The sequence below is a fragment of the Cottoperca gobio genome, chromosome 14 (assembly GCF_900634415.1).
Source record: "Cottoperca gobio chromosome 14, fCotGob3.1, whole genome shotgun sequence".
Taxonomy (NCBI): domain Eukaryota; kingdom Metazoa; phylum Chordata; class Actinopteri; order Perciformes; family Bovichtidae; genus Cottoperca; species Cottoperca gobio.
This window is the reverse complement of record NC_041368.1, coordinates 17,507,191-17,651,369: the sequence shown is the minus strand read 5'-3', so window position 1 is coordinate 17,651,369 and position 144,179 is coordinate 17,507,191. Positions and strand designations below refer to the sequence as shown.

General features: G+C 40.1%; 9 protein-coding genes across 17 annotated transcripts in view; 5 read left to right on the top strand and 4 right to left on the bottom strand.

Moving 5' to 3' along the window:
* Window positions 1-17,290, bottom strand: part of septin8a (septin 8a) — a 34,908-nt gene extending 17,618 nt beyond the window's left edge. The window contains exons 1-4 of one of the 2 annotated variants that reach the window (XM_029449000.1): window positions 16,517-17,290; window positions 7,901-8,015; window positions 7,489-7,684; window positions 4,215-4,401 (exon numbers count right to left, since the gene is read on the bottom strand). In XM_029449000.1, coding sequence (XP_029304860.1) covers window positions 4,215-4,401; window positions 7,489-7,684; window positions 7,901-8,015; window positions 16,517-16,546 — 528 coding nt within the window. In that variant the 5' untranslated portion in view covers window positions 16,547-17,290. The remainder of the gene's footprint in view (window positions 1-4,214; window positions 4,402-7,488; window positions 7,685-7,900; window positions 8,016-16,516) is intronic. The other variant, XM_029449001.1, reaches the window with a different exon arrangement.
* A 2,011-nt stretch (window positions 17,291-19,301) lies between these two features.
* LOC115019247 (ankyrin repeat domain-containing protein SOWAHA) lies at window positions 19,302-20,878 on the top strand. The gene is given in 3 exon segments (XM_075074144.1): window positions 19,302-19,544; window positions 19,546-20,142; window positions 20,144-20,878. Coding segments are annotated over 3 exon segments (1,446 nt in total). The 3' UTR covers window positions 20,750-20,878.
* A 4,396-nt stretch (window positions 20,879-25,274) lies between these two features.
* shroom1 (shroom family member 1) lies at window positions 25,275-39,814 on the bottom strand. The gene is given in 11 exon segments (XM_029448672.1): window positions 25,275-28,012; window positions 29,564-29,836; window positions 30,658-30,766; window positions 31,288-31,598; window positions 31,600-31,879; window positions 32,290-32,943; window positions 33,690-33,742; window positions 34,015-34,201; window positions 34,298-36,948; window positions 36,950-37,238; window positions 39,483-39,814. Coding segments are annotated over 10 exon segments (4,842 nt in total). The 5' UTR covers window positions 37,019-37,238; window positions 39,483-39,814; the 3' UTR covers window positions 25,275-27,757.
* Window positions 39,815-63,152: 23,338 nt separating this feature from the next.
* On the bottom strand, window positions 63,153-89,715 carry aff4 (AF4/FMR2 family, member 4). 4 transcript variants are annotated; one of them, XM_029447847.1, is made up of 21 exons: window positions 89,446-89,715; window positions 76,759-76,888; window positions 72,382-73,185; window positions 71,959-71,997; window positions 71,702-71,788; window positions 71,264-71,291; window positions 71,099-71,162; window positions 70,787-70,876; window positions 69,841-69,985; window positions 68,869-69,613; window positions 68,609-68,760; window positions 67,998-68,083; window positions 67,439-67,673; window positions 66,976-67,073; window positions 66,499-66,562; window positions 65,699-65,835; window positions 65,107-65,178; window positions 64,887-64,980; window positions 64,683-64,726; window positions 64,118-64,335; window positions 63,153-63,856 (listed from the first exon to the last, which is right to left on the bottom strand). In XM_029447847.1, exons 2-21 carry the CDS (start codon window positions 76,882-76,884, stop codon window positions 63,729-63,731), a joined length of 3,456 nt encoding a protein of 1,151 aa, XP_029303707.1. In that variant the 5' UTR covers window positions 76,885-76,888; window positions 89,446-89,715; the 3' UTR covers window positions 63,153-63,728. The 4 variants fall into 4 exon arrangements, with proteins under 4 accessions (XP_029303707.1, XP_029303705.1, XP_029303706.1 ...); XM_029447845.1 differs by lacking the exon at window positions 89,446-89,715 and adding an exon at window positions 81,113-81,717; XM_029447846.1 differs by lacking the exon at window positions 89,446-89,715 and adding an exon at window positions 81,113-81,717 and having other exon boundaries at window positions 72,382-73,176.
* A 1,378-nt stretch (window positions 89,716-91,093) lies between these two features.
* zcchc10 (zinc finger, CCHC domain containing 10) lies at window positions 91,094-97,303 on the bottom strand. The gene is made up of 4 exons (XM_029447359.1): window positions 97,174-97,303; window positions 95,469-95,630; window positions 93,829-93,870; window positions 91,094-91,995 (listed from the first exon to the last, which is right to left on the bottom strand). Exons 1-4 carry the CDS (start codon window positions 97,212-97,214, stop codon window positions 91,755-91,757), a joined length of 486 nt encoding a protein of 161 aa, XP_029303219.1. The 5' UTR covers window positions 97,215-97,303; the 3' UTR covers window positions 91,094-91,754.
* Window positions 97,304-98,871: 1,568 nt separating this feature from the next.
* On the top strand, window positions 98,872-112,269 carry hspa4a (heat shock protein 4a). The gene is made up of 19 exons (XM_029448293.1): window positions 98,872-99,181; window positions 101,080-101,137; window positions 101,264-101,404; window positions 102,520-102,642; window positions 103,582-103,681; window positions 103,875-104,008; window positions 104,534-104,778; window positions 105,069-105,145; window positions 105,524-105,675; window positions 105,941-106,047; window positions 106,353-106,486; window positions 107,020-107,201; window positions 107,519-107,602; window positions 108,351-108,503; window positions 109,011-109,136; window positions 109,261-109,368; window positions 110,504-110,623; window positions 110,727-110,888; window positions 111,274-112,269. The coding sequence occupies exons 1-19, from the start codon at window positions 99,075-99,077 to the stop codon at window positions 111,475-111,477; spliced, it is 2,517 nt and encodes an 838-aa protein (XP_029304153.1). The 5' UTR covers window positions 98,872-99,074; the 3' UTR covers window positions 111,478-112,269.
* A 707-nt stretch (window positions 112,270-112,976) lies between these two features.
* On the top strand, window positions 112,977-119,467 carry rnf14 (ring finger protein 14). Of its 3 annotated transcripts, none has more exons than XM_029448935.1 (9): window positions 112,977-113,093; window positions 113,790-113,948; window positions 114,134-114,264; window positions 114,450-114,639; window positions 115,122-115,507; window positions 115,642-115,870; window positions 116,596-116,768; window positions 117,416-117,546; window positions 117,659-117,719. In XM_029448935.1, exons 2-9 carry the CDS (start codon window positions 113,798-113,800, stop codon window positions 117,717-117,719), a joined length of 1,452 nt encoding a protein of 483 aa, XP_029304795.1. In that variant the 5' UTR covers window positions 112,977-113,093; window positions 113,790-113,797. The 3 variants fall into 3 exon arrangements, with proteins under 3 accessions (XP_029304795.1, XP_029304796.1, XP_029304794.1); XM_029448936.1 differs by lacking the exon at window positions 112,977-113,093 and adding an exon at window positions 113,222-113,383; XM_029448934.1 differs by lacking the exon at window positions 112,977-113,093 and having other exon boundaries at window positions 113,798-113,948; window positions 117,659-119,467.
* A 3,400-nt stretch (window positions 119,468-122,867) lies between these two features.
* endou2 (endonuclease, polyU-specific 2) lies at window positions 122,868-126,588 on the top strand. The gene is made up of 5 exons (XM_029448610.1): window positions 122,868-122,968; window positions 123,718-123,839; window positions 124,407-124,519; window positions 124,983-125,136; window positions 126,254-126,588. The coding sequence occupies exons 1-5, from the start codon at window positions 122,881-122,883 to the stop codon at window positions 126,506-126,508; spliced, it is 732 nt and encodes a 243-aa protein (XP_029304470.1). The 5' UTR covers window positions 122,868-122,880; the 3' UTR covers window positions 126,509-126,588.
* A 1,227-nt stretch (window positions 126,589-127,815) lies between these two features.
* Window positions 127,816-137,031, top strand: ndfip1l (Nedd4 family interacting protein 1, like). Of its 3 annotated transcripts, none has more exons than XM_029448437.1 (8): window positions 127,816-128,014; window positions 129,382-129,469; window positions 130,327-130,457; window positions 131,582-131,641; window positions 132,111-132,198; window positions 132,371-132,495; window positions 132,797-132,863; window positions 135,681-137,031. In XM_029448437.1, the coding sequence occupies exons 1-8, from the start codon at window positions 127,985-127,987 to the stop codon at window positions 135,782-135,784; spliced, it is 693 nt and encodes a 230-aa protein (XP_029304297.1). In that variant the 5' UTR covers window positions 127,816-127,984; the 3' UTR covers window positions 135,785-137,031. The 3 variants fall into 3 exon arrangements, with proteins under 3 accessions (XP_029304297.1, XP_029304296.1, XP_029304298.1); XM_029448436.1 differs by having other exon boundaries at window positions 131,579-131,641; XM_029448438.1 differs by lacking the exon at window positions 131,582-131,641 and having other exon boundaries at window positions 127,817-128,014.
* Window positions 137,032-144,179: the final 7,148 nt, after the last annotated feature.

Genomic DNA, 144,179 nt, shown 5'->3' with positions numbered 1-144,179 from the left:
ATATATATATTTATTTAAATATAAATGTATTTAAATATATATATTTATTTAAATATAAATGTATTTAAATATATATTATTAAATCAATCAATCAATCAATCAATACAAAAACACTGTGAATAAAAGCTAAATGAAACAAAATGAAAACCTAATTAAAAACAGAAACCAAATCTAAGTACATTGCTAAATATAATATGCAGCAGAACCCCAACAGATATAGAAAACAAACAGTGATTATAAAAACAAACTAGGCTCCATCTCCAATCAGCAGCAGATGTGCAGAAATAAACAGTTCGTCTGTATTACTCCAATCATTAACCGGGAGGACGAGGAGGATCCCCGCAGATTCACTCATCAATTCAGTAGTGTGCCTCAGAGCAAGAGCCAGCGCTTGTTAGGAGTCAAATTACAGGCTCATCATACTTTATTGGCTCATTAATTTACAGCAGGGCGGCCAGTATTGTGTTTTAAACCTTATTCAACAAACCAAGTTGACGAATTGCGATCCAGTGCTGAATGCAGCCCCAGTGAGGAGGGAGGGGGATATCTGTTCACTTCCCACAGGCGGGTTTTCCCAGCTGGCCAAAGGGTATTCCCAAATAGTTCTCAGGGTTTGTTCTGAACAACTAGGAGCACCAGAGGGGTAGCTGTAACCACAGCAGAGCAGTTTCACATGTAAAATGAATCATTGAAATAAACATAACAGTGTGATATTTTTTTTTCGGTTTTAATATCACACGGGTCAAATCTCTATATAGGAATAGATGGAGGAGAGTGTTAGTGTTCGAGGGATATAAGAACCACAGATACATTCAGAGCCTAAATAATGTAAAAACATATATTTATAGTGCTACATGAAACAAGTTAATATTAATGAATCCTCTTATTCTTCTTACTTCACTTTAAGAGAATCAGCTGCTCAGCTCAAACCTTTTGCAACTGAAACTTCCCATAATTTGGGAAATAGGAAGTACAATGAGTCGGTTAGTTAGCCTACGCCTACGCCTACGCAGGCCAAATCAGCGGGTCAAACTACAAAAACAAACTTCTTGATGGTTTTCTAACACAGACATGTACCCGTCTCTTTCACCTTAATCTCTGCCTCACATTTCTTCCTGTGACCCGCCCCATCAACCCACAGTTGAAATCCTCTAATCTGGTGCAAACGGGCATAACAAATAAAAATCTAAATCAAAAAGAATTATCTGAAAATACTCTACCACCCAAGTCTGATTGAATTTAAAAAGGTTAGAGGGAAATATCAATCATTGTTTGTCAAATGACCGCAACAAACTGAATCCTCTCTAGACGCTAATATTAGATAATTAACTCGGAATGATTTCCTCCTATGCAAGAAAAAAATGTTTTAAAACAAAAGGGACACCTCCTTCAGACCCTTATCTTTCTTCCTGCCACAAACCACCCTGCCTTCAACCACCCTCTGTAGGGAGGGGTGAGCCGTACCCCATTTAACAAGAAAAACACCATTGTCTAGCCTTGACAGCAAACTCTGCAGACTGAGGGAAGACTTGCTTCTGGTCTGCGTCCCTGGTTTTTCCAGTGACAGGGCTATCTGGCAGACAGGACAGCTCAGTTCATTTATCTTTCATTTCCAGATAAAAGTTCATATTCCCACAGAGTAATGCTTCGTGGCATTGACGTGAACATATCTCAGCACAGAAATAAAACATGTGTCTGTGGCCCTCGAGTCTAGAGAAGGAGTCGCTCTTGAAAATGCCTCTCATGGCAAAGAGATGTTTTCAGAACAGATAATATTGGCTGCAACACATTATTATTTTATCTAGAAAGAGACCACTGCATTCAAAAAAAACAGCGTCACATCCACACTGTGGTCACTCAACAAAGTGGAGATTGCTGGGACAGAGCCACTGGGGTCAGAGCCACTGGGGTCAGAGCCACTGGGGTCAGAGCAGGCGCTCACAGTGGCCACCCACTCAGGCTAAAACTGAACCCACTGTTGCACTCACAATGCTGTAAATCACTTTTGCATAAAAGTGTCTGCCGCCAACATTGCTGTCACTTTACAACACGTTCAGGCACTGTGCAAATGAAAAAGGCCTTGAGTGTAACAAAATGTCCCTTACAGACATGCAGGAGGTTTACAATAAAGAGGGTTGGGAATATGTATTTGCTTTCACTCGTATTAGAGTGGAGTATATCAGGTAAGCAGCTATACGACAGCAAACACATTTAGCTCATGTTATCTGCCCTTGCTGTGGTTCATTTACCAGGATAAAGATAATATATTATCTACTTCGCTACTATGCCTTGCTTCAAAGCAAAGGGTACAGAGAGTTGGCTGTGGTGGTTTGGATGGCATCATGAGACAGTTGGCAGCGTATGGTGCCAGGCTTTGACCACTCTGTTGGCTGGTAAAGACGGTACAGAGGCTCAGTGGTCAGCGCTGTCGCCTGATACAAAGAGAAGGGGCTGAATTTAAATCTTGGCCCTTTCTATGAAAATCCTCTCTGTTGAACAGCATTCTGGTTCATGACTTTGTCTTTAGAAATGCAGTTGGTCCTCAGGTGACGCTTGGCTGTCATACGTAGTAAGGTTGGCTTAGATAAAAAAAATAGATAAAGTGGCATTTTAAATCAACATTTATGTTTAGTGAATGTAAACATCGAAACATAGTACAAGTTAATGAATTCAATGGAGAAAAAAATAAGTTTCTCAAGTCCTCCTAAAACTATTAGCTGTCCCCTGAGAGTGGCAGTTGGCTGAAGTATCCGGTCATTGTTTAGAATAGTACCCGGACACATTTGGCAGAGACGAGCAGCAGTGCGTTGATAGTTGGCAGAGGTAAGACAGCAGGTTTTGATCACAGGCTGACCATCTGCTTTGTTCTGGATTCATTATCATTGCATCAGCAGGCACAAGCAGGGCGAAAGCTGCCACTTCATCAGTCATACAGAAGTGCCATCAGGGACAGTAAGGTGTTGTGACACGGTGTAAGCAAGCATATACACATCTCTTAATTCCAAAAAAACGCAAAATACATCGACACTCATCTCAGTTTAAGTGCTTGTAAAGATCTCAGAAGTCAGTACAACCCTTCTCCAGCACATAGAGACACGTATAGAGTTGAAGACACACAAATCTTCACTTGTGCATTTTAACTGCCTCTTTTCTCTCTGTCGTTTCTTCTCCTCCCGGCTTTGTGAACATGCACTTTGAAAGGTTTTGAGGCTCTTTTCCCCTTCCCGAAACTCCACACGCTGAAACCAAGATTTCCGGAAAAAGAAACCACTGAACGATTTTAGCTGTGTTTTATCGCCGAGACGTTTACCGAAACATCTCATCAAAATGTCAACAGGTTGAATTTATTACACGTGTTATCAAGCAGAAAGAAATCATCTCTACAGTTGAAAACTTCACAAAGAAACTGATTTCCCCAAATATTATAATATAATCTTAACAAATACAACATGGCTCCAATATAGACCTTTCAAATGTGTCGGCTTGCCCATTTGTGTCACCGTCCTCCCCTGTCCTCTTCTTTCACGCTCCAACTGCTGTTCTGATGAGATTTTTTTCCACCAGTTGTCTAATTGAGGCCGAGCCAGTGATTCCGTCTCCACTGAGCTGCACTCATCGGACGTATGGGCAAAACACGGATCCACTGACCAATAGTCTGTGTAGTAAACTCGCACAAGAGCAATAAATCAATGCGGCTCTGAATGTGAATATTGACTGCTGTACGCTTGACCTGTAAACTGCAAATATGTCAAACCGGAACTCAGAATAAGTCATTAGAAAAATGTACATCAATGTTCATTACTGCTGTATATCAAAGACCACTTGATTATAATCTTATATACGTTTTTAGAACATGGTCACTCGCACAAAAGCATGCAACATGTTGGCTTTTAAATGTGCAATGTGTGTCAGAACTCGTGAATCTGCAATGGCGATTTGCACATTCACTGCAGCATTTTTCTTTCAGCTTTCTTATTCCTTTGGGACACACAGAGTCCACACCCCAACAAAAAGATCAGCGGTATCCATGTCTCAGTGAAATGCAAACCGGTCACAGTGAAAGGGAGGTCGGATTTCAGCAACACTGGTAGTTACTCACAGACAATGGGGAAAGGACCGGGACTGTGCGAGGGAGCTTTTTGCCAAAAAGGGGGAAAACCACAGCATATCTATATGGCTGTGTGTTTGTGTGTTTGTGTGTCGGTGGTGTGTACCTTGCTGTCCAGTTTTTTCATAGTGACAAGGTCCAGGGACTTGAGGGAGTGTCCTGTCGGGGCGATGAAATAAAGGCAGATGTGGATCCTGGTGTCGTGGTAGTTAAACAGCGAGCGTTTGATCTTCAGCTCCTCCTGGAGATAGTTTTCAAACTGAGTGTCGATGTAGTCAACGATAGGCTTGTAACTGTGGAGACAGCCAAAGAAAAATAACTGTGAGGACTTTTGTCTGTGGTTAAAAGCAGAAATATTTATTTATGCGTTTGAAAATGTAAAGAAAATGAAATATGGACTTGTCGCGAAGGAAATTAAGTGAGACAGTTATGTTTTCATTTACTGCGTGAGCTGATTCTATGCCAAGATCTCAGCTTAGAGCTGTACAGCTTAGTGCTGCATGAAATTCATGCTCGGCTTATGGGAGTCTGGTTGAAACAAGTCACAGAGGATGCAAAACATCCTGTCCTCTCTCACAGTGCTCAGATGGCCTGTGTAGCCTACAGTGTCACCAACAAAATCAAAGAAATTAGGAATGTACTGCATGAAAACATCAAATGTTGAGAGTTTTGCATGTGTTGCTGAGACTAAAAGGGTATGTCAAATTCAACACAATTCTGAGAGTCCATGGTTTCGGCAACCATACCACAGCACCGTGTACGGCCTGCATTGCTAGAGGAGACTAACTCTGACATGAACCAATACCAAGATTCTTTTTAGACTCTACAGACGATTCAAAGATCCATTAAGATTCACCTTGCAGACTCATACTTGGATGGCATCATTGGAAAACACTATACCAGAATAAATTAGAGGTTTCCAAACATGACTTAACATTGCCGTTTTAGTATCTCATGTTTAATGCAGAACCTTTTTAGTTGCATTGTAATATACATCCATTAGCACTGAGGAGCCAAAGCAAGACTATACATTTCAATTAGTGCAGAATGATTCTGCAGTGTTCTGCAGTGATTATAAAGTTATATTAAATGCCCTTTATTAGAATGATATCTTATCGTCGTTAATGCAGCAGTACAGTTTGTCTCGGCAAGCTATTTTTAATGTCTTTCAATCCCCAAACGATCTCCAGCCTGATAATGTTAGGTCATGAGCCCGTTTGAGGAACATTTGTGCCGCATTCACAGCAAGTTTGTTTGGAGCGGTTTGAGTCCGCAGCTTTAACTCATTTAGTTCAGAGGAATGAGAACGAAAGCATTAGACCACATATTTAATAAACTGCATGACAGCTGCCTGAAACGAAAGTCTCTTTCAAGTGAGGTTGTGATTTATGGGGCATCACAGACACAAGTCTCACAGTCATAGTTCTCACGACTTGTGCATTGGCACGACATATCTGCTGTTGTAACAATCTGCGTTTGAGATGCTCAATACATTTTTCCCCATTTACACAATTCCACCAGCCTAGTCTCCAATTAATGTCTCAAAAGAATGTTTGAAACAGACATTGCTGTGGCTCTCAAACAGATGTGCATTGCTTATGTTGAGATGCTATATTTGGGCACGACACGAGCACCTCAGCCTCATTGGTTACAGCTGGTGTCACCTCTGCTTTCACATTACCTCGGGCTCTCGCTGGCGGGATTGACAAGCAAATGTGTTTGAAAACAACTGCCATACATCTGAAACACCTCCTGAATCCACATCACATCACATAAATCACAGGGACCAGAAATGCTTCAAAGCAGGGATCCTTCACGCAGCTTAAGGCAAGTCAGATTTAAAAAAAAAAAAATGTTTAAATGCCACTCAGAATTAAGTTTACGGCCAATTTAACAATAACCAAAATTGAAGAAAAAAGTATAATCGTGCTGAGTTTAAAACACTTTCTGTATCAATTCATTGAGTGTTCTTGGTTCCGCTATCCTGATCTGTGTCACTTTAATGTGATAGGGAATCATCAGTACATAACAAAATATTATTTGGAGATTTTAAATTGCTAATGTCATAAATAGAATTATTCATAAAATCTTACTGCATGTTTTAGCATTTTTAAAGACTTTTGAAAGATTAATTTAAGACATTTTAATACCATTTAAAGCCTTATTTTTAGATGAATAAATGCTCTTGAAGACTTTTTAAGGCTCTGCGGGAATCCTGTCAAAGTGAGTGAAGCGTGTCCCACTTCATCAAGTCTATAGGAAGTGGCAGCTACAGTAAAAGTGCCACTCAGAGCCACCTAAAAGAAACAAGGCCAAAAATGCACAGCTTCTGGGGTATGAAGAAGACAGATCTTTAAATTAGACAGCCAGCTTTCTTTGTGTGCTCTTACCTGCCAACGCTTATTTAACAGCAGAATAAATACTGGTGAATTCTTAACAGCAAGTCTTCCCACAGAGTGAGACATAAGTCCAAACAATATATTCTACATCCTCAGCCAGACCTTTGTTTACAGTCATCTGCCCTCTCCCTTCACATCTATCTTCCATGTTCTCTGAGGAATGCACCAACTCTGACCTTTTGAGTCTCTCTCAGTGTGCATTTACAGTCCGCTGCAGGGTCTGTCCTTCAGTATGTTGGTTTATACGGCCTAGAGAGAAAGCTGCTATCAAAGGGCGTGAGACTGCTGCTTGCTGGCTAGGTCGCAACAAGAACACTCCATTCCACAGCTGCATGTTAAAAAAAAAAAAATCAGCTATTTCCTCTTTATTGCTGTCCCACCTCTTTTTATTTCCATCCTACAGAGAAAAAGCCAAACCTGGACTGATATAAGTTAGTGTCTGTTTCTCTCATTTGTAACCCAAGGCAACATGGACCCAATTTGAGCAAAAAACTTGGGCCTGCGTTGTCGTCTTGAAAATAAAAATGAGGGTTTGGATAAGGATTGATATGGAAAATATGTTGTTATAACGGTCGGAGTCACATGGAAAACACTCGCAAAACATGTGTTTCACGCATGTGCCCCGAGTGCCAGATGAATGGGATTTAACTCATAGGACTAAACTGTTAATCAGAATACATCAACACAGTGTCGTCTAAATTCTGCAGTGGCTCGATTTAAACCATGGACTTTATGGTTTTGCTGATAAGCTGGTCAATAAACCTCTAAGAGTATTGCTTAATTTAGTTGAAAGGTGTTACATATATCCTTAACTAAAGCACAGTTACTTAAGTACTTGAGTATATCCATTTTATGTTCATTTATACTTGTACACTTAATGTTTAAGTGAAATATTTAACTTTTTTCCTCCACTGCACATCAGTGAACCATTAAATCATATCACTATCTTAACATCACCGATTATCATTTCCCCATCCTCACCTATCCTCTTTGTTGATCTGATCTCCGAAGCCAACAGTGTCAACAATCGTCAGTTTGAGGTGGACGTTGCTTTCTTGCAGGTCGTATGTCCGTGGCCGCAGATACACGCCATTCTGATAATGGCTCGCCTCTTCGTTCTCAAACATGGTGTTGAAGAGCGTGTTCATTAACGTGGACTTGCCGATACCAGTCTCCCCTGTGGGTGGTGGGAAGTAGATGAGATGATGAGACACAGGCAGACAGACAGAGAGTTAAACTCATGTGTCAGCTTTCAGACATGAGTTTTTATTTCAGCAACACAATTGTGCATTTCTTTCATGTCCGGAAAAACTAAAAGGATGTCCCCGCTGTTGTAGTTCAAAACAAAGTTGCTAATTGTATAAAAGTATTTAACACATTGCTTGGTACTCACCTACACAGAGAATGTTAAAACAAAATCCCTGTGTGACCGATTTACTGACCAACTGGTCAGGGAGGCTGTCAAATCCAACATGTCCGCCCAAATTTAGGTTTCGCTTCTCTTCATTCTGAGGGACACAAACAAAACAAAGCATTACAAGTCTGGCCTGGTTGCATTTGAGGAAAACACACATAGGGAAGGCATTAGTTGGAGGTAGGAAGAGCTGAAGCTTTCACATTCCTATGCAAATGAAAGACCCTGCGTGCGTTAATTCTGCAGATGTAAAACTCATCGCATAACATTATGAGAAAGAGGTTGTACTGAGGATGAGCTTCAAGAATAATCCTTCACAAGCAAGAGCAGCTAAAGACATTTCCACACAGAGAGAAGCAGCAGAGTTTATAAGAAGCATCCAGAGAAATGAACTCATTCATAGATTTATTACAGTGCGGAAAATGAGACCATCCTCAGCTGGGAATAAAAGTCACTTATAAAGTTGCAAGATGTAAGTTCAGCAGTTGTTTGCAATAACCACCACATAAACATTTCAAAGCTACTCCTTTTTATTAATTCAGCACTGATGGGTCACCACAGCCACATAGTACAAGCAATGTGAATGCATGATGTAAACCCATCCATCTATTTAAGCCCCTCTATCATCATGTTTCCAATACATTCAAATTGAGTGCAACAAGCTGCACCACTCAGACATGTAAACAAAACTAAAAATGATCTCCAATCACCACTGCTACAGGAATGTAGAGGCCGTGCACAACCGCAACTGCCTTTAGGAGAGAGCGTGCTAGAACCAAAAGCACAAAGATTACCGATACACAACCAACCTAAGACAGCGTTATCACCTTTGAGCTCCCTTATCTAACCAATCTGAAGGAGAAACAGTTAGTGACAAAAGAGAGTGTGTTAGAGGTGCAGAGGAGCAGACAGACAGCACCTTGAGATGAATGGGGCCACCCGAGCTCGTCTGGCTCAGCCACGAAGGACTGCATACTTGAAGACTGATGTCACCGAATACAGCCAGAGCACAGAGCTCAGCTGAACGCAACCCAACAGTACTGTACTGAGAGGGGGAGGCAGGCTCCACATACACAGTAGATGAGTTACAAACCTGACTCAACTGCACAATAAGGCATGAGAATTGTGCGTGCGTATGTCTATATATACACACAGTGTCACATATATAAAACAAATAGGGCTTAATGTGTCAGGCAACACCACTGGAGTAATCCGACATAAGCTGAGCTAGGCAATACTCAGCTAACGCACACTGCGAGTTTGTTACATTACAGTAACACCCGTGTTCAATAAAGAAAAATATTTGCAAGCTGTAAATGTGCTTTAACATGTGATGTCGTTTGGGCTACAGTCAAAAACTAGAAATTCCTATTATGACATCAAACTGGTTTCGAGGCTGAATGCACTTATTGTGAGTCGCTTTGAACAAAAGCATCTGCTAAATTAATGTCATATTTGTGGGACTCAGGTTTACAGGGATGAGGAAGAGGCGGTGGCCATTTTTTTGTTTGTTAATCAGTGTAAACTCAGAGCTTGTCAAACAACATTAATGCTTCCTATTGTTGCATTCAGTTTGATGAATAAAGCTGGTGGAGATTTTCAGAGAGAGTGCTCGAGGGAGAGGGTGTGACCTCTGGTATCGGGCCTTTTAGGAAACCAGTGCAATGACTCTCAGCATTCCTTAGTTGGGTTTAAAGTTTGATGATTTATATTAACCTTTATTTAGCCAGAAGGTTTCGGTTCCAGTTTCACATCAGCTCCCTAACTGCACATAGTTGGTGATTAGGCATCTTGCTCAAGGGCACCTTGACAACATATTTTTGTGCGTGTGGGAAATGTACACAGGCTTGAATCTGAAAACTCACTGTGACTATTCAATACATGTCTGGGGCCTTCAGAGAAGCATATATAAAGTCACGGTGCAAGCTTATGTCACACGCTCAGCCTTAAGGAGACCATATCAACCTTGTTTCTGAGGAAATTGCGCCAAACTTACAAACCACATTAGTGAAACTCTTAAATTCAGAAAAATAACAGAGATTCTGACTCATGAGATAATTCTAGGTTGACCTCCTACACTGAACCAGGCTGAGCTGTCAGTAGCACATAGTCTCTGTGTGCGAGTGTGTAAATCACAAGAGGCAGATGGATTTGTGAGGGCTGCAACAAGAGCACGCAGACCTGACCAGAAGTGTTATCTTTAAGGATCAGACAGGAAAGAACTGCAGACGTGGACAAAAACTCCCCACGCTGTGACTTAACTGATTGAATATGTGACCGTGCGTTGGACTCCGCGATTAAAGAAGTAACAAGATCCTTTACTGAAGTAAAAGTGAATTAATGATGTATAATGCCAATTGCTGCATTACAATTAGGAAAAGAAATTACTTTTTTAGAAAATACTTAAAAGAAGTCGAAAAACAGGTTGCAATGTTCTCTCTGCACTAGAAGGTTTCTTCACTTTGAAATAGAAAAATAAAACAGACTTGCAAAAGCGGAAGGAAAAGTAGATCTTATGAAATATCTTAATCTGCAAAATATAGTAAAAGTACAATATTTGCTTTTGAAATGTAGAGCAGAAGTGCAGCGTAGCAGGAACATGAGAAACTGACCAGACTTGGCTTGTATGCATGTCTATGTATTTGTGTAGGTGTTTAAAATACAGTACGTGAGAGCTACAAAATATCACTATAGTCATGTGAAAACATCTCCACTTTTGGTCATTTATTTTTCGTATTTGTGCTTTGGCTGAATGATTACATAGTTTACTATAAATAAATAAAAAGCTGGATTACATGAACCACGCATGACAAAGCTAAAAAATAAACCCGATTGCCTTAGTTCCTAAACATTTACATTTAATGACAACGCCCGTCAGCTATGGATGTATAACCACCTCTGGAGGCATCTGTCCAGACGAGAAGAGCAGCAGCGTAAAGAATGACAGGAATGAAAAGCTTCTGGTTAACTGTGTCAGAGTGAGCAAACAACACAGTCGGTTCTCAGGCCATCGTATCACCAGGCCGACAGGAAATGGTCGCACAGAGGGGCCCCAGGTGGCTCAAAGTGAAATGAGGCACAAACCATGTAAGCTACTTCACAATGCTGTGTGTTTGTAGCTGGCTGATGGGACCCGCTTTTTTTTTTCTCTGAGAGCGTTAGTCCTTTTTCACAGTCTTCTCACTTTCAGGGTTCTGGTATTGTGCATGTCGTCACACCGTCACGGCTTACTGGGATGCTTGAACAGAACGGAGCGATCGTTAACGTAATTAGTAACACCTGGGCTAGGCTGAAAGTAGCTGATGTAGCAGCTGAAAATATGTTTTCAAAGTGCTACTACATGCCTTAAGTGTTCGAGCCAAACACATAGGACCTAATATGAAGAAATCTGACCAGATATGTTTGAGACGCAGTGCGGTCACAGAATGTCTTTCTACTAATATACAGTTTGTAGATACTCCCACGCTCTTAATGACTATTAGGCTCAGCAGTCACTGGAGAGCGTTCAGTCAAGGGCTATGTTTAATGATTTACATTGTAGATTCATCTTTCCCTTATATTGCTGGTAAATTGATTGTTTAGTCTATACAATGACAGAACATATTCTTAATCAATGACTAACGATTAATCTAACTAATTGGAGTTCTAAGGAGCTTCTTTGCTCTAGGATTCCTAAGCAGATTTATGGAAGTCTCTTTGCGTTGAACATCGTAGATAATGATATCCTCAGGAAGTGTAAATCTAGAAATATATGCAAGTATGCTTGTGTTTTCAGATTAGACTCAAGAACAAGCGCTGCAGCTCCAACTGCTGACCATGTTGAGCCAAATCCATGGTCCAAACTGCAAAAAACAAACGTCCACCATGCTAACCCTAACCCTCTCCCTGCACATCCCCATCTTCCACCACATCTCACAGTTTGAAACTAATCGTTTCAGCAATAGCCCAGACCATCACTACACAGAAACATTTTTGGCGGAAAGTCCAAATATGACCTGAAATTCTCTTATCTGTCATTCTCTCCTGCAGCAGACCCCCCCCTCCTCTGCTGTCTTTCTATCTCCTCTTCAGCTTCCCTCTCGCCTTCTGGCCTCCATTCCCACCTGACTTGTGTCTAACTTGTGTTTGCAGCTCATCTCTGCCTCAGTGAGCTTCAACCTGACAGACGGAGACACACTGCTGCAGCTGATGCTGCTTGTATGGGCGGGCGGGGGGGGGGAGGACGACACACACAGAGGGAAGCCTGCTTTGAAAAGGCTTCAAATATTTACTACAACTTAAGGTGCACTTTGTGTAGAACTAGTTTCACTTAAATGTCCAGCTTTCACATGAAATTTTAAGGAGGCCAGATATCCATATTTTTCTCAATGGTATTGTTTTTTCTTTCGATAACTTCGATTTTCCACATTATTTTAAGACATATATACTCTATACATACATAATATAAATTGTAGCATGACATGTTATTTGTGTAAATCTTACTGCTAGAGAAGAAGGGGCCGACATGACGGATGAGTAGGGCTGAAGTGATGACTGAATGATTCATCCATTAGTAGTTCCTGAAAATGACGTGTTTTTAATGCTAGTAAATATTATATTTTGACAATGTTGTAGTTTTTTTTTTTTTTTTTTTTTTTTCTCAATTGACTTTAACATTTTGATCTTGACACAACAAACAAGAATGGACATTAATGGCACTGACTTTCGTATCATAGACTTAACCTGACAGTAGAATCTGCACTTAAGCTGACCTGGTGTGAGACGTATGCATACTAAAGAGAGTCTAAGGACTTAGTGTAACATGCTCTGGGCTGACGTCCAAAATGTGAAATCCTACCTTGTGAAAACATGAAACTACCGATTTATATTTATGAAAAAATGTGAGTACTATGTCAAATACTGAGTTGTTTTTTGAAGGATCAATCGTCTCATTACCAACCACAGCAGGCGGTTGGTTGACAAATTGGGGAAACTAAGCCTAGGCTAAGTATAATTGTTTCAGTGTACTCACTGCAAGCAACAAAGCTTTTTTTTTGTGTGTGTGTGTGTTGAGAGCGGATATTGGTTTGGGGGCTTCTGGAGACACTTTGGGCCTAATTTAACTTAGCATCTGTGAGGGGCGGCGACCACATGACAACCTCAATGACAAACCCACACGCACATTCACTACTGGTGTTTTGATGAAGCTTTCCGTCCAATGACGGTCTCATAAATGTATGAAGTGCCTGATGTCCTTTGAATTGTAATAATGTTTAAAGACTGATAAATTATTATTTTTGACATCTGAAAAAAAAAGGGTCACCAAACACAACTTGGAAAAGATGTGTTTGCAATATTGACAGCTCTCTTACCACACCTAGAGATTTTGTCAAGTCGTTCACCTGCTGCTACTTGTGCTAGCGGTGACGTTGTAATGGCAAAAATGTTGACGGCTGAGATCTGGAGGACGTGCGTGTGTGACATTAGGCAGTCACGACCACAGAGATAAAAAAAAAAAAAAACTAGTTTATTATCTTATCAAATGCCATCTCTCTTCCCCCCCCCCCCCCCTCTCTCCAGTCTATCAGTCATGAACGAGGTGTAAGGCCACATACCAGCTCGGCCTTATCACTCATCTCTGTCCAACAGGAAAGCAAAGAAATGAGACAGAAAGACGGAAGAGGAGACACGGACCATTTCTTTACGAGATGAACGTACTGCTCGCTCATATAGGCCTTTTCAAAAATAAACAGTTTCCTTATTATCACTGAACTGAAGAAGAAAATTAATGTATCCTAACAAAACAGTTTTTATTGTTCTGTCAGTTATTTGTGTACTTTCTTTACGGATTAGAGGTCAAAACTCATTGCAAGTAAAAGCTTAGTATTCAAGATCTAGACTAGCTATAAATGGTATTGAATGCTGTAGTAACTGAAATCGGACGTGCACAGCTCGGGGAATTAAAAGATCTTATTCTGTGCTCTTTTTGGATGCAGCAAATCCTGCTTTCATTATGTTATGATATGATTAATCAAAAGAAGAGAAACAAACAACAGAGATTTCTTGCATCATGCACACATACATGTAGTTTTGACTACAGTTTAGTTTGTTGTGTTGTCGTCCGCCCTGCTAAAGCCATCTCAGCCAAGTCAGTATTCACATGTGTCGGGCAAGTTGCAATGTTTTCAAATCCAAAAATGTGACTTCATGCAGCCTTTGCACTGTTTATACTGATTAAAAACACATCCGTATCCAATGTGAAGCAAATGTACATTACACTGAAGGCACTTTAAGCTGTAGAGCCTTTTAACGACACACATGACTGCTGATGGATTCACTGGGTGCTGCAAGTATTAAACTTAGGAGGCTATCTTACAGTCTAACTTCCAGGCCATACTGTCAACAGCTGTTCAATGTGGACTAAATGTTATGGTGAACTCCCCCCCCCCCCCCCTTTGTTCAAACAGAATGATGGTATTTGAACATCAAAACAAACATTACTGCCTCATTTATACTTTTTCCAACGTTATTCTGAAAGTTATTTTTATCTTAGGGCATCACAATTTAGGCTCCTAACCGTTCTTTGAGACATTCTGACCTATTCTATAGATGAATATTGACTCATCACCACAGAAGCTGCAGCTCGGCTGTCATCATTCATCTACAACATCCAATTTGACAAGCTCGCCTGTAGGCAGTTTTGGCCTTTATGTTCTATATACAGCCAACATCACTGCTGACACACAACAATCAGTGTGCTCGACCGGCAATCTGTCGCGAGTAACATACGGCAGAACAACATGAACGCATTGCAAATAAACGAATGTAGACTGAATATAACACACATGGAGACAATGTATTCGCACGTTACCATCACACTGCACAAACAAGCAAAGCAGCAGTTTTACCGTGCAAGCGACTTGCCTCACAATTCCTCATGCCTTGTCTCTTGCCTTTAAGCACTTTATAAAAGATAATTTCATTTTATACATGCAGGCCTCACGGTAGAGACGATACTGTTCGGGGTCAGCAAGCATTGTACATGCTAAATATGTTGTAGGGCATTTCATTGCATAACCATTTACATGAACAGCATCCTTTTCTATATGCTACACACTAATACAATCAATGAGTGAAAACAATAGATGAGTAGTTGGCTCCATTGATCGCCGCACATGGCTCTGGCCTAGAAAGTAATCTCAAATCTACAATGTCCATGGGATGGGATTAATGTGGGCCAACCATGCAACCAATCACACATATCCTCATCAATAGCTGCACATAATTAACCGCGTGCCCTTTACACAAACTGCCAGGCGAGTTCAGTCAGTTTGTTCAATATAGTCTCACTTAGTTCAGAAAAGTTAGACAGGAAGTCGGACAGACAGTCAGGCAACTATGCTAACAATGTTGCTCCACTGGCCTGTTTCACTGCAATCTCGGCAGTTTTCTCGTGAATCAATTATCTTATTTTGTATTCCAAAAGAGTCCTTTTATAAATCACAAGTTGGCAATACCCCCTGTAAACTGCACTCCCTTTTGGACACCTTCCTAATTTAGGAAAAGCCAAGTGTGCAGTATCCTATGCATTTATGGATCCTTTCCTTTCTTCGCAGACGTGTTGCGCCAAGAAGTGGTAGGAGTGGCCCGGAGTGTGTTCTTAATCTCTTTATCCCTGAAACTCAGTGCTTACTGTCCAATTCACCACCGCAAGGATCCCTTTAAGCATCTGACAAAAAGTTAATCACCCTCTTTAAATCCCCTCCTGTGTATTTCGCCTCGTCACTATAATATTGGCTTTCGAAATACTTTGTTGTGTGAATGCTTGAGAGCTGACGATATTACTCCATATTATTGCTAATTATTTTTGCCTGAATTACATCACCACATTGTACCTATGGGCCCACACCTGACCTGACTGACAACAGGGCTTGTCACTATGAAAACAATGCAGGATACATTCCACTCTCATCTGATAGTATGCCCAACCTACCACTGTAAACCAGTGAAACACAGGTAGTAGCCAAAGCTGGTTTGGCATCTTTGGCCTTTGGTGTAAACATCACATTATGAATCAAGAAAGTGAACGACAAGTTTAATGGCGCACCTAAACAGGAAGTTACAATGAAACCACATGACAACACATTGTAGGACTGAGGCCAGCACACTGTGGTTAGTTACTACTGTCTATAATTGTAGTTATTAAATTGTATTTGTTATATTCAAAAACAGCAATATGATAGAGTAGCCTTCCTAAATATGTTGTGTTTACAGCCACTCCTAATAACGTCAATACACCCATATGTGCAACAACGCATGCATGTATAAAGGATTTCTGATGGATATAAACGCCAAAAACACGACATTAAAAAGGGTCAATAAATAGCAACGTCACCTTAATCTGTCTCAACAAAAAGAAACCTCACAGAAATCACTTCCACCATCTCGGCTGTGCCCACATTACAGGCTTCAAAAGCGGGGGAGGCTTAGCTTCCCAGCAGCTAACACACACACACACTTTTACTAATTACAACCAAGTATTACCGTGGCTGCATTTGCATTGTTTTCGGTTGCAACGGGCAGAAAAAAACAAGAAACCAAAGGGCTTTTACTTACCGAAAACACGTCAACGTCTGTGGCAGCCATGGTGCGGAATGTATGGTATTAGTGTGCTGGGCAGACTGAGCAGAGGCGAAAGGGAGCAGCCCTCGTCTCTCCGTACTAGCCTGCTAAACTACTGAGCCGAGCTGACAGAGATAGGAAGAGAGGGACACAAGACGGAGAATAGCTGGTAACTGGGCAGGGAGGCTACTAGCTAGGCGACAAGATGATTCCCTGCTACTTCACTTATGTTTCGTTCAGTCGATTTAAATCGTTTATTTTCGTTAATTCGACTTTGGCTTGGGAGTCGACGAGAGTACAAAAGGGATTGCTTGATTTATAGTAACTTTATAGCACGGGATAGTATAAAAATAAGTCGGTAAACAGAACTCACGGGGGTTTGAGTAGGTACTACTGTTGTGCGCACGCGTACTAATGCGGATGTCATACATTTAATGAATACTCACGGTTTTTAAATTAGATTCTGTTTTTATTCATTATAAAGATTGCTTCCCAAATAAATAAATACATATTTATATACTTTGAATTTGGAGCAGTTTAAAGTAGCCTCGCAGCGTTTCCACGGTCAACGTTTATACGTACGTTAAAGTAGGAAATGAACTATCTTGACGTTCAGGTTACATCTTTGCGCGGGTCAGATGCGTTCCAATATGGCCACTTATCGGGAACTCCCATTCACAATCCAGGAATGTCATTCTACACACATTGCAAGCCAGGACACGAGCGAGCAGCACCGCAGAGCGACAGAAGGAGAGCACAAATATGTGTCAGCGGTGGAGATAATAAAACACCTAATCATCGCTTCAGTGTAGACAACTATGTGTGTCTGTGTCGTTTTCTAAATAGTGCATAAATATTCAAATGATTAAATGAGGTCACAGGTTGATTATTACTGGAGTGTGACTCAGCCAATCAGGGCAAGCCATCTAACAGCGTTTCAATATTGTGTCTAATTAAATCCAATTATAAAATCAGTGTGTTTGTGTTGTGTGTTTTGTACTGTGCATGTAGCCAGTGCCCTGGGGATTTGTAGGCTACTTTTCACAGCTCTATGTTGGCATCCAGTTTACATTAAACATTTATAAACTTTGTGTATGTATGTTGTTAGGGCCCGACCAATACTGGATTGTGAGGGTGATATTAATACTTTAGAGTTTCGAAAACCTGGTAATGATTGGCCAAAGAAACGTTTTTGATAATCCTTAGATATATACATGGGTCATTCCAGAATTGGAGGACATTTCATGTCCGACATATAAAACATCTAATAATCCATGCCCAAAAAGCTAAACCATGGACTTGTTGTGTTAAATATACTTGTATTGAGACAAAGTGTATATAAAGTTGCAGAAAAAGTTGTTTTAAAATATCAAATAGCTCTCAAACACCCCTAAAATAGCATTTTGCTCTTGTCCCAGCTTCTTGATGATCAACCTGCATGTCAAATATAACATTTAATATAGGTTTTTTTTTGGTTTTATTATATTGATATATGTCTCTTGTATTGATAAAATCAATTTTTTAAATCATAAACATATTTGAAATAACAGTAATTTTACACTGAAAGTGTGTCCCACAACATGCGCGCTACCCTGTTACCGAAACCTTTTTAGCTTGGTAGAGGAAGTGAAAAAACTGCTAGTCACATGACACAGAGGAAATTACATCAGCAAGTCATGTTCTACTACCATGGTTAGACCAAAGGTAAGTCCTCCCTTTTATTTTTAATATATTTCCAATCTTTTCACTCTTGATGGAGTGTGGACTCACACAAACGCAACCCTGTTACTCACATTATGAGACTAAAACAAATTAATTTCAAACATATCTTTCTTTAGTTAGATATCTAAGTGTGTTCATTCCTTGACAGTAGCATTACATTGTGCAGCTAGCATTAATTCCTGAGGTAAAAGCTAAAATTAGCATTGATCTGCAACCCTGTTACTATAATTAGAGTAACAGGGTTGACATTCAGTAACAGGGTTGCATTTCCTTCAGTTTACTCTATTATTTATAGTAAAATGTCAAGTGTTTGTATAATTTAGCATAATATAATGTTTTAAATGTATTACTGTATTTGCCATCTATCCATCGTCTACTGCTTATCCGGGGTCGGGTCGCGGGGACAGCAGCTACAGTAGGGAACCCCAAACCCCTTTTCCGGGCCACATCCGCCAGCTCCGACTGGGGGGATCCCGAGGCGTTCCCATTATTGTTGTATTATTAGCAGTAGTAGTATTATTATAGTAAAAGTTGGACTCTTCATGCGTGCCCTAATAACTCAAAGTTCAAGTATTATGTAAATGAATGCATTATAAGTTTTTGAATTCAACATTAATTCTCATTTACATACTTGGTTAGTAGACACTTAATGGTTAGGGTTAGTATGTGGTCTTTTCTAACAAATAAAAACATGCTTCTTGTTAAATTATTTGTTCTTTTAAAAAGAAAGACAGAAAAACCCCACTCAGACTTACTGATATATGCTACCAAAATCTTTACTTTTCTTGTGACAGTGAGATAAACTTGATGCATTATTATTCTTCAGTTGAATTATACAGCCACTTTGCCTGTAGGGAAAAAAATTGCATATATTAGTCAAATTTGTCCACGTCTGCGCTCTATCCCGGAAAATGACTCCTCCAGGTGGGGAGGAGAGAAGTGAGCGGCCAGGTGAGGGCTACTGTGCTGTCACTGGGACAAAGGTAACAGGGATACAGGGCGGCTCTGGGAGTAAGACGTGTTTACTTTAATCCCTGTAAATCCTACAGTTTAAATAATGGTTTTGACGCAAGAATCGGTCCTGTTTCTGATGATAGAGGAGGGAGGGAAAGTGAAGAAATCCGACTTGGTGGGTAAGTTCAAAGACTTCATAAACAGCGAGGATCCCGTAGAGAAAGAACGGAACAAGGAGCTTTTCAAGACTTTTGTCAACAATGTCGCTTTCGTCAAAGAAATCGACGGTGTCCGGTACGTTGTCGTTAGGAAAATGTATCAGCATTTGCTGGACCGTGCCCAGACATGCAGAGAGCGGTGTGGAAAACACTGAAAATAAAGAGATCCCGCTGACAGGTGAGCAGCAGCGCCCACCTGCGCAGAGTGAGGAGACCGGAGGCTCCGATGATGCTGCAGGAGGGGAGAGATCAGCTGTTTCTGAGCCTGATCAAGAACAGGCGAGTGAAGGAAATGAAAGTCCTACAGAATTATTTTGTCCTATAGAGCTGGCGTTGCAAAGGAGCAAATATAAGAATGTTAGAATTAAAAGAATACTGAATTTTGAGATCCAGAGGCAGGACACAAATGGAGATAACTGTCCAAGAGGGGGTGCCGTAAATAAGCCCACCAGGATTCAGAGCAAGCCCTTTGCTTTGCCTCTGAGGATGCCACCCAGCACCACCAGGGTGGAGATCCGCAAACTGAAGGTTGACCCTCCTGAAAGCCCAAAGCTGGACTCCTTCAGGAACAAGAGAAGTTCAGTGGAGACGGACAACAGCATCAGCTCACCCCAGCTGAGGAGGTCAGTGAAGAGCACCAAGGCGTCAGAGGAGCAAGAGACAAGGGGCTCCTCCCTGGTTCCCCTGGAGCAGTCAGAGCATGAATGGCTGGTCAAGTGTGCCGCCTGGCCACTGGAGCCAAGTTTACGGCTTGCTGCTGAGAGACAACCAGCTGGCCGAGAAGAGGGACTTCATGTCAGGGTTCACCGCTCTGCACTGGGCAGCCAAATGTGGGAACAGTGAAATGCTTGTGAAGATTATCGACCTATCGAGGCAAGGAGGAGTCGACATTGACATTAATGCAAAAACACACGGCGGATATACTCCTTTGCACATTGCAGCCTTGCACGACCAGAAGTACATCATGACCATGCTGGTGGGGGAGCATGGGGCCGATCCAAGAGTCAGGGACAACTGCGGGAAGAAGGCCTACCATTATCTGCACAAAGACGTTTCTGACACAATGAGAGAGATAATGGGTGAACCCAAAGCTCAGCAAGCTCAGGACAGGACGCCGCTTGAGAAAGAAGAGCTGGACCTGTTCCCGGATCTCTCCAAGAGCCTAAATTCAATAAGTCGTCTCTTCCAGCCCAACGTGACGGGCACCAAGAAGAAGCACAAGCAGAGGCCAGTGTTTTACTCCCTGAGCGATGACCACAGTGAGGAACGAGAAGACAGCAGCAGCCGCAGCAGCAGCTTCAGCCACAGAGTCAGATCCGATGCTTCTATGTAAACTCTCAACGCTTTCTTGTCTTCTATTCACGAGGAATAATGCCAAACATCGCAGGATTCGACGGACATTACTTCTTCAACAATGACAAAACCTCTAACATAAATCAAGGACTACTTTTCTTGTTTTATGACATTGTCATTGTCAGATGGCATACCTGATGATATTCTAATCAACACGGGGAAATGATTCTGAGCGAGAGGCAGAGTTTTGGTTTGAGATGTTGCCGGTATGAGATGTATCTTAAGGTAGAGTTTACAGGTGTAAATTAAACGTGATTCAGAGAATATTCCTGGGAGTTGTCTTACTCACCGTCTGTGGTCTCTCAAAGGCGTCATCTCATCTCCATCTTCAGTCTGTCTTTCTGCACTTCACGTCCAGGAGAGGCTCAGACTCAGACATTAAAACTGAGCTTCACAATATAATATATATATATATATATATATAAAGTATATTCACACATTTATGTTTAATTCCTGATTGTTGTATAAGGCTGCCCCTTCTTACTTTAAATCGACAAAGATTTCTTTAGTCCATTTTTTACGCTTTTTTCATTCTGAATTTCTTAATTTTAAGAAACTTACGAGCACATCTTCGGTAAACACAAGATTCAAAGGGTTGCTCAGTTTTACCGATTTTGTCGATTAAATCAACTCTTCAATTAGTCAACAAAATCGCCTCTCTTAATCTCGTTTTGATCAAAATGAATCAATTCTGACAGGAAATACATCTATGACGTTCTGTTACTGAAGTAGCAGAGAGATCAAGACAGGACTTGTGTGTTTTCACCTCTGAGTAACTGATATGAACTTGAGTAATGAAGTAGTCATCCTCTTGATTTCCAGAGGCAAACGTGCCCAAACTAAAAAACGATTGGGCATGTGCTGACATATGAGTGAATAAAACCTCTAAAAGCAACACAATATAAAGATCTGTGCCTCTGAGGATGATTCAGAGGACTTGCCTCTTCATCGCTTCGCTTTATCACAGATTAATTATTAAACACTGCGAAGCATTTAGGAGAAGCAAACATCCCACTGAAATTCCCTTGGAGAAAACAAACGCTGGATTTCACTAGGTGTGCCATATATTTGACAAGAAAAAGCAAAGGGTGTGTTATTTATAAAGAGGTTTGCAGGTGTTCCATAAATCATTACAGTCCCTGTACTTGCCAAGACTTCTCTGAAATGTGGCTTGGATCCATCTTCTGGGCTTGTTGAGACAGCTGTGATTCAGCGACATGAGCAGCTGACTGGGAATGAGTGTGTTTGCATGTGGGTGGCTGAAAGTGTGTGTTAATGCTTGCTTGTTTCCTGTCTGCCCTGGTTGACCAGAGAAGAATAAAAGTAAGGTTTTGAATGTGTCAAGACGACATGTTTAGTTTCAGATGATTAGGAAATAAAAGAATCATGGGTCAAGAAGAGCAAGCGGTGTTCGGAAATGTCCTGTGGTCAGCCTCATTCTCAGACTGTTTGTCTCGTCCCCGCCTCGAGTCGTCTCCCTCTGTTTCTGTCTCGTCACATGATGTGACTTCCCCAGCAGCTTACATTGTCCTACGTCAAGACGATGTTTCATCTCTGAGCCTCGGGGTTTTGTTAAGGCAAATGTTCTCTTCTGCTGCTGCTGCTGCTGCTGCTGCTGCTGCTGCTGCTGCTGCTGTGAGGAGAAAGGCCAACGAGGTCAGGAACAAGACCCAGAGTGATGCAAGAAGTACTCAAATACTTTAGATAAAAGCCGCAGAAATGCCATAATGTTAAATTGTGTTTCTAAATTATATTGCGTTTGTTAAAATACGGAATATATGGAAATGTGAGTGGTGAAACTTAAGTGTTTGTTTTGAGATTGGTTAGGAGTGTTGATGCAGTAATATGTCAGATGCAGTTTAAATAACTCCATATACTGTTGGAGAGTTTATATTTTAAAATGCATTACAGTGGAGTAAAAGAGAAATACTTATGTTATGGTCCAGTGTGACACATTTGTATTAAACTACTTTAGAATTAGTTACTTAGAGCCTTTTTTTATCCAGCACTGGCAATGAAGGTAAAACAAATACATTTCTCAGTACCTCAATATATGCAGATCGTTTGGAATCATTTTTGGAAATGAGCTTTCTAGGCGAGAGTTATGAGAAGATTGATACCTCTCTCTGTAACAATCTTCTCATCTCACTCTCGGCAATTTCCAAAAATGTCAAACTATTCCTTTTAAAGGGTATGAAGTGATCTATGGTTTAGACTTTAATTAACATGTGCTGACGTTGAGCAGGATTTGATTTAACTTGTCTCCTCTTACTCAAGTATTGGACACAATCCAGTGTGAATCTGTCATCTCTGTATTTGCAAAGCAAAATTATGAAAACACAATATCAAGTAGAACTACCAGCCACATTCTGGTGAAGAAAGCTTCACATGCACCTGGGCTTACACCAATTTTCAGTTGTCATGAAATTGGAGTCGGTATAGAAATATAACGAGGAATGCTTTTTTTTTATTGTATACCATCATCCCATGTGTGTGTCAGGTGGTTATAGACAGGGTCATACGCTAGCTTAATGAGAGCAGCGCTCCAACAGAAACATCTACTGTAGCGAAGAGTCGATAAATCTTGGTGATATAAAACCAGCACAGGTTCGAGAACATGGCTGTGTTAGTCTTCACAACTGAGCTGTGTAATGACCGCCAGAGGAGGAGACTCAAGGTGTGCTGACATTCCTGCGGGCGGAGAGTTCAGAGGTCAGGTTGAAAAGTGAGCTTTGGAGCTACTAATCTGAGCACCTGGCTCAGTCATTTGTGAGTCATCGACGTGATCTACAAACCCTGTATAAATAAATAAATCATGGTCAGTTTAACATTATTTGATGGCATGATGCAACCAAAAAATATTTACGAAATCACACTTTGTTCACCTTCGTGGTGCAGATGTTGCTTCCCAACTGGTGCTTTATGTTTCACCCACCATTTTCGGTTTCCCCCGCCTCACTGTTGAGACACAGTCAGTTATTATCAGCATCAAAGCTCCTCATTACCCAGCACTGTGAAATAACTGCTGTCTTCACGCCGCCCTGTTCCCTCCTGTTTCTTGTCTGCAGCCTACACCTTAAAATGCTCCATCACTAACACTGCCCTTGTAATGACGCTAAACCTAATTACCATGCAATTAGAGTCTGACAAAGATCTTACTTGTTGAAAATTCCCTGAGTTGTGTTTTATGTCCCTGCTGCCTTCAGTTGGAATCTGATTGAAGGTGGGTTTTTTTACTTTGTAAAGTACACTAAGTGTGTCTGTTGTCTCTCACTGTCCTCCTGGGGTTTCATCTGCCACTTGCCAACTTGAGATCCTTTTATTTTCCTCTGTCAATTCTTTTAATAAGCATTTCTTATCGCTCACAAAACAAACTGGACGGCATTCCACTGTGAGGCTGAACAAACGAGGGCAGAGAGGCATGAAAGAGACAAGAGGGGAGGAAGACAGCGTGCTGAAAATATTTCCCCCTCAACGCATCATTTAGTCTCCAAAATGTGATGTTTAAAAAAAAGAAAATGGTTGGACATTTTGGGAAAAAGGCTTAATTGCTTTCTTGCAGAGAAGAAGATTGATACCACTCTCTTGTCTTTATGGTAAATATGTAAAGACTTGAGGCAGGGGGAAAGAGGTAGCCTGGCTCTGTCCAAAGGTAATATAATCTGCCCACCAGCAGTTCTAAAGATCACTAATTAAACACTTTATATCTAGTTTGTTTAATCTGTACAAAACAAAGAGTAAAAAGGAGAAGTTGCGGTGTTACGGGGCGTATGTGCCAAACTATTTCTTGGCTGGGAGCAGTGACTTCCTGGAGTCCAGTCGTCACCATGACGTTGCCTGGCCAGTGTCCAAAAATAGTCTTGTACATAACGCCTCGTAAAAAAACAAAACTTGTTTTCTTACAAATTAAACAAACAAGATCTTACATGTTAGTTAGATAGCTTTAGAGGTGCTAGAAGGTGGATTTCTTCATCTTTGGACAGAGCTAACCTAGCTGTTTTCCCCTGTTTCCAGTCTTTATTCTAAGCTAAGCTAACTCCCTCCTGACTCCAGCTTCATATTTAATCCACAGACATGAGTGAAATTGGTCTTCTCATCACAAGTGAGTGAGGAAGCTGATTGCACCAGTATTCTTGCTCCCAGTCCAGTGACAGTAAACTATTAGACTCTCAGTAGCAGTACATTGATGTGGCTGCAGAGGGCAGACACGAGCTCTGAGGAAACACCAATCCAGGAAAGCCCCCAAATACTGACTGACCGCTAACGGTATTTAACACTTTTATTAGAAACAATGTGACAAAATAATATGTTACCTGTTCTCTCAGCTTGAATACTGAAGTAGTAGGACAAAACTTGCTTTGTTAACTGTTCAGGTGGGATATGAGTGTCTGCGCCAGGTAACTGGTCCTGGTTAATGAAGTGTATCCCGTATTGGCAAAAAATGCTTTTTGATTTAAAACTAGTTCAAAGTGGGGGGAAAAAAAGAGAACTGTGGTACACTAGAGGGAGAGGGAGAGCTTAATTTATTCACAATATTACAAACATCATGGAATTTACAACTCCAAACAGGCACAAAAAAAACAACTCAAACTATCAACAGAAAACAGATGTGAAATAGAGCAGAAAAAAGTGGATTTAGAAATGTCTGCTGTCATCCCACCAGCAGGGACTTGGCTTTAAAACAGATTCTGTTTGTATCAATGTCACACACTTCCAGTATTTCAAAACAAACTAAACAAATATAATCCTAGTTCAGAAAACAGGCCCATTTTCCTTCGACCTCAACAAAACACCGCTTTGATTGAATGACAGAAACAAGAAATGACTCAGGAAGTTGTCAAATGTCTGTAAGTACACACACACACACACACACACACACACACACACACACACACACACACACACACACACACACACACACACACACACACACACACACACACACACACTAGCAAAGAATGAGTATTTATCCATGTGCTGCTCCTCCTCTGTGGGAGCGTTTTCCTCACTTTCTCCCCCACAGGCTTTCTTTCTCCAAAATGTTGCATACTCCAGGAATTCCAGCAGGCTGTGGGGAACAACATGAGTCTTTCTAACCCTTCGGCCCCGCGTCAGCACAAAGGCCAAAACCAACATACATTTGTTTAGCAAACTGAATCGGACAGGGTCGTAAATCTCCGGAGAAATGTTTTAGGGGTGGCGGGGGTGGAGAAACTGTTTAGCAAAAGAAACTGAAAATATCGTTTCCAGTTAATTTTCTTGACATTTTGAGTTAGTGAGTAAATATTTTTTTTGTTTTTTTATGGGTAGAGGCCGTCTGCCTCTTTCCGGTCATTATTACATAAATACCATATACACAACAGTCAACCCTGGATCTTGTTTTTTTTTCAGTACAGCCATCAGGTATAATTTCCTGAGGGACGATAACATCACTTCCACAAACGGAGTTTTGTTGAAAACTTTAACGGGAAACACCGAGAGGAGTTCTGTCTTTCTATTCAACAACTACAATTATGACATTCATGATTTTTACACACACACACGTTGCACATATTCTGATGTAGAGCAACAGCTCACATCACTCTCCAATGTGTGTGATTCAGTAAAAAACTAAATGAATACAGCTATAAAGACTAATGACAAACATTAATATAGAAACACAGATTCTTTCAAAATTAGGGGGAGAGTCATTGGATGTGTGTTTTCACTCTGCATAACAAGAAGTCTTTTTTTTTTAAAACTACATTTAAATAAACGTAAAGGTTATGTCAAAACAGGGGCTATGCAGTGGAGGTAGAGAATAGAAAATGAGTTTAAGACACCTGAAGTGAAGATTATGGACCTTCCTCTTTTATAAAAAAAAAAAAGTATTTCAAGTATCACGTGTCACTTCTTTGACAAAGGGACATTTGGAGAAAATACTCAGTGATATAATTCTTGCTTACTTATAATCTGCTTTAAAAGAGGTTTAGCACCTCCTTATGAGGAACAGTTCCAGCATGAAATCATTGAGACTTAATAACATTAAGTATGAAATTAGCCGGAAAGGTTTTTGCACACAAACCTTAGTGTTGCCGGTTGTGCTCGTGCACCTTTTGAAAACGATTATTTCCACATTCCTACTCAAAATGAACGACAAACAAAAGAATAGAGATATTGTTTAGATGGATGGAGTAAGGCTTTCTCTTGAAATGATTTGAATCTGATTTGAAGAAATGTGCATTTATGTATCATTACAAAGTGCTTTTTTTTTTTTTCATTCACCCTTTTTGGTTTTTAGTGCCTTGAATTTGAAACACAAAATAAGAACATTTACAAAAACAAAAAAAAGATTTAAATCTACTACATCTATTGTACATTTTGCTGACATGATACAGTAAACCACCCCCTCTCAGGCTACGCTCTGTCACTGAAGCCTTCTCACACATCAAAATACAATCTTAAAGCTTATAATAGGTTTCCACAGGTGCAGATACAGGGCTGGAGCACTACCATCTCATCGTGAAGGACAGTTGCTGAATTGCTAACAGGGGACGCAAAGTTTCCACCACACAGCAGCTCTAACGGAAAACGTTCCACAGCAACATCAAGGCACGCAGAAAAAAAAACAGCTCAGTGTTTAAAGTCAATGGAAACATGTGCGACGCATTGGGGAAAGTCTTCAGGTGCACATTGCGGATTGTGCAGACTCACAATGGGCGGAGGTTGAGCGTTCCGGGTGGATGACAGAAAGGCAAGGAGTCTTTATTGCTCATCTCCTGCGCAGCCTATATAACATGAGAGCAGAGCAGCAGGAGGCACGATGGGTTCCCCAGTAGCCCTGTCAAACTCTTTTAAAAAAGGACAAAATAAAAGTCATGACAGGGTGCAGTGTTGGGGGAAAAGTACAGCCACAACTCTCTACATGTCTTTTTTTAAACAAGCCATCCTCCTTCAAGGCAAGTGAAGGGGAGAAAAGGAGGAATCTGTGCTTTCCTTGCTCCTCCCTTCACAGATGCAGGCTGTTGGACAGAGCCTCCAGCTGCTCCTCTCCCAGCCTCTGCTTCTCCTCCAGGTCCTTCTGCCGGATGAGCAGCGAGGCCTTGGTCTGGACGAAGCGGCGGTAGTCCTGCAGCTGCTCGGCAGACAGCTGACGCGAGAGGAAGGTGGAGACCAGGTTCTCTCTCCGGTCCAGGTTATCCTTCAGATCTTTGGCGTCCTCCCTCTGTTTGCACAGCAGACGGTGGCGACTGTCCAGAGATTGCTGAGTGCAGAGACAGAGAACAAAAGGACATGAAATATACCGGATATATTTAAAAGGTTACGCCTCCTCTCCATCATACATGCTCATAGTTTCAAATACATACGATGATCAATCAAAAAGCTAAGAAAATGTACCACGTGTTATATTCTTTGTTTTATTTGAAAGGTATTACTGTTGTTCTATGTAGTAGATAGCAGTGAAAGTGTTATGATTATGCCACAGGGCAGGAGGTGCAGTGTTTCCCTATGTCAACAGAGGGCAGGGTAGATACAAATGTCATCGAAACCGGACTGGAGTTTCGGTGAGTCAGTGTAAATACCAGTGTTGCTGATAACAGCAAGAAAACAAATGAGCCTCTAACAAGCCCTCAGTATGCAGCACGTTCAGCCAGGCTATTACAGATGGACAAACTGACAAAGAGCTCTTTCAGGGATAAATCTACAAATCTAATGCATCCATGCAAACATAAACTGATGCTGTAAATGTTAGGACGCATAATGAAACAGTATATTCAGAGGGGAAACAAAGCAAGGCACAGAGCTCAAGTCCGATCCTGTGACACAACTCATGATATTTGGATTAAAGACCTAAATATTTGAGAGTTAACATATTTTTTATTTTTTTTAAAGAATGGTAGCTAGCTCAGATACAGCATGATGGAATGTAAGTGCAAAAAGTGCAGTATATCAACAATAATCTTCAAATGTCTGATACGGTGTTTGGCTCAAAGAAAAAAAGGCAATTAAAGACCGATAACATTTTTTGAATTCCACACTGTGAGAAACCTTGACTCCATTAAAGTCGCCCTTAAGGTTTTCCCAAGGGCATGTGTTTGCTGTTCTAAAGTCAACAGCACGAGAGTGTGTCTGAGGGCATGGGAGCAGTCACACACTTCTAACACTCACAATCCTCTTTTTCGCCAGAAGCTCTAAATGAGCAGCAGTGAATCACAAAATCCGTAAGGTTACATCACATAAACACTGGCTGACCGTATGCTTTTACTCGTATTGGTGTGTATGTGTGAATAGCTTCAGGGGGGGGGGAACACAGGAGCATAAATGGACGCTGCATTACAGTACTGATTACTGATTCAGTTTACCTTTAATCCCAGAAATATGCTTTGGAGAGATTCTCAATATAACCGCTCTCCTACTGATAAGAAGACACAGAAATAAGCAGCATGGATACATTTAGATTAGATTTATACAATTTTGGCCAGAGATTCATATTGTGATGCTTTGGCTCCATGCTTTTTAATTACATGTGTGATGTGAGTAATTACAATGTGTTTGAGAATTGGCTGCTACAGACATTAAAAAAGGTTTCTCTCTTTAGCTGCAGAAATCTTGGATTTCAGAGGGTCATTGAATGCACCAACAAGAAAGGTTTTCAAAACAGTCAAAGTGTAGTGTAGGGCAAGTATATTACCATCACAATTATGCAACTCTGACAAATAAAGAAAGCAATAAATAGAAAGGGAAATTCTCGTGTGATACACCCTGAAAACCCTCATTTATAAACCTGCTGATCTCCTAAGTTTTGGTTCCTCACCATCTCCTCAGCATCTGTGTGTTGGTCCACGGTGCTCAGGGCGTTCTGCACTCTGGCCAGCCGAGCAGAGAGGCACAGCAGCAGGCTGACCACTCTCTCCAGGTCTCCTATGAACAGGTTGTACCTCTCCAGCTCCACGGGCAGACAGTGTTCACGGACCAGCACCTCCAGGACCTCCCCGTGGGCCACGTTCTCCTGAATGTCTGCCTGCAGAGCACCACGCGTCTCTTCCAGCGAATGCAGACGCGCCTCGATAGAGGACGCTAACAGACGCTGTACATTCAAGCAGAGGAGGTGATGTGTGAGAGATTTTAGGCAATGATTCTACTGAAGAGATACACATGGTGAAACAGGGCCAAATGGAAAATATATGGAGAAATAATACTTTAATGTACTTTTAAAAAATGGATTTCATATTTACTGTGATAGGACAAAGGCATACTTTATCAAGAGTGAATGTGGGAGGCAGTCAGGAAAAGAGGGGAGGCTATTTGCTAAGCCAAACATTAGGAAAGTGGGGGATACTGATAAGAGGCAGACAGTACATCATGTGATAAGAGACACACAACTATCGCAGTCTGAAATGAGTCCACTTAAGGCCAAATAGCAACCAGATGGCATCAATATGAAACCAGAGGTTGAGTTTTGTTTGTTTTGCTGTCATGTCTGCTTTTTCTCATTTTGAATACACAGAACATGCAACAAAACTGGGATGTCGCAGAGATATTGTCTTACTATTAGTTCAGTTATACATTATTTCAGTTTTGAGATTGTATTTATTTGACAGAGATAGTGCACAGCTTCTTAGCTATAAGCTGATTTACATCTGTAGTCCCTGCGCAGAAAACACAATTAAAAAACACTACATATTCAGTCTACAACATTAAGGCTCTCTAATATAACTTAGTACTGAGCTGCAAAAGTGTGTTGCTCTAATAGAGAAGTCTGATCTGCAAAACTCTCTTCTGCCTCACTGTCAGGAAGAATTAGTAAAACATTTCATTGTTTGAAATGATTAAGATGTACACGTTACTTGTGCTGTGAGGTACTTTGGACAAAAAGCATACACTATTTTTGCTTAAATGAATAATTACCATTTTCTCAGTGACGTCAGCTTTGCTCTGCACGTCTGTACACTGAGGTTTCAGGCTGTCAGGAGCAGAAGGGCAAGGAGATGGTTCAGCCTCTTCCACTGTTTCAGCACTAAAAACAAACAAAGGTCAAGTTAGTCTTCACATGAGTATATTCTTATTTACATATTGCAAAACTCTGAAATGCAACTGCACATTCTTCATGTATCTGAAGTGTGCTTACATAAGCAGAAATGTGAGGGCATGAACCGCAGTAAGCAGATAGCCAGGTGTGTCTGTTGCATTTGATGCAACAAAAGGTAACACAGAAACCAGCATCACGCTTCATAGAGAAACATTAAACCAGAAATCCTAATGATCTCGGCACTCTAAACACCATTTCAACTCTAAACTAGGTTTTAAATATGTGATGTGATTATCATTTTCATTTCCCAACAGCTGGGTTTAAACAAGATAAAGTCAAAGGGTTTTACTCATTGCACTTATTTTCTGTCGTATTCATCATGCTGGTGGTGTGCTGTCTTTTCTCAGGCAGTCAAAGTTTCTCAATAGTGTAAACTAGTGGGAGTTTATTTCTGTATGTCAGAGCTGGTTTATCCTTTAAGTAATGTGTTCTGGGATATTAACGTTTACCTTTCTGCAGCTCCTTTCTGCTCCTGTTTCTTCTTGTAGTGCTCCTCCATCAGCAGCGTGTCCTCTGACAGCAGCTGCTCCATCAGCATCAGTGCCGTCTTACGATTGGTCAGTGGGTAGAGAACTCTGGCCAGTGATTGGTCGGCCTTGACCACCGCTTCTACCAGATCCTCCCACTGAGGCCTCTCAGCGGGCCTCTCCAGGATCTCCGTCTCTCCCGCCGGTGTTGCCCTCTCATCTATCTCCTGGTTTTCTCCCGACTCCTCATCTTCCGGTTCCTCCTCCTCCACCTGCTGACTGATGTCCGTGTCAGGAGACGGAGGCGCAGGCAGACACAGAGGTTTCACTTGTCTGCGTCGGAGGGGCCAAGCCGGTGGACTCGTCGTCAAAAACGTTGTCTGTCAGCGGTGTTGTTTCGACTTCCTCTGTGATCTTTTCCTCTGGAGGGAGGATCCACAGCGATGGATCTGTGGTGACGCCGCAGCTCAGAGACACTTCATGGTTTGAATCAGGGTGTAGGGCGTCAGTGCTTTGTTCATCCACCGACTGCTCTCTCTCTGATACAGTCACAGACGAAGAGGTCCTGACTCTACTGGAAGTTAAACAAATTATGGTTAAGATTAATTGTATGAACATAACGGAGGTCAGAAAAACATAAAAAATAAGGGAACAGTTGACACTTGCACACTAAAGTTTATTATTGACTACATTTCAATCCTACTTAGATCTGACCTGACGAAGATCCAAGTAGGATCGAAGTGTAGTTGTACTGTTGTGTCATGGTGTGCAGGCTGTACCTTTTTCCTTAAGAATTACACCTGGCCAAACTCATAGTTACAGAACCAAAAAACAACCTGTTAAGAGTTTGTTTGTTTGAGTTCGCTGTAGGACGATATATTCAAATGATGACAATGCAATGAATGTTGTGGAAGAAAGTGGCTCGGCCTCGTCAAATCATTTCACAAAGGAAACACGCTGCATTGACACAGAGACTAATCTTACCTGGAGTTAGACCTGTTTTCACAAGGAAGCTTTGTCTGGGTGGGGGTGGACGAGGTGGATTTGATCTCCCTCTCACTGGTCTCTGGACATCTGGGGGAAGGTGGGTCAGATGAAGTCTCACTGGGTGGTCTGCTGGACCTGACCTCATCTGTGACCGGGCCATGAGAACCAGGAGATCCAGAGTGAACCCTGGCCCGAGAAGTGGAGCAGGAGGCCGGGGAGGTGGATCTACTAGAGTTCCTTGTTCCTGCTGTGGCATCCTCCCCTGGTTCTGAGCTCTGCTTCAACACAGACTTCTTCTGGGTTTGGTTATGTGTCTGTCCCTGAGTGTTCCTCTGACCAACAATCTCTGGTTCCTGTCCCGCTTGCTCTGTTACATTTTGTTTCTTCCTCCCTCGGTCCTGCCCCTGGGCTTCTTTGACTTCGGCAAAGACTGAAACGCTCCTCTTGTCTCTGTGCTGTCCTCCAGGTCCAGTCGAATCCCTCCACAGTTGATCGAGCTCCTCAGAACTTTTACTCAGGGCTGATGGTCTTTTTAACTTTGTTGCCCCAAGCTCTTCCATGGACTTCCCCCTCTGTGCGACCACACGGCCGCGCTGCTGGCCCTCAGGTACTGGCTTTATTAAGACGTCCTCAGAGGCATTTCTCTGGGGACTGACATGGACAATCAGTGTTAAAATGTGTAAACATAAGCCATCGATTCATACAAACTATGATTACTTTAGAGCTTTAAATGAAAACAAAAACTACTAAACCAACACTTCAGCTCACATTTGCATATGCATTTTCTTTAAAGAAATATTTCACCCCCAAAATGATAATTTATTTGCTTGCAGAAAACTCACGCTACTCGTCCGTGCGGGTAACGTTTATGCCAATATTTATGTAAGAGTTTGAAAATGGATGTTTTTGAAATGGGTGCCCATTTACTTTAAATTCATCAAAGATTCTCTGTTTTTGGAGATTTCATTCACCGTGGAGGCATGCGAGAAAAGTTAAAGTTTTCTTAACAAATTCAAGGTAACACAGGGTGAGTAACCGATATACAAATGATCATTTTGGGGATGAAGTACTCCTTTAAAAGGCAAATACAAATGCATCATACTTATTTGAAAGACTAGTAAAAATAATTTGATATTCCTACAAATCATCATATATTGTATTGAGAAATAGGTCAACTCCTTGAAAATGGTTGAGTCAATGATTCTTCTTTTACAGCCCAAGCATAAATCTTTTAAAAGGAATGCTGGTTTGCTGGAGAAGGTAGGTGTTGACTTTCCAGTGTCACAATGACTTAAGCGGAGATTTATAGTCTGTGCCACAGTGCACACTCACCCTAATACTCTCCTGACCTAAAACCAATAAAAATGTCCCAAATTGTCTGCAGTGCTGGTACATACCTCTGGGTTTCCATAGCATTAACTGGTAATGGATCCTCCTCATAGTCAAGAGCCTATAGACACAGAAGAAGAGCCAAAAGGCAACACATGAATTGCACTTGAATCTGTAAACGCTTTCAATTGTTTATTTTTTTCAATAGCAAAGTAGAAGTACAGTGTGAAATACTACAGTAAAAACCAGACGTGGTTTAATAAATGTCTTTGACTGATTTGTTTTCTGATAGTTGCAATGGAAATTTGATTTCATATACTATTATAACTCATCAGAAACTAACTTTATTGTAATAATGTATATTTTTAAGTGTCTCATTTTCAGCAGACTTACCTGAAGCGCATGTGGTGTGGATGTGGATCTGTTCCGCAAGAAACTTGGTGGTTCTTGCTGGTCCAAGAGACTCTCCACTGAGGCAGACTTCCCCTGAGATGGACCTTGGCTCTCCCTCCATCTGGGTTGATTTGACTGACCAACATATTGGCCCGAACAAGACTGAGCTGAGAAGAACTGTGCATACCTGTTTTGGGAGAATATAAATACAAATATTTAAACGATTTGATCAAAAAAAGCATAAAACTAGTTTTCTTTCTCCAGCTCTGCTTCTGTTTCGTACCTGATGGAGCTGGAGGAGGAGTCTAGGATGCGGCCTGCAGAGTGGGGTCTGTGGGGCTTATTCTTGGTGTTTTTGCCTTCATTATTTCCTGATAGAGGCCTGGCCCAGTCAAAGGGTTTCTCCCCCAGAGAATGCCTCTGTCTGGATGGGGATGGTAACTGAGCAGCTGGTTGCTGTGGCTCAGCCACTTTCTGGCCCGTCTTTCGCTCCATGTACTCCACCAGGGCCTTGTGTTGTAGATGTTTTAAGTTTGTCTTTGAAGCGCTAGAGGCTGAAAGGGCTCTACCTCTGGTCTCAAACATCTTTCTCCGTGCTGCAACCAGTCCCTGCCCTCCTTGCTGCACACGTTCCTCTCCCTCGCATTCGATTGCAAACAAGCTGTCGCTTTCGTTGCCAAAGGAGCGGCATGCAGAGTGGACGGGGGCACTACCAAGCTGGTTGAGTTTCTCTGGTTCAGAATAGCACATCTTCTTTTGCTCTTGAGTCAATCGCTTTCTGCCTCTGACGCGTGCTACCTGGGGCCGAGCCACATTCACTGGTCTCCCGTTTTCCTTTTCAGTCTCTTTGTCCCTCTCCTCCAGACTCTCCCTGACTTCTTCCTTGATGCTGCTCCTCTCTGTCTCCTCAGAGGTCACAGAGGGAGTGAGGGTATCTGTGGAAGTCTCAGAGTCCTGTGATGATGAGAAAGTGTGAATAACTGTAGGCCTCAGCTCAGGTTTTGGCCTGATACGGTGCGGCCATGACAGCTGCAAGTCCCTCCTTTTAAATGACGTCTCCCTCAGGACTTTCGATTGGGCATCCTTCAGCTTCTCTTTATAGTACTTTTTAAATGAGTCATCCAGGGTGTTACAGGCAACAGAGATAACTTCCCCTCTATCGTTCTTGCTCGTGTCACTTTTTGATGGTCTCTCCTTATCGGTAACAACCACGTCTCCATGACCTGTTTTGTTTAGAATTTCTTCCTTTCCTTTTATACTTAAATCAGCATCCTTTTTAGGCTGTAAAGATGTCCTGCTTGCTCCGGTGAGGTGGTACAGAAGTGGTGTTGTTTCTTTGTTTATCCTCTCGCTGGCTACATCCCCCAAGGGCTGCCGTTTTCCTCTCTTAGCCTGCTCCTCTCTCTTGTGGTGGTTGGGCTGTTCATTGTTCATCAGTGAGGGGAATTCCTTCGTTTGTTTGGATGAATGTGGTGGGCAGTTTCTGTCAGGTCCACAGTAGAATATAGGGTTGTTGGCAGTGTGGCGGCCGATGTCTCGAGTCTGAATCATGTCGATTTCTTCTAAGGCTTCGAAGCTTTGAGAGGAATGCGTCGAGATGAGGGATAGTCTGTGATTCTCCTGATCCTGGATTCTGGAGGACAGGTCCATGCTCTGGGAAGTGAAAGCCTCTCTCTTATCTGGAATCACACCACTTGAAGAGCGAGAGCTCTCTTGGAGAGGTCTAAACAAATTATCCATTGTGCTGTGGCATCTTTCTTTTTCTCTTAGCCGGTGTGTCTCCACCACAGTGGAGCTCTCACTCCCAGCCTCAGACCCACACAGAGATGCAGAGTGTGTCCTCATTCCAGATTCAGACAGCTTACACATTCCCGTGACAAAGTAGAACTGACCCTTATGCTGGATGCTGCTGTTGGTAAAACTCTGACCAGCGTTCCAGGGGCTGGCAGTTCGGGTCTGCTCTGAACCAAGCCAATCATGTGCCAAGTGCGCTCTTTTGCGCTGACTCTCAAAATGGCTACTGCTACTATTGGGCTTATCGTGTTGGTCTCCATTACATCCACCACTGCTCGGGGGCTGTCTGGGTTTCAGGTGCTCAGGCTGGCTTGTGCCTCGGGGAGGTGATCGGCTTAGGGCGTTTGTTGACTTCTGCTGCTCTGCTACTTTGTTATCCGTAATGAAAAGGTATTCAGGGTTCAACGCTGCCCTGGTTTGATCGTGAGGCTGGAGGTCGGGGCGGTAGCTTGGCGGCTGCTGGGCCTGTGGCAGTTCCTGTTGAGAGCCCCTCCAAACTGAGTACACTGGGTCAGAATTAAAGATTGATTTACCTATATCTGGGTTAGCCGTCTCAGGTTTTTGGGAACTCAGACCATGGGGCTGTGAATGCAGTCGATTCTGGGGTCTGGGCTGTTGTTGAGGCGACTGGGGTTGAAACTCAGTACCTTGATGGTGGACCCTGCTGTTTTCCAAGTTTTTTGTGGCTATAAAACTATCCAGGCGTGCTGGGACTGGAGGAGGACGGACAGGAGGGTAAGCTCCTTGGGATGGTGCGCCCAAAGACACCTCTTTTCTAGAGATTGCTTTGTTGTTGGTAAGGAAACTGTTGTTGCCATTCTGGTTGTGGTGGTTTACATTGGTATTGGTATTGTTGCGATACTGTTGTGAGATAGCTTCTACAGAGCGATAGAGCTGGTCCATGGTCTTTGAGTCAGACTGCAGAACCTGGGTCGGATGGTAAATGGACTTTACGTACTTAAGATCAGCATAGTGTCCGAAAGCGCTGGACTGTAGGTCGTCTGGGAGAAAGGGAGAGGGGTAGTCTGGGGCAGTGGACCCGCCAGAGAATGAGCTGTAGGCAGAGTCTCCTTTGCCGTGTTGGTGGTGGGCAAGTTGGTCGGCGATGCTGCTGTTGGACTTGGCTGGGGAGAGCCGGGTGGACAGGCAGGCTCAGAGGATGTAGGTCCACGTTGCTCATTCTCTCAAAGTGGAAGTTGTAGGAATCCATGGAGGACTGGGGCGGATGGCAGGAAGGGAAGGGCGGGGTTTGTAAATGTGTCGTACGAGAATGTGCACTGATGCATGTGTCTTCCTTGTGGGTGAAACTGGGGAAAATACCACCAGCACATTTGCACCAAGTTGTCCGTCACGCTTGTCGCTAATTAGGTCATTTTCTAGCCTCCTTTTTGTTTATTCAAAGCCTCTTGAAACGGTCTGCTCAGTAGCTCCTGGGGGAGAAAACACAAACACAGCACAAACGGGTTATCAGCCTGAAATCTCGACTCAGGACTCACACTCTAGTCACACATCTGAGGCTAATGACACAAATTTATGACTGGAGTGAAACAGTTTGACAAAATGTTTGTTCAAACAAAAATTGAAAAAAACATAGTGATAGACCGATACTTAATATATCACGTGGCTATGTGTAGTTTACACAAACGTCCTATTGCAACGCTATTGTGACTGCCTTGCAACGGCATGACAATTTTACACAAACAAGAATGTTTGTGTGAGATTGTCATCTTGGCATGTCCACTAGGTTATTGGCACACACAGCTACACCTCCACACCACAGACAAACACTTTCATACCTCGACTTCGATGTATGCATGGAATAAAATTATAAAAGTTGCTATTTTTGCAGGGTGCTTTCTGCTCAAACACTATTAAGATGCAAGAAAACAGTTAGTCACCAGCGAAAAATCTTTGCCTGGCATTTCTAGGTCAAATTCCTCTCGTGAGAAATTATGCTCCATCTGTTATAAATTGTGAAGAAAAAAATCATATACCCCTTGACCCAATTTTTATATTTCACAGCTCACATGGTTCACTGCAGGTTGGTTTTGTAAGTCAGTACAGTTAACCACCTGTTGAAGGAGTCCGTCGGTCGCGTCGCATCAACTAGGCCTCTAATTAAGGGCCTTGAGGTTGGCCGTGCACGTTGCAGCACACACATGAAAAAATGTCAGGAATTCCATATGGAGCTACATAAATCTGGGAGGATTAGTCATGTGACGGATGTATAATGCCTTGTTATACAGCACTGCTACCCGTAAAGACTTTCTACCTCCCCCCCGTATTGTTCTTGGGACAGAAGCATTTGCTTTAGGGATTTCTTGCCAAACAATCGCCTGAAATGTAACGATTTGGGCTCGATTAAACTTTACACTGATATACATCAGCACTGTGACTGCGACCATAAGGAAACCTTTACAGGTTATTATTCTGTGCTAGAAGCTGTAGTGTTTTGCAGATTGCTGTGAAGCCAATTTATTTCAAACTGAGACAGTAAAGCTATATCAACCAATAAAATACTAGCAAATACCACTTGATAATAATCTTAAGGGCTTTCAAACTGAGTGTGTTGCAGCATTCATATTCTACATGCCATTTGTTTTTACTGTTACATTTTTTGATGACTAGAAACCAATAAACTTCCATCTTGACTTTAGTCTATGGTGGGTTTCTTCAAACTCCTCTAGTACATTTTCCCTTCAATTCTGTATTACAGAAACCTGCTACCATCATCAGCCATGCAAAAAGTCATCTTAAGTACAGAAACCAGACCCTGCAAGTCAATGAGAGGTTTAGGTTTTACAGTGGACTCTAATGACAGAGTAAAGGCCTCTCTCTCCCATGACCTGCATGCCTTTCCATGACTTTGTTACCAAGATGAAGCTAAATACCCGTCATGCATACACAAAGGTCAATGTTCCCATAAAACAAAGACAAGACAACCAGCAAATCAACTTTCACACTGCAGTATGAAAGTCAGGCCTCACCATAGATGAAAGTTGTGTTATCGTTACCAACAAATCGAAACATCCTGACCACTTAGAAAGACTTAGACCGACAACTGCAACCTACTTTATAATCAATTCCAATGAGCAACATTTTCCCAGTAATGCCTTATTTTTGGGCCAAGCTGAAAACCCAGAATCAAAGATGGTCCTAGGTGGTCGTTTTACATATACACAAAACCCACCTCCCAAGAGTCTTTCAAACTACAGTATTAAGGGGGATTCCATGTGTTTATGAAAGTCTTCTGATCTGTAATGTGTCACTGTGTGTGTGTGTCTGTGTGTGTCTGTGTGTGTGTCTGGGGTTTCCAGCCCTCCTCTTCCCTCTGCGAACAGAGAGAGAGGCTCCCAAACAGGGGAGCGCTCAAGTGGAAGTGATGGAGGGGACAGGCAGTGACAAAATGTACAGAGAGGAGAGAGGGAGGGAGGGTGAGGCAGAGGGTGACCGGCCCAGACAAATACCCTCACACGCAAACCACAACAACAAGAGACAAGAGAAGTGAACAATGACAGCAGGAAAGCTGAACAGAAGTTGGAAGGCTGGATCAACAGTCACAGCAGCAGGCAGACTGCGGGCTACTCAGAGATGAACTACTTGCAGACTGGTGTGAATGAAAGTTTGTTAAGTTAAGAGAGAACCGTAAGCAAGAAAGAAATAGAAAAACTCACCCAAACTTTGAGTCTAAGTCGCTGACCTTCCTGATTTCCATCTGAAAAAGAAATAAGTGTCCTAAGTGTCAACTTAAATAAGGATTTGCTAAATGATTCCTGTTCTTGTTTCTCTTTTAGAACATCTTTCTTCCTCTAAAAGAGGGACCAGACCAAGTAACCAGGAGAACTAGATATTAGAGGGAAGACTTCTAGCGAGTTCCTTCTCCCCCCACAGAGACCCTAGGCTGCCTAGCGGGAGCCACTGATTGGCCAGCCGATGACGTCCGGCTCTCCGATGCACAATGAGCGCAGCGGAGGGAATATTTCACTGCCGCAGATAGCTGCTAGTGCTGCCGGCCGCCTGAACAACAGAGAGAGATGAGAAAAAAAAAAAAAAAAAAAAAAAGAGGCCTCGCATTCCTGGCTGGCTTCAAAGACGGAGCAGAGGCCGGGCGCCATTCATTCCCAAGGCCCTGAGCCCGACACATGGAGACTAGCCAAGGCAGGAGGGAGTTAGGAGGATGGGAGGGGGCAGTGGTGGTGGGTGGATGGGTGACCTCCCAACCTCCACCCAAAAAAAAAAAACTGTCACAAAGACTAACTATCCCCCACCATCACCCTCATTTTCTCTCTTATTCCTAACACCTATTAGTGTCCCTTGTATTCATCTATTCTTTTAAACTCCCATTAATGACATTATTATAAAGAAGTTACACAGCTAATCATTAAACAACTGCAGAAATCTCTTATAATCACTTCTGCAGTGATAATGAAGGTCATCATTACTGTCATTTATTGTAGAAACTTCAGTGATCAATTTTCAATTTTTCTAAGACAATTTACTAGACATTTATTAAATTCACACAAATAGCTAAGATTCAAGCATTTAAATACACTATGTGACACTGACATTTGACATCTGTCTTTTGCATGGGTCAAACTCGCTCTCAATGACACCATCAGCTTTAACAACTCCTGTCAGACGGAGACCCTAGCTGACCACTCCATTGTTTACTATGGTGGCTGGCAGTGCTCGTGTTCACTCAGCTATGCAGAGGTTTTGTTACTGTTAGCAGTGTCAGACAAAGTAATGCTGGTTTCACTGCTGCTGTGGATGAATCAACCTAATGACCACATGGCTTTTCTTTGTGATGGACAAATGTACATGAGACTGAAAGAGGGAGAGATGCATTATATACTCAATATGTGCAACTGTAGATTTGATATCATTTTTTCAAGGTGCAAAATTAAAGAAAACCTGAGCTGAAACTATACAGGCACTAAGTACAGCCAAATAAGATATCTGCTCCAGCCTCACACTTTGAAGAAATGTGAAGGCCTTGTTAAACATTATTCTAAAGACAATATACAAAATGTGAAATGAATGCAACCTGAGCACTATGTGGCCAGCAAAGAAGCGTTTCATTTTTAATTAAGCCTTTAATTAAGCTTTAAAATAATGTGCAACTTTTATTAAGTCACCTTCCAAACGTGATTACAAGAGAGCTCCATAAAAGGGGGGGTCAACATTAAAACAGAAACAAGGATAAACTCATGGCCACTTTGTGCCTGGCAACTGAGCTAGGTACTATATCATGGTGGAGGGAGGAGAGAGTATGTCTTAAGAACCGTAAGAATTTAAAGACCATGTGATTAAAAAAAACTCCAACAAGGTCAGAAAAGGTGTCAGACAAGGACTGTTTTTCGTAAACAAGATTGGATTTATAAAACCTATGAATGTGAGACAAAACACGGGGGAATGATGGAGAGAGGGAAGAATGAAGGAAGGGTGGGGGGGGTGTTAAATTCTTTCAGATTCTTTTGTCTTTCATTGGTGATTATGTGTTCCAGCGTGACCTTCACCATGCAGCCACGAGACTGGACCACCAGGCGTCTCAGAAGCAAAAAAGGCAGAAATAGATTCAAGAAATCGAGAATGTAGAGACAGGAAGTACAGGATGATAAGAAAATGCAGCAGAACCACAAGACACACAAATGAGAGAGAGAGAGAGAGAGGAAGAGGAAAGAGACGAGCAGGAAATTCGGGGAATAATGGCTGAAGCCTATGGTAGTCAGCCAACCGACTACCAAGCCAAAACCAATAAGCTTATTAGCCCCGCTGACCCTGCTAAGTCTGCCGATAAAGATGATGATGGGTTAGCGGACCTCTAAGCTAAATGGTTTGTTCCTCAAAATACTAAATGTAAGCACCGTTGCTCTTAATCAGAGAAATAGGAATCTGCTCAGAAGAACTTAGAAACAACTTGTTAAACTTCAATACAAACTTTTCCAGTAAATTGTCCTCAAAACGTTTTAATTGTTCCAGAAGGCAGAATTATTTGCGGTAGTAAATAGAGCGGTTTGACGCAGGTCAGCCATGTTTTAATTTACCCAGAATTCATGGCGAATTAGTCAAGATATGCAAGATTCAAAAACAGCTTTGTGCAACATATGAATTTATCTGCATTTGGAGTCCAAGTCTTTGTGAAACAGGACCCTGGTATTGTGCATGCTTACAAATTCACATGACTTCAAAAGTATTAAAACTATCTTCTGTGAAAAAGTGTGATTTTGTTTTCTGCTATCTCCCAAAAAAAATGTAATATCTTTAAAAACTTCCAACACAAACAGTAAAGCAGAGCTACTATTATTGTATGTCTGTCACTTTAACCATAGTTCATTCTGATTTGAATATTTTTGGAGAATTCACAATTATCAAGGCAAGAGGAACAAATATATCGTCATAGATCGTAGTCATAGTGGACTCTTCCTATTGGACAGAACAGTCAAAACCAAAGCTAATAGACCAGCCAACTCCGAGGGCAGAGCATTGACTTAAAGGTAAGCCAAAAAACTAAATTATGCACATAGCCTAGCTCTTAGTCAAGAGGCACCATTCTTGCTTATGACAAATGATTTAAGCTACTTGCTGTATAGGATTAAAATTGTTCCGATCACCTTTTCGACCATGAAGGCCTCCATCAAAACTTGAACCATTTTATTCTTTACTTCCTTACAATGTAAAATATACAAAGTGCTTGACCCTCCATTAAATGTCACCCAGATAAACTAAAGAGAGATTAACACAAGCCACTAGGAACTGATCCCAAATCTTTATCCTGGTGTCGTTAAATCAGAAATGTTCTAAAAATCTGTGAGCAATTGCACATTCATTTCTGAATTCAAGTCTCCCACAGGACCTGAAAGACATTACTCCTATTGTCCCCGATCAAACAGAAACAGACAGGAAGCCGTTTTTGAAAAGGTGGAAGTGGTCGGGTGTTGAGCATTGCCAGAGCAAAGCGTCTATTAGCAGGAAAGGGAAAGCTGCGTTGTCATGTACGGTTTTCATCAAAGTCTGCAGTGCAATTCCTCCTGTATGTGTGTGACAAACACGGAAAAGGACAGAGAGATTAGAGGAGAGTAACAGTGGCTGTGTGTTACTGGCCAGTGCTCACACCAGTGTCTCAAATCTCTAGCTGACCAAGACAAGCTGTCACACTCTAATAAGCTCTGCATTCCTGCCTTGATCTGGCCTAAATACTTACTTGACAAACATTTAACATAACTCTTTTCGACTTAATTTCATGTTGATGTGTTCACTAAAAGTTGTATACACCTAAATAAACCCACATGTCTAACAGATTACTAAATGCATGTGTGCATTTGTAAATACTCTTCTGTATTTGCAGGCCTACAAATTGCTAACAGGGGTGGTGATGGAACACCGGAAGGTCGTGAGTTCAATACCAGGGCTGCCACCATTGTGCCCCTGAGCAAGGTGCAAGATGCTTAACCCTGAGTTGCCCCAGGGAGACTGTCCCTGTAGTTAGTTCACTGAAAGTCGCTCTGGCATCTGCTAATGAACTGTAATGTAATGTAACAGCCTTTCCAGTAAAACAATTAATGCTTACATAATGACACACACACACACACACACACACCCATGCACACCAAATGCAACAAGGTCAATAAAAGTTAATATTCTCCACTATAAAAAAACAACAACCGTTAAGCATTCTGTATCCTCCCATGTGAACCATTAACCAGGAACTGCCTCATGCTTGGCAGCATCAAGCTTTAAAACTGAACACAGGCTTCTGCGAATGATACATTTCTTATTACTTTCAAGTGGCTTCTGAGAAGACAATTACTTTTGTATTAAGGACCCCCCGGGGAGGGCTGCAATATGATCTAGTCATGGTGAGTTTAACTGGATACTGTAGGAATTCATCCTCGCTAGAATAGTACAAGGCTGCAGGCGTAACGGGAGTTTTGGTTGGTGTGTTGGGGCTAAAAATGGGCCGTGCAAATTCATCATTACTTAAGCATATCGTTTTCAGTCTTTGGAATGTGTATTAAAATCTGAGAACATACTGATCTGGGTCAAAGTCAGATGAGGAATGATTATAAAAAGAACAATTATGGAAGCAATTGGACTACTGGGAACTGATTACAAAACTGAACGCTTTTAAAAGTGCCATGTCACAAATGTAATAAAAAGTTATGCAACAAACAATCTGGCTTGCACCTTGCGGAAGAAATACCACCCATTTGTGCAAGAGATAACTAACCTTTCTTGAAGGGATTTCTGATGTCAGCAGAGAGACGACCCATGCTCAACACACACCCAACCTCTAGGACAGGGGTGTCCAAACTACGGCCCGCGGGCCAACTGCGGCCCGTGGTCCATTTTTAATTGGCCCGCAATATGGCCCAGATAGAAACTTGCGCTTGAATATTTTGTACTTCTTAGTTCTAACACAGAAACACAGTTTTGATTTGTCAGCTAACTTAAAACATCAAGTGTCAGATAAAGCTGGTGCTTTAGATTTTTCACAGATCATTTCAAGCTTTCCTGTCTGATGTCGATGCTGAATACGGGGACGTGCTCCACCTTTCTGATGTGCGCTGGCTGAGTCGCGGCTCCGTGCTGCAGCGGTTTTATTCCCTGAGATCAGAAATCGATCTGTTTTTGAAAGAAGGACCGACCTCTTCATGAGCTGAGAGACCCTCCATGTTTGGCATTTTTAGTTGATCTTACTGGTCATCTCAACACTGAACAAGACCCGACAGCGCACATGAAAGCATTCTGTGTGAAGCTCCGACTCTTTGAGACACAACTACGTAACTTCAATGTTGCGCACTTCCCCACTCAAATATGTGAGCAAACATTTTCTGTTAACTCTGAACAAAAGCAGGTTGAGAACCTAAATGACCGACAGCATCTCTGTGATGTCCTTCGTATCTCAACGCCAAACTTACTCCTGACCTGCAGCATCCTTCAGTCCACAGCATCACTGCTCCCACTGAGTGCAACGCTGCTCCCATTATAGGAGAGTTAAAACATATATTACACAGTATTCATGTTAATAAGCTCAATGTTTCAATAAATTCAGTCAATTAAAGTTGATAACACTTTCTAACTAACGTTAGTTGATGTGTTAGCAAGCCCAATAACTTATTTGTTCAACAAGCTTGAGACAATATACCTCAAAGGTACGAGTGGCCCAGCCCTTCGTATATTTTTCTGTATGTGGCCCTCAGTGAAAAAAGTTTGGACACCCCTGCTCTAGGATCACGCTTCGCTGGCTCAAAACAGTGACAGCATCCAACAACATCTCTACAAAACAAAAGACTACCTTATAAAGAGCAAATGTGTGAAACCACCAACAACATGGAAACCACAGTGACAAAAGAGGGCAAGGGCGAGGAATGTATGAAAGGAGAAAAAAACACAGAAAGTGAGAAAGAAGAGACGGTCCAGCAGGAAGCTGAGGACAAACACCACAGGGAAAAAAACACACAATAACAAATGACCCACTTCCTGTTTAAAGGTGGGAAAAGACTCAATGGCTCCATCAGCATGGGAAAATGTTATCCTTAAAAAAAAAGATATCTATTGTTCTTGGTTCCCCAGAGTCTCCTATAGCTCAGGCCTCATGTCTGAACAGACCCTAAAGACTGTCTGCAGTCTAAGCAGGACACATGATATAAAGCTCAGCTTGGTCTTCACCTGAAACTCATCCCTGTTGTGTATTTGGGCCAACATCTGTCAAGTTCCAACCAACTACATTTGCATTGTTGCGTATGTTATTTTGTCAACACTCGATAAATTGTTAAGTCTATAAAAATGGAAGTGGAAAATGCTAACGTGAAAATGTGACACAGTAGTGTCTAACAAACCAGAAATGAGTTAGCTCAGCGCGTGTCATCTATTGCCTATTGCGGTCTCTGCCCTGCCAGGCTGCAGTAACCATCTCTGTCCTGTTATATAATGAGCTGTGGTCTGACCAGCTGTCCACACAGACACATAACAGATGCAGGAATTCACCCATGGTGGCCCCTGAGCGGGTCCTGCGGCACCCATGACAGTGCATGACTTCGCCAGGGCAGAAGACAAGACCTTCCAGAGAGACAATGCCTTTATGGGACATGTATTGTTCTTGTATTCATGTATATCCTAATATTTATATGTAGTTGCTATTGCCTTTTATTGTGAACTTTTGTAGTGGAGCTGTAGTGTGTGTGTGTGTGTGTGTGTGTGTGTGTGTGTGTGTGTGTGTGTGTGTGGATTCTTTGCCAGATTATTTCAATGATTGTATTAACATATGTATTTGCCCTTCATTTTAACTCATGGAAAGCGTTAATGCTGGTAAAATCCGAGCAAAAGCTGTTAATGGACTTATCACACCTTATGCAGAGTGATGTGGCACAAAGGTCATGCGATATGACCTGGTTCTTTCTTGGATTTTTCAGAATTTGCATGAAGTAAAGCTGCTCTGCTCCCTGTGAGGATGTCATTGTTTGCCATGGAAATACTCTGTTGTTAATGTAACGTGCCGAGGGGTTAAAGAGAGTTATTTCATTAATACATTAGCACTAATGTAGTTTGTTAGAGGTCATTTCTAAAACAGCATTGGAAAGACATATCACGAACAGACAATTTGGAGGCAAACATGTGTATGCCACTAAACTGGTTTGGAACGAATGAACAAGGCTACAGTGTAGTTTCGTCAGGCAGTAATCCGCCAGTAAACAGAGTAGAAGAAGAAGTAGAGGTTGCGAACCGAAAACAAAAACACGCCGCCTTGGCATCTAACCATCAAAACCATCTATGAGAGAAAAAATAAGAGAGGTTTTCAAATGGGCATGTTTTATTTGTCAGCTAGTATTGGCCATGTGTCATGCTGTCCGGCGACGATGACGAGAGTCACGCGAATATCTGGGAAGACGACAAATTTTGCCGTATAACACAGTTTTCTGGCCCTTGAGACAGAAGAGAAAGTGACACTCAACTCGTCCGCCAGACAATTGGAGTCTCACTGTCTGTTTTATTGTGAGGTTTTTATATTGTTAGCTGTTTGAGAAAGTGACACTTTACTATCTTTAATGGGTAAGCATGGCCACAATATCAATCAGCAGACCAAACACCTGACACTGTATGGCCGCTTGGTGCCTTATCACTGGTTTGGTTGTTTGGTAGAGGCACATAGAAAGGATTGTGTTTGATAAGCAGCTAGGGCAGGTATAGGTACAGAAAGTACAGCAAACAGGTTGTTTTTTTTAATTCAGTACACTCGACTCTCATTTTCATGGCTTAAAACAAAATATCCAAATCTTATTCAAATACTTTGAGCTACTTATTTACTGCTCTTTTTTTATCTCACACACATCTGCACCCCGTGCCACGGAGACTATTCAATCATCCTGTTAGATAAATAGTTATTACACAAAAGGCATCACGAGTTCCCAGTTAGACCAATAGCACAGCTTGTTTTCACACACACACACACACACACACACACACACACACACACACACACACACACACACACACACACACACACACACACACACACACACACACACACACACACACACACACACACACACACACAGTGTCATTTGTGCTCAATGAAGACAATGAGTTCACTGCTGTGTTCAAACATTGTATAACAGATACTCATCTGTGCAATGATCTCACCAGTAATTTATTGCCCTGTGCAGACGTCAGGTGAAGATAAGACAATAAGAGGATAGCCTGCAGGACTCTTGTAGAACAAACAGGAAGATCACACAACTATAAACCTGTGGGTTTACATTCAATAAAGCAGCGTGGTGACTTGTTGCAGAGTGATATTAGCATTTTCTACTAAGTAGGGCTGCAACTGACAGTTGTTCCCATTATCGATTCAGATTATCTTCTTGATTAATCGTTTGGTCTAAAGAAGTTCCCAGATTATTTCATATCATGAGGCTTTATTCAATCACAAGGGCAAAGTTTTAGTGTCAATACCCATTGCATAATAACGTTCCAATCTTGAACTGTTTAGCACTCGCACTGAGTGACAGAGTGCGCCTTAGATCGAGTTGTTCAATTCATCTGACTGAGTCTTTTCCAGACACCCAAACAGATGGAGGTTCTACGTCTATCGCCTCGCACACCAACAACTTTCATGGGAAAACACACAAACCCTAAATCTTTACATCAACACACTGTCCTGTTCACTTTGAGACGCTCAGACTATATAATTAGAAGTGGGTGTTTCCCCTCCTGTAATCGTTCGACCTCCTGGAGTGGCCAAAGTCAGGTTACAGTACTAAATGACCTGCTGAGCTCCAAGACAACAGCATTCCTCGCCTGACCTTATTGCTCCCCTAGACCTATCTAATATGAGGCAATTACAGCCAATGAAAGGACATTTTTAGACCACAGAATGTAATATAAGATAGCTTTACAGAATACATTCCCGTCTCCAACAGTAAATACACTCCCTCAATCCTAGCACAAAACACTGCAAGATTTAGGCAATAAGCAAAGTGACACTATCTTTCAACACTGCGCACCCCTGCAGGTGTTTTCAGCTACTTTCACTGATTAGAGTCCTGCTCAGGGAGAAAGTGTTTGAGAACTCATTGAACTCCATGCACCGATAATGCTGCGGTTTGACGAGTCACAGCAGGGAACGCTCAGGTGCGACTAATACAATTAATAATTGCTGAATTCCATTTAGATTAAAAACACACACCCTGTACACACTGACACTTTCCCAGAGAAGATGTATAATCGGTCCAAATAAAAATCACCTGTGGGGGGGGAATACCATGGGTGCTACTTTTAAAGGAACAGTAAGACATTGCGGGAACTTGTCATAGTAGCAAAAGCACAGGTGCAATTGGTAACATTAACGATGGCTCAGTTCTCTAAATCTCAGGCCTCCTCTAAGTAACATGCAGCTATCCTTAATCAGTCAGTAAATACACCTGTGCTTTTCCTACTATGAAATGTCAAAATGTCTGCTGTGAACAATGTATACCAATCTCATGTCTGTACCCTAATATGAAGCTACAGCAAGGCAGCAATTAGCTTAGCTTAGCATAGCATGGAAACTGTCAACAGTGGGAAACAGCTAGCCTCGCTCAGGCCAAAGCTTTACACAATTCCACCAACCAGCACTTACACATTTGAACAATCTTGTAAAAGCACTTTGCACCCATAGTGCACCCCTACAGGTGTTTGCACTTATTTAGCTCGATTAGACCTCTTCTCAGGATGCATTGTTGTCAGGTAATTTGCTAATCTTATATCTCTGTTTATCCCTATGTCTAAAATTATTGATAGATACATACACAGTGTGTATTTTTCATGACATGTAATTATTTCCTGCCTGGAGAACGCCACTTTATAAGCTTATTCAGCTTTTAGTCTCCTTCGCATTCCCTTTCAAATGATATATTATATTTGTTCCATGTTTATCATTCTGACTGAAAACACCTGTATCTGTTGATTAAAAACCAAATACAATCCACAGAAACTCAACCAACCCTTCATGTTGATCCTTCCTCCAGTCTTAGATACACAACATGTTTATCCAATACGCTTCAGTCATGTGTGCATTCTTGTGGTCATTATAATGGGTGACTTGCACACAGATTCCACACTGACGTCAGAGGAAAAGGCTTACCGACAGCAGGAGTCATTCATGCAAGGAGCTCCTGCTGCTCCATGGGTATATCTGTGACATCATGTCTGGTGAGGAGGAAGAAACGGCCGAAAACAAAAAGCAATTGAGGATAAAAGGTGTGAGAAACTGGGTCACTGTCCACGATCTAATATGGCGTGATGAAAGTGAACAGACAGGCCGCAGCGGCAGGACAACAGGGAAACGTTTGCTTCGTGTTGCACCAGAGATTTGAATTGCAAAAGAACCGGCCAGGCAGACCGGGATACTGTGTTAATATTCACTTCCCCCACTGACCCCAACATGGAGTCAACAACAGATCTGAGCGAAGACGATGACATGTTTTGAGAAAAAAAGATTTTGTACTGTAGTTGCGGACAGACTCCAGCTGTCAGGAGAAATAAAGCAAATTCAAAAGTGGCAAACTTTCTCCACATTTTTGTTTCCGCACAATGAGTGTGTGAATTATCAGGAGCACCCTCCCTGATAGACCGAGCACATCCGGTCTTCTCCTCTCGTTACGCTTCTGTCAGATGAGGAGAGTATTGACAGCTTTCCTGTAGAAGAAAGTCTCAGTATTCACGATTGCCTTCACCTGATCTGCTTTGCTCATTTACAGTCTGAATGAAATACCGAGGTAAACATTTACTTTGCGAAATTTACTCTGCTGACAGATGTGGATTTTAACTGGCCACAGCAAAAACCTTACCTTTCACCTTGTGAGGCACTATTTGATATGGAAAACATCCCAAAGCACACAGCATGACAGATGGCTTCATCACATCCCTCAAGGTCTCAAATTTAGCCAAACCTGCCATTTCTGATGGCCTGAGCCGTTTCATTTATTTGCAAAGCTCGTGGGATTTCCTCACTGAAGTGGAGGTTGTTGGATTAATCTCAATTGAGCAAGAATTTCAGGTAAAAGCAAGTCATTCTACATTTTAGCAGACTGTGTCTTTGGCTTCCTCACATATAAAAACATCAAATGTTATAAGCAATCAAGGACAGAAGAGCCATCTCAGCAACAAACTGATTTTCAATGACACCAGATGACCCTTAACCAGCTGTTATAACGAAATAAAGAGAGTGCTTGTATCACCCATCATAACTATAAAAAGTCTCACCTTGGGCCCCATAAAAACCAAGGGAAAGTCTGAGTAAGTTTTCACTCTTTGAGCCAAACATCTGACTAGCAAGGAATGTATCTGCTCTCCTCTCCTCCTCTCTCAATCTCCACACAAAGCCTACAGGGGGATTTTTCTGTTCAAATTTGATTTAGTGGCAAAGGTCTTTCAACGTCAATGGCTTTTCCGTGCCAACATACTTCACAAACTAGCGCTGCTACATTTTTTCACACCACTTAATAGCAGTGTAACATTGTTTTTACACAAGAAAAAGAAAAAAACACGTTTGGCATTAAAGCTCCTACAGCTTTTGAAAGGTAATGAATCTGTTCCAGGTGGGTAGTGTTAGCATGTGCGTTAGCATTTAGCCAGTATTATAATTCTTCAGGCCATTAAGAAGCAGATGATCAATGTAACACAGCCAACAATTTTACCCTGAACGGGCTGATAAGGCTCTCAAACTAAGTAATCCTGAGTAAGCGCTTTTCCTCTGAGAAGTTTGCTTTATTCCGCAGAAAGCTATATTATGAAAATAGTATAACAATGAAAAAGAAAATTATTATTTTATCCGGAATACAAGTAGCTCTTTGTTAGCTTGCAGCGCTTTTACCACGTGGATCGTCATTTCGCCGTCATCCCACCTCCATTGGAAGAACGAATGTGCTGATAATTACAGTGTCCCTCCTACGCCTCAGGCTACAGACTGCAATCTCCCATTATATCCACCCCTATGAAGAGACGAAAAACTCAGCGTTAACTTTTAATTGTCCTGCTTTTGAAACTTATACAGTAACCTAATAGTGCTGATCATCACGCTCAGGAGTCAAGTGATTTCTAATCTCCATTGTGTTTCTCAGCAGCAGAGTTTGCCACCGTGGTTAATTTTGTGGGAGCTGGTCACAATGGGCTCCTTTTTACTGCTGGCAGCGCAGGTTTCCTACCTCAGAGCAAGGGGAAAGAGATGGGGATCAGAAGAGGAAGGGTGGTGGTTAAAATTGTAAAACAAATCACACAGAGATTAAACTTCACCAGAAAACACACTCTGGACTTTGTAACCCGAGGAAAAAAAAAAAACCCGCTGTGGTAGTCAGATGTAGTGCTGCCTGAGGAACTACTGGTTTAACTATCAAGGGGATGCAAAGACAAATAAATCCTTGTTCAAATCAGTAGTTGTGCTTCCTCTTTTATTTTCTACACTGAGATAATATGTAGGACTGCATGTCTTACATTAGTTTTACATTTTCCTTGTGGCTTTTTGGCTCCTTGTAGATTGTTGGTGTAAAAGGTCCAATAGGAATCAATCTGACAAATATGTTTGTAAATACTTTAGGGCTGCAACTAATATTTATTTTCATTATTGATTAATCTGACGATTTAATTTTTCCATTTATCGTATATATTAAATGTCAAAAAATTGTAAAAAAAAAAACCCCCACAGATATTCAGTTTACAATTATACAAAAACAAGTCAAGAACAAGAGAATATTTGAAACTTTCACTACTTTTGTTTTAGGAATTATTGAAACGATTATTGTTTTTTAAAATAGTTGCCAGTTATGTTCTGTCTAATCGCTTCAGCTCTAAATGAGTTAAAATAGTGTTATTTCATTGAATTAACTGACCTGACGATTTTCACTAATATTAATTTATTAAGCTTTTATTTCAGCATCTCAGACTGAAAAGATAACTGAATCTCAACCCCGGTGTCGAGGTCGTTCCAGCTCTGCCTGGACACACAGAGACATCAAGCCTCTACTTCCAGCCTTGTCAGACAGCTGTAAATACCTCTTTTATTAGTCAACATCACAGCCGTATTACTGCGTCCGTGGCCAGCTCAGGTCTCAGTGACAACCCCTCACACACACCTTTTCATCAGGGGTTATGAAACGTGAGAAGGCCCTCGAGCAGACCTGTTAACACGGTGTATTATGGAGGTACAGTATACACACACACACACTCACACTCTCAACATGACACAAAGGATGAAGGGTTATTCTGTGGTATAAATTTCAGGCGAACAGCAACCGTGTCAGACAAAGTATTTCTCTTCCTCTCGGCCTCTCTGTGCAGGCATCAGTGACCATGCTGATCTCAGCATGAACATTTCAGAACGTTAACGTCATAATCTGTAATCAGTTTACTGATGTTTTTGCATTTCATTCCAGCAGCGCGGCTTGGATTTGGATTGAATTTGGACTTTCTGCAGGTGGAAATATTTTTTTGTTGCTTCTCTGCTATGGTCAATCGGCGATAAGACAGAGAAACAAACTTGTGTATTCATTCATATGAAAACGCTACTTATTAAAGTGCAAAAGTAAAACGTGTGTAAATCTCTCATTTCACATTATCACTGATCAACAGGTGGTGGGAATGTGCCAAAATATGCAGCAAGGGGAGAAGAAGACTGCTAGCTGCTAAACATGGACGTCAACAATGCAGGTTTCAAAATGTTTTTATTGGCTTTGCAAATGTTTGAAAAAGCAAGGAAATGCATTCCCACGTTTGTAAGCCCTTAAGGGTTTAACGTAAGGTGATGCTGACTGCAAACATAACTTTTGTTTGTTTAAAAGAAAACTCCACAGGGCACCTTTACTGACTCTACATAACATTACATCGTATATGCATTGAAGAGTTTTGTTTATGGTCTCTGCAGTGTGTGGCTGCTACAACAATTGTATTTTCTATCTATATTTTCCAAAAGAAAGAACATTAGTAGGACATATTTATAAAAAGCTGCATATACAATTAGGTTACTCACACACATACTCGCATGACATATGACACTGCCATATCCCAGTGAGGGTCCTATAGGGCCGGACAATAGCGTAGGTGTGGTCCTGTCGGATAACTAGAATAGGCAGACAGGAACACACTTTCCAGCCTGCCCTCAGGGGGTCTCGTATTAGCCTGTGATAACCTCTCTCAGCCATTTGTCTCCTTCTCGTCCATCTGCTCTATAGGCCTCACTGTTCCCCTGACAAAAGAAGGAGGATCTGACAATAACTCACAACTGCAGACCAGTCAGTGGTCAAACCCAGGTTGAAGAAGTAACAACTGACGAGAGGAAACTACACAACAGTGGAGAAAGAGAGCTGGAATGTCTGAGTTTCTTTTTTTTTTTTTTTTTACAATAAATTAGTGACTTCAATCAATTGTGCAGGAGGGTGTTCTCCACTTATATACCAATAATTGACAGCAAAAAAATGACAATTTTTAACAGGGTAGGAAGTAACTTAACCTTGGAATTTTATATCGCTTTTGAAACTTTTCGCAAACAGTTGCATCTTTGTTGTGAGCGTAAACCACAACGGTGAAGCTTCAGACCAGAAAACCAAAATAATGAACTGAAAAACCGTAAAACGCTCTGAGTACTGCAGAGTCGGGTGATAACTCTATGTGGGTTTGCCACTTTCACATTTCATATAGTTATTTGAGCAATTGTTGATATAAAAATATTGATTGTCGCAGTTATAGCACATTTTTGAGTCACAGCTTCAAAATAACTTTTGAATCCGCCGCTGTCAGCTCCGTCGTTATTAGCAAGTTAGCCAAGAGGCAGCATACAATGTAACAATGTTCATGCTGCTCTCATGGCCAGGATACATAATGTCAATGAGACCTTTACCTGGATAGATAATCCAAATGCCATGGTGACCTCTATACAAAAGCCATAATACATTAGAGGAAAGTCTTTACTGTGATTATGGATATGACGGTCATGCCAAATGTTCTCATACTGAGACGCATCACCTTCGCATCTGTGACTACCACAAGAAACACAGTCAGAGGTTTTATTTCTCACACGCACAATTGCTCAAGTTCCACCTCAACGATGTAATGTTAAAGTAATATTTACTCACTTCTGCTTTCATCCCGATCATCTGTAAAGCTACTGCACATCAAGGTATTTCCCTATTAATGTTTGCACCACGCCTGCTAGTTAAAACAACCTTTCTTATTATTATATCCTATTACTTATTAATCCTGTGGGGAAATTTTAACTTGAATTTGGCATCTTAACCCCGGCTTCTCTCTTCCTCATCTGTGCTCCGACTGTAGAGAATCAAATCTTCCACCCTGATCTTCTTATCGGTGCTTAAACAGACCTTCCTGCAATGATGTCATGCAACCTGAATAGCGTACCTGAACACCTCTAATCACTGAAATGTGCATCCATCATCTTATCAACCTGTCCAAGGCCATTAGTTTCAAAACAGAACATGTCATGGTGAGTTTCACAAATCAAAAACGCCATACCTTATGCTAGCTAGCCTCTCTGCTAACTACAGTTGTATTAGTTATAGCATCACCATGATGTACCAAACTTCTAAAATATAAAAAAGGTACTTTTGCATGACATAATGACCCCCGGAGCTTATCTGTAATGCGTCTAACTAAAGTCTAACTTTATTACCCATTAAACCCTTGGTAATAACAACGGGTCAGTTGGACTTTGGTAAGCCGAGTAGCTCTAACTAACACATAGTTTTATTCATCTGGGGGCTAAAATGTATCCTTGTCCCCCTGTGTTATTCCTGTTAATTAAATCTTCCATTCTTACTAAGACATTGAATAGAAAAATCTGCTGGTTGTTGATCACATTAGTTGATTTAAATCTAAATCAAGCTATTAGTGGTTTAAACTTAATAGCATTACAAATCCTCTCTTGTACCTGATTACAGCCAGTCTCAGTCAATGATTCCATCATTAGAAAACACCCCATCGAATTCCCCGTCCCGTAGAATGAGTCATTCAGTCATTTCCTTAACATTTCCCTGAAACCAACAATGCCATTCTGCAGGTACAAAGGAAGAGGTGTAATTACAACAAGATCACACTTCCATTACGAGAAAATGCAAGGGCCTCTTTACAGGTAAGAATAACAGAAAGCAACAAGCTCTTAACGGATTTATAACTCTGACACCTTCCTGCTACATTCTTGACCATTATCTCACTAGTTTTAAAAGTGACGCCACACAGAGTGATAATGATTTCATTACAGCTGCATTAGGTCATTTGATAGAAGTGTCTTCTTCCTTTAACTGAACTGTTTTAGGTTTTTAAAAATCAGCTGTGTTTAATCCTACCATCTCCTTTGAGCAACATTTATTCCACTAGTTTTTACAAGTCACTCATTTTTGGATAGTGCCTCCATGAGGTTTCTTCTTGCTGCAGAATAAATCTAAACCCATCTGAACCTCATCTAACTTTAGACACATAGCCAAACCAGTTAGTTCATCCTTGTAGAGGTGGGCTGTGTGAAAGGTCACTAAAAGAATGTAAACATCCAAGTAAAGTCCAAACACGGCAAGAGTAATTTTCCACTGTTGAACTGCTTTTTCTGCAGCTCACCATCAATACTGTGCACATATTTTGTGTTACCTTAGAGGGAGAAGCAAAGAGAGAGAGAGAGACATAGGAAAAGACAGAGAAAGAGATCATGTTTCAACACCCAGGGTAAGCTTACATGTATGGCCCATGGCTTTGTGACCCTACTCTATTTTATAGCCTTGCCCTTCTATTTACTTCCATCTTTTGTTTCCGGCTTCCTTTCTTATTTAATCTTCCTGCTCACGCTATCATACATACCGCCAAATTGTTGTTGTTTTTTTACATGTTTTGGCTTTGTGGCAAGTTATCATGCAGTGTTTTGCATTAGTCATTATCTGACAACTTCAACCATCTATTGATGCATGACTGTCCAAGTAGTGCAACATTAGATGAGTTTTGGATCAACAGGTGTTTATATGGGCACCCGTGTGTGTAGAAGGTGGATGCATGCTTGTGGGTTTTCTTGCCTCGGTGCACATATGAATTGTCTGTGTCTGGGTGTATTTACACATGCATTACACCTACATGCACGCCTACTCTGCACAAATGTCTATTTAATGGGCTCTTTGCAGTCTCCAGGTCAGACTATGTGGGTGCAGCGGCCTGAGCAGGCCATCTAGCAGCAGCGCACAGAGAGGCCAGTGTGCTCCTCCTGCTCCCACCATCTGACCAATGCACCGCCTGAGTGCTTCAGTTTCAGCCACAGCACAAAACACTAGTGTCTGGTTTCCCCCAAAGCAACACTGCCACAGCCGCGGGCGCCTTTTGTTCCCACTTTAAATAAAACATAGTCCAGTCATTAGGTAGAAAGGCCCTCCTGTGCATAATTCAGGGGCAGGTATCAATTTGAGGCGAGGAGATAAGGTTGAGAGAGGACAATACTGTGTTGTTCTCACAATACTGTGAAACAACAGACATTGCACAAGTAATGTGCAACATGGAAAGTATAAAGATGGCAATTAAAGGTGGTGATAACAGTAATTTGGGTTGCTGTTTGTCTCCAGTCCACACTGTGTATCCATTACATGGCTGCAACTAACCATCATTTTCAACATCAATCAATTCGTTAATTGTTTTCCAGAACCCAAGGTGAGGTTAAATTGTCCAAAAGGTGAACAGATAATTTTATTAAAATGTAATCCATTATAAATTATTAAGAACATCTGAACGTGTATAAAGATAAACCAAATAAAAAGTAAATATAGGCTAGATGAGGATGCCAAAGTACAGCTCTAGAAGGTTTCCAACACGAGAATAAAAAAACTTACAATATACCTACTGAGTCAGAACTTGATAACAGAAAATTGAGTAGCAATACTATGTTGCAAAATACAATCATCCAGTAACAAGGACTTACGTTTGCTTTAAACTGAACTGAGATCAGTTGTAGTTTATTAAAAGGACATTTGTTTTTTACCCCAGACAAGCTGCTTTACAACTTTGAAAAACTACACCTCCAAAGAGATGTTCAATATAACAGATTTCCATAAAGCTATTCTTACTAGAAATAGTAAGCAACACGTTGACAGTTGACAACCGAAACTGAACAGCGATACTAGGTGCACCTGCTGCTACCAAAGTCCCCTTCACGTACCTGCTGATTCCTGGTCACTTCAACTTGTAGTCCTTGTTTCTTCTTTTGTGGGTTTCCTCTTTTCGAGTGAATAACAGCTACAAAAAATACATAAACTAACGGACTAAATTTCACTTTTTCGTAGTATCGTGCTTCGCCGCCCCCGGTAATGAGCTTTCCTTTTTCCTTCGCTCGCAGTTAGCTTACCTTATTCCCTGGAGAGAGAGAAGCGGATGAAAGGTAATAGACGATCATGTTGACCAATCAGATGGGGCGGGAGGCGGGCATTCTGGGAATACACGACACCCTATTGGTCGGTCCGTGGTAATGGCGGAAGAGTGAAAAAGGGAAATTCTCTGTATTGTTTTGATGTTCTTCAATTCACTGGGAAGAAGCAGAAGCAAAAACTGAACAGTGACATTTTTAATGCTATAATGAACTCACTGAAAGAGACATATAATGCAAGTTAACAAATTAAATATTAATGCTGTCAATCAAAATGTTATTATTTTGAATAAAGTAAAAACCGACAATGAGAAAAAACGCAAAATAAAATGTGAAAAGACAAAGTGAAGAAAACAATCAGTCTACATAAGAGTTAATGTTCTCAGGGCAGCGCAATGTGGATTGGAATGAGCTAATCATTTCTAAGAGGCTCTGCGATGCAAAGCTATATAAACTACTTTGAATACCTTTGTTTCATGCACAGATTAACTAAACACCATCTATTTCTCATTGAAACAGACAAACAACTGAGGCTACACTGTTTGGATGGCTCAGGCGATACAGTAGACAAGAACAAAATATAAACATATTCTAGTCCACCATTATTTGTTTTTATTATTCAATGTTAGACAGATTGGAACAGGTGCTTTTTGATGCATATTATGTTATTATATTTAGTGCAGGGTCACAATATGTTCCTTTACATAGCATAAAGGACTACATGTCAGTCACATAGCATAACATATTTTATTATTTGTTTAAATTATAACTATTATAATACCATAATTTGGAGGGAAGCATTGTTACTATAGTGATAAACAAATAAAAACCAGTTATGATTTGATCCAGATAGAGGGCAATGACTATTTGTGCCTGTAAACTGTATTATAAAAGAAATTATATCTTTAATCCCTCAATCTGACTTTAAAGCGAGCTACTATGTTGGTGAATGGTTGTTTGCTTTTGTTGTTTCTGTTAATAACTGTTTAATATGTATAGGAAAGCTGGTTTAAAATGTTTACCGTACTTCCTTCGGTCCAGGAAACCTTTCTAAATATAGTCACTATTAAGACTGTGAAACACTTTCTAGTTTTCTCTAATCCTCCTCTCCGTTCATATTGTTATTATCACAATGTAAGGGATACTATAACTATCATAACCATCAATAACAATACTCACAATGGTTGAAATGACAACCCAGTGATACTGAGGATGAAATTGATGGGACAGCAGCGTAACAGTAGCAATTTATGACCACTTGGTGGCAATTTATTCATAGAGAACTGAAGCACAGGCCGGGCCTGTTGACAGCAGCTGCCTGCGTTAAACTCAGACTGTACATGGGGTTGACACAATAATGTGAACACTATGTAAAAAGGGACTATAGCTCAAATATTGCTACAAAGGTGGGTGAGTAAACTCCAATTAGCAGTACGTATGTTACCAAGTAGAAATACTTACAATTTATACCACTTTAAATTTAACTTTAAGAGGGGAATATTAGAATTTTTTCTCCATTACATGTATTTAACTGCTGTAGTTACTTTGCAGATAAAGTTATAAACAAAACCAAAGATGAGTTATAATAAAATATAATGTATTACAACAGTATTGTAAATTAAAATGAGCTCATAAAAATGTAACTTCTATTTAAATGCATCACTAATAATAATCCTTAAACCAGTCTTTCTACACAAGCGCTTTTACTGTTCGTTACTATTTAGTCGTTTCCAATTAAAGTCTTTGTCCACAAAATGTTTAGATGCGGTTTCCTATGCCATGTGTACTTAGACAATATGAAACGTGTTCCTTACTTTCCAAAACAACCAGTTTCGTGGGAAAAATGATCAGTTTTTGGCCTCTGGTAACCGTATGGATCACACGAGGACGGTGTTACAATACTTGTTTGCTTACATGAAAACTCCACAAAGCATCTTTAAGTCTATTGTTAGGTAAATAGTCTAAAAAAAGTCAAATTAAATTAATTATATTAGGCAGGAACTTTTCACTTATTTACTTCTTAAGTTATACTTGTTTTTATTTCCCCAAATATCACCGGTTACACCACCTTGGACAAATTAAACATCTGGTTAACAGGTTAAGATATGGGAAGTCTCCAGCACTGCTTTCTCTAAATAATCTAGTGCTGCTAAAACAAAATGAGTAACACTCAATTAAACATATCCATATATATTTTATTCTCAATACGGCAAAATACAAAGAATATTCAGGACAGACTCTCATTAGTCACAATTAATACTCACTTCACAAGAATGCTTTAAATTACATAACCTAAGTTTGAAGATCAAACTCAATGAGTACCTTTAATCATATTGCATCCATCATATATAGTATCTCTATCATCAGTTCTCTTAAAACTAATCCAATTTAGACTATTGTACATAGTGTATGCTGCTGGTCTCACTTTAGAGACGACTTTTTAGAAAAAAGGTGTTATACAACATACTGTATAAACTGCTACAACTGTTTTGACCTGTAGAGAAATACCTCTGTTTCAAAAGACATGTTGGACCAATTGTTCAAAAGGGACACATAGTAAATACATCTCTCTCGTGAGGAGGAAACAGACGTGGTTTTACACAACAGACTGTACACACCATCCATCCATCCCATGAGATCAACAATATACATTTCATGAAAAGTACACGTCTCCATATCAAATACAGAGAAGACAAAATATTCACACTTGGATCTAGAGACATTGATGATTATGTAGCGACCATGATACTGGGAGACAGTGAAGCAGAAGACAAAGTATACGAGCACGGTAAGAAAAAGGACTCAGAAATCAATTTGATATACAGTGTTAAGAGACTGGGATGTACTCTGTAACAGCTTGGAAGAAGAAGTGAACACAAAAGCCCATAGGAGGGGAAAAAATGTGCATAAAGTATCTCACAAATGTATTTACAGCATTTTTAAATTTCAATAAAAATGTCAACCTGTAGTAGAAATTCACCCTTAAAGAAATGTTATATTTACAATTTATACATTTGTATTTAAATAGAAACATGCAAGTGTTAACATCTTCCTACTGAATGTCAAAAAAATTCATCTTACCCTGGATTCTTTCAAGTTAGAATTAATATTAATTACTACTTACAATGAAATCTCATCATGAACAACCCCAATACATTTACATCTTCCTATTTCATAAAATGGTACTCCTTAAAATGGCAAAATAGAAAAAAATATTAAGCAAAGGGGCAGAAAAATAAATAAGTGTGAGTAGCAAACTGTTAAAAATTACTCTAATGCTAAATTTTGTACATTTGACTACAAGATAGTGGAACACAAGGCGCGGACCTGTACTTAAAGTGTACCAGTGTATGAAGACATTGACTGGGCTGGCAAAACCCACAGAGGAATTCCTATGAGAAAAGTGGCCTCCAGCTTTAAGTACAAAATGGCTCAAGCCATCTGCGTTTGGTTATAAAAACAGATCTATATACACATATTTACTAAACCAGTACACAAAATTGCAAAAGCTAAAAGGCATTGGACACTTGAGTTCAACAGGTTTCTCACTGAGGCGGGGGGAAAAAAAAAAAAAAAAAAAAAAAAAGAAGTGGGGGGGGGAAAAACCCCCAAGCCAAAAAATGTAAGATTTTCCACAGAAACAGATCCTTTTTTTTTGTTGTTGTTGTTGTAAAAATCCTGCATAGATTAAAATAATACCTCCTCTGGCTTTCTCTTTTTCAAGTGCCAGAGGAAATAACAGTATCCCCTCCTACAATAAAGACCAGGGAGCCAGTGATGAAAGAAAATACAAAACACAACCAATAATAAAAAAAAAAGAAAAAAAAGGTCAAACCTAGGTCAAATAGTAAAATTGTTAAGATTTATTTTGTCTGGAAATGGAAAAAGGTGTAAGATGAAGCGTCAATGCACCAATTTATGTTTGAAAATGGAAGAAAAGTGCCAAACAATTGGACCATCACAGGTCTGAAATTTTCTGGTACTTTCCTCGTCAAACTCATCTTCCATTAACCAAAACAAAACCAAACTAATAATATTCACATGAATACTATTTGACCCAGGCTTCAATATTTCCAGCATGTTTCAGTGGGAAGTGGTCTTTAAAAAAAAAAAAAAGGACAGTCCTTCATGTCGTTGACTATAACCAAACACCCAAATATCAACTGAAATCTTGGGTGTAATGTTAACACCTTCATTCTGCCTTCCACATTTTCCTTGATGACAACCAGTGATTTTAAATAACAGAAATGTTGATATCCTGACCGTTGGCATACACTGTTACTCTGTCGTCTTGACCCTGCCTAACTACTAGCCGACACGTTTCTTATCTACCGTCTTGTAATACAAGTATGATTAAAATTTAAATAGGAAAAATGACATATACAAATACTTTGCATCTAATAACCCTTGGTTCAACCCTGTTTTAAAAGGATGCATTTGAAAAGTTATACTTCTGTTTGGCCAGAGGAAGAAGAAAAAAACAACTGCTTGGTATATAAATAAAATCTATATTGGCCGTTATACTTTTTTGAAATATATATAATGATAGATTTAAAACTCTTTGTTCTATAAAAGCAACACTGACGAGTTTGCCTCTCTTAATCTCCCCCTTCCAGATAATTTAGCTTTTGTTTGCGTCAAATTAGTGGTCACTCAGGCCCAGCTTTTATAAACTGCAATGTGAATAACTGCATTGTATATGTGGAAACGATCTTCAATACTTAAGACACTCCCTGCTGTTCCTTAGAAAAATACACTCTGAGCAAACAAGGGGATCAAAAAAAAAAAATAAGAATAACACTGTCTGGAAGTGACTCTTCCTGGAGGAAATTTCTCAATGAACAATGTAGCTACAAGTGAAAAAACATTTCAGAGGAAGAGACTTGTATTCTGGAGCTTCAAAGACAGCAAATCTCTTAGAGAGAACATTAACGTGATCAATTTTATTAAGGACAAGAGTCTAAAAGCCTCCGCTAGTGGCCCCTAGAGGCCATGCTGCTCATTGCCACAAACCGGACTACAGTGGTTTGTACAAAATGACCAACATTACATTTTTCTAGCAGGGCTAAAAGTAGTTCATGATTGTGGTAAATAAAACTGACACCGTTAAAAACCAATACACTGATCGATAAAGAGAACATTTATAAATATGTGCGTGTCAGAAGTATTAATCTGCTGTGCACAGTAGCCCTTCCTACAGTCCGTCCCTTAAATCTTGTGGGCATGCTCCAAGATTAGCGCCTAGAGACTTTGAAGGAAAGATAAATCAAGACGGTGAAATGTAGCTTCATTTGTGGCCAACACCATTTTTGCTCTAAGATGCGTGAACAGGACTCGACTTAAAACTGAAACACTGCAATTAAAATCATAAATGTTGCCAGCTTCCATTAACTGCTAAATGTTTAAAAATGCATACAATGAGTTAGATTTATATTTATATAAAAAAAAAAAAAAAAAAAAAAAAAAAAGGGGGGGGGGGGCGGGACACAAACAATTTATTCAGATATGACGGGTGGCTGTTTTGTTTTCCTGTCTCTCACATACAAGGCACAAAAATGATAAAGAGAAACCTTCATTTTAAAGCACCTTTGGTGTTTATGGGAGGTACTTTGGTGAAACAAAGTAAAATAAAAAGTTAAAAGCCAAAGTAGCCTAAAAAGCAAACCCCATTTTTAAGCGATTTCATAACAAATAATTCACCCAGCGCTTCCATGCCAAATAGATAAAAACATGGCCTTCAAAGATTGTAAGAATGCCGGTATATGAAGCATGGCGATAAGCTTTTTTTGTTCCTGTGCTGCGGTTTCGATGCTTCTCCCTGTGTGGTGCCGTCGACGGTGTGAGATGCTCTAGATTGCTCAGTGTTTTTGGCAAGCTGGTGTAGAAAATGGACACAGTGTTGGAGATATGTCTGAGAAGTTCATCACGTGTGTGTGTGTGTGTACAGTAATTGTATGCGTGTCTGTCTGTGAGGGCATGCGTGAGAGTCTTTGAGCATGTGTTGCCGAGGTGTGTGTGGAAGCAGCGTGCAGGGAAAGAGTCCCCGCTAAGGAATAAGCTTTGCGTCCAGACGCAGCCAGTGGAGGCCCTGACGTGTGTAACGCACCAGTTCTGTCATGCTGCTGGTGTTGAAGATCAGAGGACCCATCACCTTGTCCAACTCCAAGAAGAAGTCTGGGAAAGCAAAGACACAGCAAGACAAGTTTTAAGAGCCAGTGACTCCAGGCAAGTTTAAGGTGGGACAAGCTAAATCATTTGTATTTTTGTTCTCCGTTCACTAGTAATAGAACTAAATATTTATTCTCTCTTGTAAAAAAGGTTTTCCACTATTTTCTAAGATATCTTACAAATTCTGATCACTGTATTATCCGTTGGGAATTTTCCTTTTCACTCCCCCAGTATTGATTTGACCGCTTTAAAAAAAAGGTAGTTCACCTTTCTGCTCCTTGGATAGTTGCTCCGCCTGGTCCCAGACCTCAGTGGCGTACAAGAAGTTAGAGGTGACCTGGACGTAGCTGGCAGCCATCTGGTGGATACGCTGAGGTATGGTCACTGACGAGCTGGCGCTGCTGCTGCTGGTGACTGACGAGTAACCACCGGCCGTGCCTGGCGACAGTTTGGGAGACACTGGAGAGGGCATACCTGCTGCCTTGCTGCGTTAAGACACAGAAACAAGCAGACATGGTTTAGAAACAAGTTTGGTTTGTATTTTTAGATGTCTAAACAAACACCTGTGACTGCATGACAGTTAAATATACTGAGCACCAACTGATCGCTGTAATTATGTAATCGCTGCCCAGTTTGAGAGCTTCAAAACAAGATGTGAAAACAGGTGAATTAATTCTTTAACAAACACTATTTCCAAACGTTCGCTTTTAATTATCTTTACCATACAATACTTTTAACAATTGGGAAAATGTCAAACTAATTTGCAGTACACACACACACACACGTCTCCTTTACAAATCACATTTAACAGCAAAATGAGGACATGACTTACTTTCCCATTCCAGGAGAGGGAGCCTGGGTGTTACTCAGAGAATTCTGTCAAACAAAATGAGGGGGAAGAACATTATGTACACAGCAGGTTACACATTCACAGAAAAGAAAAAAACTACATACATGGAATGTAAATTGTGTTCCTGTGGTTTTTAAAGGTTTGCCAAGCAAAGCTGGATTTCAGCTACGAGGAAACAAAAAGTACCTTTAAATGTTCTGTGAGTGTTTTGGAGTATTTTAGAGCGCTGTCTTTCCTCAGCTTGAATAACCGCAGGTAGAGTAGAGACTGGAATCGTAGGCTGCAAAGAGACAAAAGGTTCATTTTGACATAAAACTCTCCTTTAATGCTTTTAGTAGAAGGCCAAGGACAGGATGACACCGCTTGAACCTGGAATCCATCACCGGTTGAAAGTGTGCGTACTTACCAAAGCACAGCTAGCCTCTTGTCAGCTGAAGTAGCATCTGGGGCCAGGTAGCTTTTTAACTTCATAGTGTATCTGAACAAACAGACAGAACAAATATTTAGTTTATAGGAGAACTGCCTAATAAGCCTTTATAGAAACATTTTTATTTTAGTTAAAGTTACAGAGTATTCTGATCAGTTTTGAAACTGCCAGTGTAAGCATCAGTGTACAGAGATATCACTTTATTTTTCTTTCTTTGTCAAAACCTGGTTTCTACATTACCCATCATGCAATTTGGCCACAGATAAAAAAATATATATATTTGGGTGCGATGTGCCAGTCGCAGCTAATGTAACCTCGTGCCGCAGGCAGAGAAGAGGAGCAGGATACAGAGGTCTGGTAAGCCCACTTCTTTAACGCTACACCCCCCCGGGTTATTTTCATTTTCAAAATTGTAGCTTCCAGCTCTAACTGCCGTTGACTCAAGTAACATCACTAAAGGCAATTCACGTACGCAGTTAATACTACCAAAGACCTGTAAAACGACTTTGATGTGTACAATCGGTTGATCTCCCCTTTACATTGTGACAATGATATTTATATTTGATCTTACTTGATAAGCTCCACGGTTTCAGCATACATGGGGAAGGGAGACTTTGCCTCTTGGGCGCTCTTCTCCAGAGCATTACCACATTCAACGAAAGAAACCACAGCATCCAGGTAGTAGACTGCCTTCTCAAAGCGGTCCAACTGTAAAAAAAATGGGGCCAAAGAACAAAACAATAAAATCTCTGTTGGCAGTGCGTTCTGAGTTTGTGAGCATGAACCAGTCTAACATGTCAGAGCAGTGCACGACGAAATGCTGTTCACATGACTTCATTTGATATGGTTTTGGCATGACCATGTTATATAGCGACATGGTTTGTATAGGATTTGGGTTGGAATACATAAAGTCTCTTTTCATTAAACAACAGCAGCAACAACTTATGTACGTGTTGGCCTTGAATGTATAACATAAAAGATATGGACTAATGAACGGCAGTGTGGGTTAATTGTAATCCACATACATTTTTGAGAATGTAAGCGTGTCTATAGCGGGTATAAGAAAAAAATATATTTTGTGGGATATGCTCAAAAACGTTCAGCGCACAGAGAAAAAAAAAGCACTTTGAAAACTTTGCGTACGAGTGACATTCTCCAGTCAATAAAATATTTACTACAGGGTCACATACACGTCAGCAATAAAAAGAAATGTCAAACACTTAAACTGTGTTCCTTCATGTAGCATTAATCTTGATACAAAACTTCCCCAGGATGTTGTTGTACATAACAAAAAAAAAACTGTCACTGCTTTGAATGCAGCAACTGACTGTTTCATCTCTTTTACATACTGCATGCAATAGTCGCTCTTACCAGTGCATCTGCATTGTGTTTAAGTTTCTTGGCCTCTTGTAAGTAGTGATCTGCCGAATGGACCCTGAAACAAAATGATTAACAGGTCAACAAATTTGATTACTTGTCTGAACTGTTAAAAACTCTTTGTAATGGCTCAGTTTCTGCATTCATTTGCTCTTAGCACAGACCTGGACACCAAACATCAAAACAACAGGATCCTTTATTCTTCCATTAAAAATCAAACCCCCCCCCCCCAAAAATAAGAGGCAAGACTTGTTGTTTCTTTCTCTCTGCATGAAAAGGACAAAGATTCCCAACAGAGAGCCTTTAAAATGGAAATTTACGCCATCTCTCCTGCATGCAGGCACATCTATTCATGACCTCAGCACTAACCTCCTACAGCTTTATGCATCAAAGGCAACCCTAGATCCCCACAGCAGTTCTTTCTGCATACCCTGCTGAGGGGTTATCCACAGTGGAAAGAGCTCTTCTTACCTGTCCTCAAACACTAGCTTGGATCTCTGAGACTTGGAGCCGTCCGTGGAGAGCGGAGGCACAGCCAGCTGGTTATCGCAGCCCTTTGAGGATTTCTCCTGCCGAGACAGCAAGTGAGAGGGAATAAAGTTTGAGAAGAAAAAAAAAATGGGCCAGGTGTTTGAAGTGGACGATAAAATGAGAGCAAAGGGTGAGATTGAGGGTGTCTGGAGGTAGAAATGTTTTGCTCGCTTTGGGGATATACAACAATATATATATATATATATATATATAGAAGCCATGTTCTCGAACACTCCCCTTCTTCACACAGCAACATCATGCGTTCTTTATGTAAGTTCCCCCGAGGGAAACACTGCACAGTTGGCAAACATGATGAAAGATTGCAAATGCACAGTCTCCAGTATCCGCAATGCTTGCCAGATATTCACGCGGACAGCCCGGCGATAAGGTTACTTGCTCTCACCTTGCCGTCGCGTGTGCTGCGTCCCTTGTCCTCTCCTTTTCTGTGCTTGGAGGTGGAGTTGCCCTTGGTGCTGTGGCTTCCCTCTTTTCCACTTCCTGTCCCGCTGGACAAAGAGGTGGAGGACTGGCTGACTGTCCTCTTTCGACTCGGATGCTCTGCCTTGGGCGTCCGCTGAAGACCCGACATGGAAGGAGAGGGGACTGGCTCCTCTTTCTTCTCCAAAGACCTTTTAGACCTGGTGTGATATGAACAGTCAGTGCTGCAACAGAGCTGTTCCGCTTTCAATCACAAAATATTAACACTCCAGATCATAGCAGAGATGTCTTCATAGTAAAAGATTAACAGGTGCAGCTTAAAGAGGCTGCAAGGCAATAAACAAAGACACGTCTCTATGCTTTGATTTGATAATGCTTATTAAAAGGCTCAGAGTTTATTTTGTGAATTGTAACAAAAGAGTAAAGGAATTCTGGCAAGCTTCATTTGCCCGTGAAGAGTACTACGGTCACACCAGGTGTGCAGAGGGAATGATAAATCACAAGAGAAAAGGAAGAATACTCACTCTTTACTGCTGTTTTTATGATGAGACAGGGACTTCTCCTCTTGCTTGCATCGCTTGCTCTCTGGCTTGGTGCCTTCTTCATCGTTCTAAAAGATACAAAGATCGCACAAAATTAAGGCACATTACAGGATTCATTGGTGTGTGTGTGTGTGTGTGTACATGGGTCTGTAGGGAGACAACCTATCATTTGATCATATTACAATGTACAGATCAACCTTCTGCCAACGCTAAAATGGTTTCTCAACTCGCTGTTACAGCCTAACATATCACTTAGACTGTAAGTCTCTTTCTTTACGGGTATGATCTTTAAATAAATAAATACACACAACTATCTAATGGCAGGAATTCCAGATCTGGACTTCCACCAACATCCTGGTTCCTTGGATGAATGGCATTTTCTTGCTTTAATGAAAATCTGTTTGGAGGTTATTTTAAGAGATACGGTATCCTGTTGGAAGGAAACTAAAATGAAAACAATCATAACTTCCGTGATAAGTAATAATAAAGCAATATCCAAATAAAGTTATTCCGTGTGCATTACCATACTGAAAAATACATTTTAAGATCAAAACAGAGAATACAGACAGACATTTGTCAATCAGGTCTCGTACCTTGTGTTTCCTCTTGGCTTTACTAGAGATCTTCTCAGAGCTCTGTTTGTTGAAGTCTTTGCTGTCCCGGTCTAGAGAGTCGTCCCTCTCCACTTTTATCTCTACAGGCTCCTTGTAGGGCCGCCCTGGGATCCTCGACAGCAAGCTGAGATCTATAGGAAATGGGAAGGGTACGCTTTAATTTGGTCCAAAGAAAAGAGAAGCTTCAGGAGTAAAGCAAGTGCACAGAGAGAATTTGTATAATATTTTAGAAGACTGACCTATCTTCACAAGTAAAACCTGCTGCTGGGGTTGCCTTGCTGGGTAGCGCTCCTCAGGGTCACTGAGTGGAGACAACAGCTCTTTTTCCTCCATTGGAGAAAACACACACACAGGCGTCCTGATACTCTCCGTGTACTTGGGCGTCTGCGACGAGGACGGGATGCTGTCATTCCCTTCAGAGTCTGACGATGAAGAGTCCGTATCGACAAACTCACGAGACTTCTGGGAAGTCTTGGTCGGTGCCTTGGCTTTACGTTTATCTGCAGTGGTGGTGACGGCAGCCGCGGTGGGCCTCGGCGAGGATTTCGGTTCTTTTTTGATGCTTGGTTTGCGGACACCCTTAGTAGGAGCTTTGGGCCGATGAGAAGGGATCTCTGGAGCCGGCTCACTCTCCACCCTTAGACCCCCCTTGGGTTCCTCCACAACTGGGAGCTTCTCAGACTTCTTAGGCTGTTTTTTACCCACACTCCTTCGTGGATTTGTGACACCCTCACTCTGAGCGGGGGATTTTTGCCGGCCACGGCCACCCTCCGCACCCTTTTGCGCCGCCCTGTTAGCGGTGGGTGCTGCAGAGTCTTTTGAACCCCCTCCCTGGCTACTGTAGCTGCGTCCTGAGCCATTATCTCTGCCCTCTTTCTTGCACTTGGTTGGAACATTATTGTCCACTGGAGAGGCTGGGGAAAATTGCTTGGCCTTCTTGAACCAGTTGTCCAGCTGCCACTTGTTGGCCATGGGTTGTTCAGGCTGCGGGGGCGCAGGAGGAAACACAGATGGAAGACTTTGTGTTAGTGAGTGAAAATTGTTACATATCAGACATCTAAAAAGAAGATGGTATTGTGGCCAGAAGAAAGAACAAAAATGCATTGCAACTATTACAACACAAAATAAGGGTGACATTAATGGTTGATTTGGAACAAAATCATCTCCAAGTAGCACTACAACTTTGTACAACGTTACTGGTAAGTCATTACCTCAGGAGAGGCAGGCCGCGGTTGCTCATTGGCTTCGCTGTCTGTCGTGCTGCTTTCGCTCTCGCTGTCGGAGCCCGAGCTGCTCTCTGAGCCGCTATGGCTGCTCGAGTCATCCCTCGATTGCTCCGCTCCTTCACTGTTATTGCTGTTGTTACAGATAAGAGTCATATAGCATGAATACAAATCAACCCCATCGTGTTGTGTGTTAGAAACCTTGTCTACAGTTTCAGGGGGACATATTCACGCCGTGTGAATATTTGAAGTGTTCAATATGCTGATAGTCTCTGGACAAACCATATAGCTGAAACAGTTCCATACTGCAGTCCTTATCACTACTAACACCCACTGTTGGCTTTGGAAAAGATGTGGACGTAATGTGGAGTGCAAAGGTTGATGCTATCCCCCCCTGATCCCGCACCACTCTGCACTGACCAATTGCAATTAAAGTTGTAAATGTGTTAACAATTTTTCAAATGTTACGACTGGGAAATGGAGAAACTGGGTAAAATGTAATACCGAAGAAACAAACTTAAAAAAGGAAAAATCCCAAACTTAAGACTTTTTAACATTACTAACTTTTTAGCTTTTAAAAACATCAAACATCCGATTATTTGATATTCAGTGATATTTGAATCCACGAGTAAAAGTAAAAAATGTAATTTAAGACTAGTGAGGTGACCATTCAATTTATCTGAGGCCATCGTTTGTGGTGTGATTGCATCAGCCATGAGGGAAATTAATATAAGATACAGAAATAATAGGAAAGCAACACAACTTGTGCACCATCTCTTTTAAGATAAGGAACATCATATAATATAATGCAAGCCGATACAAAACCATGTGGCCTTAAAAAAAAAAAAAAAACTTTAGCTGGAGTCTCCCTTACAGTCATAACAAAAACGTAGTATTCAAATTTCAAGTAAATGTACTAGGCTTTGTGCTTTACCTTGCTGATGTGTTCCTTAAGGCGTTCTTGGAGTCCTGTTCTACATCACTGTCCTCACTGCTGCTGAGCTTCAGGTCATCTTCCAGCAAACTGAGATACAGGAAGAGAACTACATTTAGTATTTGTATTTTAATACAGCAGCGTAACTGCTGCAGTTTAAGGCCATCTAATCATGTGTGGTTACTTAGTGATTCTTACCTCATCATTAACTATTCCTTTTAGTATCTTACTCTTTGTTGTCTGAATAAACACTGGGAAGACTACAAACATGGATTGAGAAAGGAAGTAGGGAGGAAAAGATGAAGCACTTACGTGGGTTGGTCATCGCAAGCTTTGGACTGGTGGCTGCTGGAGCTCTTGGAAGAACTACCTCGCTCTAAAAACACAAACAAAAACTCATGAGCAATAAGAATATACAGGCATACATATATATACATATTTCTTTGTTAAAGATATTGCGTTGTGTGTGATACTCACTGTGTCCACTTGGAAACGGGTGAGATTCCTGTGGTAAAAAAAAAACAGACATTTAAATGAATTATTTCCATGAACCAAGAAAATGTGTGTGTCGAATCTGATAACAACCAATGAATAAGTGAATGAATCAATTAACAAAAATGTTTTATCTCTTCGAGATTTGTGGCTTCTTTATATTCGCATGCAAGTACTTATTGAAGTAAATATCAAAAACGGACAGAAAAGTATTTTAACCATCCATCAAATTAAACATTTATCAAGTCCCATCACTTATAGTTCCAATTCAACATCCACAACACGCACTCTCCGGATTGGTTGTGTTAAATAAAGGTCTGTATTCACTATACACAAGTACTAAACTAACAATCAAGCCGTACTCATTTATTATGACACTTCATTTAATCAAACCGTAAACACAGGGACTGATGCAATGCTGACCTTGGTGGGGAATGGAAACTTGGAGGGCTCTGTTTTGCAGGGGGTGTGGATGGCTGTCAGCGGAGGGGGCCACGACTGAGTCATTTCCTGAGCGAAAAAGGAAGAAAAACACACATGGTGGAAAAATGTGAAAATGGGTTGTAAGGTGTGCGAAATGCCGTTTATTGACTCGAGCAAAAAGGCTTTTCACTGAATACTCGTGATGAACTGTTGGCCTGATAGAAGCCGTTTTTACCAAAATACAATTATATTCGTACCTTCAGAATCTCATCGACACAGTTGGCGTCACCGGATCCCTAAAGATAGAAACATGGCATTTAAAAACGTGTTCATGAACAACATGGTGGTCAGTGCAGCGGGCGAGAGACAGCTTCCATTTTGAGTATCATGAGTCAGTCCAAAGGTATTTTATGAGACCTACAAGTTCAATCAGAACAAGTGTAACATGATACGGCTGCTACTATGGACTTTAGGGCTGTATATCAATCTCATATTTTTACATTAAAAGCTCCTATGAAGCTTCAAATGTCTGTCAGCATGATTTAGAATTTGAATGTCAACGTTATGAATGAAGCCACAAAACAACAAGTTCTTCGGTACAGTCCTAATATATTTATATCTTAGGAGCCATTAAACAAACAGTACAGCCCCTTTATGGAAAGCCTGTAGACAAGCCTTACCTCTACAGGCTGTGAGGGGATCTTGAGTTTGGAAAGTGAGGCCTTGCTGTTGGACTTCATCTCTCCCATGGTGCTGCTGTGCGACTGTCCACTGTAGCTTTCTGCTTGTGAGCTCTTGGGTTCTGCCGTTTCCTGGCCGTCCATAGGCCGCACATACGCTGTGGGCTTCTGCAGCATGGAGCCGGGCTTGGACATGAGAGACGGGGGAAAGGCCTGACTCGAGTGCTGTCCTGTGGGGAAAGAGGTGTGAACCCGTGAGGGAGAGTCCCAGTTGGCCTCTCTGTCTCGTGGGGACTTGGAGCGATAACGCTCCTTGCTGTGATGCTGCTCGGCAGACAAGGAGCTCCGCAAGTGGCTGTTGCTGCCGGAGGAACTCAGAGAGCCCTTGGCCGGACTTGATGTGTGTGACTTTGAGTGCTCTGACCCTCCGCTATGTTTACTTGACTTCTTTTCCCGCACCTCCCCTCCGTGTCTTTGGCTACTGCTGCTGCTGCCGCTACTACCACTGCCCCTCTGGCTACTGTGCCCGCCCTGAAGTCCTGAGCGTTTCTGGGACTGGGATGAAGATCCACCTGCTGCGGGGCCAACAGGAGTCCACTTGCTGCTCTGGCTGCTGCCACCGCTACCGACGCCGCGCTGGTCCCCGCCAAACAAAGGAGGGCCCGATTTCTCCTCAGAGGAAGACGAGCTGTTAGAAGGTTTACCGCCAAGCTTAGGAAGTGTGTCACCAATCGGCTCTTTCATCTCGTCGTAATTGCCCAGCATGCTCTGAATACGGCTTGACAGTTTATCTTCCTTGCTGGACTGAAGAGAGAAGCAGAGAAAGGGGGAGGGAGAGGTGGGAAAGAAGACAGTGTGATGATGACGAAAGAAGAAGAAGAAGAAAAAAAAAAAAGGAGACAGAAAGAAGAGACAGAAAAATCATTGAGAAACAAATGAACAGAGGAAAAGCAGAGAGGAGAGAAGAGGGGGCAGAGAAAACAGTCATTATGGGCACAAGTTCAACACTTGGGTTAATTGCTTTCCATCAAAAACATTGAAAATGGAGAGAAAATGTATCACTCCAACAAAGAAACTTAAAAATCACCCAAAATATGCTGAATTTACAGTTGAAAGGCAGATTTACATCTGAAAAAAAGTAATTATATATATCGCCGGTTGTACATTTAAAATAATTGACTGAACATTGAGAAAATAAATCTATTAAACTCAAATTATAGAGATCAGCCAGTCACACCGGTTAGCTTGTTCAAACTGGGCCCACAACAGTCCGCAGTGAACACAGATAAGAGTCTACCCGTAGTTCCAACACAATCACAGGTTAATCAATCACTTTGAGTCCACAGGTTGCAGTCGACCTGCGAGCAATCAGCCTGTGACAGTCTGTGCAGAATGTCCAGTTTCACATGAAGCCTTCAGACCTCTGACAGACTCACACAGAGGGTGAGGAAACACAAGCCATTATCTGTAGCAGGAAATGTTAACTAGCTCGGTCATAACATGCACACCACTACGTCCTGCTAGCACTGCTGCCTTACACGTGGGTAGCTGGTGAAGTGAAGCATCATGCATTTTTCTTATGGGGGGGTTAGCACAAGCATAAGAAACCTGATTCATTAGAATTGTTTTTAGAACAGAAATACCCTCTGCTTTTTATAAATAAAGTACCTAAAACAAGTACTTCAAAAAAGGCCAATATTATAGCACGTTCAGGCACATATGTTGGCGAATAATACTAAAAAATAAGTATAAAGAAAAAGAGCTTGGAGTGAATTAGAAACATCTGAATCCTTACACAGTTTGTTCAACAAAAGGTTCTTTTTTTTTTATACAGAAAATTGATTGAAACACTGTAGTGTGTTGGCAGAAGAACAACGGTCTGTAAAAACAAGAATGTTTTCCTATAAATAATGCATTAATTACAGCCCTGTATTGTATTGTACAGTCCTTTTCGTCGGCAGAAACTCTCAGGAACTTTACCTCCATGTTGATCAAAGGAACCGTGTTCAAGTTTTGGTTCCTGCCCTGCAAAAAGTCCCCGGTCCTGAGGCAGTACTTCCCTGCTAGCCAGGAACTATCCTTTCCAACAACACTTCAAACAGCAAATTACAAAAGAACAAAACACTGATTGCCATCATCTCCAAATGTCCTCTGCTGTCTTTTTTCTATGGCATAAGTTTTGAATCTGTTACCCGTCTAATTTGCCCAACTCTTTGTGGTTCTTAAGCTGCAGTGAAAAGACAAAAATTAATGTGCTTAATAGATTTGTGATTTTGTGAGTTATGCCCTTTGCTTGGGGCTTATTAGATATTGGCCTACTTAATAATCAAATGTGATACACAGATGCATTTATATACAGTGTGCATGTACTGTATCATCAAATATACCAATATCACAGTTAAACTTTCAACGGATAATCTTGTGCTCTTCATTCTGTGCAGCAGAGTAAAATGTGTGTGGAGTCAGCACCATAAAAATGTTACTGCTTTGCTGGTCTACATCTGGGAGGCCGCAGCTGCAGCTGCGTGCACACATGGCCTTTAATGCAGAACACAGTAAACTTCCACTTAGTGGAGCATGACAGAGAGGGAGAAAAAAAAAAAGGCAAACTGAAGCTTACGTAAGACTCAAGAGATACAAAGTGTAGAAAAGCACTTAAACAGTTGGTCTTTGCCACATTTTGTTGTACTACACGAGGGTTTTGTACAGCTTTTTAAGAGTAAAATTCAAGCACTTTAAAGACTTTTAAAAGTACCAAAACCACATATTTCCAGAATCTCAAAGTCTTTATCTGCAATATTTGTCAATTGCAAACAATAACGTTCACAAAATTCCTTTATACCCACAGCAATCGATGTATAATGTCACTATCAATTTTACCAGCTGTTCATATTAACCTTGATTGTATGTTTTGATCATGAGGATTCAATGCTTAGCCAGCTCCACGTGTGGTGTGGGACGCCAGGAGACAACAAACAAATCTGACGACAGGATTGTTTCATTTCAAACATCAGAAGGTTTGAGGTTTACATGAGTGATTGTGTAGATGACAGTGTATGTTGAAAATCAAGAGCGTATATTCTAATTCAAGCATGTTCCTAACTTTGCAAACATAACCATTAAAATGAAGCCTTTTCCAAACTTTCAAGACTTCGTAGAAACCCTGACTATCGTTTCTGAAGACAGAAAATCAAACTTGTACAATAAGATTATTTGCTGCAACAGCCTTTTCCCCCCCTGTGCAAAGGTCAAGGACTTGTCCTTCTTAAAAGTCAGCGTTTACCTTTCACTTTGTTGTGGTCCAAAACACACGGGCCGGCACTCACCACTCACCTCTGCCCCCCCTTTCTATTCCAACCTGTCAGGACACATTCCTCTCGGGCTCTTTGATGGCTAACTCTAGCTAAGGAGAGGAGCCACTTACCTCTGCTAAAATCTGGTTAGTGGCAAAGATTAGACCAGTTCAGAGAACTCAAATCCTCTTTACAATTATAGTGGCCGGGTGGGAGCTAGCTGGCCTACTACATCTATGCGTGTCTGTGAGCACAGGAGGAAGACATGAGAGGAAAGGGAAGGGGGGGCTGGCACGATCTTATGTTTACCTTCTTCAGCTGCACTACCAAACAGCAAACGGCTAACCAAAGACAGGTGTTTTCAATTCAACCATCTCTTTAGTATCTTGTGCAGAGTTAGTCAGCTTGTGACTATCTGACGGATATCATCTAATTTAAGCAAACAAATGTTTGGAAAGCATCTGATAATTGTTTTTAATACCTATTCTTAACGTAACCACATACCGTGTTGCACACACACAATTACAGCTGGAAATTTATGCCAGATCACCTGGATCAAAAGAAGAACCGACATTGGCAGTAGAGCTTGTCCCGACATGTCCTGCATGGGTATTAAAAGTGTCTCTTTAGTTCGCCCTATTTAGCCTTCATCACAAAAACCGTAAACAAAACCAAATCTGCAGAATCCTGAAGGTCATTGTGAAAAGGAAACAAAAGAAAACTTAGGAAAAACTAATCGAATTACAACTAAAAGTCTGATGCAATGCAGGAATAAAGTCAAACAAATATTATATAAAAGGCGTGCACACACATACGTGTACAAGGAAGCCCTAAGAAAGAGAGAGTCCACCTTTGCCATAGAAGCCTGAAGCTAAATATTCCTCTTAGTAGTTCAGTAAAGCAGGCAAAAATAACAAAAAGGTATAGGTATGATGGTTCAAAAAATGTATGCAATGACAAAACTGTATTAACATGAATGCTGAGGCTCCTGGTAGTATGTGCAGTTCTCACTTCCTGTCACAAAGTCCTCTAAATTGACTCATCAATTACATGTCAAAACTGAATGACAGGTAAACAAACTTACCACTTTGTAGGGTTCGGGGAAGAGAGGTGAATTTGCTGGAAAGGCCTCTCCTCCTCCCTGCTGGATTTCTTGATTTCTCCTTTCTCTTTCTTTCATTCGGAGCACATTCCGGTCCTCACGGTTCATGTTGCTAATAACGCAAACAGAACAACAACAAGTCAAGATAAAAACACGCCGAGGAGAGACTGTAAACAGACTTCTTATCTCGTGGCTTTACAAGGATGGCTATAAAAAAAAGACGCAGTATCATGAAAGTGAGACGTTCATGAAGAAGAAAAAAACTGACGGGTCTGTAAGAATTTCCCTAAAACTCACTCTTCAACACAGAGGTAACACAACATTGGCCCTTCAGTTTTCTTTCCTGATATGAGTTCTTGGTTCGGAAATGAATACCAACTGTTCACCACACATCATACAGTCAGGCTGCCATCATCTACCCTCTACTTTGAGTCAGTTTTTTTGGTAACTCACAAATAGGACCATCAGTAGTGAAACCCCACACATCGTGAACAGAGGGGAGCACAGAGATGACCTGTGGAGAAAGTAGTCTCTAATAGGCTTAGCCTAGTCTAGACAAAGCTCAGTAAACTACTTGTACTACAAATAATCTGCTTGTACAGATGGTCAATGTAAATGTGTAGCCCAGCTGAAACTACCAATGGCCATTTTACACATTAATAATAAGATGCAAAGATGAATCGATTAGTTGTCAACTATTAAATTAATCACCAACTGTTTTGATAATTGATTCGAGTAATATTTTAAGAAGGCTCAGCTTCTTAAATGTGAATATATTGTGGTTTTCTTCACCCCTCCATGACTACATGTCCTCCATGTAAATATTTGTGTGTCGTGGACAAAACATTAAAGTTCATTTAGCTGACGCTTTTGTTCAAAGCGACTTACAATAAGTGCAAATAATCATGAGGATACAACTCCGAAGAGCAAGAATATTGCAGGTACATTAGCTTCAAATTTGAATGCTTTTTTTTGGAGAAGTAAAAGAATCACTCCCAGAACATGAAAAAAAAAAAAAGTCTTCTCAGGAATAGAATAAAAAGGCAAAGCAGCCTGTGATTAGGATTAAATAATAACCTGCTTCTAGTAAACTGTGGCTAGAAGCCACCGACTCCATGACTCCATAACTGTTAGCTAAACACACTGCCCTTACTGTCCCAATGGGATTATGTGTGTAGTGCAAACATCAAAGTAAAAATCTATTTCATGGCAGAAACCTTGTAAGCGAATGTATGGATTCACACCAGAGAGGCAAACTACACCAAATGTAATACAACGGTGTGCACTACGACAGGATAAAACAAAATGCTGTGAACGTCTTTTAAACAAATGGTAAAGCGTCACATAAAATGTTCTGCTGGATGCCACTGGGTATTAAAACATGGGCATTTGGACCAAACTAGTTTGTATTTTGGGACAAAATAAGACTTCTGTAACAGAAAGCAACTACGGAGCTTTTAGAACTACACATAAGCTAATAAACCAGGCGTGTCGCCTCCTGGTTTAAGTCGATAGCTTCTGGCTCTTCCAATGACAACAATGATTTTAAGGCTGTTGACAGAGTGTGATTATACAACAACGGCCCAGCCTCGTCCTAGATTATAAACACAACAGTGCTTTTTTTCAAAATCTTTAGTATGAATGAAAAGAAGTGGATAGGAAACCAATTTCAGAACAGGACACACACACACACACAACGTGAAGAAGTAGATTAACTCTGTTAGATATTGACTTTGAGTGTCCTGGAAGACTTGCAAGCACTTCAGCAAAACCTTTCCATGTTTTCTTTTTGGTTATTTTGTTACAATTTCTGCCAGGTAATCTGTAATCTTATCAGTAGATCTAAAAAGTAATTTCCCAACCAACCTCTTTGCAAAGCCTGTTTTACATCATCCAACTATGAGTCACTCATAACTGGCTATGTGATGTTCACACTAAAGCTAGGCTACACTAAACCAAAGCTCAGGAAGCATCCAAGGCCACTGTGAACTGTTTCAGACACACCATTAACACCAGTTCTATCAGCAGAGGTGTAAAGAAAAACATTGTTTAGGCTATCCATCATCCAAACATCCATCAACACCCCAATGTTATCATCTCTGGAAATTATTTGACTTACAGCACAGCTATGGACAAAGTTTAGACTATACATTTTCTAAAACTAAACAGACAGAATAACAAACTCGCTACAACTTAACAGACCAACGATGTCCTTGTACAGACAACAAGTGTCGACTACAGCTAACAGAGTGGAGGATTTACTTCAGCCACAGCCTATTAAATTCAACTTGATAATCGCTTGATATCCTGAATTTCCCTCGGGATAAATACAGTATCTATCCATCTAGTTATTTGGCCTACTCTTCCACCCAGATGAAATACCAAGTATCATTTGAAGGTCTTTCATGCTATAAATGTCGTCTGTGGTTTTAAAAGTCTATACTGGTTAGACAAATAATCAAAACGGTTATGTACCAAGGGAGCGTTTAGCATGCTGGTACTACATGTATATGTAAATGAGCCAGTCGGTGTCAGTTTTGGAGAGGGGCTGAATGTGTGAATGGGCCACTGTTAGCATGGCGTTAAATGGTCAAAAGCCCCAGGCACAGAATCCTTTGTAAACACTGCTCATGTCCATTCTGCCCAACTAATTGAGCCAATCTGTTGGTTTTTATTAGTTGAACAGGGGGTTACACCCTGCCATACTGTAGCGCAGCACTTAAGAAAATCTTCAGGCCGGAAGCTCAATTGTCTGATGCTGGTTTCAAAAATACTGGAGCATAAATGCACGTATTTAGGCCCATAACAGCAAGCAGTTTCTTTTACTTTTGTGGCTTTGCAACATCAGAATAACGTAATTGACATGTCTTTTCAAGGAACATATCTTGCTTAAATTGAGAGGCAAAACATATTCTCCTCCTTTGTTGCTTTTCATGGAGGACTCAAGTCTTCTATATGAAGAAAAACAGTTGGTGTGCTATTCATTTTGAATAAATAACAAAGTACACCCAGTACCAGAAGGGAAAAAAGACTGAGAAATTTGGTTACATGATATGACTATGGCCATATAAGCACAGCCTGTTTTTAAGTGTTCTTTAGACCAACTCAAAGTAGTTTATATGGAGAAGCAAACCAAAAAAAAAACACAGTTCAACAATGCCTTTCTGTAAATATTTTCAAAAGAAGTCTTCATAAAAAAAAAATTCTATTAACTTAGGAATAAAGCCACGAAATAAAAGTGTTCTTGTTTTGAAGAAATCATATGACTTTGAGGCCAAGTAAACATGAATAGTCCTATAGAAAGTAAGCTTTTATGAATAATAAATGAATGAACTGTATAAGAATCAAGAAACATGCTTTCCATTACAACTTATTGATTCCTGAACAACTTTGAACCAACTGCACTGCTGTCTGCATTGCGGGTTTCCCCATGTGTCAACACACACATGTGTACTGTTTACAATGCAGTGGATGGATGCTACTATGGACTTAGCAGATAGAAAAACAGATAGTTGTCACTGCGCGAAAATATTCTTACATGATAGAGCAACTACAACAGCATGGTGGAGGGGATATCCCCAGTCTTACTCATAATAGTTCATAAGTATTTAGGGACCTCTCTGTTAAAGAGGGCCTGGTTGACCATATTTCGTATTTCTTTCTGGAGGCATTAACATAAAAGATGACTCCAAAGCCACCATTTTAGCTGCCATTTAACCTGTGGTCTTCTGGGAAACAATGCACTAAAGGCCTATCCTAATATCAGCATAGTTCAGGAAACACCCAGGACAAGTAATTCAATTTAAATTTCACTTGTATCAAGAGCAAGCGTTAGCACAGATCATAAATGAGCCTTGGTTTGAATTTTTTGGCTGAGCCTGCATCCAAGGCCTAAGCCTCAGGGAGTTGATCAGTTGCCAACATAGTAAGGTAGGCAATGTAAATCTTTTCAAAACAAGGAAAAAAAACATCCCTACGGAAATCAGGTCATACACAAAATGAGTTAAAATGACATTTATTATTATAAAAGTGTGGCAGCCAGCTATGTTTATTGTAATCTGCGCCAGACAGAAAAGGTCAAAGTCTGCAGTTCACTCTCTCAATTAATCAGTGCATCTGTCTCTTTCTAACTCACAACATAACAACTAAGCCACGTCTTCAACACAATCAAAAAAGAAAAGAAAAAAGGGAAGAACTGATGGTAATCGGAGCACCATGAATACAGGACTGGGATTCTGTAAGACAGTCATTAGAGTAAAACCATCCAAAAACATTAGTATGACTTTTACAACGTAGCAACATTTTAAAGTAAAACAGCAAACTAGCTATTTCTTACCCTGACTGAGAGGCCATGGCCCCAACCACTGAAACATTGGAAGGAGGAGGGAGGAGGATTCAAAGGATCTCCCAGGGATTCAGAAGTATTCTCGTTATGACTTGTCAGCCTAAAATTCTACGCCTGCCTCCTCCAGTGAAGACACTCTGGGCTTTTTTTCTTTCTAAATCTATCTGTGGGCGTCCAGCCGGAAGAGTGTAACTACAGTTTCTTTACTCGACTCGAAGGTACAGTGCATTTCCTTGGAGTGGTGACAAATCTGACTTAGGGAGGGGAGGTGACTGCTTGTTCTCGGTAGATACCATGTCGGAAAACAGCGGGGGTAGTCACATGCTAGTTGAAGTCTAAGGAGAGCTGCAGTTTTTGTTTGTGTTGTGGTTTTGAGATGTAAACATGTGTGGCAAACAAGAGACGTGAATAGAGGCTGGGTGTCGGTTAGTGTGTAAATGTTAACAGTGATTTAAAAAGAGTGTCTGGCATGTCTCCTGTCCACAAGACTGTGAGACAGTCCTGGTGGTGCCTCTCTAACGGCACGATGGGCCAATTTTAATCTTCAGCTATGAGGATAAACGGCCTAGCAAGGAGTGGAGAGATATTTAATTGCAGTAAATTAAGCACCATGAATTATCTAAAAATGAGGCACTATACTCAACAAAGCAACAGAGCATAGGGATGATGAGGCATTTATAAAGACTTCTGAAACATTGTAATTGTAAACACAACCTAAAAAATTAATAAATCACACCTTGAAGTATTAAATCAGAGAAGAGAAACAGCAAGAAAAGAGTAGGAAGAAGTCTAACCGCAGTTTATTTCACTTTCAAACTCAAAATTAAGAGCAGTAAAACAAAATTGTGATAAAATAAGGTTGTTTAAGAAGAGAGGATTGACATTAAAGAAAGAAATTATCTTGGTCTAAGACAAACATACAGCTATATTAATAAACAAAACAGCCTCACAGGCCAATTTAATAAGAATTAATACAGAGAGGAAGACAGCATTAAGGGAGCAGTAAGAGGGGAACAAAATCTCACCTCTCTCCGAGAATGGAACGATCCACCTCGTCCCATAAAAGGAGATGTTATTTTACACCACAGGGCCTCTCCTCCGTGTGATGTCACTGCCCTCAGTAAGACCCAGCCAATCAGGGCCCATCTTTCCATCAACAACCTCCCTCCCTCCCTCCCTCCCCCACTATGCTCAGAGCACAGGGCAAAGCACCCTTGCAGCCTGTTAAAGAGACAGTGCTCAGTTTCCGGCATGCAGCTTGTAACGGGAGATGTTTTCAGCTATACAACAGAACGACATGATGACAAATGTCGCAAAGAGTTGTGTTTTTATTTTTTTTAAATTTAAAAAAAAAAAATGGCAACATCATACCATTTCACCATTATTATAGGTTCCATTTATTTTAGTTTCCAACAACATGTTTGTTTCAAAGATTCCACATCATTGATCATCTAATAATCTTTATGATGTGCTGCTAAATTATGGTGTCACTAAAAAGGGATAATGCAAAGTGAGCAAGAGGAAAAACAAACCTGAAAATGAAGTGCTGACATTAACGTGTAATGTCTGGCCACAGGTTCCAAACCAATAGGGGGGCAGCATTTCACCTCTACTACTGGGACCGTGCACTCCAAATTTACAGTCATCAGTTATAGAAAAAAAAAGAAAACTACCAACAGGAGTGAACATGCAAAATTCGACCAAACTGCTGAAACTGAGAGCCGGTCACAATAACACTGCAATCATGTAATCTTCACGTGCGGCATCAGCATATAGTTTATGTTAGCCATCTGTGTGCCCAGGGGCTGGGCTGTGTACGTTTTGATAGTTTGTTTATTGGCCACTTGGATTTAATCCAGTAAATTAACTATCGAGTCATACACAGACTGCACCTTCAATGTGATTGACAAGCTCTCGGGGCAGCTCTACTTCTTCGTCCTCTCATGTTGGATTGACGGCAGACTGGACGCTACAGTCACCTCTCGAGGGACAAGTGGTAAGACAGGACAGGCCTGGGCTAGCTGGTTAGCATGCTTATTTCAGTAGATATCTCTGCAACACAACACATAGACATCTTTGACATAACGCCAGAACTGTTACTTCACATTCTGTTGACTATATCAGTTCTTTTTCTTACATAAAAATAATTCTGGTGGCATCTTAAACACTGCACCTTTAAAAATCATTAAATACAAATTTGGGAACCTCCCTTTGACTCAGTTAACAATTACTTTATTGTGCCATTTTTAAACTTTACAATTGCACAACCCTGAAAAGGTCTTTATGATCAGGGCTCATGTTTTTGGAAATACTGTATTGGTTTAAATAATTCAAATGTACTTCTGTCTAATCTAAAACACCTTTTCTGATACCTTTCTCTCCATTAAATGTGATAGTTGCGTAGAGTAGTCAGTTATTTTCAGCACATCAATTATATAGGCCATTTATTTTTATAAATAGAAGCAGGCTACTACCCTTGGATTTAATCGATAACACATCTCATTATGTAGAAAATGCAACTAAGCACATGTTTATACAACAACCCTCCAAAACTGTCATCTGTCAGAAACAATTTCCTGCATTCATAAAAACGCTGTTTGCAGAGAATATTTTATAATGCATCTGAACAACAGGTTCTCAGTAACGGGTACAGATGGGCAGTCAGTGCCACCTCCCCTGGTGCTTTTGAAGCAAATCTGCTGACGGCAGGCATTCCAGACGGAGAGTCCATTCAAACGCTGCAAACCTGCCTCGTATAAGCAGCTGTTTGGGGACGAGTGCCGTCAAGACCACATGATGCTAGTAGGCATGGACAATTTGAAAAATGTATGTCAGGATTATCCTGCGATTCACAAGATCTCCATTATCATCAAAATATGCTTAAAACTCTGGCACGGAAACATTTTGTAATCACTTTACATTTAGTGAAGAATCCAATATGTGTTTATTGCATCACATAAAGGACACAGCTTTTATAAAGTGAACACCTTTTTTTATGTGTAAAAAACTAATTCAACAATCTTAAATAATGTAATTATAAAAATGTCCCCCTAGATAAATAATGGATAAGTCTGTGCAAGCATGTTCTTTCTTACATGATAGTTACAGTATGTTTAAATTAGGCTCTATTTTTCACAATCTCATGTAAGGATATTCACCGAAATTCACCACAATCAACTTATTGCAAGTCGTTTGTGGCGATCTGCAATAAAATCCTAAATCGTCCCATCACTAGCCGCTAGGGCAAAGTCAGAAATGGCAAAAAACAATGGAGTGACTTTAAATATTACCAAAATCCAATTACTTTCCTTGGGAAACACAAATGCTAATATACAGTAGATTGCAAGTGCTAAGACATATTCAAACAATAATAGGGGTAATGACTAAGCCTAATTTTCTGTCTTCCTTTTAAGTTAAACTATTTAGCTGACAATGTTTGAAGAAGACTGTCAAAATTAGGATTAAGACTGAGTATTTGGAATTCTTTCTTCAGTAAAGACCCTTTACATTTTCTATGCAGCTTCAGGGATAGCTTTAACATATCAAAACAAGACTAAGACTTGATTGGCATGTTCTCTAAACAACTGCTTTTATCCTTTCACTCAGGCAGGTTTGAAGCATTTAAACTGACTCACTGCCTGGAATGCCTCTACTCAGCAGGCGTGCATTATCTGAGTCAAAGGGGGCTGGTAGCATTTACCAATAAGAGCTGTTCTTTAGTTGAAAACTAATTAATAATAGATTAATTTAGGAGCTTTTTTTTAAATATATTTGACATCCAGCAAACCGGTTTACTAAGAAGTTGAGTATTATTTACAACACACTGATATAATATCTAAATGTGGGTTTTGAAAATGGCACAATATGCCTCTAGGACAGTGACGTCTTCATGCCAAGATCATACAGTCAAACTGAAAATAAATACACATGACAAAGTATTTACTAAGTGAAGTGCAATGGGATGCTACACTGGGTTTTACATTTAAATGAATATATTTTCCATCACTAAAATATACTTGTCTTGTGACACATCATCCCACCATAAGGCTCTGTGGTAAAGTAAATAGCTAAACTGTGACCATGTGGAAGGTTCATGTTGATTATCAATTAAAAAATAGAGCTCAGCAAGAAAATGCTGTCACTCCCAGCTTTGACGCAACACAATGCTCGGGGTACTTTTTTCTGCTGATTTCTTGTGAATCATGACACACAACCCTCTATATCTTGGTTTCTACTACATTTCCAAAGAACCAGTCAAGCTCTTCTATGTGCTCTCCAAGCCTGCCAAGAGGCTTTTACTTTTTCCGCATGACCCTCGTCACCCGTATCTGAACTATGGCAAGTTTAACAATTTACAAATCCCTCCCTTGGCTTTGAGTCAGTATTGATTCGACACACGGTGGTGTATGATCCAACACAGTTTAAACTCAGCATGTTCAGTACACCTGGATAATAAGACCAGCTTTATAATCTTGGATAGCTCCTCTAAAATTGTGGAAATGTTTACAAATGTCGCGTACCATTCTTACGGTTAAATGTGAAATCATCTAGACGTAAATCAAGCCTGTTTCTGGACGGTTTAACAGTTTCCCATATATCAGTCACAATCTTATTCCTCAGAGAGCAGTCTGGGCTAAATTTGACACTGGGATATCTGCCTGCCTACAAATAGGAACATAACCTATAGCATACTACTCTGAACCTCTAAATAAACCTTGGCACTAACTAACTAGAACATGCATTTTGATACATGCTGTGGCCAAATGTGAATGTAGATGAAGAGACCAGATGATAAAAAATGTAATTGTATAATTCATAAATTGACCATGCAGGTTCCTGTGCGCATTTTGCATAAGAAGCTTAAGTTGTAGCAATATTAGTTGCATTTGAATCACTTATTACAAAAGATTTTATACAAGTATTACAAAAATAAATACTCGTACTTCTCATTTTACTTCTCTGGAGCCATCTTACTAACTGGGATTGTTACCGTTTATGTTACTGATCCATGCGTTATTGCATTGCGAAGCACTTACCCTGCTGTGAAAAATGTCTCATTGCACTTTATCAGAAGTATTACATTGCACTCGTCTAACTGATGTTCTAATTTCCAGCAGACCAATATTATAGCGCAGTATCTCACTGCAAGGATGTGTGCCAGATCTGTGAAATGAAATGGCCTTAATGAGCTTCACCTCCACCGGACTATATAGCCACATGAGAGCTTAACTCACATCCCAGAGAAAAAAAGCTGAAGAACAGATGCATGAGGTCAGGGACACAGTGAGTAGCATATTTTTCTGCTGTGTGAGCAACAGCACTGAGGGATAGAAAAAAAAAAAAAAGAGCTGCTGATGTCTGATTAGATTTGGGCTAATTAAACTGGCAGACTCTGGAAGAGCCTTCAAACAACTTACTTTCGACAAGCTTCTCTTTGTAAAGGAAATAAGATTTGATTATAAACTTACAGGTCTGAGCTGACACAATTAGCTCTTACTTTGAGTAGGGTTAAAGAAAAGAATATAATGGCTTAAATTCAGTAGCATCTGTACAATAAAGCAGTCTGGTGAACGCTATGATTCCTTTTTGACTATTTAATTAATTTCTATAATCAAAGAGAGCTGATAAAGACATGATAAAGGAGTATATTAAAATGTGTTTTATTCAGACAAGGACTACTTAGTGCATGGCCGACAATCTTGTACAATTACTTGTTGTCGAATGGTCAGGAGCTAGGTATTGCTCATGACATTTTCCCAAATATCCAGCCTGGAAAACTACACTGTACTACTATTGCAATGTACAATAGATGCGTCAAAGCCAAAGAAAACATGAACCCACTCCTCTGTCTGAAATGGACAAACAAGTCACCATAACATCTCAACAGAACATGTGCCCTTTGCTTGACAACAGAGGAAACGGTTATACTGAAGCCACAGAGCAAAACCTAAACAGGAAGCGAAGAGGATTTCACAGTGAGCTGCGTCACAGCGAGCGCAAGACAGACAAATTGTTATCTGCTATGACACACTTATCACATTTACATTGACTTTTATTAGCAACAATGTAGCAGTATTTCAAATTGTGTTAACTTTGGTTGCTTAAAAGAACTCATGTGTTAATATTCCTATAACAGTCCCAACATTGGGAGTCACCTCATTTTAGGCCAACAAATTGGGCTGCACCTTATTATTCTTTTCATTATGGATTAATCAGCCAATGATTTTCTAGAAAAACCGTTTGGTCAATAAACTGTTGGAAAAAAGTGACAAATGTACATCCGAGTTTCTCAAAGTCAAAGGTGATTTCTTTAAATGTCTTGTTTTATCAGACCAACAGCCAAAGATATTCAGTTTAATGTGATAGAGAACAGAGAAACACAAACGTCTAATATGTTGGCTTCAGATTTCCCAAGGTGTTTCTGACCCAGAACTAAAAACATTCAGTCAACTTGCAATCCCATGCTACTACTTTATTTTGCCCATCAAAAAATGTTTTAAAGGGCAGTATGCAACATGATGAGCTATAGTTTAACAGTTTAAAAAAAGCATGCAACCCTAACCCTCTCTTATTATTCAATAAAAAAAGGTAAATACTATCATAATGTGGATATAGATTTTTGGTCATATCATCCATCCCTTTGGCATATTCTGATTTATCACCGAAACATCTCTCACCACATCGATATTAGTTTCCATTCAAGTTTCTGACATATTTCTAAAACCCTTTATGCAAGTTTAGCAAAGACATTATGCTTTAAGCTGCTCTTTTTACTGCTCAGCATGGGAGTAGATTCCAAATCTATCTATTGCCATCCATGTCACAATATGTTGTAAAAGAAAAACTCCAACCGAGAGGCAAACTAAAGTTCAGTTATGCAGTTTACGTGTGCTTTTATAACACAAGTTGGAATAGTCAACATGTTTTACAGCCATTGTACTTAGACTGAAAACTGTTTTTACTTGATTTCTTTTACAGCGTAATGATAATCTGATAAAAACTGCCAGTAGTGTCATCAATGAAAAGAGAAGGGAAAGGTTTTCCTTTTACTCCTTCACGTCAAAACACTCTTAGACTAACCGACACAGTAAACTTCATTTACTACTGCACCCACAACACAAACAACCTAAACCTCGATCTACCACCTGACTACAGATGTTGTGCTGCTAGCTCCCTACCATAAATGAGTTCATGACCTGAGGCCCCCCCCCCCCCTCACCATGATGTGTCAACCAAGATAAACAAGTAGATTGCTATGTCTTTTTCTCAATGTGTGCCAAGTATAGCCTTCTACATACATACTTGTAGCAGTGATGTTCCCAATTGTTACTTAACTGTGGACTTATGATGCATTTTCTGGCCCTTCCCCCAACTGTGGCACGTAAAATGGCTTCCTGGAAAAGCATATCAGCTGTCCTTTTGCGAGACCAAAGCTAGACACATAAGCTATACTGTTGCCTTCCCTTTTTCAACAGTAATTTTGAGTCATAGTGATTTTGACTTCAAACAGCTAGGAGCGGCACTGAGAGCAATCTGCTATAATACATTCAGGATACGATGTGCAGAGGCTACAGGACAACAAACCAAAAGTTTTTGCTAGTCACTGTGAAAAAACGACGACTGTTATGGGCCTAGGATTAGTTCAATTGTCCTGTTTACGGCAGAGAAACTGCAAGCAAGTAAAATAATTATTGTTCGTATTTGAATTGTCCAGCTATAGGAGTGAACTACAATTACATTCATGAAGCTAAGTGGACAACAGTTATTTGCATGATAAACAAAGTGCAAGGAGCTTCAGTTTGTTCTGTTTAAATGTCAAGTATCAAATAATAACCTCCGTTTCGATTACACAAATGACTAATAGTTAGTAAACTTAAACGTGTAAGGTATGTCAAACATGGCAAAACAGAGAAAACACAAACATTAGACGTCATGACCTGTTAGCCAATATTACATGAACAAAAACATGATCACTATCACTAAGATGTTTGTCATACTTTCCGAGGACGGAAAGCCACCACAAGAATAAAAGTAACATTTAACGTTACCATCATTTCAGCAATCAATGTCTGCCGTAATCACAACTCAAAAGTAGATACAATGTCTGACCGTTTAGCGAGAAGCTAACACGCTACCTTCAGGAATACCTGCATCTCTGCCATAGCATAGAGTTAGCCTATTGGGGCTAGGCTAGCGGCTAGTTAGCCATGAAACCATTGACATTTTCTACGGAAATTTTAATTAACATTCTCTCAAAATGTCAGATAACCACTGAGTAACGTTAATCACCAAATTACGTATTTTTTTATATTAACCATCCTTACCTCTAGTCTTCCTTTTAGGCCCAAACCATTCTAGCTATTGGAAAGCTCTTTTCTCTTTGTCTTTTCCACTTCCAGTTACACGCAAAATGGACTCAGCAAAATGCTATAACAGCTAAAATACTAAAACCGAATGGATGGTATCCATCTTTTCCTTAAAACGCAACTGCGCATCGAGTGGAAAACAAAATAAATTCATTTTGTCTGTCGTTCATTTTATAATTCCTGAACAGAAGTGACTGATAGGTAAGGCTGCTAGCTAAGTTAAGTAGCCAGCAGGTACCACAGACAGGACTGGATGCATGGATGGCAGCAAGAGGTGCTGCCTTCATATCCTGTCGGAAATATCTCAAACCAACTACCTAAGTAAACATGATAGGGAAGTTATTTTTTTTTTTTACTTATTATTTTGACAGCAAACACATTGACAGTTTACTGATTTCCAAAGGAAGTTGAATCAAATGTAGTGAACAATTTAAATGTGCACTGTGACAGCGCGACGATTAATGATGGTCGTAAATCCTACATGTTATGAATGCAACATTTGTGTGACGCAAGGGTTGCACAGACTTGACGGTCTGGAAATAAATCATTTTCGACTCGATTGAAAGATTATCTATTGTTTAAAACCAATCATAATGTCAAACTTGATTGTAACAAGGATTACTTATTAGTAATTACACATTTTGAACATGATACATTTAACATTGAATTCTTGATTAACTTGGTATGGTACAATTTGCATACAAAATGTAAAACAAAAGTTACAACCAATTTCATTGTTATGTGAATCTAAAAAAGTGATAAAACTGTCAAATTGTATGATGAAATCTTTAAAGAAGACTAATATATATATCTTATATTTTGATATTTATGAAGTGTATTTATCTTTTTTTGTCTTAATCATTATTTATATATATTTTTTCTTTAACTTAAAATCATTATGTTGAGTTGGGGAGTATGTCTGAAATGTTTCTACATTTGAATGTTTTTTCAAATAAAAAAAGGACGGGAACCAGAGTGTTTAATGGTTGCCTATATACTAAAGTACTAAATTCAGCTGGTTCACACGTCTCTTTTGACTGTTAAAGAAAATGCTGGGAATTCAGTTTCACACCGGATAATTTTCATTTTTAATGGTAAATTTGTGGTGCTTAATTTCTAATCAACTTTAGTCTTTTTTGTACTTTAATTAATCATAGTTATGAGTTGATGAGCTGACTGTATATTTTAGTCTATGTTGGATACATATGATGTAATTTCTTCACAAGAGCAATCAATAAACTTCTCCCCTAAAAAAGATGTTTGATCCATCACATTAAGTTATATAGATTTCTGCAAGGTTAGCCCATTACATTAAACAAATCTTTGTATCAAATTGTAATCAGATTGTTCACATGCAAAACATATTCTGATGACTAGGCTGTGGCACGATGGATTGCGGTGTCCCACACCCAAAGCCATCATCAAAATCATCCTCATCACCATCATCCAGGGTCTGGCAGTCTAAGAGTTAACAAACTAATTATTGCAAATAAACATTATATAAAACTTTTTATATTATGCTAGCGAACAAAACCATGGCTACCAACATTGTTCGGCACAGTATGATAGTGTTTTTGAAATTATTTGTAAATGAGTTAACAAATAAGACAATTTATTACCATTTTATTCTCAAATGCATATATGTAAAGTCATGTGTTTCTCTTTAGCAAAATAAAACATTTTACAATAGCAAATATGCAAGAGCCTTAAAAACAAAAACAAGCAAAGTTTATTTTAGTGAAACAAGCAACTGCAATTTAATAGCAACAAGATCTTCTAACTTCAAACTAATTCAAAACGTTGACTTTTATTCATTATCCTTTAAAAAGGTTCAATGTTTTTAAGATACCAGATATGGCGTTGGTTTATTGAGGTTGTGAGCTGTGCAGGTTAAGTTTGACTAAAAATATACTTTAGTACAAAATCACAAATTCAACAGGAATACGCTCATAAGTTCCCTCAGATATTTAAATTTCATATCCTCAGTAGACCCACAAACCTGGGAAAATATCGCATTAATAAAAGTAAAAATGGAAATGTGTTTTTGAAAACAGAACATGACACATTTGACGAACCCAAAATGATCTCTTGTCTAGTTTCCATTTTTGCTATTACTGGTAAAACTCTATTAAAGCCCTAAAAGGTGTTCTGTTGAATGAGATTCAACCAACTATGATGAATGAGAGGGGGGGGGGGTAGTATACAGCGAAAATGTACTGAGGGAAACAAAAAACAAGAAGAAAATGCATTTATTCCAACATATTTGTTCATTTCTTCTTTTTCTTCTTCTTTGGAGGTCCTTGATCTGAATTGCCGCTGCTTCCTGAGTTTGAGCTGTCTGAGGATGAAGAGGAGGAGGAAGACGAAGACGAGGAAGAGCTGTCATCATCGCTGTCACTGCTGCTGTCGCTGTCATCTGAAGAGGAGCTGGAGGAGTCGCTGCTGTCTGACGATGAGTCACTTGAGGAGCCGGCTGAATCACTGCTGCTGTCGCTACCATCTTTAGCCCTGAGAGCAAGTGGCAGAGCACAAAGAGAAAACATGAATACTGAACACAGAACAGCATGCATTGTTATGGTAGCCTCACACTATGGCAGTCTGGCTGCTGTGGTGTCACTTTACAAAAGGAGAAGAGAAGGAAAAAAAGTGTATAGTCACATTAAACTGCTTTGTACATTGTTGGCTGCTCTTCAGCAACACTGACACGCTTGGTTTTACCTACTTTGAAAGTGAAATGGCAAAGTCTATGATGTTTCAAGTGACAATCTGCAATGTTTGTTTGGTCGCTTTAAGTAAACTGAGAAAATGGGGGCAAACTTGGAATATTACCATATGTACTCCCTTTGTTGTTCTTTAAATGTTGTATAGACCAGTGTAGTCATGCTTAAGGAAAAGCAATCAGATTAGTCTCACCCATCAGGGCTTCATCAGTGTCTTTCATTAGGAGGGGAGCTACATCTTTAAGCTAAATAGTAATTGATGTGATGTCACACGCATCACATTCCCCAGTCTATAATATCGCTTGACTGATGGCATCTGCCCCTCCTACCAAAAGACAAGGATGGGCTGCTACTCTAAAACAAATAAAGCAACTAAACATGACACATCAGGATTTACACTGGAGCCAAACTGTCTGTAGAGATGATACTGCTGCTAAATTACACACTGTAATACCTGTTTGGTTACATTAGTGTGACATCATTGTAGTCCATATTCAATTTTCAACCTGTGATGATCATAGTGGTTTGGGGGAGGCTGGCAGTACACATGACGAGGGGAAAGATGTGGAGTGAAGCTTAAGTTGAACAGGCCCTTTGTCACAGCAGAACGTTTGACTTGGCACACACACAAGTGTAGCAAATAAACCTTATTAATTTCTGCATAGCACTGCAATAACAGCTGGAACTAAGCCATAGTTAAGGTTATTAGTTCCACCTGTGCCTTCCCTGCTACGACAAGTCAAGACGTCTGCTGTGAAAAAGGTCCACAAAATTGATTCATTTGGGAATGATAAAGAAACAAGAGGGCTCAGATGCTAGGCCTGTACTTTTAAGCACTTAAACCCCCACCCAATTAAAAGTACAGGCCTTTTACCGGAAGACATTTTGACAGGTCGCGGTAGAAAAAGCAGAGGTGTAAATAATAAAATTAATGATGGCTGAATTCCATTTAGCCGCTTCAGTTTCAGGGTCCTAGTAGAGTGATTGTTGGCTCATTGTCACAGTTTAGTGGAACAGAGCCATTGTTAATGCTATTAGTCATTCCTGTGCTTTCCCCAAGTCAAGATTTCCCCGTGAGAAAGATATATTGCAAACACATCAAATATTTTGAAAATATTAACAGTAAAACACAAAAAGACAAAATTGAGAGTAACCAACATTTTTTAAACACATTATACAATCGATTACGATCAGCACATAGGACCTTTTTGAGACATGTACAAACACATTGTGATTTTTAGAAGCAGGCATCGAAAGTACTGGATTAGAAACCATCACTGTCGTTATATGATTCAATAGCAGTTTAACGAATCAGGTAGTGTTTTACTTCTGGTCTATAAGAAAACTGCTTAAGCAGTTTTTAACAAACTCAAGTGGCTCATAGTCTCCACTAGAGGGAGCTGTTACATCACATTTCTGTCAACAATGTTCAGATTGACTACTACTTTGAATCAAGACAGACAGACTGCCATCTGAAATCTACTTGATCACAATGCCATCCCGACATCTCTTCCTAGACAGATTCTCACACCATAAAAAGTGTGCACCTCTAGTATATAAAATATATAGTGCCAAAACATCCAACACAGTCAAAAAGGCGTTTAATATACATCTTACTTACTTCTTTTTCATTTTCTTCTCACTGGAGCCTTCTGTTCCTGGTCTGTAAAGAGAATAAAAGAGTCTTAGTGATATATAATTAATAATTATTTTTAAATAAGCCAAGCTTAAATTGGGCCTGTACTCACAAGTAAACATTGGATAGATCATTATTTTTCATGGAAAAAAACAAACAAAGATTGCTTCTTCCAAGGTGCCTCATCTTATCTTAAAAAAAGTATAATAATATTGTGCTATAATCCTCGCCAGTAACTCGGAGGCTGCATTTATCATTACGTCCTCTAGATGGCGATAAAAAGCAATAGCATTGTGCTCTACTAATGGGTCAGTTTTTTGTACAGTGACAGTTTCACAGAGATGGGTGAATACAGAAGCTCTGAAGCTCGTTTCACTAATGTGAAGCGCAATGTTTCAATACATTGTGTCAGGGCTTGTTTGAATCGAGGAACACCATGTGACTGATTGAGTTTTAGCTTAAGTGGGATAAAAAGGGAAGAGAATAATTGAGAAAAGTGATTTACACAAGAAAGACATAATCATAAGTATAGTAACATTTCCACATGATACAATTAATAAGCTCATTAAATGAATATCATTCTCCAGTCACATCACATTGTGAGTCCTATGAAATGTTACATAAATATCAGCCATCAAGTGAAACATATATGAGCATGCAGTGACACTGGGCCTAAATGACATTAATAAGGTGCATTTAGGTTTTGCACACATGAGACTATAACTATTAATAACAGATGTATTGTAGTGCTTCAGTTCGTCTTGAAGTGTTGCTATACGTTTCGCAAACCGGTAGGTGTCATTTGGTTTGTTACATTTTTTTAGGTCCAAAACAGAGAAAGAAAGCCTCAAAGCTTCATGAGGGTTAATTCGCCCATCACTACAGTAAGACTCCTTTACTCTCTGTGTGTCCTTTTCTCCAACAGCGGCTCCATTTAATCTAAGGGCTAACTTGTTTGGTGTGGAGCAGAAACTAATGAGTGCTGTTGCTGCTCCATGGTACACAGTCTCTTACAGCACGACATCTCAACTTATCTTGACACCGTTGCTGTTACTATGAGGAGTTAAATTCCTCCACTGACTAAAATGAACCACACGTGTCATTTCAATCTGGTCACCCACTTCATTTCAGACTGTTTAGCAGAGCAAATAACTGTAATGCCCAAAAGGTTTCGAACATCAGCTTCTCTGTGTGTTCAGAGGCTTCTGACTTTTACACCCCATGATTACTGAACCAAAAAGACGAACAAGGAAAAAATAAGTGGCTCATAAAGTGAACCAGTTAAGGTCTCGTCTTGCTGCCAAATACTTGTGCTGTGAGCTGAACGTCAACTCGTTATGTTCTACATCTTCCACAGATTGCTTGCAATGGTTACAATAACAACTAAACAATGGCGCACGGCCTCGCTAAAGTACAACTAATGTTGGTTCGACAAAAAGAAGAACATTCTTCCAAAAGTAAACACCTCTAGATTATTTTTGACAAGTCTGATATGGGGTCTGATTTCCCCACTGGATCACCCAAAAGCACTTTGACAATGACTCATGTGCTTTCGCAACATGAAATAGAATCACCGAAGATCTGCCTTTCTGTCACTATTGACGTACTGGATGGAGAAACCTTACCCAGTGATGCTGAGTGGTTTGTTTTCATTCTCCTTGAGTTTCTTTTTCATCTCAACTGTTCTTGATGGTCTGTGCACATATTTCCGCTTCCCTGTGCATTCGTAGGTCCAGTGTCCCATCTCCAAACACTTCTGGCAACGCACATGTTGTTTGTTTGCATCCCTGTATGTAATAAAACAGACTGAATGAGGATAGACGTTAACAGACACATTTCTTTGTTATCAGCTATATAAATTGTGAAGAACTACTTTTCTGCTAAGTACAGATTTGTAGCTGGTGAAACTGTTGGAAGGTTGAATCCTATCAATATGTTTGGCAATGACTGCTCAGGTTTTAAATCATTCGACAGTCTGAATTTCCGTTTCTATTTGCTTTTGTGTGAATGGCTGCAGTTCGTCGTTTGTCTTATCTGTATTCTTATTTATTTTGCTTCACACATTACACATCTCTTGTAAATGAGATCTTGATCTCAATGAGATTACTTGGTTGAATAAAGCTTACATTGAGAACAAAAAGTTAGGATAGCTCTGCAGTTCTAATAATTTCCCAATTTACGAGAGTTGAATTCCTTTTCTCTTACGGCCTTAAAGTTGGGGAAAATATGCATAATTTTGAGCCATTGTGCCCTGGTTAAGAAAATAAACAAGCAAAAAAATGAACGAAGTTAGCCTGTAAAAAATATTTGAATCATCTGACAAAACAATTTTCTTTAGCAGGGTTTTCCTGATTGGAAATAATCATTCAATATGAAGTTTAAGACAAAGTAAAGTTGGTCAGTAATATGGAATATGATGCTCATAGACTGTCCAGGGTACACAGACTATTCTCTAATGAGAACAGAGCTCTCTTTAAATACACAAACTATGCAATAGTCCTGTATTCAGAACTCATCATTTTGAAATCAAATAAAAATAAGGCATTAAATGGTGACCTATAAAGGTGTAAGCTAAAGCTTATTATACCTTTTACTAAGCATATTCTAGTAGGCAACCCTTTCACTGATACATTTAGGCTATAAAAAAACTTTTTTTATTTAGGTAAACCTATCCATGTCACAACCATTCCACAAGTTTGACAGATATACATCTATTATCTATATTTATTCTTAACCTTGTTTTGTTTTTTTAAACATACCTATTTCTCTACTTTCATATTGTATTTCTTTCATTTCAAACAACTTCTGAAAACAGCAAGAGAGCAAATGTTGCACATTATCTGTGCCGTTTACAGATCAACTCGATCCCAACAATTTAAAGCAGGCAAGTTATTAAAATTATTGTTGTTTCCCCATAACTCCACACAGTAATGTAATGTATGGAACTGTGAGAAAACAGTCCAGTATATAAAAAGCTAGCGAATTATAATATTACAATGGCTTTTAAGACACACTTGCTTGACATATATTACACTATAATCTCAAACAAGTCTCGCCGGCTATGTGTTTATTAAAATATATAATTCATGACTTCAAAGACTTGATAAATGTTTGACGACAGAAAACAATCGGAAAGTAATAATAATGATGCATTGTTGAAAAAGACCGCGGCGCGTTTGTGCTCCATTTAGCCCTGCTGTGCTCGTATTTTAACTCATGTATCCAACACGAAGCTCGACGAGCTCAATGTCATTTGTGCTTAAGAGACCACTATGTTCACCAAACGATAACAACGGAGCATTTTAACCTAGGTATATAAATTATACTCACGCTTGTCTCCTGGCTATTATTCTATGCATGGGAGTCGCCATGTTGCAATTTACTTTTTCTTCTTCATTGGTATCAGACCAGAACGTATTTCCGGCCAACTTAATGCACGTAGTGCCTCCTACTGGCAACGATGGTCTACTGCATCTAAGTCTATTTTATGAATACCTCCTTTTGAATCAGTGCATTATAAGTTAAATTAATATTTTTATGATTATACAAAAAACAGACATCAGAATGAGTAAGCGATAATAATTTAACAGTCACCGATAAATATTTAAAATATTCAAAAAGACCAAATATTTAAAGTTAAAATGATAAATAGATTTTATCCAGCAAGAAGACTTGGATTTGAGGTTGACTCTTGTTGTTTCTGTCTTAAAGAACCTGAAACTACTGAGCATCTCTTTTATTCTTCTTTTATGTCCAATTTTGGCTAAATCTGAGTAATTGGCTAAGTATTAAAACAGAAAATGTCACACCATTTGACTCACACCAAATTCTAATATACAAAGATAACCTCTAAAAACAAATATATGTTGTGGTCAGTACCATCATAATTATGGGTGAATATCACATTAATTCATGTAAATTGAATTGTTTTTAAGTTTCACTAACTTTTGAAATAGTTTAGAAATTAATATAGGTATATGATAGGTTCGCAAATATAAATGATGTGCGATACATTGATTTGTTCAGCTTTGTACGGAAATATAATCATTTAATGTAATTACAATGCAAGAAATCAAAATCTGAAAAGAAATGCTAATTCCCATATATGCTTTCATATATTAATTTACATTACATTACAACAAACTGTATCTACCTTAAAAGAAAAAAAAGCTTGTGTATTCAAATGATCCCAGTAAATTACAATGAGCATACTGATAATATAGGACTATACACGTAATGTTTGTCTTTTTTGTTTTTAGTTGTATTTCCCTATCTTCAGATACTGTGCAAACAGTTGCTGATATTGAGCATTTGGTTATCTGTGTCACCAACACAGAGCCCCCTCCCACCATTTAACTGTCATTACATTCACCTATCTTTACTTTTGTCAGAGCCACATATCATCGTTTCTTATTTCTATTTCATATGTTCTTTAACATTATCTTAATTCCACCATCAAAACATGACTTATTTTGTACTAAAAACACATGAAAAGCAAAGTATTTCTTCAAATTAAATGTTGTATATCCTTCAGATATTGGTTAATTAAAAAAGGTAAAACACACAAGTTAGGATGAACCTTTTGCACAGACATTCTGTTTGAAAATATTTAACTATCATTCTTTAACACAATTTACAATATTTAATCTTAAATGTTGTCAAACAGGGTCATGCTTCAATGTGTTATTTAAAATGCATGTATTTAATTAGATTATTATATTTTGTCCTAGTTGGATAGCATTTGTGTTTTGTGTTGTGTATATTGTTACAGAATAAACACAAATTAACTGCAATAAATAAGTAATATTATAATTTATATAAAAAACGGACTTTATGCTATTTGCATTCACAGAAAAATCTAAATCCCCGAAATTATCTCTCAGTAGTCAGGTATCTCAGTATATTTCCCCGTAAACTAAAAGTATGAGAGAGCAGTAATTCACATGGTTACAGAAAGGTCCAGAGAAATCTAGAACGACGCAAATCTCGCGTTGACTCCCTGCGAGAAGTCAGTTCTACCACCTTGCTGCTGCAGCCTGCCAGCACAGATCAGAGACACCGGTAACTGGCAGCGGTGTGGATTATGTCTAGAAGTAGCTATACTTAAAACAGTGCACCACAACTACTTCACCTATCTTTTACATCCTTTCAAAACTGAACGTTTGTTTTATTTTTATAGGTCGAACTTTAGATAACGTTATTATAGCGAGAAGGCAATCGTATCGCCGAAGATGTCAGTGGTGGGATTTGACTTGGGCTTTCAGAGCTGCTATGTAGCTGTAGCCCGAGCCGGAGGGATCGAGACTGTCGCTAACGAGTACAGCGACAGATGCACACCGTAAGTACCTCAAATACAGGTATTATTTACTGGACTTCTGAACCAATAGCTGCAGCAGAGAGAGGGGGCTTATTTTCTAAAGGTTGTGTCTCACCGGTGGTAATACACGTGAGTGCATCTTTACTGACTAACGTTAGCTACCATCAGTAAAACGTTTTTTAACGTGTAACTGAACCATTTTAAATCAATCATTACAGCTCGTTCTCCTACTAACAATGGAACAGCTAGCTAGTTAGCGAAGCTTACAGTTCTTATTATCACCGTTACTGTATAGTTGGAAAACCGGCTCTGGTTGCCCGGCGAACAAGAAGCGGGCGGTGTTCCCACGTTCTAATCACTGTTATTCATGTCTTAAGGGCGAACGCTCCGACCAACCGGTGTGCCCCGTGTGGCAAACTGTGCGTCTCGGTTATGTACTCAACGATGACGACAGCAGCCAACCTCTTGTTAGAATATTCTAGCAAGTTTGAGTGTATATAAGAGTTTAATGATTTGTACTTAAAGATATTAACTTATATCTTATATGATATGATCAAGATGTTTGTTTTTTACATCGTGTAAATTCAGCTCATACGGCTGAAACGGCACACTTTGTACCCGCGCTGATTTGTGGTCCTGTCACCATATCTAACGTTAATGAAACATTATATTATTGAATTTCTAAGGGTCGTTTGTAAGATGTTGACATTTGTAAATGTGCTATTAAGGATACTTTGTTAATAAGTGCAATGATATGAGTTCTTATTATAACACATTAGTAGACTGTACCCTGTTTTTGAATATCCATTGAAGTGTTGTGTTATCTCATCAGATACATTGTTTATTTCATTGATTGGACTGACCACGCCATGTATTTATACAGTACTGTGTGAACTGAGAGATGGATGAAAACAAATTCTAAATGCAGGCCACAATCCTGGTTTTATTAAATCTTTCTATTACAAATCCAGTAGCACTGAGATTGAAAAGAGGCTGGTGATATGTTGCTGTTTCAACAGTTTATGCTAATCCCTGGAGTGGTATGCCACTCTTGTTCCACCGTGATATACCGTTTTCTAACAGCAGGTGCCGCCTCTCCTTTCCTCCGCTCTGACTGTAGGTGTGTGCGCACATGTATGTGTGTGTGTCGGGAGCGAAGCCCCGCCCTTCGCAAAACAGAGCGGAGAAGAGAATGTGAATGCTCAAAGCAATGCGGTAAACACTGAAACGTGCACATAAATTAGATAAATAACATAAGCGTTTAGTTTATTTAATAAAAGAGCACCTGTTCAATGTGAAAAGTGAGTTGCAGCGCCCTCCCAAGACAAAGGTAGGGGAAACACTGTTTATTTATGGCGCTATGTTGCGCAACATTACTGGTGTGACAGTCTGACAGTGGCATACCACTTTCAAGCGGCACCTGACGGTATATGCTGGTTGAGCACCAGCGGCGTACCACTCCAGAGATCGGCATAAACCGCTGACCCATAGCGGTATACCATTAGCCAATTTTCAATCTCACCGCTACTGCCGTTTTGAACATCGATATACCACTACAGATTTTTCAATCTCAGCGTCACTCGAAAAATAAAAAAATATATCTTCTATAAATATTTTAATTTTACAATAGCTACAGTTTGTAAGCAAATATCTTAAGACAGCTCACAGTACACAATACATTTTACATTTATGCAAACCAAAACAAACTGCTAGTGTTGCTACTGCAGACAGGTCCAGTTTTATATGGGTTACGCTCTGACATTTCATGTATAGTCACAAGACCATGTAATAACTTAACTAGCGTAACTAACGTAAATCTCTCTTGAATTACAAATACCTGTACAATACAATGCACTTATGCTGCTTGCTCGTAATAGCATGTATGTCATAGCTTAACAATTTAGTTTGTTGTCTTCCAGCTCATTTGTATCATTTGGACCACGAAATCGATCTATAGGAGCAGCTGCAAAGAGCCAGGTAAGATCAATTCAGTTGCCCTTTTAACATCTTTGAGATTGTTTTTTAAATTGAATGCAAAAAAGTGAAAAATGTAATGTTATTTAATTTAATGTTCTCCTCTTTTACCTCCTTCATCATGTGTAGGTGGTGACCAACAGTCAGAACACGGTGCAGAGCTTCAAGCGATTCCATAGCAGGGCCTTTTCAGACCCCTATGTCCAGTCATCCAAGTCTAACTTGGTGTACGATCTGGCACCGATGCCCTCTGGATCCACCGGTATAAAAGTAAGATTCTGCTGTATTAGATGTTACATAAGTAACCACAAGTAGTGGCAGAAAAAGAAACAATCTTTTATAAAAAAAAAAAAGTCTAACAAAGGGTTGTATCGTTGTACTGTGCCAGCCTAATGTATTTGAAAAATGTACTTTGGGTGCCATCAGATACATAGTGTAAGACTCGAAACATACCCAAAGGTCTTGCAAAGTACACAAATGACAATGCCTGGCTTGCTCACTGCAAACACGCAGCCGGCATGTTTTTGTGTCCCTGTGGAGATTATTAAAGTGAGTCATCAGAAGCAAAGACAAATCAGAGAGGATTGCATCAACCTGGTTGGTGCCCGCAAAATCAGTCCTTATATACAGAGTTTTCAGATAGCATATTTACATATTATATACACATATGGTATGTTCTTAGGGTCTTGTAGGGCCTGATTTATGATCTATTTTGATATATTTCAATTGGTTAAATTGCCTTCAATCAAACTGTGGTGGCTTTCTTTTTGTATTGTTATCTATAACTATATTTAAGTTATTTATAAGCTATTCAAACATTTTGCCTTGACACCAAGAGGAGGCACTACAGGTGAATAGGGTAAAACATTTAACTAATAGATATCACTGTGAAACTTCACATTAAGATATTTTTTATGAAAGTTTATAAGTTTTATGAAATGTAACGTTTAAATATGCCAATGAGGCATTATCTTATTAAATATGTGCTCATTTGCATACATTTCTGGAACAGAAATGTAGGCCAGGTTCAAAATTCATAATTTTGTATTCCTATAAGAGTTTTTTGCAGAATGTTGGATATCTCTTTTCATCACTCTTATCAATGAATGATATATCAACAAACCCCTTGTGTAAAAACCTTAAGAATACAGATAGGAATGTAACGGGACAGTTTGTTGTATGTAAGTGCTACTGAAGTGGAGATTTGGTTTTAGCGTAAGAAGAAAAAAAAACAATTTTGAGAAAACGGCCTTTAAAGATATTGTAAAATTCCATACATACAAACAGATATGTTATGAAAGCAAACCAGCCCAAACCCTCTTCAAAGTGACCAGTGCATGGACAAATCAATCATTGATCATCTTCCTAATTCTCCTCATCTCTAGGTGATGTACATGGAGGAGGAGAGAGTGTTCAGCATCGAGCAGGTCACTGGCATGCTGCTGAACAAACTGAAGGAGACTGCTGAAAGTGCACTGAAGAAACCAGTTGCTGACTGTGTCATCTCGGTAAGCAATTCTGGAGACATCTATATATATATATATATATTTATATATATATATATATATATATATATATATATATATATATATATATATATATATATATATATATATATATATATATATATATATATATATATATATATATATAAATAAATGCAGTACCAATTCTGGAGACATCTGCAGTGTGTGTCTATATATATATATATATATATATATATATATATATATATATATATATATATATATATATATAAATATATATATAAAAAAAAATATATATATATATATATATATATATATATATAAAAAATATATATATATATGCAGTACCACCTGTTCATGTGACATTTTGAGATCCAAGCACTTCTCCAGATGTCTTGTCTGAAAGCTTTATTTTCTCTCTTGCACCGTGTGTGTGTGTGTGTGTGTGTGTGTGTGTGTGTGTGTGTGTGTGTGTGTGTGTGTGTGTGTGTGTGTGTGTGTGTGTGTGTGTGTGTGTGTGTGTGTGTGTGTGTGTGTGTGTGTGTGTGTCTTGCTCTGCGTGTTGTGTTATGTGATGTTACCAATCTTGTACAGAGAGGCTGTTACTTTCACTGGTCCTAAATCCACAGTTTGCATCATCACTCGAGATGGATAACATGTTGTTATTACTGTGGCCAACAGCTAAATTTAGCCCTTTTCCACAAGGAGATGTTTTGTTTCGGCACCCGGAGTAACAAACACGGCAACTAAATCTTGTGATGCCGGCGATTCATGCATCAATAGTGTTCAAAGTGATCATTCACACATAAGGAATAAAGGATATGTTTGAACTTTTGGACATCTTGGCATGTTATCAATGCCTCACAGTCATATCATGTGTATACAGATTATTATTATTATTATTATTATTATTGGTGGTTCTTCTCAAATCCCTCATCTGCGTTGTTTTTCCCCTCCCAGGTCCCGAGCTATTTCACTGACACAGAAAGAAGGTCAGTCATGGAGGCAGCTCAGATCGCAGGCCTCAACTGTCTACGACTAATGAATGAGACCACTGCAGGTACAGTGTTCTCTAAACTGAAACTCAGATTTAAGTTTTAGTTTGTAACTTTTCCATCATATGCAGTGAAATAAATGCATGTCATGAAGCTCAGTCCACATTATATTTGTTTGCAGTCTGGTAGTTTTCTATAGATGTAGGTCAGAATAGTTGTGGACACAGACTTACATCAGAGTCTTCCTGTTTGCTGCAGTGGCTCTGGCATATGGCATCTACAAGCAGGATCTGCCAGCTCCAGAAGAGAAGCCCAAGGTGGTGCTGTTTGTGGACGTAGGCCACTCGGGTTACCAGGTGTCAGTTTGTGCCTTCAACAAGGGAAAAGTTAAGGTGAGTAATGAATAATTCGTGCCCATTTTGAAAAGCAATACTTGCGGGGAAAAATGTTTTTAGGGCATGATGATGTTCTTGGCTGGTTTTACCAAAAAGTTTTTTTTTAATTACTTTTACTGTTTATGGTAATTTTTCTGAAGTATAAGATGAAACTTATGATTTAATAACATTTAATTAGCAGAAAAGAACATTTAATATTTAACATTTTAAAATGGTTATTAGGTAGGACAAGTAGGGCAAAACCAGGAAGTGGTTTTAATAGAATTCAATAGAAACGCACCATTTTTCATACCAAATTATAAAACATTTTTAGAAACCTTCACCTGACCAAAGTTTTGATAACCAATGTAGCTAATGAACGTTGTTTTATTGAAACGTATGTATTGAATAAATGAAATGTTGAGCACAAGTCTCCTTCTTTCACTTATCCTCACATGCTCCCATCCTAGACCTACAGATATGCAGTAGAAGGAAATATTCATGCAGTAGTTTGATAACTTGCCATAACTTCCAATATTTCAGATCCTGGCCACAGCGTTTGATTCTGATCTTGGGGGGAAGGGCTTTGACGACATCTTGGTCAACCACTTCTGTGAGGAGTTTGGGAAAAAGTACAAGCTGGACGTCAAGTCCAAGCCCCGGGCGCTGGTCCGACTGTACCAAGAGTGTGAGAAGCTCAAAAGGCTGATGAGTGCCAACTCCTCCGACCTGCCTCTCAACATTGAGTGCTTCATGAATGACATCGACGTCTCTGGTAAACTTAACAGGTGAGATGCAATTTTCCTTTAGTAATTAAGAGGACGAAGTCTGATATACCATAGGTATGTCAGAAACCAGTGTGCCACTCATGCTGTAAATGAGCCATTGACAATAAAGCAACCTGTCTGCTCTATTTATTGATTATCTGGAGTCTTTCTTTTCTTTTCTTTTCTATGTTCGAAAATGAAAGAGGGCTGCGATGAGCACACATTAAAAATTGCGTAGCTATAATTAGAAATGACTTTGAAGTTTTCTGTGTATGTGAGTCTATTAATAATCTATGACCATGTGTCCCCAGAGGTCAATTTGAGGAGATGTGTGCGGGGCTGCTGGCCAAAGTCGAGGGTCCCCTGCGCAGCGTCATGGAACAAGCCAGTAAGTACATCTGACTTTAATGGCAGCTGGACTATCCCCGTCAGCACGTGCACACTCGCATTGAGTAAAGAGACAGCCCCTCCCTCCATACACTGACAGCATGCTTCCCTTTAATCATTCCTCTCTATCTCTGTTTGCTCTTGCTTGTCCATTCTGCGTCATATGGCAAATAACTAATAAAAAGATCTTACTTGGGTATATAAGAGCAGTAGTGCAAGTGTTGTTGAGTAATGTGCTTTCACCAAAGGATTGACCTTAGAAGAAAACATATCCTGTACGTCATTTTGATGCACACTCGCAATGTTTATTGAAAAGTGAAGCTGTGAATCTGTAAACTTCATCAAGCCTGGTTTGCATCATCTGCTTCCTGTTATCCAGAGCTGAAAAAGGAAGATATCTATGCAGTGGAGATCGTTGGCGGTGCCTCCAGAATCCCCGCCATCAAAGAGCGAATCAGCAAATTCTTTGGCAAAGAGCTGAGCACCACCCTGAACGCAGACGAGGCCGTGGCCAGAGGCTGCGCTCTGCAGGTACAGCTCACCTGTCATGACCCAACTCGTTGGTCCTATTAGTGACTCACTCACTGACAGCTGTGATAGTACAATGGGAGGAATATGGCGCTCATGTGTAATGTAATGCAGGATGTGTGTTTAAACATTTGTGTGTTTTTTGAAATTGAATATTTCGGTTGGATACTGATGTTTTTGCTGTTGGTCAGAATAAGAAAGGGACTTCAAGGGAAAAGTTTAAGCTTTGGTAACTTGTGTTTTTGTCATTTTCTCCTCTTCTCCTAAGTGTGCCATCTTGTCGCCAGCATTCAAAGTCAGAGAGTTCTCCATTACTGACGTTGTTCCCTACTCCATCTCTCTAAAATGGAATTCAGCTGCAGAAGAGGGACTGAGGTACGATCTCCATCCCTGTCACAAAAGGAATTGTTTTACTTAAGGGGAAACACTGCATGCAATTCCCCAAACCTGCAGTTAATGAGGTTAGAAGTCTGCATGGGAATTTCTTTTAGGACCACACCTGCCTACTGACGCCAACAGTCCATTTGTGTGCGTGTACTACACACACACACCATCTGAAATCTCTGAAAGTTACATTCACATTATAATAGATTATTTTCTTAAATCCTGAGTAGTATGCACCTCTGTAAAATATTTATTTACTGTTGTCGCGTTATTGACCTCCTGCTGTGTATTTACAGTGACTGTGAGGTGTTCCCAAAGAACCATGCAGCTCCCTTCTCCAAAGTATTGACCTTCTACCGGAAAGAGCCCTTCAATCTTGAAGGTTACTACAACAACCCCAAGGAGCTGCCCTCCCCCAACAGCACTATAGGTACTGAAAGTTCCACTTCAGTAAGACGTGTATGTACGAGATAAGTGGAAAATAACAAGTATGGAATAAGTCCTTTTCTGTTTGTTTTGCTATATAATAAAGAAAGGGGCTATATTTAATGAAAAAGGTTTTATAACTGAAAAATAGTTTCTGGAATATTTTGTATTTAATCTGTAGTTTGCAATGCAAGCTTACATCCAAAGTGTGCCAGTTATAAGTAACCTTGAGACCATTAATCTTTAACTTTTGACATTTGCTCCGGCTCCATGTTAGACTTGTTGGCTCCTAGTTTTGAGTGGTTGCAGCTACTTTGCAATTTTGAATTATGTTCATCCATCAACTAACTCTCTCCAGTCTTTAGTCACATGATGTTTGATATCATGCTGATGATTGCTAAAACATGTTTATTGTGACTTCTAAATATCTATATATAAATATTTGCAGTATATTTTCCTGTGATTCAAATGAGCTTCCTCGTCCTCGCTCATTGATTCAGCTATTCTAACCTTTTAACTCTTTCCTCCGACCCACAGGCCAGTTCCTGATTAAGAATGTGGTTCCTCAGGCGTCTGGAGACAGTGCAAAGGTCAAGGTGAAAGTTCGGGTCAACGTTCACGGCATGTTCAGTGTGTCGAGTGCCTCGCTCGTAGAGGTCCTGAAAATACCTGAGGGGGAAGAGGCAACCGAGACTGACCAGACGGTGACTGAAGAGGAGGTGTGTACTGTTAATTTGCACTGGGTGTAAGACAAGAATGAGTGTGTGTGAGTGAGAAAGAGATCCCGTTCACACAGTCAGTCTGGCCACACCTTGGTTTTTTTCATACTCAATAATGTTGTCATTATGGAATTTAGATATCTTGCCGTAACAAGCTCAAGACTGCTTCAAGTGTTGCATTTATCACAATCAAAATATGGACACTTCAGTTGAAACTGTCTGAACCCAGAGTTTGGATAGAACCAGAATCAAAATGCCATATGTTATCTTCAATATCATTTATGTGCCATGTCTTTCCTTTTGTTACCGTGTGTCAGAACAAAATGCAGGTGGACCAGGAGGATCAGAAGCTCCAGGCGGGAGACCACGACGAAAAGAAATCAGAGGCCGAGGAGATGGAGGTAACCTTGTGCAGGGCGATAAAGCCATCACCGCAATGTCTAAACCTTTTCGATACTATGTATGGCAGAATTACACTGCTTTCTTTCCTTCTTAATTTCCTTCCATTTTTCTTTACTTACTCCCTTCTGTTCTTATTTCCTTCCTTTTTCCCCCTATTACCGTACTAGGAAGTTAGGAAGGAAAGGAGGAAGTAAACAAAGAAGTAATAAAAATAGGGAAGCAAGTAAGTAAAGTAGTGAGGAAGAAGAAGGAAATAAGGAAGGGTGGAATCTTCCTTCCTTCCTCATTTGTGTTAAATCCCCTTATTGAGCTGCAGCCAGAATCTTTCTAACGAGTATTTTAAGGACACCGACGACTAATTGTTGCAAAACAGAGCTCTGCCATTTAAATAGGCAACTCTAAGAACTGTTACAATTTAAATAATATATGAGTTTAAATGAAATACAAAATCATTTTAACGGTACTAATGATCCTCAAAAGTCTTTTGTTTGATCCACATCTAATATTTAATATAGAATAATATAGATTATTCGCTTCAACTCACGAGTGGAAAGTGACTGAAAGTGACACGCGAGGCTTTATGTTTAGTAAAGGCATCTTTTTGAGAATAAGATCATTCGGATTGACGACCATTGAATCTTTGGAAGTATCCTCGGACTCACCACTGTTCCACTTGCCTCAAGCACGTGTTAAATATGTAACATGGCCTACAGGTAGATCATAGTTGAATGTTCTCTCCTTTATCAGACAACAGAGGACGCCAAGCAGGTGAAGAAGAACGACCAGCCCCCTCAGGCGAAGAAGCCCAAAGTCAAAACGAAGACAGTGGAGCTGCCCATAGAGAACAATTTGCACTGGCAGCTGTCCAATGACGTACTGAATCTGTGTGTGGAGAATGAGGTAATGCTTTAAAAATCACCAGGAATGTGCAGCATGCACTCGCAGTATTTGTCCAAGCCATGTGCTCGTGAGTCTTACTGGTCCTGATTTCATTTGCTTATTTATTTAAAAACAAATACTAATGACGGTCTTTGGCTTTATAATGTATGTTTATAATATAATAGCTGTGCTCAATCTGTTTATATAATAATGACATAATCCTTTTGAGTGTTTGTTACTACAGCGGTGGAATATATTTGAACTTATAAACTTCACAAGCTTACATTCAGAGACCTACGACATGATTGTAACATTTCACCAAAGTCTTGATTGTAGTTATTAAAGGAATATTATGTAAGGAAGTGGACCAAGTAGAATCAAATATGATACAGTTGCCATTTAGCTCTAAATATGATTCTGTGGATGTGAGCGTCAACCAAATACAATTGATATTTTCTGTCCTCCCTTGAAGTGGTTCGTTTCTGTGCACTTGTGCTGTTTGTAACACCTTTATCGTGACTCTTCCAGGGTAAGATGATGATGCAGGATAAGCTGGAGAAGGAGAGAAACGACGCAAAGAACAACGTAGAAGAGTATGTGTACGACATGAGGGATAAACTGCACGGCATCCTGGAGAAGTTTGTGAACGAAGCTGTGAGTAAATCACACCTTGAAGCAATATAGCGCATGTTAGCAAACACTGCTCTTCACTTACATTCGGATATACTCCATGCATCTCATGTTTGGTTGATGTTTTTGTAAATTGTATAACATGTAGGATCGTGACACATTCTCATTAAAACTGGAGGACACAGAGAACTGGCTGTATGAAGACGGAGAGGACCAACTGAAACAAGTTTACATTGACAAACTGGCTGAACTGAAGGTAACCAGGCATGCGGTGTGTCACTGCACAGATGCTTCTCAGAGAAATAGTAATATTTCCATTCAAAAGTTTAACTTATAGATTTTAAGAAGATGGTTCACTGTACAGTTTTGGGACTTGTGTACGGGTCACAGTGATACATGCAACACTAACGTTGAAGGCACTTATTTATAAAGGGCTTTGAACGTGGAGGTAAAGCTTGGATAGGCCTTTCTTTTTCAACTTCAATGGTAAAAAAATGTCATTATCATTTTCCAGCATATTGTAATCCAAGTGGTACGCCACGTGGGAGACCGTTTTCTGGAAAAGGCAAAAACAAAACATCAGTTTGAAAATATTTGAAGCCCTTCCCACCAGAACATCACGTGCATAAACACGGCTGTAACCTGCGGGAGTGCTCATTCATTTGGTCATCATCCTGATCGTGATGTAAACCCAATGGCGTTATATAGCGCCGTCCTGTTTTCTTTGCAAACTTGTGGGCCTGTGATGACCTTTGAGATGACATGCTGTGATTCGAGGCTTTCGCTACAGTGTCGGCCAAGTGTTTCAGATATGGAAAGGAAATGTTGCTATGCTATCTGTAGCCTTGAGCTCATAGTCGAGGACCTTTTTGAAGGCTAAACTATTAGCAACATTTTCTCTCTACCCCTATCTCCGACACGTTTCGTACATATTGGCAGACTCCTTGATAAGTCTGTGCTCCTTTTTTCTGGTTGATTTGCTTTGCAGGTGTTTCCAATGCTGGAAAAGCAACTTTGAAATCGTTGAATCAGGCTTCCCCATCTGAAGGGACGTGCATCTGCATTAGTAGAGCAGCCAATAGGAACTGTGATTGGCCAAAGTCTCCTGCCAAAAGCTAGATTTTCTAAAGCCTGGAAACGGAGCCAAAAGGGGGGGGTGGGGGGGTGCATAAGTCAAGTTTTCTCTCAGACTGTTTTTATTTTTTGACTCGGAACCCTACTTGTATTCTGTGATTGTAATAGAAAGCTGATATTCATAGTTCAATATGTAAAATAGGTGAATTAATTTATCCTCTAAAATATCAAAACATTGTCATTGAGTGTAGAATAAGTCTTGTTTCGTCAGTGCTTGTGTACTACTGACTGACTAAACACGATGTTCTGTTCTACAGAACATGGGTCAGCCAATTTGTGAGCGATACATGGAAGCTGAGGAGAGACCACGAGCATTTGAGGAGCTTGGCAGACAGATGCAGATGTACATGAAGGTCATTGAAGCTTACAAGGCAAAGGTAACCTTTCACGAAGAGCAAGTTTGTTGACTTACCAAATGAATGCTTATTGATAAACAATCGCCAAATGAACGTCAGAATTTCTCTGTGCTTTTCCCGACAGGATGAGCAGTACGATCATCTGGATGAGCTGGAGGTGACTCGGGTTGACAAGCAGGTGAATGATGCCATGGACTGGAGGAGCAGCAAGATGAACCAGCAGAGTAATCAGGACCTCACTCTGGAACCAGTCATCAAAGTCGGGGAGATCCAGGCAAAGATGAAGGTACTGACTGAGAGTGCATTCAAGGCACATACACACGCATGACCTAAAAAATACTGGAGGGTGCTAACACGGACTTCACCAAATCCACTTCCTGTAGATTTGTGATTAGTCTGGTTTCCCGCTGAGTGATATCTAAAATTGACACACGGGTGAAATCAAAAAGGAGTGGGGAAAATGATGAAAGCACATTCTTGTGCTGGAGCACCGTGATTGCTTTATGTTCTGTTTGTACAACAAAACAAGTCTTTCATTGTACGACTTGGTTGTAGAAAGTCAACGTAATTTCATTTAAAAACTCTGATCAAGTGAGCAAAACATGGTCTCTGGAGAAACATGTACTTCTCTTAACCTTCCTATAATGAATGGTTTCTTCTTCCCTGTTCAGGAGCTTTATTCAGCCTGCAACCCTGTGCTGTTTAAACCTAAGCCCAAGGTGGAGCCTCCGAAGGAGGAGGAGAAGACGGAGAATGGGCCAGTCAATGGGCAGGAGGGAACAGAGAGCCAGCCATGCAACTCAGACACAGCCACATCTGCAGGCACAGAACAGGGAGCGGCGGAGAACAAGCTCCCTGAAATGGACATTGAGTAACTGTTACAGCTGCCATCTGAGTTTCACTTCCGTTTGTCCTGCTACTCGCCCCCCCCCCGATTCTGTCCTTCTTCTGAGAGATTATTGTTGACACAGAACACACAGACCGCAGCATCCCTTATTAATACAGTCAGCCACCTCGGCATGTAATTTCTCATTTTCTTTCGATAAATACAAAAACATTTGCGTAATATTAATATTGAATGGACTACTTTATGACATAAAAGTTGTAAGCGTAGGGTGGAAACTGCTTTCTCCGTGTTGCTTTGATGGCCATTAAGTTAAAGATTGTTTTGTTCAGCATCTACTGAACACATTTAAGCTAAGAATGTCAAATTTAAAGAATTGTACGCAAAGTGGCTGTGCAGACGAAAACTAGTAAATACACACAGGATTAATGAAAATGTAAAATATTTCAATATTGTCTAATTACGGTATAGGTACAGTGGCTCATGTAAACGAATATGGATTGTTCCAAGTTGTACATGACAAATAATTGTAACTGCTGGATTATGATTTATTTAGTTTAGAAGGAAGAAGGAAGGAGTTTTTGTTGAGTTTACTTGTATTGTATGTTGAAACTAGATACTAAAAGTTACTGTCATGCAGTATTTCATTGTTTGGCTTTTCTCATTCAAAAGCAATGGTCTGTTGGTTGTTCTCTGGTAGCCTTGTATTGTCTTTTTTTCTACTTAACAGTGTGAATGGTGGTCTAACAAATCACCTTCAGGGTGCTGCTGTTATTGCTACATCACCCAAAAAAAGCAAAAATAAATCTTGACAAAAAAAGTGTGAGATGTGTGAAATGGCTTTTTTGACAAACAATAGGCATTCATTGCTGTTAGAAAACACCCTACAACACCATGTACTCTTGTAAACTTTGCCTAAGTGTCTTTAATTTGTTGTCACAAAATAATATCTGAGTGAATGCATAGATATGGTAGCCATAAAATATAACTTTATGTGTCCTGGCTCTACCCTGTTTGGTAAAGTTGACGAGGAGGACATTTCATTGCAATTTTGACAGACAATGATCCAGATGAACGATTTGTGGATTAATTAATCACTGGACATACAATTATTTGGAAAATAATTTTGATAATTAATTGTTTTAGGTTGTTTTCTTTCAAGCAAATGCACCGATTGCAATTTCTCAAATGTGACTGTCCTGTTCTTTGGTCTATTTTTGTGAACTTAATTCAATTTTGGACTGACAAAACAAGAAATTATGTCAACCTGGGTTATATAGGGGTGTGAATAGAGAAAATACTCTATTCTATTTTGATTAAATGATCTGTAATCAAATAATCATCAGTTGATGACCTACTATAGCAAAATGAGTTAAAATAGTATTAGTATTATTATAACGACTATAAATACTGCCAGGAAAGCATTTTGCAATTGGAGTCAACCCAATCCTGCAGTCCTTTTCAAAGTTAATAGGAAGTGTTTTCTACAATAGGAGACACAAAATATTTTGTGAATCAATATGAAGAAGTAAACGTGCAGTGCACTTACGATCCTGCAGGCCGCGCTGTCACACCCTGGCGCTGCCTCCATACAGTCATGATCCAGTCAGAGCAGTAGCAGGAGTCACTAGTATTTGGTCGGACAAGGTAAGAAACACGTTATTTTTCACATGATTACTGTGTTAGCGCACGTACAATACGTGTTGTAGCTTTGCTCAGAAGTTGCCATGGTTTTATGCTGCTACAGAGGAAAAGTTACAGCAGGGCCGAGCTCAGACTGTAGCCATAGTCGCTCTGTTTACGTCAGCTAACATTGCTAGCTAGCTTGAATGCTTTCCCCACTGCTAACAAAGTTAGTTAGTTCGCTAGCTTAACTGTGTCTTGGCGTGAATTTAGCCAGTTTGTCCCTGTCCACAACAATACTCGTTCTCATTTAGGCGAGTGTTAAATTAGCATTAAATGCCGACCACGTTTAATATGGATAAAGTTTACTTTTTTTTGCTAGTGTGCTAACTTAGGGGCACAGTATAGCTTTACGTTAGCTAAGGCAAGCTGACGTTATGTCGCAACAAAGTTGCGTTGGTTGTGTGAAAAGTCTACAGTTTATGATGCAAACGCATATCATGGTTACTACGTTTGCTTACTTTGTATGTAAGAGTGCTTTGAGTTAACAGTAATGAACTAATATTAGTTTAAATAATCAATGCATGACAGGGTGGGGGTGTTGAAGAGTATAATTGCTAATGTTAGAATGAGTTGGCACTTGCTACATCCATGTGTTGCGTTTGCTGTTTATACTTGTTTTGATATTAATGAATTTATGTCACATGTTTTGTATTGCAGGAATGTAAATGTCTGAGGACAGGGAAGCCCAGGACGATGAGCTGCTTGCTTTAGCAAGTATCTACGATGAGGAGGAGTTTCACCAGGCGGAGTCTGCACAGGGGGGAGAGATCCAACTCTGTCTGGAGCTCCCTCCTGATTTCAAAGTTGTTGTCAAAGGTACAGCTGTTAGTGAGCTGTTTAAAGATATAAGTGCAAAGTTTACTACTTTCATCACAACTTGTGTGCAAGGCTGCATAAAGTTAGTTATTCTCTCCTCATCATGCTACTCTTATAAAGGCACATACTGTATATTTGTCTCACTTCCGTTTGAAATGTAACTAAATCTGCTCTGTGTGTTGCAGGAGAGAAGCCAACTGAATATAATGTCTGCTTCTTACCTCCTTTGGTGCTCAACTTTGAGCTTCCGGCAGACTATCCATCCACATCCTCACCTGTCTTCACTCTCAGCTCTAAATGGATAACCAGAGCACAGGTAAGACTCATGGTAGCTTAAATCATTCTTCAATACATCACTGCATATAAGATGACCCCCACATGTCTTCAAGTATTCAAATTGAGAGTCATCTAAGGAAAAACTTGGCTTTTGTTATCACTCAGAATAATGTATTCCTTACTAGTCATCAATGTCAATGTTCCTTTTCCATTTAACCTCCTCAGATGAGCTCTCTGTGCAGACGCCTGGATGAGCTGTGGGAGGAGAACCAAGGCTGTGTGATTCTCTTCACATGGATCCAGTTGCTCAAAGAGGAGGCGCTGGACTTTCTGGGCATCCAGTCTCCTCTTGAAGTCATCAGGGGTGGAATTAAGGCAGGTGGTGAGCGCAGGAAGACGGACTCAGCAGCCACAGGTACAATATGTGTTTTGTTCAATTAATTTGAATGTGTGGATGCATCAGCTAAAATACTTCTCCAATAGTTTCCCCAGAATATTATCTGTTAAAAGTAGATGTAGTAGCTGAAAGACAAACTAGGTCAGCACAAACTCTAATATGTTGTTCTTCAATTATGTATATTAGCTGGATACAGTAACTGCAAATGATATTTATTCGCACTGCCTGATTTGTTGTTAAACTATTGCTGGTGTCTCTTTTTTTATATTTGGTCAGTCCACATTGTTTAAGACCTCTCAGTCAATATACATTTTAAGTAAAATCACCACATGACGAGCATTTGTCTGTCTTCCATGAGAAATGTACATTATTTTATTTAAGTCAATTGTATTTATTATTAATTGTGTATTAAGTATCTGTAAGCACACTTTGGTTCTGTAAAATGTAAACCTATTAAAAAAACCTTTTTCAAGTTATTTATGTTTATTAATTTTGTTCAGCTCTGACACAATGTGGGAGTCTTTCTGAAAACGCTGAGGAGAAGAAAAGAGAAGTGAAGAAGGAAAAGTCTGAAGCACAGTTTTCATTGACTTCTCAACTGGACCAGCGGGCTGTTTTGTTGATGGACCCGCGTGCCGATCTCCTACCTCAGCTCCTGGACTTTGACGAGGAGCAGCGCCAGAGGGTGTTTGACAGCAAGGTGTTTGGCTGTGGAATCTGCTTTGTAGAGAAGCTGGGCTCGCACTGCCTCTGCTTTAAAGAGTGCCAACATGTCTACTGCAAGGCCTGCATGACGGAATACTTCCAGATCCAAATACGGGAAGGCAACGTTCAGTGCCTTAATTGCCCTGAGCCCAAATGTACCTCTTTAGCCACACCGTCGCAGGTAAGAGAGCCGTAAAGTAGATGTGTGTGTATGTTCCTGTGTTTGTTTCTGCTTTTCAGAATAAATTCCCACTCTACAAACATGTTATGGGCTTACCCATCCCATCACTTGGAATTAACAATTTTATCGCTCAGGTGAAGCAGCTGGTGGATGAGGAGCTGTTTGCCCGTTATGACCGTTTGCTGCTCCAGTCCAGTCTGGACCTCATGGCTGACGTGGTCTACTGTCCCCGCCAGTCCTGCGGCACCGCTGTTATGGTGGAGCCAGACACAACCATGGGGATTTGCTCGGCCTGCCAGTATGCCTTTTGCACACTGTGCAAGTTGGGCTATCATGGTCTTTCCCACTGTAAACTCCCCGCAGGTAATTTCCCTGCAAATAGATTTGCTGCACAACACGTGCTATTAAAAGACTTTTGAAGCTGTGTAGCAACAGGTGGGCTTGTTGAGTACAGATACTGCCCTTCAACTGAAAAGTGTGGGTTTGTTCCCCAGAATAGAATTGGTTCTTACAAGTTTACTTATTATTTATTCATTTTTGGCCAGTAATCTTTGGTTTTAACATCTCACATTTCACCCTGCTGTCTTGGTCTATGAGAATGTGAGACTTAACGTATATCCTGTTGTCATTTGGCACTTTATGTTGGACGGATCCCCATCAACAGCCATCCAAACGCTCTACAGTTATGCTGATCATGTATTTGAGGGTTAAAGGAGTTAAAACTCTCACCAAATGAAGTTAATTGCAACATTTAATGCTAATTATAATGTAGGGCTGCTTGATTATGGCCACAATCAGATTATTCATTAACTTTGGAAACCTCGTGCATTTATTTAACTTTTAAAACAACTTTTTATTAGTGGATTTCCTTGAACTTCAAATATAATTCAACTGAAAACAACAACAACATCTTGTTTTTATAATCATTGGAAGAAACAATCGTAGTCCCTTTTTGCCATGTGTATTCTAAATAATACTATTACTGTTTAACTACTACTAACAGTTAGACAAAACTGTACAGCTGTGATATTCGGTTTTGAAAGCTAAACACGCATCATAAAGTCTGACTTCCTGTCCTTGTTCCACAGATGAATTGCGTAACCTCAGAGATGAGTACCTGTCAGCCACACCTGCGGGGAAAAAGTTCATGGAGCAACGCTTTGGGAAGAGGGTGATCCAGAAAGCAGTGGAAGAGTCCTTTAGCAGAGACTGGCTCAATGAGAACTGCAAAGGCTGCCCACGTTGTGGAACTAATATACAGGTTGGGCTCCCCATGCTGCTCACAGTACAAATAGAACAGGCTTTGAATTTATTGCCAGGGGTCAGTGTTCACTGCCTTCCGTTTTAAATATTTTATTATACATTATACAGGTAGAAAGTAATACACAGACTGTGAGAATTTTAAACTGCAGCCTGTGTTTGACGCACAAAGGTTTTGCATTTTAAAAAGGGTTTAAATGCACAGATGATTAAAGCTAAGGTAGGCAACTTTGGTGAAACCAGTGAGATCAACTGAGGTTTTTTGCCTGGATTTCCCCCAAAACACATGAACGCTGCTGGAGAACAAGTCCAGGAGAGAAACGCCGCTCACACTACCTCATGTCTCGTTCACATGTAATAAAACACCTGACATTGAATGTAAAAAGGAAGACTATGGTCACAGGCAATAAGTGCAGGCTTTAATTTATTGAGCTCAGGATGAAAGAATTTCAACAAATATAACAAAAAAATGCTTTGAAAATATATTGCCTACCCTAGCTTCATCTAACAACTTTAAAAGTGTTTAATATGTACTAAATACTGTCCCTGAAGATCCCCATGTTCAGCCCCGGGTTGTGTCGGTTATTATTGTTAATTGATGTTTGCTGAGTCCTCTCCTGCTAACGCCTTCTCTGTGTGTCTTTCTAGAAGGTGGACGGCTGTAATAAGATGACCTGTACCTCGTGTAGACAATACTTCTGTTGGCTGTGCCTGGGCCTGCTCAGCAAAGTCAACCCGTACAGTCACTTTAACAACACACAATCACCTTGTTATAACCAGTGCGTGATCTTCTTTTTTTTTTGTTCACCACTCCAGCAAAGTAGTCACTGACTGCTTACTGTACATCTATAAACACATTGGTTGAGTGTGCATTTTCTTTTCCTGTTGCAGACTCTTCCAAGGTGTCGATCTTGATGAAGAAGATGCCTTCTGGAGTGATGAGGAGGACTGACACCTGTGCAGTACCTCGCTGCTGGATGCTCCATTTGAATGCACTTTATCTCACGTAACCATCACTTCAACTGTGACACTTACCATGCCTGCATTAGCACAGCAGTGCCACTACAACCATGTACCATGATACCATTGTTTATGTTTTTGGATATTATTAAGCATCTCTGGCATAAAATATTCAATATCTGGGTGTAAATGGTTCATATTTACTTTATATATGACAGATGTCATGTATATAGAGTATTTCTTCAGGAATAGCATGAAACGTTGTAGCTTTTAATTCAGAGAGAAACAGAAAGAGAACAGTTGGTTTACAGAAAGTAGAAATTCTTAAGAAAATCATGACCTTCAAGGATATAGTGGATATTTTGAGATATGACAATGTCATAGGACTGGACTTTTATTTCAAAACTCAAAGAACAAAGACAAATGTGTTTATCATACTCTAAGGTCTACACATCTACTGTCTCTCTCCATAATTAGATTTTTTTTTTCTAGATGAGTTTTGACATCTCACATGTGAGACTGGAACCACTGACTCAGTTTAGTAAGTTCAAGGTGTCTGCTTCCAATTACCTCGCAACTTGGTGTTGCAGGGAAAAGAAGGACTGCATTGGCCGCTCTGTCATATTAAGTATCCTGCTTTGTTTTATTAAGTATCTAACCTCTGGCTGCCGTTCTGTCACATGTCAAAACTATAGCACTTAATTTACTTTTCTTCAAACGAACTTCAAGGTGGATAATTGATACAGGATTAAAGCAATGGAGGCCCACGTGGAGATGCGTCACCCAGACATAATTACAGAACTACTCAGATTGTGTTTTTTTCAGCTTTAGGCTGAGTTGAATACCAGAATGGGAAACCATTTTATCTCCCTCAGAGTACTTGTTGACATTTTCTTTTTTAAATCTTATGTCAAGATGTGATAGATGTGAAAACTAATCCAAACTTTTTTTGAGAACAGAGAAGAAGAAAAAAAAATATATATTTTTTTCTTCTTCTCTGTTCTCAAAAAAAGTTTGAATTTTTCTTAAAATGAGTTTCATTTACAGAAACGCGACTTTGCACGTCATGTGATAATAATCAGACTGGTTGAAAATATGAATTTTATGAGCTTGGTCGTGTGTATTTGATTTCATAATTAGTTTAAGTCGTATGTATTTTTCCATACTGAATGTAATAATGGAGGACACTGCAGTAAATAATTATGACACTCGATCCTCTGGTGAGGATTGTAATTATGGTGTGTGTCAAGTCATTCAGGGACTGAGGTGTGAGAAAGGAAATCCAAAACATTTAGGAGCGATCTTTGATTTATTCACACCTTCCTTTGTACAACTGTTACTTTAATGTTGCCAAAGTTTAGTGTCAAAGAGAGGCCATAGAAACTTCATAATGTACAAACATATTTTGTATAATGTTAATTTATTTTATTTTTTACATTTGATCTAAAAGAAGACTATCTCATGGAGGAAGTTCTGTTTTAAATTTGCATAAAATCTGTTCTTACTCAACGTTGAATAATTGCTGCTTCAAAATGACTACTTTCAGAGTTGACGCCGGTTGGACTGGTAAAAAGACAATCTATTGTTCAATCTTGAAATGCACACGGATTCACGTTCCCTTCAGTGCAGTCCCACTGTCGCTTCATTTATCATGTAGTAAACATTTGAATACAGGACCTGCAGAATCCTGTTGAATGCATTCGGCATAATGTTCCTCAAAATAAATGTTACCACTTCAAATTTTCTCTATATTATTCATTGCCAGCATAATTCTTCTCACTCTGCGTTTTGGTGCACAGCTGTGTAGCACTTTGAGGTTTTCACTGGAAACAATTGTGAAACCAGTATTGTACAACATATTCAATGATAGTGATTACAAATCAGAAAAGAAAATAAGATTCCAAAGACGAGTTAGGCGAACAGTATTGTTAAAATAATCTGCTAACAACTGGATTCACAAATGTATAGACTGGCGGTCAAATTGGGTACAGTGTGCTTCATGTCAGGAAGAAACCAAGTAGCATCAGTGGAAGATCACAGGAAGTAAAACACAGTAATTACTTTATATTAAACATGCATATTATGTATATTCAGAAGCCTTGAGGCAGGTGAAAAAAAACAACCTGTGGTGATTGATCCAGAATATTTCTTTAAGTAACTTTCCCCCCCCCCCCCCCCCCCTCTGTGAAAACAGGTGAAAAAAGGTTTTTAAAAGTGTCTGTTATTGTAATACCAATTTCGGCCACAAGCGGCTAAAGCGCAACACTACCCACTGATTTAAATAGTACTAAAGCATTAATATTTTCTTTCAGGTAAACTTTAGAGTATATGGAGAAATTAAACTCACCTGATAGAAAACTGTTTATTTAATTATTTATTAAAAAGTATTCTGGCGACAACCTTTTATTTGTACCTGTTCTTGAGTCATTAGTCAGACTTAGAAATGGCTCACCAGAATGAACTTTTCTTACTTACCTTTCGCCGACTTCCATACCTGCAGTAGAGTCCACAAGAGAGGACTCTAGATGAGAGGAGAGGAGATATAAATCAATAGTTACTTAAAATGTTGTATTAGCAACAAACTAACTCCAGAAAGCTAATATAGTGCCTAGCTTGGCAATAAGCTGATCATAGAAACTCTAAATTCTACTAAATCACAAAAGAGCACATCTAGATAATGCTCCAACAAGGACAGTAGATGCCAGTCAGTGTTTGCTTGGTTACAGATCTGACAGAATGGTGCATTTAACAATGTCAAACAATGCAAGCTGATATGGAACTGTGCCAATAGTGGTTGGCTCTTTAGTTGTTCCTCACAAATGTACACCTCCAAAATAGACCACATTCAGGCTTCAAGTCCCATGATCTCTTAAGCTACTATAAAATGACATGTCAATGTTTAGTAAGGATATATAATTTAGAACTGGAGTAGCCAAGAAGCAGTTTTCTCTTTTCTATGGTTGTATAAAGACAGCATTCAATGTAAAAAATAAAGAAACTAAATTGGAAACAAGGAAGCAAATGATGTCGAACCTGATACAAGGGTTTTCATAAATTTGATTTTGTTTGTTTTATTAGGCATTGAATTTCAATTTTGACCAAACTTTTAGTCTTAAGTTAAAAAATGTGCTCTTTGTAGTGCTTTAAGTATACCTTTACAACACCTTGTTACCTGAAACATGACCCACATTTACCCTGTACTCCAGAGGTTATACTGTGACAGAGAGACAAACAATGAAATACTAAAGAAACAAAGAGCCCACATTTTAGCCTGAGATTGCAAAGAGACGACAACATGGTGTATGCCCTTTGGTTAGAGTTGCTGACAGGGGATAACCCTTTTAAAATGTCCCCTCTCTCCTGTCCTGCCCTGTCCCCTGCCTCGTGCCCCCCACCCGCCCCCGCCCCTGCCTGTCTTTCTCCATACACTGACTGACTGCCTGAACTGACTATGCCCATAAAGACACCTGCTCTCACAAACACAGGAAACCACAACCAGCAGCACCTGACCATCACTGAGGAACTTCACTAACCCTCACATCGCTCGTTGTTTTACCCGTGCCGAACCAGAAAAGCAGGAATAAAAGGGTCAGTGGATTTTTGATGTGGGGGCTCATGGGATGCGGCCTGGAGCTCGGATGGTGGTGATGAAGATCCCAAAGCTCGGTGTCAGGTGTTCTGTTGTCAGCCATGTTTTTGTGGAATGCAGTGGTGTTGAGTTGGATGGATAAACTGTCTGGCTTGGGGAAGCTATTATGTTTTTTCACAATGCTGTGGACTACACATTAACTTGATGACAGCCTTTTGATTTGTTTTGTGATTATGTATACAACTTTGCTTTTATATGTATCTCTCAATTGGTCTATCTATTTAAGAAGCATGTGCTTAATCAACACCAAAAACAATTTTAAGTGAGGCATTTTTGGTATGATTACTTTCTATTATCATGTCTTAGTCAGATATAAATTCTGATATGAATTTGCTGACAGACGGCTGTATAAATCAAAGCCACTCATACTTTAAAGATCAGATGTGATCTATAAAGTATACAAATCCTTAAACAAGAAAACAGTGGCAATACTATGATGTCCAAATTAGTCCAAAGATTGTTTAGTGCTGAGTCATGTTTTAATAGGACCAAAAAAATAAAAAGTGCAATATCTGATATAAACATCTAATATAAGTACTAATACCTCAACATTGTACTTTACTTCATTACTAGAGTAAATGTGCTTCTTGTTGCTGTCCACCATTGTTAAAACTGAGCTTTATTAAATGTTCCTCTCCTGTTAGAGACATTTACTGAGACAAAAGGACAGCTCATCCACGCATCATGATTGAAAGTGACAGAGAGCTGTCGTCCATGGTGCAGGAGCTGTGGGACAATGACGTCAACAGATTCAAACCTGGAAAAGACTACAGGATCTCTCTGCAGGTGCACCACGCACACACACACACACACACACACACACACACACACACACACACACACACACACACACACACACACACACACACACACGCTCACACACACATAATGCTTAATAATGCTCTCATTATTAATCATGTCTTACAACATCTTATTCTGTGCAGTTTACTTACATCCTAGCTGTCTCTTAAAGAAATATACAATTACTCTGTGTGTAATTTAAGAGCCTCATGTTGGTGTATCACCTTGAAGCAACTTCTATCACACGTAACATTAATAAATATCCTAAACACTCCACTCCAAGACAATAGTATAATTCAAGTGAATACACAAAATATACAAAGAGATATATCACTTCATATAAACTTTCACAATTCAATATGAAAAGAGAACACCTGAGACCTATTGAAGAGGTAAAGAACATGTGATAGGGAGCAATGAGGATTGTGGGAAATGTGGTCTTAATCTAAACTGCCAGCTCAGATTGGGCAACAGAACCATTTGTGTTTGGTTGTTTGTTGTTTCAGCTGGTTTGGTTATCCTCTTACACTGTAGCAGTGCATCAATGTTACAATTGTAGCTCTGACTGAATGCAAAGTGCACGGAAGCATGCAAGAAGAGCATCTGAGATTTTATGGAGCGGTGACATAAAATATTAAACTACAAGTCACATTTTAAAGTGTGAGAGTTTCTCTTCCTGCTGCAGGGCAAAGCTGGTAACAGCATGGCACTCAATGACAACAGTGATGGAGCCGGATATCCTCTGTTTACATTTGTCGATGAGAACCTTTTCAAAAAGGAGACTTTTTTAGGTAAGTGCATGAGGGCAATGTGACAAAAAAGTGAATTATCTGTCTTCATGCCTTAATGTTCAGTGTCTTTCACTTGTTTCTGTGGGATGCGTCTTACATAACTGCTCTGTCAAAATCTTTTGAATTGACATAATCTCTTCACACATTCCACTGCACCGTTTGCCAGTTTGATACTATCCTCCTCGTCGCCTCCCTTCAGAGTAAAGCTTCTTCATCTACTCATAAGCTCCTTATGACGAACAGCGGCATGTTTCATAACCACAGAGCATGCAGAGTCCACTGCGCTGAGTGCAGAAAGATGCTCCTCTACCACCACTGGCTTCTTCAAATCTTCCTCTGCATGATAACTGCTGAAGCCCGCTTCCTTCTGGCAATTCTTGTCAAGCGATGTTTTCACAGATTTATATTGTGTATCTTGTTGCCCTCGCACAGAGCTGTATAGGGAGTTATGTAACAGATGTTATTTAGAGTTCACTCGGAGGCAGCTGTCCCTATTGCAAAAAAGGAGGATTTCTCCCTCCTTGCTATTTTTGTACTTAGTTTGTCCGGTCTCTAGCAAGCTGCTTCACTGTCCCTCACCCGGTTACTTGAGGTGGGGATTTTTTTCATGCCAAATCCAAAAATCTACTTTTCTTAGACCGTTTCCATCCATTCTCTACTGAGCTAGAGGTTTCTGCATTCAGCTTTTATAATTGTCATTATATCCATATCCCAGGATGAACAAAACCAGCCTGTGTTTGTTTCTACAGCCTTTATCTCCCTGTTGGATAACTATGTGAGTGACACCGGCGAGCCAGAAATTGTAACCCCTGAGGAGGTGGCAGAGAACCACAAATTCCTGGACTCCATCATTCAGTCTCCTACTATGAAGGTACCCGTGGGCACGTTTGGAAATAAACTCTCCTTGCTGTGCCTCAATAAAGGCACATTTCTACTAATGAATGAATGAGAACTCATAAGGAGTTGCACAGTTGTTTAAATAGTCACATAAAACAATTACACTGACTCCCACAATGATTTAATTATTATTAAATCATAACTTTTATACTAAAAGTCTACAGCCATGCCAGAGATTATGTGAGGTTGTACTTAGACACAGCTTTGCTTTAATCTAAATGTTAGCATGTTAGCGTTGTCATTGAGAGCATGTTAGCATGCCATGCTAACATGCTCTCAATGACAACGCTAACATGCTAATGTTTAGCAGGTATAATGTTGACCATGTTCCCTATCTTAGTTAAGCAAGTTAGCATGCTAACATTTACTTATTAAAACCTACTAAATGACATCAAAGCTGAAGGGGAATATCATTAGTTTTGCAAGTATTTGGTCATTAATAAAGGGAAGTAAAGGGATGATGACAGGATTGAGTCACACCGCTAACGTGGCTAAAACTGTAAATGACAACATTTTATAGGAAATTCTTATTTGTTTGCAGATAGCTCATAAATACCTGGTGGAGAAGAAACTCTCTCCAAAGGATGAGACCCAATTCAAGGAGCAGCTGTACAGGATCTGGTTTGAACTTTATGCGAGGAGAGGATCCAGCAGGTGGGTGGAAATTTGGCTTAGCACCAAAATATACCTTCAACAGTGGAATCTGACACTATGATGGTAACCGTCTTACTCTGGGAAACTGGCTCTGTGTAGCACTTCCAGTCAGCATTACTGTGACTAGAACTACTAAAAAAATGTTTAATTGTGGAATGTTCAGGAAGCAAGCAGACACTAAACACCACATTCTGTCCAAACGGCAGATGAGTTAATACAATTAGTCATTTTAATAGATGCCAAGCTGCTAAGTTTAAAGTTATAATGTCCCATCTCTCCCTTTAAATGAACTGAGCTTGGGACTTGATGAGCTGATAAAAATTACACTTTTTGAAAATGTTTTTTCTGCATGTACCAAGTGAGAAAGATCCTTCATACAAAAAAAACCCAACACAGAGTGGAAAGCCTTCAGTACATCAACTTGACAACAAATCAGCAAATGTGTCTGTCTGCCTCCCACCAGGCCTGACTCCTCCGGATTTGAACACGTGTTTGTTGGAGAGACGAGAGGAGGCCGGACTGTCATCGGCTTTCACAACTGGATCCAGCTCTATCTACAAGAGAAGCTGGGACACATTGATTACAAAGGCTACAGTGTCGATGCCAATTCACCCCAGGTACGATGTTATTGTGCGTCTCATGTTTTAACTACTGCATCGGTTTTGTATTACCCTGTCAAATATTCATACCAATATATCTGACAAATCTCTTTCCTTGCTCTCATCATCGTTCTTGCACACTGATGAGAAACCTCACATCCTGCTATGACTACGTTTTCTCTCTCCTTCTGCTCAGCTCTCTGTATTTCGTCTTTCTAACCTGAGCCTAATGCAAATCACTGAGCACATGTTTTGGGGTATTAGCCCATTTTCTATATAAACACAGGAAGGAGTCTCCTGTAGTTCAAAACAGTACACCCTTTGCATATCCTATTTTGGACAGTATCATGGAGCATACTGCATGCCAAAGTATTTGCATGGAGCACTGGAGTCAAGGCACAGAAGTTTGTTTGATATTATGATCCCCTAACGACTACAATCATCACCTAACATGACAATCATCACAAAAGATGCGTATGTATATCTTCAGGAACAGGAAAATAAAATGAATAAGAAGGGTTGTGGAGGATAAACATAAAAATGCTAATGGTAAGCCGAAATTTGGAATTACCAAGTCAAAATGAGAAAATAATAAGTAATAATTATGAGATAACTCAAAGATTATGACTCATGAAGTCAACATATTGAGATTAAAAGTCAAAATGATGAGGTAGTAAGTCAAACGTACGACTTACTAATGAATTATGAGTCATAATTCTAACTTTGGCTAATAAAAATTCATAATTCTGACGAGTATTTCTATTTTAATCATGCCTAACTTTTCATATTTATTTTCTTTTCTTGGTGAAAATTGGCTTCCAAACATCAGGTGGTGTGTATAAGAAGTGTGAAACACTGACAGGATGTTAATGTTGTCCCACTCTCACCTCCTCTTCATCCTGGTTTCAGATTTTCTTTCTCTTGATAATAACAAGCTGACACCTTAAACATTATGAGTCAGTTTCACATTTTTCTCACATCTTTCTTTCTCTCTAGTCTCTTCTCCTCAGACTGATGGGAATAAGCCCACGGCTGATTTTGTCAAACAATCCTACACATTTCTCCATCCTTCTCCATCCTCTTCTCTTCTCTTTCATCACCTGTCATTTCTTTTTCTCTCTCTCTCTCACTGCAGCCCGATGAGAACAAACACATCCTGGCGCTACAGTTCAGCTGGAAGGACGGTATAAAGCCCAAGGGCAGCATCTTCGTCGGTGTCAGTCCAGAGTTTGAGTTTGCTCTCTACACTCTCTGTTTCCTCTCCTCGCCCAACGAGCGCGTCAAAGTCCAGTTCAGTTTCTACGACGTGGAGATTGTTTGCCACCACTACAACCAGAAGCACATTGGCACCACTTACCCTGTGCTCCTTAAGTACCGGAAACCTACCTAGTAACTTGACTAGAAATCAATATGAGATATAACTTCTCAAAATCTTGAGCTTGCATACAGAGTGCCACAGGTATTGTTGTTGTCTTTTTATTTTAGATAACGATACAATAAAACCTTACAAGACCAAATTGAATTTGTTGTTGTCTTTATTGCACAATGATGCAGAGTGTGTTAAACAGTATATATAGTTGGGTATATATGAGTCATGTGCTAATTACGGATGTTTATGAGTTACTCTTAACAATTTACATTTTCCCAATAACTGGAGCACAATTTATAGGCAAATATCATACTTTTTACTCCATTCGATGCATTAAGTCACTAGTTACTTACCAGTTAATAATACAAAGTATTATCAACAAATAAATCATGAAAAATATTATATCAATAAGACTATAGAAACATATAAATACATGTGAATACATACAAATTAGCAGCAACATTTACCAGTTGCAATATTAATGCACCAATAATTATAAACCAATAAGATAAGAAAAAAAAGATAATCCTTTATTAGTCCCACAGTAGGGAATTGTGCTGGGGGATAGCGCAATAACAAAAAGAAGCATCAGTAAAGAAAAAGGAAGATATTACAAACAAGTTAACAGTAAAAAGCCACATATAATAAGTACACAGAATGAACAGTTGTATTCACATAATAACAGCAATAATATTGTATAATAATAATAATAATAATAATAATAATAATAATAATAATAATAATAATATTGTATAATAATAATAATAATAACAATAATAATAATCATAATCATATCAATCGTATTTTTGAATGCATGACTTTTACTTGAAATTATTTCTACACAGTGGTATTGCTAGACCTACATTTACGTAATTACATTTAAGTAAAAGACCTGAGCACTTCCTCCACCACTGACGATGCATGACTTTTCTCAGCTTCCTTGTTAATTATTTCAGAAACGTTATTTTGTATTTATTTTATTGATATATATAATATTCATGGTTGTTTCACTTTTCTTCCAAACGGGGGCGGTAGAGAGTTTGTTTTGGCCAATGACGTCAATCAATTTGCGAGCAAAGACCTGCGTCAAGTTAGTAAGAATGAAGAAGAAACTGTTCCGGTTTGGTTTCAAAATAAAAGCATTGGAAATCTAATTTTTTTTCATAACGAAAGTGATAATATTTCTTCATGAGAAAGATTAACTGAATAATAAGAGTAGTAAGTAATACTTCACAATAATAACTCAATATATTTACCGTTTATAGTTCTCAATCTGGACTGTATTTAAAAATGCTAACCGGAAGTCTTGTGTTGTATGCTAACCAATACTGCAGCTTGACCCTAGTGTGAGAGCACTGAGCAGTCGAGCTAGAAACAGGTTTTCATTGTGGGGAGGATTGAGTTTACAGTTGGTACTGTTATATAATTTCGTTTTCGTTGGGTGTTTCGGCGGCGTATTTCTTCCTCTGTAGTTGATTCCCAGCCGTTTAAATCGGAATGGCCGAACCGAGCGGCAGATATCAGCAGGTATGAGTTCACTATCGGTTACTAATAGCTAACACGTTAAAGATTTAACATGACACGTTAACGTCAGCTGTATTATGTTAAATACTTGATTAAAGTAGCTCACACTCTGCCAGGTGTGTGGGTGGTGTCACCTTCTTGAAAGTGACGGTTTCCTATTCAAAGATGTCATTGACGTTAATTAGCTTAATTTCCTTATTTTTCATCGGGTGACAGCAAGCTAACATAACTAACTTGACACTAACGTTTTCTTGTCCCAGTTAAAACGTTAACTACACGAATGTGAACTTGATTACCTGCTCAGGCTTTTGTATCTCTGGTTTTGTGGACTGTATGCTAGCTAGTTAGCATCGTGGTGTAAACTGTAACTTAATTTAACACTTCTCGGCGACCCTCTCACGCGACATGCTAATGTTAATGTTTGGATGTAGCACATGACCTGCAGCAAATGGGTGTGTAGGACAGACATGTCATGTCTGCTCATGTGGTTGATGGCAGTGATCATTAATGTGCAGACGCATTAGAGACTGCTCTGTTAGAAAATCTATTATTTGACGAGAAGTCTAATGTTTTGTAATTATATTTGGGTGTGTTGGGTTTTCAAACAGCTGCTATTTCCTAGAGGAAATAATTGCTCCATATAAATATTTCATTTATCATTAATTTACTATTTAGATTTATTATTAATCCTCCATATATGTTGAAGCACGCGAGTAGACACATTTCATATTTTTGCTTGTTCATGTGATCTTACAGACTAGTAAAAGACTCACTGGGTTATGCTAAAAAGTAATTGGAAATGTACCATTTGCCAGTTACAGTATACCACAGTCCCTATTTTCCCTGTAATGCAATCCTACAAATTTATGATGGGATTTCAGTTCCTCCCTTGGAAACGATAGGAAACCATGGGATGTGGAAAACTAAGGTGTTGTTACCAGTAATCTATACTTCTGCTAACCCACTTTGGTATTCAGCACCACTTCAGTGGTATTTCCCTTGAAACTGCTGTGTTTAGCTGAATCAGGAGTAAATAGGGGCCGAGTCACATGTTTCCTACTTTTAATGAGAAAAAGAGAATGAGAAACATGTTGTGTGCCTAGTTCCTCTTTTTAACATGTGATTTGAAGAAATGTTTTTGATGTGGGCTCGGTTTCCATTCTTCTCCTCTGATCATTTTATAGATGTTTGGTTTGTGAGTTATTTTAAGTATGCCAGGGTGTTGAGATAATAATTTAATGAGACACAGCAGTGTAAAGCTTCTTTTCATAAAAGCATGCGTTTTCAAATGGAGAGCAGCCAGTGCTGACAAACATTTATTGTAGCCTTAAATAAATCAGGATGTGTTTTTTTTTCCCCCTGTCCCACAGCTTCCCAATGAGGAGGACCCAGAAGACAGTCCACAGGTAGCTGCTGACGCTCCACCCCCGTACAGCAGCGTCACAGGGGACAATGCTGGTAAGACCGTGACTCATCCAGATATTTCCCTTGTCATTTGCATTGGTGGCACATTGATGGAGTGATATTTGTGTTAGTCTGCACATTAACATGGCCCTATTGGATTTCTTGACTAGACAATTTAAGCTCCAAAAGGATGCATACATTCGTAGGTAAACGCAACACATAGGTCAGACATACATTTTTCCCCAATCTCGTATGTCCTTTTAATATTGGGTATCTGCTAATACTGAGTCCGATCCGTTTCTTGTATTTACCCTAAATGTTGATTAAACGCGTATCTGGCACACTCAAATAACAGCTGTAGCCTTCTAATTTGGCACATTAGATTCTTCACTAGCTTCTTGATTCAAATTATTCATATGATATGAAAAAAGGTTTAACGGGGAGAATGTGACTCATTGAATTGACAGGGTTGCTTTCAGAAGCCTTCTTAGTTAGTTAGTTGACTCATGCATCTTACAAAACAGCAGGGTGATTTATTACCCATACCCTCTCGGTTATATTGTCTCTATAGGGCCAGTCAAACATCGGCTCAATGTGCAAAATCTCACACAAGAGTGATTTGTCTTGTTTTCATAAGCATCAACCTTTTACAAATTGTAATCTAAGTCAGTGGGGATTAGTTGGAACTTCTAGTTCAGATAACACCACCTAGTCTCGAGTCGGTTTCCACTTTCAGAGCAGCGTGCAGTGACAAGAACAACATCGCATGTTAAATAGTGGCTTTAGTTTTTGGCAGTGACAATAAATGGGTGATGCGGTTACCAGTCAGCTGTCTGCCAATAAGAAATATGACTTTAAATTAGTACAACTTCTGCCTTTTGTGTTTGAAAACTGTGCTGTTTCTTCTTCAGCCTACTTTGACTACAAGGAAGACGGGGCTTTCCCCAAACCTCCATCATACAACGTAGCGACTACGCTTCCTTCCTATGATGAAGCAGAAAGAACCAAAGCTGAGACTACTGTTCCCCTGGTAACTGGAAGAGTGAGTTTATTTGCAATTTACACACACACACACACACACACACACACACACACACACACACACACACACACACACACACACACACACAGCTTGTGCTCAAACACTTCCTGTGTCATCTGCAAGTCAGGAAGTAGTTTGCACCCTGCAACGGAAATCTTTTTTTTTTATTTTGTCTTGAACGCTGTACTTCACATATCTGATTGCGTCTCTTTGTCTTTCCAACATGAACTGCTGCCAACATGTGTTGCTGGTTTGATCAATAGGAGATTAAGAAAAAATATTATTTTCACTCGTATTAAAGGGCATGAGCTGATATTCTTTAACATAATGCCCACAGTCTCATAAGAGCTTGCGGGTGCTGGCCTTTTTCTGTTGTTAATGCCTCAATCTCCCCAGAACTACCCTCTATGCACTTTGCACCTGAGTTTGTTCTTCCAAAATCTGAGTAAATATCGTTGCAGCATTGGAAGCGTCAGACTAAAACATTTTCTGCACAGATGCAATCCAAGCTTGGACAGGAATTTGACCTGTGATGTAGCTAAAGTTAGCCACAAAAGCTAAACTTTCCAGTGGTACTCAAAATTGTTATGATATTCAGTCTCAAGATTAATCTCTGTATTAGTAACCTCACAGGGTGTAAGGTTGAAATTAGCTGGAAATATACTCTTAAAAAGCTGTGGATGTTTTCTGATATTATAATTTTCTATAACTACATGTTACTGAAAACCTTTCATTACCTTTTGAAATGTTATTTATTTCTTTAGTAAAATAGTCTTTTTGACCGTCTAACGTATAGTTCTACTTGTTCTTTTTATTTACAAAAGGCAAAGCAAACCTCATTTTCTACAGGATGCCATTAATTTGCCTGAGGGACAGCAGTAATCTAACCTCCCGTGTGCAGACTTCATTCATCTCTGAGACTCTCTGCCTTATCCATCAGAAACAATTCCACGTTCTTGTCAAAACTACCCTTTCTGTTAAAAAATATCAAGTGGAAAAAAAACAACTCATATCTGACCTCTCGTGGTCACTGTGATGCTTTGCACCTTACTGCACGTGGGGGCCACCCTGTTTGATTTGCTGGTGTTGTGTTTCTCTGCCACACACTGCCTTGCGCTCAGCAGCAGCATCAGCACAGGGATCTCCAGGAGACTTTTGACGATGTAATTCGCAGTTCACTGGAGGTAACTGAGAGGGAGTGTATTTGGTGTGTGAAAATGCAGCTGTACCTATTGTGTTTATGTATTCAGTACCCCACCCTATGTGTATGTCTGTGTATTCAGAGTGCTAGCTAGGGCTTAGTTGATAGTTAAACAACCCCGACTGGTTTCTCCTACATTGAATTTAACTGACTCAAGAGTTTTAGATGAAGTGACAATGATAGCTATTAAATGGGCTTGCTGTGTTGTGGTTTTCTATTGTTCTGTTGCCTGTTTGTGTTGCATTTACTCTCTGTCGTGAACAAAGCTTGGTTTCCACCAACAGGCGCTTGCCCGTGCTTAATCACAATTCACTTGATCTCAGTCGCAACATTGTACTTGTATAACTTTAATTACAACATTGTAAACTGGTTAAAATAAAACAGTTTTTTTTTTTTAAATCAAATTGAGTGCTTGAATAACTTTCTCTTTTTGCTCACTTATTCTATCTCAGGATGAAGACTTTGTGACCAGAGATGACTTTGAAGACGCTGATCAGCTGAGGATAGGAAATGACGGCATCTTCATGCTCACTTTTTTCAGTTAGTTACCCAATCTACTCATCTGTCTCTTTTCTCTTCACCCGTCGTCTTTCATCTTCAGCTCTTCTACTTAGATTTACGCAGAATTAAGATGCAGGAATGGTCTGTCTTTTCACAGTCTTTTTCTAATGACATGTAATGACTCTTTTTCCCTTCATTTAATTTTTTTCAGTGGCATTCCTGTTCAACTGGATCGGCTTCTTCCTGTCCTTCTGTCTGACCACTTCAGCAGCCGGCCGCTACGGTGCCATCTCAGGCTTCGGCCTCTCCCTCATCAAGTGGATCCTCATTGTCAGGGTACGACAAGGAGCCCACACACACACACAAACACATACATTGCACAGCACACGTACAAACACATAAAATGTGGTTTAAAGTACGCACAGACAACTCAGACGCCCTCAAAAACACCACTCTGGTATTTTTATGTTGTTTCTGTCGTGGTTGGCTTGTTGGCGCTGCTTATTTCCTTAAAGGCCTCTTGAGAAGTGTGCCGCTTTCTTCATTCACTCTTAAAATGCAGGACTCATTTGAGTGAAACCAGTAAAGGCCATATTTATTCTAACCAGTCATTTGTGTCGTCCTGTTGGGTTTCTAGTTCTCCACATACTTCCCTGGTTACTTTGATGGACAGTACTGGCTGTGGTGGGTGTTCCTGGTGTTGGGTAAGTCGACGACCTCTGAATTTAAATGTTTCAAATAGAGATTCAAATGTTCTTCTCTTGCTTGTGACACATTTCTAATAATAATAACAATAAATTGTATTTATAAGGCGCCTTTCAAAGCCAAAAGCAATCTCAAGGTGCTAAAATGCAGGACAACAACAACAACAACAACAACAACAACAACAACAGACATAAGATTTTACGAAAAGGCTTTTGTAAAAAAGGTTTTTAGGCTCTTCTTGAAGGTGTCGGTGGCCTGTGGAGCCCTCAGGTGTTCTGGGAGGGAATTCCACAGGTGAGGAGCGGCTGAGCAGAAGGCCCGATCGCCCATGGTGCGGAGCACTTCCATGTATGCAATGATGGGAGAGTAGGGAGATTTTGTACTCGATCCTGAATGCGACAGGAAGCCAGTGGAGGGAGTGGAGAATGGGTGTGATGTGGTTATATTTTTGCACCCTCATCAGGATCCTAGTGGCGCTGTTCTGGATATATTGGAGCTTTTGAAGTCTCCCACTTGGAATCCCGATGAGGAGAGCGTTGCAGTAGTCCAGCTTTGAGGAGACAAAGGCGTGGACGAGTTGTTCAGCATCTGACATGGAGAGTGTGGGGCGGAGTTTTGCAATGTTCCTGAGGTGGTAGAAGGAGGTCTTGCACATATGTTTGATGTGGATGTTTTTGAGCTATTTAATTGAAGGAAATTTTCTTTCATCCAAACCTTTATCTCCTCAAGGCAGGTGTTCAACGATGATGATGATGATGATGATGATGATGATGATGTCGACAGTCGGGCTACATGTGACATCGGGTCGGTTTTTATATATAGCTGTGTGTCATCAGCGTAGCAATGGAATGGTATTCCATGCTGGCTGATAACACGGGCAAGGGGCAGAGTGTAGAGGGTGAACAGAGTGGGGCCAAGAACCGGCCCTTGAGGGACACCACAGGTTACTGGGTGTATCTGGGAACTTGCACCTCCCAAGGATACGTACTCTGTTCTCCCAGAGAGGTAGGACTGGAACCAGCTCAGGGCGGAGTCAGAGAGTCAGATGGTGTAGTGGAGGCGCTGAAGGAGGATCTGATCGTCGACCGTGTCAAACGCTGCAGTCAGATCCAGGAGGATGAGTAGAGATGGGGAGTCAGCGTCGGCCGCCATCAGCAGGTCGTCTGTGACCCTGACCAGAGCTGTTTCGGTGCTGTGGGCGGAACGGAAACCGGACTGGAATTTCTCAAAGAGGCAGTTGGCTTTGAGATGGTCCTGAAGCTGGGCTGCAACTACTTTTTCCAATACCTTTTGATAAAAATGGCAGGTTGGAGATGGGCCTGTAGTTGTTGAGGACATCCGGGTCTAAGGTGGCTTTTTTGAGAAGAAGTCTGATGACGGCAGTTTTTAGAGAAGATGGGACATGACCAGTCAGGAGCGAGTGGTTAATGACTTTGGTGATCAGGGGGCTTAGAGCACAAATGTTGGATTGTACCAGGGCTGTGGGAAAAGGGTCCAGTGCGCTCTTGCTGAGAGATCTCCAAGAAGACCCGAAGAGGTGGGAAAATCCCAGGCTGTGGGTTGACAGCAGGGACAGACTGAGCGGAGGAGCTGGAGAGAAAAGAGCGGATGGTGTCCACTTTAGTCTTGAAGAAAGTAATAAAGCTATTGCACTGCTATCTTCTGTGGTGTCGGTGTGTGAAAGAGTTTGTGGCCTGAGGAGATGACTTATGGTGGAGAACAACTGCTTGGAGTTTCCAGGGTTTTTATTGATGATATTGGAGTAGAACTGTGTCCGTGCGTTTCTGAGTGGGCTTTTTGGTGTTCTTGAAAGGCTAATCTATGAACACGGAGTCCAAATTTTGTGAAACGCCTCTCCAGTACACGCCCAGCTGCCTTCATGTTCCGTAGCTCTGAAGTGAACCAGGGGGCTGAGCGTGAGAAGGTGACTGTGGAGATCCAGGATATTCCTCAGTGTTTTATTGTATAATTCTGCTCTCTGGAGCTCCATAGCAGCAGTGTTGAGGCGTCAGATACAGTATGTTAAGGAATAGTTACATCAGGATCATTAACCTCAAGTTTCCTGTTACTGACTGTGGGAGGAGAAAAAGTTTTTCCCCCCCACAGGAAATTCCCATTTTCTCAATATTTTCGTTAATGATATCCCACTGATCTTCAACATAGAACAAAAGCTAAATTAATATTAATAATAGATTAAATGACTTTGTGTATATTATCTAATTATCACTCTAATTAGACAGACGACTGTTTACTAGCACGTCTGTCGTATCAAACTCATGTCAATGTTGTGTTTACAGTTGGTTAACTTTCCCTCAACTGGCCAAACAATCAATTAATGCAGGCTTAACAGTGTGTGTATATGTTTATGTTATTAGTTTGAACTATTTTAACTTAATTTCTCGAAACGCAGCCATAAACTTCTCCTACTTTGCAACTCTGTATAGACAATGTGTCACACTGATCTTTGCTAAAACACGGTCTTTGCTAACCTCAGATAATGTTCTTAAATGTTTACAAGCTATTACGTCCCTTAGCAATGTCGTCCCAATGTTACTTAGTTTAGTTAAAATTCAGTTCATACCAAAGGGATGTTACTCTTGTTTGATCTTGGAGAATGTTTTTAGTTGTTTCATCTCAAACTAACTTGCTAGTAAGTGCAGTTTTATCTGTTGTTTTTTGTTATATTTCTATCAGGGTCAACCCATTCAGAGGACTTAGACATTTAGCACTAATACCAAGTCCTAACATTGAGTTATAATGTTGTTTTGTATAGCACATCCAATTGTGTATGATTGTCCCTTTTTTGTGCATTTCAGGCTTTTTGCTCTTCCTTCGAGGATTCATTAACTACGCCAGGATCCGCAAGATGGCTGACACCTTCTCCACCCTGCCCCGCACCCGAGTCCTCTTCATTTACTGAGCTCACAATCCATCAGTTTCCATCGTTATTTGTTTTGCTCCTTTTCAGTGAAAATTACTGTCTGGCTTTATCCAATCAAAAAGGGAGAAAAGAACATTTCCTTCCCCCTCTGCTTGACATGATTTGGACAATACATCTAGTGTCCCGTCTTGGTGTAAAATAGTGACTGGTGAGAAATCTGTAAAACCCTTCAGTTGTTAGTGGTGAACTGTCAAGTGCTATTTGCAATTATGAAGTGTGTGATGTATAAATGAATGCCTTATTTACTGTTGTACTGTCTGTTGGTAGCAGCAGCATTAACTGTTCTCCTGTTTAACCACCAGGGGGCAGTCTTGTTTGTGTTATCTTTCACCAGTCTTCTATCAGAAGAAGTTATTTGTATAGAGAGATGATTCTCAGCCCAGGGGGCAGTGGGTCATTTTGGGATCATGGAGTGATTTACGCAGTGTGAAATAATATATTTCAAGTACCAGTTTAATGTGCTTGTAATCCTCTTTGACCAATGCTTTTTTGTCCTTAGTGTATAATTCAGGTAATATAAGACTGAGAAGGGAAAATCATTAGTTTTTTGTTGGTTAAGGGGCTAAAAAGTTACATAATATGTATAGAAGAGCAGGGGCCGGTATTCCCTTAGATAATTTTTTTTGCTCATGTATTTAGAAATTGGCCGTGCGTACACACACTGTAATCAGGAGTGTTGTTTCCTTATAACTAATACATGTATGTCAGCGAAGACGTAAAGCTGCAGGGATGTCCAGAACGTTTTGGACAGGCTGGGGACGACTGCTCTGCTCAAGGACACAGTGATAGTGATGGAATAAGCTGCTAGTCGCTGGATTCAGATGTGCAATTAGACATTTCTGGTTAAATAAATGATTCCGACACCCTATCTTAGTCACTGGCACCCCGATGGTCTCCAATGAAGAACTAATTATTGTATTGCCAGATGTGATTTGAAAACCCTTCCCTGTGAAGAGGAAGGAACATATTAATACAGAGCAGAGTTGTTTTCCCCCCCCCTTCTTTAATGTAACAATGAAATATGTAAAGAGTAATTCTTTTTATGTTTACCCTCGTTATAGTGGAAGTGGAATGATTCTTTTTTTTTTAGAAGAAGAATTTTAAATATCTGGCTTGGAAAATGTTTGGAATGAAATTGGAAAAAGTACATTTTTGTGTTGAACTTTTTATCAAATGACAATAAAATGGCAGTAAAAAATAAAAATAAATCACATGATATAACAGCCGTTTTAGTTTTGCTAGTTAATCCGGTTGCAGGGTGCCACTTCCTCTCACTACTTGAAATCACAGCATCAGAGAATTGTTTAAAGATAACTAAATGGATGATCACTAAAAGGACTCACTATTTCTGTCATTGCTGTATTTTATTTAACATTTACAAATGGTTCAGTCTCGTTCCATGCTGTGTGTCTACTTTAGGAGAGTGTTTAAAGCAAAATCATTTCAGAAGAATCACAAGATTCACAAAAGAAAGCCTCACGATCAGTAAGACTTTGATATTCAAATGTGTTTCTTTCTCCAAAATACCTAAATTAGACGGACGTATCAAGACATTTGAGAAAATGATATTCCATAAGTGGATGATAAATAGTTTTAGACTTGATTGAGTTTAAATGAAAATATAAAAGTATTGTATATGTATAGTGTGTGAAAGGTGGCGATCCAACAGTCCTCCGCCACAGAGAGGAAGCTGAGCTGACCACGATGTTCAGTTACTGACATACTTTTAGCCATGCTAAATTTAACATACGGGAGACGTGTGTGTGTGCGTGTGCGTGTGCGTGTGTGCGTGGGCGAGATGATTTACTGTTGGTGGCTAATTATACATGTCAGCAGTTGGAACAGGAAGTGAAGGTCACCTCACCTGGAAGACATGTCACACCAACTGAAACCGTATCTTTGGTTTCACTGGAAACCTTTACTGTCACATAGTGTCACATCATGTTTGGATATTGGCCTCTAGTGGTGCTCAGTTGACATGACTTTAGCTCCATTCAGCTCCTCTTTCACGGGGCACAGAGGGGGAAATGTCACTCTTAACTAACTAAAAATGATCCTATTACATCATATGGTAGAGTATTTCCAAGAGCAGAACATACAAGTCAGAGCAATCCAGATTTTTTTTCAATTTCATACTTAGGATATTAATTGTGAACTCATACCATGTGGTCCCTGCTTTTTTAGAAGAGTCTAAAGTGTGATTTGATGACAGGAAACTGACTGCATACGGAAAGGCAACTGAGGAATGTTTCTTTACAAACTATAGATCTTATACCTCTGTGTTGCTGCACCGCTGGTACTTTCTGAAAATCAGATTTCCTGAAGTCATTTCTTCTTTCGCAATGTGCACTTTGGGAAAACAGAAACAGCTGTTGGTCAGAAATTACAGATGTTCAGTAGCTCTGGGGCTGAAAATGTGAACTTTAAACTGTCTCGGCTTTAGAAAAGCAATTTCTTAAATTCTTAATTTGACTTTTCACAAATAGCTTATAAAGGTGGGAGAGAGAAAAAGACAAACGGGGCAAAGGTCATACTCCAGACCTATCAAAACCGGTCCGCTGAACCACCACGTCACCAGATAACCTTGGATAAACAAACTTCATTTTGCCAGGTGCAGGCGGGTTTAATGGCTGACAGTGTTTCAGCTGTAAATTTTGGCAAAGCACACAAACAACAAAATTCCGTATCATGCAAATCTTACGCGGATTCAGCCTCAGTCCACTCGAATCCCTCTGCAACGTCATCCCTCCTCTGCTCCAGCAGGGTCACCCAGTCCAGGTGTTCTCCTTATCCAGATGTCATTCATAAAACAACTCCATTGTGCCAAGAGCTGTCTGTGTCTTGTCAGCTGCCCTCGATTTACAGAGACGGAAGTATTTCTTGGAGTAATTGATGGGAATTACGTGTGCTAGCCAAGTGCCTGCACTGCTTGCATGTTTTAGCTATCAAAAGATAAGAGGATACTTTTTGATTTACAGAGAGCCTGGGAGTGAGCCATCTTTCCAAAGAGACGTGCTTTACTTTTTCTGGCTTTTGTTAGACAAACTTCTTGAGCAAACAATTAGAATTTACGATGGTTGATAAAGTGATACGATATGTTGAGAGCAAAAAGCCTGTTGTCTGGAACAATAGGGAGAATTCCCGATAAACACTACTAAAGTTGTGTTTTTGTATGGCTATTTCAACAGGTAAATACTACAATGTAGGATCATTTAAAACTCCTTTTCCCTGACTTGACTGCAGAAGCACCGAGTAAATAATTCCTGTTCAGGCTTAAATGAATAGTTTGACATTTTGGAGGGAATACACTTGTTTGTTTTCTTGTTGAGAGTTAAATTAGAAGATGGATACCGCGAGAGTGGTGTCGGACTTCTCATTTAACTTTTGGCAAGAAAGCGAATAAACATATTTCCCAGAATGTCAAACTATTCCTTTAAGTAAGAGTGTGGTGATGTCTTCAGAAAATCTGCATTGAAAGTGAATCAGTGCAGAATCGTGTTGTATGATCACCAGCTTTCATCTCCCTCATCAACCACCGCTGTCGGGCTTGAAAGCAAGACACTCTAAATTTAAATCGCTCCACTAAAGTCGCTCAACATACAGTATTGGCTATATTGAGCAGCTGCCATGGTGTGAAACTACTGCTGAAGGTTAAAACAAATCCCCCACACACATGGGACACATACAATTAGAAACACCTATTTGCATTTTTAAATCAATGAATAGTAAGAACGTTTCACATGACGTGACCCTGGATTAGATATGTGCTAGGTGCTTTGGCACACAAATCAGGTAGATCGATTGATTGTATTATCACAAAGGGAAATTGATTTGCTGCGTGGGCACAAAAACAAAAGATGCATAAAAAAACTAACAAATCACAGATATAGTCCACAGTAGCTCTTTTAAGAGCAGGAGAAACAATACAGCAATAAACTGTGTATTACAATAGTATACAGCACCAGCGTGTAGTGCTAATCAGAGTTCCAGAGGGCACTGTTCAGTACAACTGGAGCTACAGCTGTCAGAGTTTTCTCAGAAAGGCAGATGGCGGAACGAGTGAAGGACGGGTGGAAAAATCACTAGTAACATGTTTATCCTCCTCGGTTAAGACAAAGAGAGAAAAAACGTTTAGCTTTAAAAAGATCCATTCTGTTAACACGAGGGGGTTTCTGGGAAATGTGGTCTGAGATGTACGAGAAAAAATAAATTGTGACCATCATCTCCACCAAGCTCCTTATTTGTAGATAAATTATAGCATGGAAACAACATTTATTTTAACCAAAAATAAATTGATATTAACAAATGAGCCCATACAAGACTAGACGCCTTGACACCAGTACAGGAATACCAATGCAAACTTCTCACATTTTGACTTTCTCCTTATTTATTTTAACGTCAGAATATCCTGCCAGAGAATTCCCATCACCTTAGACAAACTGCAGTCAGTCGGAGCCTCCTGATGTCAGTCGGAGTTTCAGATGGGAGGTTCCCCAGGATGTGGGGAGGATGTGGGTTGCATCCAAATGATACGTCCTTCTTCTTCTTCTTTGTGTGTGTGTTTGTGTGTGTGTGTGTGTGTGTGTGTGTGTGTGTGTGTGTGTGTGTGTGAGTGTGAGTGTGATTGGGGCAGGGGGAGGGGTGTTATCATTGACGTGTGAGTCATCCTGACCCTCCCCTCCTCTCCCTTGCACTTCATGTTGCGTACGTGTGTGAGTATCATGTGTGTGCGTCCATGTGCATGTGCTTGTGTGAACGTCCTGTAGGCGCCGTGAGTTTGTGTTGCGTGAAAGTCTACATGCTTTAACATATGTGTGTGTGTGTGTGTGTGTCGTGGTGAATGCCGTGAGCATCCCTGTGTATTGTGTGTGTGTGTGTGTGTGTGTGTGTGTGTGTGTGCGTGCGTGTGTGTGTGTGTGTGTGTGTGTGTGTATCTATGTGTGTGAGGTTGGTAAAGCAGCGGTGAGTCATCCACATGCCAGCATTGCCTGTTACCATGGGTCACACACAGCAGGTACCCCACACCATGCTTTTTTTTTTACCCACCTCTCTTCCTTATCCTCTTCCTCCTCATCCTCCTCCTCCATCTCCTCCTCTTCTTTTCCCTCTCTGACTCACACATGACTCCCCCACCACCACCAATGACATCACCACCCCCTCCCTAACACTGTGTTGTGGTGAATCATACTGTACATTGAGATTTTCTCTGCTCCTCTGTTCAGCCAACCAGCAGGGCAAACCTGAATGTCACCCATTCATTCATAAAATCCCACTCAAGTCGCTGAAAGTCGCTGTGACTGCTGCGACCATTTAGTGACGTCATCCATCATAACATATGTGCAGTGATGTAATCACAATTAGACACACTTGAAGCAGGATTGCACAGTTTCAGAGAAACTTTGCATGTTCATGTTTTTCTGAGCTCATACTGTAGGTGAAATATTCATGTCTCTGTGTCTTTAAGGTGCACTTCATGATGAGATTAGTTCCTAAAGGATCATAATGTGGGGGCTGCTGAAAGGTTAAACATCAAGATGGAGGGTCATTTTAAAGGTACACGGTGGTGTGTAGCCTGCTCTATGGAGTAATGCTTTCAAGTTGAATTATTTCTTTGTATCGCACATAGGAGACGCGATACACCTGCCACCGGTTTAATGCTGTTCAGCTGATTGACAGGTGGTGGTGCAAACATGCAAACAAGCAGAGCAATGCGCCAACAAAGGCAAAGAAGAAGAATAGAGCAAGCTAGCAAACTTAGGCTGAGGTCGAATAGTCTTGGACCATTCTCTACGAAAAGGAAAGGAGATAATGCCGTCCGTTGCAACGGCAACATTTAAAGCAACGCACGTCAACAACATACGCCGTCGCAAAGTTATGTAGCCTAGTGTATGTGCAGTTGGATTCTCTCAGCACCAGCGGTTTGTCTTTTCCTAAGTCTTATTAATTCTCTTTCACATTGAGGTCGAGGAAAAGTGGTTAAGAAAAGTAAAAAGAATTTGACTATTCGACCACAGCCTTATATTCCTTTTGTTGTGGAAGGAAATGTGTGTTTGTTAGAACTAAAGGATACACGTCATGCATGTTGGTAAGAAACACTTGATCAGAGTTGCCAATAGATCCCATTCACATCTAGATATTCAACTCAACTCACCTTTTAGTAACCTCAAATTGCACTAAGGATACCATTCTCTTTACTGTGTTATAAATGAACGCTACTGAGACACTTTTCAATGCAAGATAGTCTGCATACAATAAAAACATTTACAGTCAAAGGCCAATACAGAAACTGGGCTTTCGATGGACCATTTACTGTAAATGTATCCAGCTAAATAAATGGTTTACCGTCCCTTAAATTTCTGGTAAGGATGCATTGGCAATAATATAATGTCCCTATATTCTGTCTTGCTGGGTCGCACTGTTTAGTCTATGACATGAAAGATCCTCCTTGTTTCTCACTTCACCACGCACCTCCACAGACTGCTGACGAGTTACATTCTGTGGACGTTCCTGAATGTCATAAAATGCAGATCCATTGTATTGTCTGTGTTATTAACTGGCAGAATGTCTGTGAATGCCAGCGGTTGATAAGGTGCCGCTGAGAGGCGAGTTTGTCGATGACTTCATCCTGTAGTGATGTCAGACACCTGGCTTTTTTCACTTCAGGCAATTAATTCTGCCTGAAAGACTGTAGATTATTGGTTAGAAGCTGAGACTATGATCTTACTGCTCCTGATGCATTCAGTATTTTATTTTAAATCTATTGTTGTGATGAATCGCATTATGTGTAATGTACTATATACTGTACAATCTGCAACCTATTACAATGTGTCATGCTGAACAGGACAACATGTATTGACTTGTATTGCTTGCATATTGTGTTGTAGTTAATTGCATTTCTTTTCTATTATTTTCTATTCACAGTTTTAGATTGTGAGATGTCACATGCTCGTACACCTCAAACATACTTCCTGTGAACACTTTAATTACTGTTACAAATCAGTGCTCTTGGCACTCTAGCTCATATTTGACTTGCACATGCTGTAACCATGGCAACAATAAACCTGGCACAACATTGATTGTTAAACTCAGAAGTAATGTTAAAACTAGCCAAAGAGACTCATTACGTTTGCCAATATTTTCAATTTTCCTCATCTTCCTTCTTTGGTGAGCTTCCTGAGCCTTCATGGTCCAATCGCTGATCATGTATTTACTGCTGCAGTATTATTATTTATTGTTTTGTACTGCACGATCTACTGAAATGTTTTATATTCTGGTGTGACACCGTTTGGGTTCGTTCTGGTGGTATGAATCCACCTGCCGTCCCTCTGTCTCTGGCGGCTTACAGGACTTTTTGTGAATGGAGACTCGCTGTGCTATGACGGGAGGATGGATGAATGGGAGGGATGGAGGGACGCGTGTGGCGAAGGAGGGAGAGATGTGGAGGCTACGTCACATTACGTTTCCGCAGTGCATCAAGGGAACTGGTCTGTCTGTGACTCATACTGTCAGGATGGGGAGGGGAGGGGGTGATGGAGAGGGGAGAGAGAAAGAGAGAGAAAGAGAGAGAGAAGGACGGAGGGAGGAGGAGGCAGAGAGGAAGAGGATGAGGAAGAGAGAGAAGGAAAGGAGGGGTCTGGTCTTTTATTGTCCTACCTTTCCTTTTTTCCCCCCAATTTATTTTTCTTTTCCATCGCTCCATCCCCCATCAGTGATGTGATACAGGTGACCTATTCATCACAGGGAGGAAGCCTTCCTCCTCCCCCTCTTCCTCTCCTCTCCTCTCATTTTATCTCTGTCTCCCCTCCTTCTTCCCTCCCTTTCTACTTCCTCTCTCCTCGCTCAGCTGACTGGCTGAATGCATGAATGAACAGGCCTCTCTCCTTTTATAGCGGTGGGGGAGGGGATGACACAGGAAGCCATGAGGCAGACGCAGGAACAGGAGAGGAGGAAAGAGTGATAAAGAAGAAAGAGAGGGAGGAGGAGAGAGTTCCCATGGCATCTCAACGGATACACATTGACTGCTGATCTCATCCTTTACGTGTGAAGCTGTTGCTATTATCTGTCTGTCTATGCTTGTGAGTGTGCAGGCGTCTATGTGCGTAATGTATGAATGGATGCAACCCTGTTTCATTCATTGAGAAATCCATGTGCACATGCTCTGTCTAATGCAGACACTTCCTCTTTGTGTCACCTTATCCTGTAGTGCTGTACAAAACATATGAAAGAATGTAGGTAAAAAATACAATTACAATGAGCTGTCACACAGTGTTTTGATATTACTGGGGGAAATTAGGTCATGCTCAACATGTATCTAATGGATGTGTAACAGGATCATATTTACGTTTAATTTTTCCCCCAGCAACGATGGTGTGCA

Coding starts and splice junctions, on each gene's coding strand:
- ndfip1l (XM_029448436.1), top strand. CDS start 127,985: ATGGCCGAACCGAGCGGCAGATATCAGCAG. Junction 131,642..132,110: donor TAATTCGCAGTTCACTGGAG/GTAACTGAGAGG, acceptor ATTCTATCTCAG/GATGAAGACTTTGTGACCAG. Junction 132,864..135,680: donor GTGGGTGTTCCTGGTGTTGG/GTAAGTCGACGA, acceptor TGTGCATTTCAG/GCTTTTTGCTCTTCCTTCGA.
- zcchc10 (XM_029447359.1), bottom strand. CDS start 97,214: ATGGCGACTCCCATGCATAGAATAATAGCCAGGAGACAAGC. Junction 95,631..97,173: donor ATAATAGCCAGGAGACAAGC/GTGAGTATAATT, acceptor TATTACATACAG/GGATGCAAACAAACAACATG. Junction 91,996..93,828: donor GAGAAGAAAATGAAAAAGAA/GTAAGTAAGATG, acceptor ACTTGCTCTCAG/GGCTAAAGATGGTAGCGACA.
- hspa4a (XM_029448293.1), top strand. CDS start 99,075: ATGTCAGTGGTGGGATTTGACTTGGGCTTTCAGAGCTGCTATGTAGCT. Junction 101,405..102,519: donor CTGGATCCACCGGTATAAAA/GTAAGATTCTGC, acceptor CCTCATCTCTAG/GTGATGTACATGGAGGAGGA. Junction 105,146..105,523: donor CAGCGTCATGGAACAAGCCA/GTAAGTACATCT, acceptor CCTGTTATCCAG/AGCTGAAAAAGGAAGATATC.
- aff4 (XM_029447845.1), bottom strand. Junction 66,563..66,975: donor AAGCTAGTGTTTGAGGACAG/GTAAGAAGAGCT, acceptor ATTTTGTTTCAG/GGTCCATTCGGCAGATCACT. Junction 64,981..65,106: donor AAGAGGCTAGCTGTGCTTTG/GTAAGTACGCAC, acceptor GTCTCTTTGCAG/CCTACGATTCCAGTCTCTAC.
- rnf14 (XM_029448934.1), top strand. CDS start 113,798: ATGTCTGAGGACAGGGAAGCCCAGGACGATGAGCTGCTTGCTTTAGCA. Junction 114,265..114,449: donor AATGGATAACCAGAGCACAG/GTAAGACTCATG, acceptor TAACCTCCTCAG/ATGAGCTCTCTGTGCAGACG. Junction 114,640..115,121: donor GACGGACTCAGCAGCCACAG/GTACAATATGTG, acceptor AATTTTGTTCAG/CTCTGACACAATGTGGGAGT.
- endou2 (XM_029448610.1), top strand. CDS start 122,881: ATGGCACTCAATGACAACAGTGATGGAGCCGGATATCCTCTGTTTACA. Junction 122,969..123,717: donor CAAAAAGGAGACTTTTTTAG/GTAAGTGCATGA, acceptor TTGTTTCTACAG/CCTTTATCTCCCTGTTGGAT. Junction 125,137..126,253: donor TCGATGCCAATTCACCCCAG/GTACGATGTTAT, acceptor CTCTCACTGCAG/CCCGATGAGAACAAACACAT.